General features: G+C 39.9%; 3 protein-coding genes across 5 annotated transcripts; 2 read left to right on the forward strand and 1 right to left on the reverse strand.

Moving 5' to 3' along the window:
- Nucleotides 1-15,781: 15,781 nt before the first annotated feature.
- Nucleotides 15,782-41,171, forward strand: PBK (PDZ binding kinase). 2 transcript variants are annotated; one of them, XM_080797149.1, is made up of 8 exons: nucleotides 15,782-16,050; nucleotides 21,346-21,423; nucleotides 26,162-26,255; nucleotides 30,996-31,138; nucleotides 31,644-31,813; nucleotides 33,237-33,366; nucleotides 39,520-39,693; nucleotides 40,184-41,171. In XM_080797149.1, exons 2-8 carry the CDS (start codon nucleotides 21,366-21,368, stop codon nucleotides 40,381-40,383), a joined length of 969 nt encoding a protein of 322 aa, XP_080653275.1. In that variant the 5' UTR covers nucleotides 15,782-16,050; nucleotides 21,346-21,365; the 3' UTR covers nucleotides 40,384-41,171. The 2 variants fall into 2 exon arrangements, with proteins under 2 accessions (XP_080653275.1, XP_080653276.1); XM_080797150.1 differs by having other exon boundaries at nucleotides 15,812-15,929.
- Nucleotides 41,172-46,791: 5,620 nt separating this feature from the next.
- On the reverse strand, nucleotides 46,792-69,028 carry ESCO2 (establishment of sister chromatid cohesion N-acetyltransferase 2). Its single transcript, XM_080796440.1, has 11 exons — nucleotides 68,184-69,028; nucleotides 67,034-67,102; nucleotides 65,439-66,276; nucleotides 63,428-63,521; nucleotides 61,514-61,571; nucleotides 58,188-58,314; nucleotides 56,953-57,084; nucleotides 55,988-56,077; nucleotides 55,259-55,402; nucleotides 51,854-52,029; nucleotides 46,792-48,286 (listed from the first exon to the last, which is right to left on the reverse strand). The coding sequence occupies exons 2-11, from the start codon at nucleotides 67,084-67,086 to the stop codon at nucleotides 48,154-48,156; spliced, it is 1,845 nt and encodes a 614-aa protein (XP_080652566.1). The 5' UTR covers nucleotides 67,087-67,102; nucleotides 68,184-69,028; the 3' UTR covers nucleotides 46,792-48,153.
- An 819-nt stretch (nucleotides 69,029-69,847) lies between these two features.
- Nucleotides 69,848-110,644, forward strand: CCDC25 (coiled-coil domain containing 25). Of its 2 annotated transcripts, XM_080796442.1 has the most exons (10): nucleotides 69,858-69,977; nucleotides 74,780-74,827; nucleotides 79,619-79,658; nucleotides 80,774-80,896; nucleotides 84,566-84,617; nucleotides 89,593-89,668; nucleotides 95,708-95,811; nucleotides 96,016-96,218; nucleotides 104,229-104,274; nucleotides 108,855-110,644. In XM_080796442.1, the coding sequence occupies exons 6-10, from the start codon at nucleotides 89,629-89,631 to the stop codon at nucleotides 108,882-108,884; spliced, it is 423 nt and encodes a 140-aa protein (XP_080652568.1). In that variant the 5' UTR covers nucleotides 69,858-69,977; nucleotides 74,780-74,827; nucleotides 79,619-79,658; nucleotides 80,774-80,896; nucleotides 84,566-84,617; nucleotides 89,593-89,628; the 3' UTR covers nucleotides 108,885-110,644. The 2 variants fall into 2 exon arrangements, with proteins under 2 accessions (XP_080652567.1, XP_080652568.1); XM_080796441.1 differs by lacking the exon at nucleotides 80,774-80,896 and having other exon boundaries at nucleotides 69,848-69,977.
- Nucleotides 110,645-144,179: the final 33,535 nt, after the last annotated feature.

Below are 144,179 nucleotides of genomic sequence, written 5' to 3' on the forward strand. Positions count from 1 at the left end.
TAATCTTTTAAATTGAATGCATTTAGTCTTCTAAAATATTTATTCTCCTTATTTTCTCCAAGTATGGTATTCATGTGGGAAATTTGTTACAGACAGATTAGAAAATTGGTATTTTGGAACCATCAAAATTTGTAAACTAAACAAATAAAAATGGCAAACTTTGTTTTGGCAAGTTACCCCTCCCCCATTTGTACATTTTGGATGAAGCCAAGACTTAATTCTGGTCAATATATAAAAAACAAAATTCTAGGTGAATATTGTCTTTACCAAAATATTTAACAAACTCTCCTCTAAATACATAGCTATCTATCACAGTATATTTACATTTTTTATACTCAAGTACCTGTCAAAGAAACTTGGAGAATAAAGGGATTAGAAGATAACAGTGTGACATTGACATTCAAGCATAAATGGAGATTAAGCAATTTTGAAATTATAAGGTATTAAATGAGGAAGTAGGGTTGGGTATGAAACATTAGATTTAACACAACGATTTTCAGGAATATAGCTATTTTGTAAAATTTAAGAATACTTATGTTCATTAGTCACATAATTTATGGTTAAATCCCAGGATACTTTTCTCTTAGCACAATATATCTCTGAGAAATTTTCCTGCACTTAAAGAGCAGTACAGCTGCTCTGGGCTTCATCCAACTTACGCTAATATCTCTATAATTCTTTATACAGCTAATAAAGTCTCTGGAGCCTTCTTACTGAGATTAAATGCTAGGAAAGGCCTTGCCAAAGCCACTTAGCAAAGAGCTGGCATTGCAGGTTTCCAGTAACTGAGTGGCCACAGGCAGTAATAGCAAAGATCAGAATCAAATGCTGTGGAAAATATGTCACATTTGAAAAAAGGAGCCGGCATTCATTTCTGGCATTATGGATCCTGTGGTCAAGGCGTCCCCTACACAGTGTTTGCTGGAGGTAAATGGAATGTATAACTGGTGCCTCTTTTTCCATTTTAATTCCATGTTGCTTCTCCAGAGAATTAGGAGTTATTTTTCTCTTCCTTTTTTTCCTTTCACAAGAGAAATCAGGTAATCCATTCATCCCACAAATTATGTGGAAGATGAGAAATAACCTGGGGGCAGAGCAAAATATCTTCCAAAACAAACAATATAAGTGTCTTTTCCCTCCCTTTCCAGAATATAAAATGTTTTGAAATAAATAATAATTCTGACAGAAAGAAGTCTCTTCCCTGGACTTTAGGGTGGGGAGGAAAGCTCAGATTCCATCAAGCCAAAGGGAGATCTGGGCTGATGATATTCCATGCTCATAGACAGATCAAAATGGTCGTTTCCTGAAGTGTTTTCCTGTTTGGGAAGGCCTAACTGCCTTAAAAGAAAGTGTAATCAGGGCTTGTTCTCCATAAGGCTTTCTGCTGCAACTTACAGCTGACCAGAGGCATCCTTTGGGAATCAGAGCTGTGGGTCAAGATTTGGTGACCAGACAGTCACTAGCAAGGTTATTAAGCAAGAAAGGAGTCTCTAACCCTGACTGAAGCAGAAAGTCCAGATCAACTGGACACGTGTTGAGACCTGGACTCCCCAGGGGAACACAAGTCTAGGATCTAAAACCTAAATGATGAGATGATTGCCAAGAATAGGCCAGGTGAAGTCAGGGACTGAAGTGAAAAATGTCTAGGGACAACTTGTCCCCAGCATGTCCTGGACCAGCCTATCTTGTCACTAGCAAGGATTGTGAGAGGATAGTTCTCATTTATAAATACTTACCAAGGAGTAATGAAGCCTATGCTTGGACCAGGAATACAAAGGACCAGGAATACCAGGAGAGACTTTCAGAACTAAAAAAATGGTAGATTGGACCTATGTACCTCTTTTTACTCCCTCCCCAAATCTTAGTGAAATAAGAATAAAGCTATTTTGTCTTTTCTTGAGACAAACCTACAAGAGTGGGATAATAGGCTGGGAGACAAAAGCAACACCATTTTTGAAATCAGAAAGCTGATGGATAAGTAGTGAATGACTTAATAGACATGAGAAGGCCAAATGTAAGGCTGAATGAAGTGGAGAATTCCCAAAAAACTTAGGATTCAGTGGTAGTAGATACTTTTGGAGTGGGGATAAAGGTGGGCTAAAACTAGAGGATTGTTTAAGTCTATTTAAGAAATAGTTAGACCTGGCTGTGTTTGGCTGGCTCAGTCAGTAGAGCATGCAACTCTTGATCTCAAGGTTGTAAGTTTTAGCCCCATTTGGGCATAAAGATTACTTAATTATAAAATTCAAAAAAAAAAAAAAGAAAAGAAACAATAAAGGGGCGCCTGGGTAGCTCAGTCAGTTAAGTGTCTGCCTTTGGCTCAGGTCATGATTCCAGGGTCCTGGCATAAAGCCCCAACTGGGGCCACCTGCTCAGTGGGGAGCCTCCTTCTTCCTCTCCCTCTGCTGCTCCCCCTGCTTGTGCTCTTTAGTTCTCTCTCTCTCTCTCTCTCAAATAAATAGATAAAATTTAAAAAAATTATTTTAAAGCAAAAAGAAAAAAAACAGACTTAAAACAGTGACTAAATCAAAAGATCATCCCTAGCACCAAGATTGTGGTATTGAAACATCATTTTCCACTTTATTTTTTTAAGATTTTATTTACTTATTCGCAAGAGAGAGAGAAAGAGAGAGAAAACATGAACGGGGAGGGGGGGAGCGGCGCAAAGGGACAGTGGCAGAGGCAGAGGGACAGAGGAAGAGGGAGAAGCAGACTCCCAGCAAAGCAGGGAAACTGACCCAAGGTTGATCCTTGAACCCTGAGATCATTAACTAAGCTGAAGGCAGATGCTTACCCAACTGAGCCACTCAGGTGCCCCTTGTTTCCCACTTTAAAAAGAAAAACACCGGGGCTTTTTGGAAAAATGGCCAACATCAAGTCTTGGGTGAGAAATGTACAAGATGAATCTGAAACATCTTGTCACATCAGTTAGAGATGAAGTTACCAAAAACTATTAAGGTCATGTAAATAAGATTCAGAAGCCAACTTGAAGAGGCTTCCGCAAGCCAAAGATGTTACAGTATGAGTGTGTAAGGACAACAGTTGCAGTGGATTAAAAATTCATCAAATCTTTTGGAATCCATGTATTTATAATGATATTTTCAGAAAAACTTGAAGTGGTCACTTTAGAAGGATGATTTCAACAAACTCATTACTTTGAAAATTGATAAACAAATGGAAAAAATGAGGCATTTATACAAATGGTATAACTACATAAAAATAATAGCTGAGAAGAAACTACTAAATGAAAAAGAACTGATAGATTAAAAGTGACCTTTATGTAACTTCCAAGAAGTTAAGGGATCTAGGGAGTGGACGTCAGTAACTACTAACATAAAGAGGGATACAACCAGACATTCTGTGCTTCTTTTTTTCCCTTAAAGATGTATTTATTTATTTATTTATTTGAGAGAGAGAGTGAGTGCAATGGGGAGGGGCAGAGGAAGAGCAAGAAAGAGAACCTCAAGCAGATTCCCTACTGAGCACAGAGCCCAGTGGGGCTCCATCTCACCACCCTGAGATCATGACCTGAGCCAAAATCAGGAGTCGGATGCTTTACTAGCTGAGCCACCCAGGCACCCCCATTTTGTGCCTCTTCATGAAAAAACCTGCAACCACTTAGGTTTTAATACACGTGAAGCAAAACTAACAGAGCTAAAAAAGAAAAATGAGACAAATTTATATAGTCCAAGATTTTATCACCCTTCTCTAATTAACTGATAGAACAAGTAGACAGAAAATCAGTAAGGCTGTAGAAGCCATTATATAAATAGAATATATGTTGTTCTACATTTAGAACAAATTCATCAGCTGACATTCATAGGGTAATACACTCCAAACTTCAAAATGTACTGTTTCGGGGCACCTGGGTGGCTCAGTGGGTTAAAGCCTCTGCCTTTGGCTCAGGTCATGATCCCAGTGACCTGGGATGGAGCCCCGCATCGGGCTCTCTGCTCTGCAGGGAGCCTGCTTCCTCCTCTCTCTCTGCCTGCCTCTCTGCCTAGTTGTGATTTCTGTCTGTCAAATAAATAAAATATTAAAAAAAAATGTACTGTTTCTAAACATGAACCTGAAAGTTACTCTAATTCAGACCGAGCTTTGGGTCATAAAAATAAATTCTGATAAATTACAAAAAAAAAATCTTATAAAGTATGTTCTCTGACTAAATAGAATTAAATTAAAAATCAAAATACTAAGATATCAAAAAAGTCTTCAAATGTTCAGAAATTAAAAATCATACTTCTTGAGACATCTGGGTGGCTCAGTTGGTTTGACGTGTCTGCCGTTGGCTCAGGTCACAATCCTGGGGTCCTGGGAGTGAGTCTTGTGTCAGGCTTCCTGCTCAGTGGGGAGCCTGCTTCTCCCTCTTCCTCTGCTACTTCCCCTGCTTGTGTGCACACACTCTCTCTCTTTCTCTCAAACAAATTAATAAGATTTTAGAAATCATACTTCTAAATAAGCCTAAATTAAAAAATTAATCACTAGGGAAATTAGAAAATATTTTGAACTAAAGTATAATGAAAATGCAACATGTCAAAATCTATCTGATGCAGCTAAAGCAATGCTTAAAGGGAATATATAGCTTTAAATACTCACATAATAAAAGAAAAAAAGTTTAAAATTAATGATCTAAATCTCCACCTTAAGAAGTTAGAAGAAGAATTAAAATTTTAAAAAAGAGAGAAAATTAAGTCCCAAACCACTAGAAGATAAGAAATTTAAAAAAAAAATGAGTGATAAATAATGAATCAGAAGATAGACAACAGAGAAAATGAACAAAGCCAAAAGTATATTCTTTGAAAAAAAGAATAAAATTGATTGTTATCTCCTAGCACTGATTTTTTTTAAAAGAAGGAAAACATCAATTACATTTTTAAAATCAGAAAAAAAAGAGGGGCATCACTATAGATCATACAGATAATAATAAGGGAATGTTATGTACAACTCTCTCTCAGTAAATCTGAGGACTTAGAGAAATAGACAAATTCCTTGAAAGATGCGTTTAGCAAACCTAACTCAGAAACAAATAGAAAATCTGAATAGCCCATATCTGCTAAGAGTTAAATTTATAATTTTTAAATCAGGAAGAAATAATACTCATCTTAAAATCTTTCAGAAAAAAGAGAAGGTGGGGAATACTTTCCCAATATTTTTTACAAAGTCAGCATAACCTGGATACCAAAACCCAATAGGGATGTTACAAGACAGAAAATTGTAGGCCAATATTCTTCATGAATATTGGTAGAAAAATCCTTAATGAAATACTGGCAAATTAAATTCAGAAATACATGTACATGTTTTGTGTACCTTAAGGAATCTCAAAAAAACCCTACTAGAATTAATAAATAAAATAAGTGGCAGTATATAAGCTCAACATGCAAAAATTAACTATATTGTTTATACTAGCAACAAAAAATGGACACTGAAGTGGAAAAAAAATCACTTATAGTACATCAAAAAACAAAATATTAAGAACATGTTTGACAGAAACATATAAAACCTCTACACAAAAAACTATAATGTATTGCCAAGAAGACCTAAATAAATGGAGAGATATGCTTTGTGAAATAAATCTTCACATAAAGATACAGTATTACTAAGATGTCAAATCAATCTATGGATTCAATGTAATCTCAATCAAAATTCTAAGAGATTTTTTGATTAAATTGGTATTTCTGAAACTTATATGGAAAAGAACCTAGAATAACCAAAACGACATTGAAAAGAACACAGTAGAAGATGTCCAAAATCAGATGATCTGATTTTTAAAGACTTGCTATAATATTATAATATTAATAATAATCAACACAATATGATTTTGGCATAAGGACAACCGACCCATGAACTATATTTGAAAGTTCAGAAATATGCCCACGTGTATACTGCCAACTGATTTTCAACAAAGTCACCAAGGTAATTGATTGGGGGAAAGTCTTTCAGTAAACAGTGCTGGAAGAACTGGATATGTGTGTGGGAAATATGAGCCTTGAGCCCTCCCTCATGCCATACACAAAAATTGAGATGATCAGAAACCTAAATTAAAAGCTAAAAAAGGAAGAAAACTTAGGAGAATATCTTTGCAGCTTTGGGTTAGGCAAAGTCTTTTTAGAAAGGACCTAAAAGCACTAACCATGAAAAACTGTTGAATTGGATTTCAGAAAAAATTTTAAAATTTGTTCCTCAACTGGTGTCAAGAAAACCAAAGGCAAGTCAAAGACTAGGAGACAGTACTTCCATTACATGTTAATCATGTATTTGTATTTTGTATTCAGATTTGTATTCTGATTTGTATTCAGAGTACATAAACAACTCCTACAGCTCAATAATAAAAAGGCAGGGACGCCTGGGTGGCTCGGCTGGTTAAGTGGCTGCCTTCGGCTCAGGTCATGATCCCAGTGTTCTGGGACAGAGTCCCACATCCGGCACCTTGCTCTGCGGGGAGCCTGCTTCTCCCTCTGCCTCTGCCTGCCACTCTCCTTGCCTGTATTCTCTCTATCTCTCTGACAAATAAATAAATAAAATCTTTGAAAAATAATAAAAAGGCAAACAATCAAATTGAAAAAATGGACTAAACACTTTAATAGACACTTTAGAAAAGAATGTGAGTGAACAATAGCCATGTGAAAGGATACTCAACATCATTAGCCATCAGGGAAATAGAAATTAAAACCACAATATGATACCACTTTGTACTAGAAACAAAATCATGCATTGTTAGTGGAAGTATAAAATAACACAATTTTGAAAAAATGAGTTGGCAGGCCCTCATACAGTTAAGTATACATATCTACTCCATGACCTAGAAATTCCACTTTCAATATTTATCCAAGACTAATGAAAACATACATCCACAAAAAGACTTGTACAAGAATGTTTATAGCAGTTATATTCATAATAGTCCCAAATTGAAACCAGCTCTAAGAGAAAATTAGGGAAACAAATTGTCATATATCCATTCAGACAAAAAAAAAAGAAAAAAACAGTTAATACTGTATGATTCTTTTGTGTGAAACTCATAGGTAAAACTAATCCAATGATAAAAAATTAGAACAATGGTTATCTATGGATAGTGGGGAATATCAGGAAGGGGGCTGAGGGAACTTTCCGGGTGATGGAAATGTATAGTATTTTGATTGTAGTATTTATTATCCAGAGGTAGACATTTGCATATTGTATGACAGATAGGTCAAACTTACTAATTGTGCACATAAAATCTATACATTTCACTGTATGTTAATTTCAATTCAACATGAATGAAAATAAACACATTTTTCAAAGTATCCTTAAAAAAGAAAGAAAGAAGAAAGAGAGAAAGAAAGAAAGAAAGGAATTAACAGAAGATGCAAAAAGGCATGCTTTAGGTCTTGATCCTGCCTGGAATTTCTACTATATATTAATGGATTTTTTGACCTAAACCACAGAGGGAATTCAGTGTGATGTCAGTTTAGCTTGGAGGATGCCTTTCCTAGCTTCCTTTCCTTCCAGCTTTCTGTCTCTCCCTACTACAGGGGAGCAATATCTGGGAAAGCCCTTTTGGCCTTTTTCCCTCGTTTGACCATTTTCCAATACTCTTCCCGAGGGACTAACCTCCTTTTGTTTTGGCAATAGGCTTCTGAAAGTCTTACAAATTTTGGAAGTGGATTCTACGCTGCAAACACTGCAGATTAATTTTGCCCATTCTGGGCACACCATCACCGGCCAGTTTAACCCTCTTGATTTTTTTCACCTGGACTTCCGAAAGAATTTCCTGTTGTCTGCCCCACCAGTGCACACCAAGGAGATCTCTCCATCTAACATGTGATTCTGATCATACAACTCTCCTGCTTTAAATCTTTCTGTGGCTCCCTACTACCTACAAAACAAAACCAAATTCCTACCATCAGAAAAGGCCGTGATCTGACCTCTACCTATCTTCCCAGTCACTTTCCCTGCCATTTATTGCCCTCATACTATACAGCCTTTATCATCTTCCACATACTCTGTCCTCTGGGATCCCTGCCACACCCCTTCTGCCCAGGGATCAGGAGGGTCACCCAAACCTTGCATTCTGCAAGACCACATCAGTGAAGTCTTCCCCACACCTCAAGCACAGTCAGGCTCTTAGTTTTCTACTTAACCTGTTGTCCGTGTGCTCCCTAGAAGCAGGGTGTTTTTGGGTTTTGTTTTCATCCTTTTAATCTCTGGCACCTGGCTCAGGATCTTGTGTTCAATGAAGAAATAAAATGAATAAGGGAAGGAGGTAGGGGATGAATGAGTTCACCCACTTCTGGAATTCTCATGAACACTTTTTTTTTTATTTTTAAGATTTATTCATTTAAAAGAAGGACAGGGGCACCTGGGTGGCTCAGTGTGTTAAAGCCTCTGCCTTCGGCTCAGGTCATGATCCCAGGGTCCTGGGATCGAGCCCCATGTCGGGCTCTGCTCAGCGGGGAGCCTGCATCCTCACTTCTCTCTCTCTGCCTGCCTCTCTGCCTACTTGTGATCTGTCTGTCAAATAAATAAAATCTTTAAAAAATAAATAAATAAAAGAGGGACAAATTCTGTGTGCCCGCGAGGGTGGGGGAAGGAGCAGAGAAAGAATCTTCAGCAGACTCCCTGCTTGAGCACGGAGCCCAACACAGGGCTCTACCTCACAACCCTGAGCCAAAGTCAAGAATCAGTCAGGGACCCCTGGATGGCTCAGTCCCTTAAGTCTGCCTTTGGCTTAGGTTATGATCCCGGGGTCCTGGGGTCGAGCCATGCATAGGGCTCCCCACTCAGCAGCGGGCCTGCTACTCCACCTGCTTGTGCTCTTTCTCTTTCTGACAAATAAATAAATAAAATCTTTTTTAAAAAATAAAAAATTAAATTAAAAAAAAAGAAGAATCAGACAACTAAACAACTGAGCCATCCAGGTGCCCCCTTCATGAACAATTGTTAAAGTGTAATCTCTCCACACATAGGAAGGAGCCTCATCAAAGTCTACCTAGTTCCCCTTTACAATATAAATAAACAAATAAATAGCTCCTATTCACTACAATGGCCACTTCTTAATACCCCATAGACCTAGCTTAGGACTGTTCTCGGATTCAGGACTGCTGAATTTGTGCTGAGAATATTAATAGGTCCATGAAGCGTCATAGCTTTGGGGATTTCGGGGGTGGAAGGGGGGGAGGGTCCTTCCCTCCTGATACCCACTTAGCTCTTCACAGCTCCGGAGGAATAATTATTGCAAAAAGTGGGTGTATCATGTTACTGGAAAAGTGATCTCTGGTTAATGGTGTTCTGGTGGTAACAAGCTCTGGGCTTGTTTCTGTGGCTCTGCTTCGCTGGTTTTAATATATAGCACACATGTGTACAGCCTGACCAGCCTCTCCATGTAACTATCTTCCTGGGGGAAAGGCCCTGAACCTAGGATTTTCAGATGCCTTGAGATCATCTGGTCTATTTCTCACGACACAATCTGGTCAGTAGATGCCGTGGCCCTAGAGGCGGGATAATTTCCAGTAGCACGAAGGAACAGTACTTCCATTCCCTCTAAGTTCTTGATACATTCCAGGTGGGGTATTGAATGAGTAAAATATAAACCACCAAAACCTCTTTCCTGCCACTCCCTGTATCGATTCATTCCCAGGAAGCCGAGAGTCAAGGCAGTGTTTTCCGGCTGCATTAGAAAGCGAAGAACACTGTGAAGCAAAAACAGTGTCAGGGTGTCCAAACTGTGGCCAGATGTCAGGGCCAGCCCAGAAGTCTTCCACCATCCCGAGGCTGGAATATTCATCTTTGTCAGGCTTGAAGTAGGCGTCTTCCCTGAGGGAGGTTAGAATTCTCTGTCACATCTTCTCAGTTCTCTGGACCACAGTGGAGGAAGGAACTCATCAATTATAGGCCACTCAGATCCCAGCACTTTTTCCAAAGCACTTCTTGTTTTTCAAGCCCGTATTCCCAGAACAAGCCAATTTTCCCTTCTTATTGGGCGGTAGGAAAAAAAAAATCAGAGAGCTGCAAGTGGAAATCTTTAGCCACTGACGATGAGGAAATGCTGGTGGAGTTCAGCCCTGCTAGGAGGCCGCTGTGTGGAGGACTTCCCTGCTCCTGCTGGTCTCCAAGGCTATAGCTGCACCCTCGCCCAGATCCCCAGCGTTAGGGCGCTGCTCTGGACAAGCAGTCTCTCTTAGAGTTTGCTGATACTCCCATTTCTCTCTTCTCTTTTCTCTCCTCAAACATTTCCATCTCTTGATCACAATCCATCTGAACTAACTTGCCCTTTTACTGTCCTCAGGGAGAGGGGGCAGACTATGAAGCCGAAAAGTGATTAAACTGCGCTAACATGTTATACTTGCCCCATGTTCCACCACTTCCCTACTTCCGATAGATGCATCCAAGAAGCAGGTGACATGGGACACCTGGGTGGCTTAGTGGGTTAAACGTCTGCCTTCGGCTCAGATCCTGATCCCTGGGTCCTGGGATCGAGCCCCACATTGGGCTCCCTACTGTGCAGGAAGCCTGCTTCTCCTTCTCCTGCTCCTCCTGCTTGTATTCCCTCTCTCACTGTGTCTCTCTCTGTCAAATGAAAAAATAAAATCTTTAAAAAAAAAGAAAGCAGGTGACAACCATTAGGCCACGGTGGTTTCTTTGGGAGATTAAGTGCAAAGGGAAAACATGGTCCTCAGAGACATTGTCTCAGAGGCAGTGGTAGGCTTTGGCAGGTTTGTGGGTCCTTGTGGAATACAGTGGGAGTGAGGAGAGTTAGTCCGTGCTTTGCCTCTCCCAGCCTCCTTGGTCTGTGACCACAGGGCCCTATCTTCACATTGCCTTCCCTGTGTGTGTGTGTGTGTGTTTGTGAACTCATCTCTGTTTCCTCCTATAAAGACACATGTGATTGCATTTAGGGCTCTCTGGATAATCCAGCATAAACTCCCCATCTAACATCCTTTCGCTTAATCCCATCTGCAAAGACTTGATTTTCAAATGAGCTCACGCTTACAGATTCCAGAGATTAGGACCTGCGGGCTTTGGGGGCCGTTTTTTAGCCCTATTACAATGCTTTTGGCCCATTTTCTGTCTGGATTGTTTTCTCTACTGTTGGATTTTGAGAGTGTTCTATTTAACAGTCTAGATACAAATCCTCTGCAATAGGTGGTTTGCAAATATTTTTTGTACTTCTCTATCTTGTCTTTTCACTCCTTTCACGAGGTCTTTGGCAGAACAAAATTTTTCATTGTGATGAGGGTCAGTTGATCATTTTTTCACCTTACAGAGCACGCTTTTAATGTCAGAGCCACCAACCCTTCATCCTGCCCTTGGTTCTGGATTTCTTTCCCCAAGGAGCAACCGGTTAGTTTACTTCTAGAAGTTTTATGGTTTTACGTTTTACATTTTTTTCTAAAAGTTTTAGCGTTGTTGATTTTTCCTTTGAATCCATGTTTTCCTGTTGTTTGCCATGATGAAATTTATTACCCAGTTATGAAGATTTCTAGGATACTGCGGTGGACTGTACTGTTGTTTTTATTATTCGCTCTCCCACTTCCCTCTATGAGGATTTGTGCCCATTGCCGGGTAGGAGATTGAAACTGGGAATGTCAGGTTCAAGGATATCCACCCAAGCTGTAATCCACAGGTGTAGAGACCGCCATCGCCAGGAAGATGTCTTTTAATGTCCACGGGAATGAGTGACTAGACACTAGAACACAGCTGCCAAAGCTCCCAAACGCCATAGCTCTGCTTGCCTGGGGACATAGGCGAAGGGGTGGGAAGGAGGATCCATCACACTTCTGCCTTCCAGACCGCACTGGGTACATCCGGATAGGGGGAGTCAAATGCATAATTGGAGCCCATTCACTCAGTCCCTCAACAGGTTACCAAACTTCTCAGGCCCACCTTCCATCACACACTTTCTTTTCTTTTCCTTCCTTTACTCTTGCTTCCAAGCTCCTTTATGGTAAAAGAGAACAAAAATGTACTCAAGCAAAATGTTGAGCTCAATGATTGATCAAAGCAAACCCTCATGTAGCATCCAGGTGAGAGCTAGAATGTCAGCACTAGACAGCCCTTCTGGTTCTCCAATCACTTCTGCTCCCTTCCTTCTAAGTGACAACAAACCTGTTTTCATCATTGTTTTGGTGGTTTAAAAAAAAAAAAAAAAAATATATATATATATATATATATATATGCCAGTTAAAGTAACATATCCCTAAATACTATGGTTTCATTTGCCTGCATTTGAGCTTTATAAAGTGACATGCCTTATTATATTTTTGTGTCCAGTTTTTTGTTCAGCATTGTGATGTTAATCCAGATAGTGCAGATAGTGACATGGCTGTATAGTATTCCACAGTATAAATATGTCACCATGTCTTTAGGCTTTCTACGGTTGATGGTTGGTGCTTTCCCAGTATGACTATTACAGATAATACTGCTATAAATAATTATGTATATGTCTTTTGGGGCACTTATGTGCATTTTAGCTGGGTATATATGTAGGTGTGGATAAAGTGATATTTTTAGTTATTTTTTTTATAAGGTGAGGTTTAGGTAGAGAGTTTTCTTTTCTTTTTTTTCCCTTTCCCTTTCTCCTTTCTCCTTCCCTTCCCTTCTCTTCCCTTTTTTCTTTTCCTTTCCTTTCCTTTCTTTCCTTGCCTATGGATGTCCAATTGCTTGTTCCAGCACCATTTGTTGAAAAAACAGGACAGGTGTTTTTCATGTTCCAGCCAAAGTGATCCTCCTAAACTAAAATCAGACCATGCCATTCTCCTATTAAAATTCTGCAATGGCTTCTTGCTGCACTAAGAGGACACCTACCTCTCCAGCTTCATCCTGGGCCAACTTTCACCCACCTCCCACTCTATCCCAGGCAGCTTTCCTTCCTTTCAGCCCCCTATACAATCCAATTGCTTTTGAGCTCGCCTTTCCTTCTGCTTGGAAGGATCTTTCCCTGGTTCCACACGAGACAGGCTCTTTCTATTCCCTGAAGCCTCAGTTTAAAATCATCTCCTCCGATAAACTTCTCTGACTACCCTGTGAGAGTAGAACCTTCTACACAACTGCCCATCATTCTCTGTCACAGCAGCCTGCATATTTCCTCCACAGCCTTGATCAACATTTGCAAGTGCTTTAACTACTTATTTATTGTCTACCTTCCCCCTTAAAGGGGCCAAGTTGTTGATCTTGCCCACACTGCTTCCCCAGTATGTAGCCCTGTGGCTCTCATACAGTAGTTGCATCAAAAATACTGGTTAAGGGGCGCCTTGCTGGTCAGTCAGTAGAGCATGTGACTCTTGATCTTGGGGTTGTGAGTTTGAGCACCATGCTGGGTGTAGAGAGGACTTTAAAAAAATATATTAGTTAAATATTGTCATTAGGCTAGAGTTTGTGATAATATGTCCATTCTTGTCACAAAATGAGGAAGAATTTCCCGAAAACTAGAGCTGTGTGAGAAGAAACGGGCTGCTTGGCATATCTGAAGTCCTCCCCCTGGAATGGGGTGACACAGAGGCATTTTCACATCTCAAGAAGACTGACACACACTTCAGGATGCCTGAGCCGCACCCGAGGGACATGTGGAGCTGACTGGTTGGATATACAGATGCAACAAGATGAAATGGTGAAATTTATTTTTATTTCTTGTCCTAAAATATTCCTACCATTCTTCTAGCCAATCAGTAGATCCATATGGCCTCAAAGAGAATGCAAATGTAACAGCAGCAGAAAAGAGAAAAAAATGTTAATATTTTCTCTCTCTCTCTCTCTCTTTCTTTATTTTTTGCTTCAAACTAGGCCCTTGAAAGCCAGAAGGAGAGGCCCTCACTAGAGCAGAAGTTGGAGTTTACGCCATAAAAAAAGGTGACAAAAGAGATATTCCTTTGGGCACAACCATCCCAGAGGCAAATAGAGTTCGTGGTTCTTTTGCCTAAACCAAGGATTCCAGACCATTTATGGAAGAAATGGCCAATCCAATTTGGCAGCTGTTTCCATGACAATTGACTGGCATGCAAGACTTTGAGATTAATTATTCCATTTCACAGGCAATAACATTAAGCTTGTAAAGTTCAGATGGTTCTAGGGATAATCTCTGGAGATACTTTTTTGGTTACAAGATGGGGAACAGGATGGTTATAAGTTTTTACCCAAGGGCCTTCATTCTTGTGAATATTTTCTGCCTGGTATTACATCTGTGTCAATACCCTCATCTTCCTAGAGTTTCTTTTCACAAAAACTGGTTAATTAAGTGTCTCTCAGTCTCGGGCTTTAGGCAGGATTTTATTAGCCAGTAAGAATAGAAAATAGAGAACTGTAAAAATGTTGGACTAAATTAAAAATGTAGAAAATTATAGATTTTGGGGCACCTGGGTGGCTCAGTCAGTTAAGCATCCAACTCCTGATTTCCCTTCAGGTCATGATTTCAGGGTCATGAGATCAAGCCCCACGTTGGGCTCTGTGCTCATCGGGGAGTCTTCTTGGGATTCTCTCTCTCTCTCCCTCTGCCCCTACCCCCCATTCTCTCTCTCTCTCAAATAAATAAATAAATCTTTATGCCCCCAAAAAGAAAATTATGGATTTTTTAAAAAGGGGATGAGGTTTATATTATACCTCCACAGAAAAAGTTAGCATGCAAATAGAGGGAAGGTGCAATGAGACCATCTATGTTTAGGAGAGGATGCCCAAATGAGAAGGCGCTGGAGGTGGAGGGGTGTGTGTGTCTCTCTCTCTGTGTGTATGCGTGTGTATGTGTTGGATTTTGAGTACATTTGCTAAAGAGGAAGTCTAAGCTCAACATGGGTTCAAATTCTGATCCTGCCGCTTATTAGCTCTGTGACTTTAGGCAAATGACCCTTTCTGTGCTTTAGAGTCCTCATTTGAAAAATGGGGTTTATAAACTGAGGGTTGCTGGAGGGGAGGTGGGTGAGGGATAGGATAACTGGGTGATAGGCATTAAGGAGAGTACATGATGGAATGAGCACTGGGTGTCATATGCAACTGATGAATCACTAAACTCCACCTCTGAAACTGCTAATACCCTACATGTTAATTAATTGATTTTAAATTAAAAAAAAAGAAAGATGGGGTTTATGATCATAATAACCTACAAAATAGTCTTTTTTGTATTATATTGTGTGCATGTGTGTGTGTGTGTGTGTGTGTTTTCTTAGGGCATTTCCTCACCCTCCCTTTCTCCCACACCATAGAGTCCAAGCTCCTCCTGAGCAGGAGGTCATTCTATGACTTGATCATCTTTGTGCCTCTTGTGTAACTACTATAGTCCATACCATGCAGTGGACAGTCAACACACACTTCGCCAATGGTAGGTGCCCTCCCAATGATGCTCTAGAAAGAGATGAACAAATGTTGAACTGAACGTGGTAATTGCAAGAGTTAGCAAAATTTCCCAATATCTGTTTGTCTTCGTAGCCAAAAATGATTGTTACTCTAGGCTAATGCGTTTTTAGAGTGTGTCAAGGCCAAATCAATCTCTAATAAAATTTATATAATCATCATTACACATTTTGAGAACGGTGTTTGTAATTGGGGAAGAATTTCGGCCTTAAGTACATGCATGGATAAATACTCTTTTTAACCGAAGTTGTCCCTTTGAAAGGCTGACAGGAGGTATAAAAATCAGTTTGTCTTTTCTTTCTTTCATTTGTCTTCAAGGCGTCCGCATTTGATAGTAAGACGGAGTCGCTGAGATAGGAAGCCAGCGGGGGGTAGGAAAACGCCGCGAACGACGAATACGGCTTGTTCTGTCCTTCGCGCCGCCCCGTAGTTGCCGCCGTGCAGGGGCGGCGCGCGCGATTTTGAAAGCGGGGAGGGTCCCGTCCCAACGACTGTTACGGAGTGCTTGTGTTGGCGGGTGGCGGGCCTTGAGGCAGCCCGGGGGTGTGTTGAGGGCCACTCGGGATCCGTTTTCAAGACAGCCTTGGCCTGGACCGCTCCACCCCGGCGTGGTTGCGGTAAGGGGAGCTTTGGTGGACCCCTAACCGCGCGTGGACCCGACTTGGGGCAGAGCCCCCTCCCCCCCGGAGCCGCGGTCTCTGTGTTTGCTTGGTGACAGCTCGGGCCCCAGAGGGAAAGGTGACGTTGGGAATGTGGCGTTCAACGGGGAATTCCCTTAGGAAAAGTGTTTTCGACCCAAACCCGCGTGCGCATCTGAATCGCAGGGTAGGGTGGGGATTTCAAGAAAGAAATTGCCCTTTCCTGGAAGTGAAGCCTAACAGTCTACTGTTTATGGAAGATCCGTAGGACAAGACGATGGATCCAGCAGGTTGCCCTTATTTTACGGTTGGTTTCACAGCCGCCGAGAGGCCCGGGTCTCTGCTCCAGGCGAGACCCCAGGGTTTAGGGACATCTTAGATGCACCAGGCTTGCGCTTGATGGGAACGATGGTTTCTTACCGCCGCCCATTGAATCTCAGTTCCAGCTCTTAGGGGCGGCTGGAATTGGCGAGGGATTTCTGGTGGGAACAGAGAGGGTAGAGCTTGAGAAAGAGGGTTCTTGAGAAAGCACGGTTTCCTCCTTTGAACTTCACGTCTAATGTTGCTTCCAGTTTTCAGGTGAGGTGACTGAGCTGGTGGAAGAAGGATTTTAACTACCAGCCTTCCGGAAGCTCCTGGATGAGGTGGGAGGGCAGGGTGGGTAAACGGTTTGTGCTTCTACCTCCAGGAGGCCCTGGGATGTAAAGTGTGCAGGACCTTAGAAATAATCTGATCAGAACTTTGCCTTTCTTTTTCAGGCTACTTTCCCCCTTTGTTTCCTTTTCTCATTATCGTTACCAATTCTCTATTTCTGCTTTTTCTTTTTTCTTTGTTTCTGTTTTGCTTTTTGTTTTTTTTGTTGTTGTTGCCTGTCTATACACTTCAATTCTGCCCAGTAGTATCCATGTGTTTAGTCCTACAGTGGCTTCGGGTACCAAAGTTATTGACATCTGATTCAGTAGATCTTTTGATTAACTTGCTGAGCTGTTAATTTTTAAATACTGCTTATCAAACAGTACTTGATTTTTAAAAATCTCCTAAATACTCCATAGACAATGAAATTTTGCCCACAGTCATAATACTTTCATTTCTAATGTATCATCATGTAAGATATTCACAATTTTATGCCGCTACCTTTGTAAGAACCTTGTGATTCGGAACACTGCGGTTATTTAGCAATTTATATATAGAGAAAAAGATAGATCTATATGTATATAGATTACATATATCAAATCTGTGAGTTTGGACTAGTGGCTAGAAACCATCTCTCAGTTGCCTGAGGCCTGAACTGTTTTGTTGTAACAAAAGGTGCTCAGACAACCGTGAGATGGAGAGGGTGTAGTGTGTTTAGGTGCAAGTAGGCTGTAGTGGGAAGTGGGACAGAGTCCTCGAGTGTTCTAGAATGTAATATTAAAAGCCTTGTTTAAACTTAGATGTTTTCAGTTGGAGGAAGATTTTGTGCTGCTTCTGAGTATCAGATCCTCTTTATGCTGAGGGGAAGGGCAATGAGACTTAAAAGGCAGTAAAATTTCCAGGATTCCCCACTTTGTGGGATTTTTTTGCATCCTAGTTTTCTGGCTCCTTGTCAGTTTACTCTGTTCTTCATCTCTCATGTTGAGATTCCTCAGCGTTCTGTGTTTCCTATCTTTACTTACTCCTTAGATAATCTTAACCAGTCTCTTGGCTTTAATACCATATATATACTGATATGCCACAAATTTGTACCTTCAGATTGGATTCCAGACCTATATCCAGCTGCCTATTTCACGTTTTTATTCAGGTGTCTAATCAGGTATTCAAAATTGACTTCCTAGGGCATCTGGGTGGCTCAGTTGGTTAAGCGGCTGCCTTTAGCTCAGTTGATGATCTCAGGGTCCTGGGATCGAGCCCCTCATCAGGCTCCCTGCTCAGCGGAGAGCTTGCTTCTCCCTCTCCCTCTGCCTGCCACTCTGCCTACTTGTGCTCTCTATCTCTCTGTCAAATAGATAAATAAACTCTTAAAAAAAAAAAAGTTTAAAGAAAAAATGACCTCCTGATCTGAGTAATGGTACCTCTATTCTTTCAGTTGCTCAGTCTCAAAACTTGGAGCTATCTTTGACTTTTCTCTCATTCCTAACAAAAATCCAAACATTAGGAAATCTTCTTGGTTCCAGATTCATAATACACGCAGAACCCAACCATTTCTCACCAGCTCTTTACTGCTACCATCCTGATCCAAACCACCATATCTCTCCTGGATTATTGCAGTGTTATGTCTGTCCTTGTTCCCCTTCAGTTAATAAACACAAGTGGGAATGATCCTGTCGAAACATAACATGGAGTGTATCACTCCTCCTTGTACAACCCTCCAATATCTTCCACTTTCTCAGCAAGAGTTTAAATCCTTACTGTGACCGAAGCTCTATGAAGAAAAGATGAGGTAGGTCTTTGTGGCTTCAGTGCTGCCCTTGGTTTGCTCTCCTTCATGCCCAATCTCTGTGACTTCATTTCTTTCTCCCTTTTGCTAGCCCTGCCCTCTTAGCTTTCCCTTGAATACTTTCAGCCTCAGGGCCTTTGTATTTACTACTTCTGTCCTGCAGACTTCCCCTAGATATTTGCATGGACTAGCTCCCTTACTTCTTTTAAATAACATCTCAAGGAGACCTCCCTTCACCACCCCAGTTCAAATTTCAAGCTCCTTGAAAGGAGCTCCTGTCTCAGCCCCTCACTGGTGTATATTCTCACCTTACTGGTGTATATTTCCCCAGCCTCTATACCATTATCTTCTGTATTTATCTTCTTGTTTGTTTGGGTCTTGTTCACTGTTGGGTCTCCGGTGCCTAGAACAGTGCCTGGTGCATAGTACATGTTCAATAAGTATGTGTGTTGACTGAGTGAATGAAGAATGGCTTTTCATAGGTACATAGGAGTCTTAGAAGCTCATTGAGTGCTCCTTCACAACTTCTTTTGAGGGCAAATGAATGAAGATGGAAGAAGGGCAATCAGAACCATATGGGGAAATTATTTCCGAAGTAGAAGTAGCTCCTCTAACCCCCTCTGTTAAAATGGTTTATCCTTCCTGGAAGACCTGAAATGTCCTGAAAAATGTGTTCCTTCCTTTTAGTAAAATGTTTCGCTTGATAAAATTAGTGTATTTTTGCATGAAAAGGAGATCTTTGGTGTTCAAAATTCAGGCAAATCTGAAAACAGTGGTGATTGTAACTAATTTAAAAAAAAACCAAACTTCTCATTAATAGACAATTAAAGGTAGGCTTTTGAGATGATTTTTCTTGGCAGAGTTTTTAAAAATACTATTTATTAAGAGCTCTATTCAAAGTTTAAACATATGTTCTCTCTGCCTGCCAATTTTTATTTTATTTTATTATTATTTTTTAATTCCAGTGTAGTTTGCATACAGTGTTATATTCATTTCAGGTGTACAATATAGTGATTCAACAGTTCTGTTTATTACTCAGTGCTCATCATAAGTGTACTCTTAATCCCCTTCACCTTTTCCACCCATCTCATCCCTTCCTCCTCTCTGGTAACCATCAGTTTGTTCTCTGTAGTTAAGAGTCTGTTTTTTGGGAAAAAAAAAAAAAAAAGAGTCTGTTTTTTGGTTTGTCTTTGTTTCACCACCTCCAGTTTGTTTTGTTTTGTTTTTTTTTAATTCCACATATGAGTGACATCATATATTATTTGTCTTCACTTAGCACTATACTCTCTAGATCCATCGATGTTGTTGCAAACGGCAAGGTTTCATTTTTTATGACTGAGTAATATTCCACTACATATATGTACCACATCTTCTTTATCCATTCATCTATTGATGGACACTTGGGCTGCTTCCATAATTTGGCTATTGTAAATAATGCTGCAGTAAACATTTTTGTGCATATATCCCCCTGAATTAGTGCTTTGGTATTCTTTGTGCAAATACCAAGTAGTGAGATTACTGGATCATAGAATAGTTCAGTTTTCAGTTTTTTGAGGAACCTCCATACTGTCTTCCACAGTGGCTGCACCAATTTGCATTCTCACCAACAGTGCATGAGAGTTCCTTTTTCTCCACATCTTCACCAACACATGTTGTTTTTTGTGGTTTTGATTTTAGCCATTCTGACAGGTGTGAGGTGATGTCTCACTGTGATTTTGATTTGCATTTCCCTGATGGGGTGGTGTTGAGCATCTTTTCATGTGCCTCTTGGTCATCTGTATGTCTTCTTTGGAAAAATGTCTATTCATGTCTTCTGCTGATTTTTAATTGGATTTTTTTTATGTTCTTTATATATTTTGAATGCAGACCCTTAATCTGCCTCCCAATTTTTTCAGTAGGCAAACCAAACAATCTTATAGACGTGTAGTGACAGTTTGCTTTACAATAAATCTAATATGAACCAAACTATTTTTAAAAAAGAAAAATTAAAATTTAAAATTTTTATAAAAAAGGATTCTTTAACAGAGGTATTACAGAAGAAATAAAAAGCTTGGATTAACTTGCTTGTAGACACAGTATGTATATTTTCTGTTGGTAGATAATTTTTATATAACTTATTGAGATATATAATTCACATATTATTAAATTCACTTTCTGAAAATATATGATGTAGCGACTTTAGGAATAGTCTGAGTTGAGTATATTAAATCACTACCCAATTTTAGAACACTTTTATCATCACAAAAAGAAACCCCACACCCACTAGGAGTCACTCTGTGTTCTCCCTTCTCCCTAGCCCCTGTCAACTACTAATCTGTTTTCTGTCTGTGGATTTGTTTATTGTGGACATCTTCTGTAAATGGAATCATATATGTGGCCTCTTGTGTCTGGCTTCTTTCACTTAGCATAATGTTTTTAACGTTCATTCACATTGTAGTATGTATCAGGACTCCTCCTTATGACTGAATAATATTCTGTTGTGTGTATTGTATGCCTTATTTTGTTTATTCATCTGATGAATACTTCTGCTTCTTCTTTTTGGCTGTTGTGAATAAGTGCTGCTTGCACAGACGGTTTCTCTAAAAGGTATGAAAGACCTGTTAACAATGCCCCCCGGGAAGTGAGAGGGAAACTTTATGTACTAGGTGATTTTTTTTTTTTAACCAAGTTCATATATAACTTTTTTTTCCCTAGTGTATTTTATACACTAATAGTGTATATTATTTTTTAATAACAAACAAGCACAAAAACCTAATAATTAATAGTATGACATTGGGTAAGTAGTTTTACTTCTCTAGGTCTCAGTGTTCTCATTGTAAATAAAATTGGACTAAATATTTGTCATGGTTTTTTTCAGTTCTCAAATTTTATGTTTATATGATAAAATGAGTTACAGTGTTACAGGGTTTTTTTTCCTTCATGAATGAGAGTTGTATTCTGTATAACTGCAGTGTAATTTTCAATTTGTTTTCATCATAGGACCTGAAGTGTTTATTACAATGGAAGAAATCAATAATTTCAAGACACCAAGCAAAGTATCTGAAAAAAAGAAATCTGGTAAGATATAAAATCTTTTTTCATTGTTATTGCTATAGAAATGTCTTAGCATTATTAGAGTTTGATCCTTTAATTATTATTTATCATACACATACAATTTTAGCATAAGTCCTCTTTGTAATGTTGATTTTTATAGGACTTGTTTTGTAGGCCAGGGTTTGGCCATCTAGTGGGTATTTTTATTGATATTCTAACAGATTTGGAGGTTCTCTCTGGTAAAGAATCAATTTGAACCATGAAGTACTTTAGCTTTCTCCTTCTGGTACGTGCAGTGCTCTTGTGAGGGGGAGAGTTTCTAAGGCAATTCAGTGAATAAAGGGTAATCTTTTCAACAAATAAAAGCTTTTGGATATTCATATGCAAATTGATCTCCACTTTAATCATACAAAAATGGTTAAAATTATACATTGTCTGAAAGATAATTTAGGAGAAAATCTTATCTTGTTCATTTCTAGTACATAGATTTTTGTGTACTGACTTTGTGTCCTGCAATTGTGCTAAAGTCACTTCTTCTATTAGCTTTTTATGGGTTCCTTAGGCTATTACATAGTAGTTGGTACTATTGTAGATGAATATATGAAGGTAGTGTTACTTTTTTTTTTTTTACCAGTCTGTGTTAGTTTATTTCTTTTTTTCTTTCCCTATGTCACTGGCTCTAGTATATTTTTTTTTTTTTTAAAGATTTTATCCATTTGACAGAGATCACAAGCAGGCAGAGAGGCAGGCAGAGAGAGAGAGGAAGTGAAGCAGGCTCCCTGCTGAGCAGAGAGCCTGACGCGGGGCTCCATCCCAGAACCCTGAGATCATGACCTGAGCCAAAGGCAGAGGCTTTAACCCACTGAGCCACCCAGGCGCCCCTCTAGTATATTTTTGAATAGAAGAGGTGTGAGTTAGACATACCTCCCTTGTTCCTAGTGAAGTTTTATGTTAGATGTAGGTTTTTCAGTTATCTTTTTTTTTTATTTTTAAGATTTTGTTTATTTATTTGACACAGAGAGAGAGAGAGATCACAAGTAGGCAAAGAGATCACAAGAGATCACAAAGAGGCAGGCAGTGGGGAGGGGTGGAAGCAGGCTCCCAATGCGGGACTCGAGCCCAGGATCCTGAGATCATGACCTGCACGGAAGGCAGAGGCTTAACCCACTGGGCCACCCAGGTGTCCTCAGTTATCCTTTATCAGGGTGGGATTTCCTTTTATTATCCTTCATCAGTTTGAAGGTTATTATGAATGGATGTTGAACTTTGTCAAGAGCTTTTTCAGAATCTATTGAGATAGTTTGCTTTTTTTAGTCTTTAAATGTAACTTATGTTAATTTTCAAATGTTAAACCAACCTTTCATTCCTGGGGTAAAGTCAGTTTGCTCCTGGTGTATTTTATGTATTGTTTGATTCGGTATGCTAATATTTTCTGTGTTCATAAGGGATATTGGACTGTATAGTCTTTTTTTTTTGGAATGTCTTTCTGGTTTTGATATCAGCATATTTTATATTCATAAGTATGATGGGGAGTGTTTCCTTCTCTTTCCTTGGAAGGTATATGTGGAATTGATAATTTTTTTTTTCCTTAAGTGGTTTTTCCTTTTTTACTGATAGTAAAGCCATGTATGTGGCCTGAAGTTTTCTTAGGAGGAAGATTTTAACTGTGACTTCACAGTTAATTGGCACAGGGCTCTTCAAATTATCTATTTCTTGTGTAAACTTTGCTAGTGTTTTTCAAGAAAGTTTTTTACTTTAAAATTGTCAAATATACCGGCAAAATGTTATCTTTGATATACTCTTTATTACCTTATTACCCTTCTAATGTCAGTTGGATCTGTGGTGATATCTCCTTTTTCATGTCTGATACTATTTTACATTTTCTTTCTTGATTTGAGGTTTATTTATTTTGGTGAACATTTCAGGCACTTGAAAAGGTCATGCTGGGGCGCCTGGGTGGCTCAGTGGGTTGAGCCTCTGCCTTCGGGTCGTGATCTCGGGGTCCTGGGATTGGTCCCCGCATCAGGCTCTCTGCTCGGTGGGGAGCCTGCTCCCCGCCGCCCCTCTGCCTGTCTCTCTGCCTACTTGTGATCTCTGTCAAATAAAAAAAAAACAACAAAAAAAAGAAAAGGTCATGCTTTCTGCTGCTTAGGGGTACAGTGTTCCATGACTATCATTAGATCAAGCTGATTGACTTACGTTGTTTTGTTCAGGTCTTCTGTATCTCTATTAATTTTACTTATTCTGTTTTTGAGAGAGGTATCTCCAACCACAATTGTGGATTTAACTACTTTTTCCTTTTTTTTTTTTTTTTAAAGAATTTTATTTATTTATTTATTTATTTGACACACACAGAGAGAGAGAGAGAGAGAGAGAGAGAGAAATCACGAGTAGGCAGAGAGGCAGGCAGAGAGAGAGAGAGAGAGGAGGAAGCAGTCTCCCCGCTGAGCAGAGAGTCTGATTCGGGGCTCAATCCCAGGACCCTGAGATCATGACCTGAGCTGAAGGCAGAGAATTTAACCCACTGAGCCACCCAGGCGCCCCTACCTACTTTTTCCTTTGAGTGCTACAGTGATTGTTTATATATTTTGGAGCTTGTTACTAGATACTTTTACATTTAGGATGGTTATTTCTTTTGATGATTTACCTGTTTACTATTATGAAATGTCTTTATCCAGTGTTGTACTCTTTGAAGTTCATTTTATGTGATATGTGTTCACTTTTATGGGATAAAACCAGTCCAGTTTTATTTTGATTACTGTTTGAATAGGATGTTTTCCAACTTTTTACTTTTAACCCATCTATGTTTTTATATTTAAAGTGAGTTTATAATAGATAGCAGATAATTATGTCTTGTTTTGTTTTTATCCATTCTGACAATTTCTGCCTTTAATTGGACTGTTCAACCATTAGCCACATGTGGTGATTTAAATTTAGGTTCAAATGAATTAAAAATAAAATTACAAATTTAGTTCCTTAGTTGTACTAACTACTTTTCAAGTGCTCAGTAACTACATGTGGCCAGTGGCTACCATACTGGACAACACAGATACAGAACATTTCCATCATGACAGAAAATTCTACTGGACAACAGTATTTAGACAGCCTTTAATGTAATTCTCTGTGCTTGGATCAAATCTACTATTTTGCTGTTGTCCCAAAGCTCGCTGATGATTTCTTTGTACTTTTTCTAATTTTTTTTCTGTACTTCATTTCTGGTAGTTTTTGTTGCTTTGTCTTAAAATTTAGTTACCTTCTTCTCTAGATGCTTCTCTAACAGCATCTCTAGATGCTCTAATTCTTATCCATTGTCTTTTTTATTTCTTGTAGCTCCATTAGAAGTTTTTTTACATCTTTTTTTTATTGTTACACTCACATTTTCCTTTACATTATTGAGCATATTTTTAAGATTTCTATTTTAAGGTTCTTACCTCCTAATTCTACATCACTGTCATTTTATGGTATGTTGCTATTGGTTTATTTTTCTCCTGGTGTGGGTCATATTTCTTCTTTCATGCCTGGTAGTTCTTTTATTGGCTGCTGGACATTTTACATTGTCGAGTGCTAGATTTTGTTATTCCTTGGAGGACTGTGTGATTGTGTGATGGTCCAGTTAACGTTACCTGCATATTAGCTTGTTTCTCTTGTTTTGCTTTTAAGCTTTACTGTAAACCTTTTCCTTGGGCTACAATTTAGCTGGACTGTTTAGAGGACCTTATTCAATGCCCTGGGTATTAACCGAGTTACCACACCCTGGCTGTTGGTAACTGAACCATTCCTGGACCCGTGTGCTCTTTGACAGCTGTTTAGTCTACTGCTTACACTTGGTGTCTTCCCTGATTTGGCAGGGGGCGGGGGAGTCTATCCATTGGATGGGCTTATAACCAACACTGAAAAGAGGGAGACCTCTTTTCAGGTCTCTGGAGCTTTCTCTCTCATTTTGTGGCTCCCTATAGTTCTCTACTCCACAAATGCTAGCTACTTAGGTCTCTTGGACTTCTGATCTCTGTCTCCTGAGTTTGACAAGACTTCAGAGGCTGTGTTTTTTGCACTGCAGTCCAGAAACTGCCTTAAAGCAGCAAATTAGGGCTGTGATAGGGCTCACATCATTGTTTCTCTTCACTCAGAGTTCACAACCCTGCTCTGCCTGTCGTCAAATGTCTAAAAACTTACATTTTGTCAAGTGTTTTAGTTATTCGTGGCAAGAAGGCTGTTCAGTTGTTCCATGAACAGAAGTAGAACTCCTCCATATCATCTTCTTTAATGACTACATAAAGCTCTGCAATACAGATACAGTGTAATTATGACCCTAATGATGACTACTTAGGTTTTTGTTTGTTTTTTTTGCAGTCACAAAATCAAATACCGATATTCAAATACATATGTGTGCATGCATGTGTATGTATGATGTCTGCACATGTGCTGTAGTACACAGTTGGCAAACAACATACAGTAATAGTTTAGGCTTTGTGGGCCACATAGGGACTCTGTGGATTATTATTCTTTGTTTTTTAAAAACACTTTTATAATCTAAGAACAAATCTTAGCTTGTGAGCCAAACGAAAATAGGCTGTTTGCTGACCTCTGCTTCGGTGTTATTGTAAGACAGGGCCTCAAAAGTAGATTTGGTCAAAGGGTTTCCACTTAAAATTAGGGTAGTTAGTATCAAATTGCTCTCTAGAAGACTATGCCAATTAATGCTTTTGTTGAGGTCTTTTCACATACTCATTTTATATTTTTTATTTCTCTTTCTGACATTTAGCATTATGTTCAACTCCATGTATAAATATTCCTGCCTCTCCATTTATGCAGAAGCTTGGCTTTGGCACTGGGGTAAATGTCTACCTTATGAAAAGGTGAGTATAACATTCCACATTAAACTTTTCACATGGAACCCTAGTTGCTCTGTAACTGAAGACAAAAAGGAAGATGAAAATTCAAATATTTTGATCTCAGATATGTTCCTGGTCTTATCTGACTGCTATATTCCTGTCTTAGAAACCTTTTATAACTTTGCCAGAGTTTTGCCTGGTTAACTTTTCTCTTACCTTCCTACTGATGAATTATTAAAGGAGAAGGAATTTGCTCAGTGAGGAGTCTGCTTCTCCCTCTCTGCTGCTCCCCCTGCTTGTGCTCTCTTGCTCACACACAGACAATCTCTTTGTCTATTAATAAATAAATTAAAATCTTTTACAAAAAGGGTATACGCATGATTTTAAAGTAGGAAAATTATGTTAAAAGAAGAATGAAATTATGGGTGTCAATAAACATTTTTTAAAGTTGTTTCTTTTATCCATTACTCTGTACTTTTATTTATTAAGTGGCAAATAACTTAAGTCAATATATATTCCTTAATGCGTTCTTGGAATCAGCCTGACTTGGAATCAGCCTGGAATCAGCTAGCATATAGTTAGCTTTATCTAGGTTTATATTGTTTCCAAATAGAAATGCTTTCTTCAATAAAAAAAGGTAATGAATTGAGACTAGCATAGCAATTATTTTAGTAAATGGCTATTCTTGAATATTTGTAGTTTAAACACCCCCTTCGTGTGTTCTTGTGCTATTTGTTTTTTAGACCTTCATTTTTTTAGTGTCTAAAAGCTTGTTATTTTGAAAGAAAAAATTCTCACAGATTTATGGCTAGTCTCATTTTTCCCTCCCTTTAAAAAAAATCCTTAAATGTAAAGTGTGTGTTACCAACAAAGTTCTACTGTAGGCAAGACTTAATTAGAAAACTTCACATTGTTGATACTGAACAATAGTAGTCACCCACTGACCTTCCACTCCTCCTAACATGGCCTTGTGCACCTGGGATTTTTTTTTTACTGGTAGAGATTTCCTTCACTTCTCTGGTGAATTGGGCCCTCTGTTTTTCTGTATCTTCTATCTTACCATTTCTTGGTTTATATTTTATTTTGACTGAGGGCACGTAGTAGCTCCCCATTGAAAGATGTACAGGAAATAACTTTTTTTGCAAATCTGCATTTATGAATATGTTTTCATTTTACTCTCATTCTTGAATGGGGCTTTTTGTTTTTCTGAGTCAGAGTTCTTATTTGGAAATAATTTTCCTCTAGAATTTTGAGGTCATTGTTCCATTGTTTACTAGCCTGTAGTGTTACTATTGAGATTTCTGAAGCCTTTCTGATTGCTGCTTCTTTTTATGTAATCTGGTTTAGGTTATTTGTCCCTCCCACTGTCCTGGAACCTCGTATGATCTTCTGTTTGTCACCAGTGTTCTGAAATTTCACAATGACATACATGGGTGTGGGCCTTCTGGAATCTGAAAATTCTTACTCTTAAATCTTTGGAAATTATTTTTTAAATTACTTTGTTGATAATTTTCACCCCCATTATTCTCTTCTCTATCTGGAATTCCTATTATTCTTTTTTGGGTGTGGGGCTGATTTTCTTTTTGCTCTGCTTTCTGGGAGCTTTCTCCAACTTCATCTTCTGATACTTCTATTTTTTCATTTTTGTCTGTCTTGTTTTTCATTAATTATCTTAACGTTTTCCCTTTTCAGATGGCATCCTAAGTCTTTTGAGGGTGCCATAAGTGCTCTGTATCCTGGTCTGGATGTTAATAAACTGGTATAACACACGTGGAAACACGTTCAGCATTTAATATGCATATGGTCATGGAGTACTCTTCCCGTGTGCTTCATGAGTTCTCAACTATGGCAGTAAACCTCAGGCTGAAGCCCTCCACTTTAACCCTTCCAAAGTGCATCTCCAGTGTTCAGAAGCTGGGGGAATAGCTGGACAGCTGGTGCAGAATCGGGGAGGGTGTGTCTAGAAGTTCACTTGCTTTTTAAGTGACTTTCAAGAAGGTCAGTTGGCCTGTTTAGTCTGTTACTTTCATGGGCTTCCCCATGCTTTTCCAAGCTCCCGAAAGTGTGTTCTGGTCTCCTTTTCATTATTTCTATCCCTCTCATTGGGTATAGGTCTTAAAATACCCATTTTCTCTTATTTTAATGGGGTTTGGGACAGATCATAATTAATTGTGTATGTGCAAGCTAGAAATCTATATTTTTAACCCAGAAGTCTATATTTTGTGTGTTAAATCAAATTTACATTCCTGGATTAACTTAGTTGTGACACATTATTATTTTTTAATAAACCTGATGAATTCATTTTGCTATTTAAGATTTTTATGTCTGTGATTTAAGTGAAATTGGTTTGTGATTTTCCTTTTTCTGTTGTCCCTATTTGATTTGTTTATTAAGGTTATGCTAGATTCATAGTCCCTTTTCTTTCTATTCCGTGGAACAATTTGTGTAAGATGGAATGATAGGTTCCTTGAAAGTTTAGTAAACTGACCTGTAAAATTATTTAGGCTTTGTATTTTTTATGGGAATATTTTAAACTCTTGATTACATTTTCTCTTTTGTCAGGTTTCTTAGATTTTTCTAAGAATTTGTCCATTTTGTCCTTTAAATTATTGGGGTAAAAGTTTTAGTATTTATTCACTTATAACTTTTATCTCTGAGAAATCTGTGGTTATGTCTCTATTTTTGTTGGCAATATTATTTGGGTCTCATTTTTTCCCTTGTGCAATCTCATTTAAAAAATCTGCCTGTTTTGTCTTTTCAATGAACCAATTTTTAGCTTGGCAAAATATTTTATTCAGATTTCGTAAATATGTTCTTGGTGTTTGGTAGATTCAGATATGTTGTGGCAAAGGTGAAGATGGATTTGTTCACTGAATTCTAAATCCTCAGAAGCTGAGGGGTACCCTTTGAAACTTGAAAAATATATTTTTCATAATAAAATCACATGGAAGAGGTCATCCCCAAATGCTATTGTTATCTAAAACTGGAGGTTTAAGAATACTTTGGATAGACTTATGTATGATAGATGGATGTGAATTAAGAAATCTAGTGATCCTTTGAGTGCATGTTTTTTGATTAAAAAAAAAAAAAAAGATCCTGCAGTCATGGAGCCATGTTCATGAGTTAGTAAAAAACTAAGTGGATTCCTGATTCTTTGTTCAGTCTGTTTTGTCTTCTTATGGTAAAATGTTTTATCTCTAACTTTTGAGGCTCTTTCATTAGCTTTCCTGCCCATATGCCGCATACACTTTGTCCTTCTTAATTTGCCGTTGTCCCGTGAATAACTATCTACTTTATCAGGTAACCTTTTCCCTGACTTTGTTCTACCTGTTTATTTAAACCTGAGAATGTTTTCCCCTTAAATATTCTGAAAATGACTGACTCTACCTAGAAAACAGACAGTTTATGTTTTTTCTCATTTGTATGTTTATTATCTCCTTACACTTTTGTCTTTTTTTTTTAATTTTTTAATTTTTTTTATTTTCAGCGTAACAGTATTCATTGTTTTTTCACCACACCCAGTGCTCCATGCAATCTGTGCCCTCCCTAATACCCACCACCTGGTTCCCCCACCCTCCCACCCCGCCCCTTCAAAACCCTCAGGTTGTTTTTCAGAGTCCATAGTCTCTCATGGTTCACCTCCCCTTCCAATTTCCCTCAACTCCCTTCTCCTCTCCATCTACCCTTGTCCTCTATATTATTTGTTATGCTCCACCAATAAGTGAAACCATATGATACTTGACTTTCTCTGTTTGACTTATTTCACTCAGCATAATCTCTTCCAGTCCCGTCCATGTTGCTACAAAAGTTGGGTATTCATCCTTTCTGATGGAGGCATAATACTCCATAGTGTATATGGACCACATCTTCCTTATCCATTCATCCGTTGAAGGGCATCTTGGTTCTTTCCACAGTTTGGCGACCGTGGCCATTGCTGCTATAAACATTGGGGTACAGATGGCCCTTCTTTTCTTTGAGTATATGGTGAAAGGTATAGGACAGATCAGTTACTGTGGAGGCACAATATTTGTTGGTGAAGAGCGGTCTGTTACTCTTTGCACAATTGTATATGGGCCAAATGTTTCTCATACATCACTTCTTTAAACTTCTTGAATAGTAGTCTTTAATACTTAGCATTCTATAACTTACCTCTGGTACATATAGTTAAATGTTTGATAAGTAGTTGGTAGTCTGACATGCTGAAATGGAAAAATTAGAAAATGGTATAGTAATTTTGAAGTTTAGAATTTATAATGTTCATCTTTTTCCTCTTAGTTGTCTCTTTTTAACTCCTTCCTTTCAGCAATAGATATCAGACTTCTCTTGTAATTAATAGATATGTATAGATATATAGATATATATAGCTATATATCTTCCAATTAAAAAGAATATGTAGCAGAGGTGTTGATAATAAAAATACTTTATTTTAAAATTTTTTTAAAGATTTATTTATTTGAGAAAGAGCGTGCATGGAGGTGGGGGAGGGTCAGAGGGAGAGAGAGTCCTGAGTAGACAGTGCACTGAGCACAGAGCCCAATGCAGGGCTCGATCTCATGACCCTGAGATCATAACCTGAGCTGAAACCAAGAGTTGGATGCTTCAGTGACTGAGCCACCCAGGTGTCCCAGTAGTCGAAAATATTTGTAAAAAATTTTTAAACAAATTATTATTGAACCCTTTCCAAAATCTGAATGTTCTTGTTAGTCATTTGAAATGCATTATGGTTATTATTGTTTCCATATATTGTTTGGTTATTTTTTTAAGATCTCCCAGAGGTTTGTCTCATTCTCCTTGGGCTGTGAAAAAGATTAACCCTAGATGTAATGATCATTATCAAAGTATGTACCAAAAGAGACTAATAGATGAAGCTAAGATTTTGAAAAACCTCCATCATCCAAACATTGTAGGTAAGTTTAAATTTATCTTGCAGCAGTGCATGTGTTTATTCAGAAACAGTTTATCCAGTCTCTTGACCAGTGTCAAAATGAAGGTGGTGGTGGAGTTTGGCAAGAACCAGATTATTGTGAATGTTCTAAAATAAGAATTATATTTTTAGATGCTTACATATTTTTAAAATTTAATGGAACTAGATATACTCATTATGATGCTGGCACTGTAGAGAATTCAGGAATATAAAATGACTTTCATTTAGATAATTTCCTTATTTTCATCTTTAATGTAAATAAGACTAGTGAAACCATTATATTTAGGAAGGCGTAGAGCATTTAAAAATATTTTAATTTGTGATACTATTGGCAAAGACTGAAGTCATTTAAAATTGTATCTACTGAACTAGCTTTGTAAATAATTGTTTCATTGTATTTTGTCAGTTTGCAATCACATCACTGTAAAAAAACTTAAATACTGTTATTCTTTCCTATTCCTGTAAGAAAATGTCCTGTTTTCTTTAAGGTTATCGTGCTTTCACTGAAGCCAGTGATGGTAGTCTTTGTCTTGCTATGGAATATGGAGGTGAAAAGTCTCTAAATGACTTAATAGAAGAACGAAATAAAGACAGCCAAGATCCTTTTCCAGCAGCCATAATTTTAAAAGTTGCTTTGAACATGGCGAGAGGGTTAAAGGTAAGCAGGCCATTATATTTTAAATGGCTTTTGTGGGACATAAAAGAACTACCTTATATACCTAATTACAAGGTGGGATTTTTTTTTTCCCCCAAAAGAAGTATATGTGCTAAGTGAAAGTCTTCATCGATGCTCATACTGCAGCTAGCAGGGCTTCCTTATCTTGATGAGCAGAGTATTGTTTGAGGCCTTTACATAGCCTGAAATAATCCAAGTCAGGTAGTTTTGTTTATAGAGATCATATGTTAGGTTTGGTTAAAAGGATTAATCAATTTAACACAAATTTAGTAATTATTCCTGGGGGGGTATCCTAATCCTCTGTGGATGTAAACAAACCTCTTAAAGATTGCTTTGTGAGACATTAAGTTTTGGATATAAATATACATCTATAGGTTAAGTGAAAAAAAAAAAAGCTCTTTTAGTGTTGTCAGATAAATTGTTGTGCCTTTGAATACATACAACAAAAGGAAAAGAATTCGTTATGGTGGGTAACCGAACAGTAGAAACTGCGGCTTAGGAACACTGTTGGATGACTGGATTGGTGTTGACGTCAAAGTTGTGTGTTAAGAGTTCATATAAAATTGACTTGTGAAATATGAAACTGCATAAAAGCAATATTTCTAAGTACATATTTTCATTATGTATGTAGAAAAACTGATTTTAAATGGATAGGATAAGCTAAATTAATCATTTGAATTATTTAATAAATAACAACTTTATATATGGATAGTAGAATTAATAAATTTCACTATAAATATATTTGAGCATACTCAATTTGTGATCAACATTTAAATTAAGCACAGTAGGTGTTCGAAAGTATATACCAAAAATTGTCTCTGCACTAGTTTCAGGCAACTCACAGAGTAGTTGCTCAAATGCTGATGAATGAACAAATAAGAGTTTGGCAGGATTATTTTTGATTATAGATGAGTATCATTACTAAGGGTTAATGTGTAAAATAAATTATTAGTCTTAGATGACATTTCTGCTTCCTCTTCTTGTTGTAACTTATGCCCTTATCTGTTGTTCTGCATTATCTTGACAACTTGTTTGTGAAAAGTGTGCCTCATTGTAAAGATTCCAAATTCATCTCTAAAACTTAAGTAGAACTGTGATATATTTTTAAAGCTGCAGTATCCTCTTTTGCTGTAAAAGTATGAAATGCATTTGAAAAGGAAAAGTTAGCTTATCTATAAATAGACACTGATTTCCAAAGCCTCCTGTATGTCTGCTCAGTATGGCAGACTGGAGTAACCTGGGATGTTCTCTTGTCTGACTTCAAGTAATCTGAAATGATGGACAGATATCATCCTGCATGTAGTTCAGGAAGGGAGTTCAGTTGTTTTTTTGTATTTGAAAGTTATCATATATATTTTTATCAGTTTGTGTTTGCTCAGATGTGTTAAATTTTCCACTATTTTAGTATCTACACCAAGAAAAGAAACTGCTTCATGGAGACATAAAGTCTTCAAATGTTGTAATTAAAGGTAATTTTGAAACAATTAAAATCTGTGATGTAGGAGTCTCTCTACCACTGGATGAAAATATGACTGGTAAGTAGTATTTGAATTTTTATTATTTTTTAAAACAATTTTATTTATTTATTTGAGAGAGAGAGAGAGCACAAACCGCCGGTATGGAGAGGGTGAAGCAGACTCCCTGGGACCTCAGTCCCAGGACCCTGGATCATGACCTGAGCAGAAAGCAGACCCTTAACCTGACTGAGCCACCTAGGCACCCCAGTAATATTTGAATTTTTAAACTTTATTCTTATGCAATTTTTAAATTTCTAATTTTTATATATTTTAATAGATAAGCTTACGTACTTCACAAATCAAAAACCATGTATAAAAGGTATACAGTAAACAATATCCTTCCTTTCCTCTCTTCCACTTAGCCTCCAGCCCCCTCCCTCGCTACACCCATAATATAAATTATTTCATTTTTATTAACATCTACTTTAACCGAAGATGACTTTAGGAACTATTTCTAACCAGGATTGGGATTTTTATGTGGTAAAAGATCTGAGACTAGAAAACAAAGTTTTCTTTTAATAAGGTTTTATAAAGGAATTAATTTAGTGACAAGATTGGAGAAACTGGCAGAAACGGGGTAGAAGTAGGAAAGTGGGGTGCTACTAAAGGCCTTCTGCTTCTTGTCTCTTGGCCTGTCTCTACTCATTCTTTTCACTCTAATATAAATACTGACATCCTCAGAGAATTTAAGATCTCAGTGAGAACCAAAAGCCAGCCTTGTAAAGAAAGCCTTTGCTTTCAATGTGTTATTTAATAAATAACATTTAAATTTGCTTCTTGATATGAATATAAGGTAAAAGAAAGATTAATGAATGCTGTTAAGAACTTTTGCACACTTTAATTTCTAGCTAAGGTAAAATAATCTATGAGTTAGGTCGAAGGAAAAAGCCAAAATGAATAGAGCAACTTTATAAAGATGTCTGTAATCATTCATGAAGGTAGGCCTATTATGAGCCTTTAGGCTACATAACTGCTACAGAGTTGAAACTTTCAAATATTAAAGGAGAAATTGTGAAACAATAAAAATAAGATTTTTTTAGCATAATTTTCTCAGTCCTTAATAGCTCAAATAGACAAAACTAAGATGTAGAAGTTCTGAGTAGATAATAAGGTCAATCTCTATGCATCCAAGTATTTATTAAAACTGAACATATATTAAGTTATAAGAGAAAACCTCAGATTACAAAAAGTGGAAGTATTGCATGGAGTTCTGGGTGTGGTGCCTAAACAATGAATTTTGGAACACTGAAAAAAAAATTTTAAAGTATAAGTGGTCTAATGGTTGACATTCATTATCCTTAGCACTAAAAATCTAGAAATTAATGACACGATTAGAAACAAAACACCTGCATTTTTTAGGAATTCAAAATATTTGTAAATAATTCTTAGCTGAAATCAAATTCCACCTACACAAATGTTTACAAAATGATGAGAATGTAACAACAAACCAAAACCTATTTGATATTGTCAACACTACACAGATTAAAACACTTTCATTATTTAATCTTTATGAAATTAAGTTTGAGTATTCAGCTCTCATCAGAAAAAAAATGAAGCCCTAAAAAACAGAAAGCAGAAAGTGAATGAATTAAAAAACCCATAAATTCTGTATTATCCCAGTATGATCTAGTTTATTTTAGAACGTGTCAAAGTTCATAGTTTATAAACATGTAAAATAGTTCATAAACATATTAACAGTTCATCCTTGATACACATTCAAACGAGCCGGGAAAATTCTATGAAAGAATGACCAGTAGGAATTTTCCTGAGGAGATGTTAAGAAGTATTATAAAGCCAATGATTATTAGAATTAGAATTATTAGAATATGAGATTAGAAGTATTATAAAGCAGTGATACTCATGAGAAAATAGGCAGAAAAATATAAAGTCAGGTATTCCCAAATATATCAAATTTGTTATAATAAAAGTGACAATTTAGTATTAGTGGGAAAGAGGTGGTTGAGTCAATAAATGATGATGTCTGGATGTTTTAGAAAAATAAAGCTGTTTTCCATCCTCACACTCATCCTCGTAGATTGAGGATGTAAAAAAAAAAACTAGTGGAAAAAAAATTGTAAGTAAATAGTTCCTTAATATTGGGTTTAAGAAGGACACCAAAGTTAGACACGATTTAAAAAAAAGCCATGACTATAAAAAATTTCTCAATGCTACTATGAGCGATAGGATAGCTTCAACTCTCGTACACGATGTAGAAGTGCGACTGGTGTACCATTCAGGTTAGGCTAAGTTGTGCTGTGGCGGCAAACCCTCAAAAACTCAGTGGCTTCAACAACCAGGGCTTTTTCAGGCTGCACATGTAGACAGCTGCGTTCCATGCATGCTCACTTGAGGACCTAAGCTGCTCGAACATCCATTGTATGGAATATTGTCATCGTTGTATATATGGAGTGTAAAAAAGGCTCTATGGCTGTGCACTGCAGTAGATACTAGCTACATCTTGCTATTTAAGTTAATATTTTAACATTTTAAACAATTCTGTTCTCAGCCCACCCACCCACTTTTCAAGCGCTCAGTAGCTATGTATGGTTACTGGCTACCATATTGGACAAGGCAGATACGGGACATTTCTATTGTCACAGAAAGTTCTGTTGGAAAGTGCTGCCCTAGAAAGTCTTGTGTTAACAGATACTCAAGATTAGAAATGACATAAGTCCCCTCTTTCACAACTCACTGGCCAGGACCAGGCAGATGGCTCTATCCGAGCTTGACAGGCCAGAGAGCTCAATCCTTCCATGTGTCCTGAGGGGAGAGGGTATGAACTATTTGATGAACAGCACTGGTAACTGCTACACTGGGCAATTTGGAAAGGTGTATTTTTTTAAAGAAGAAAACCCTTTCAAAATGTCCTTTGATCCTATAATTCATTCCCAAGAACATATTCCAAAAAAATAATTGGGCAGAGTAGGTATTTTTTTTTCGGAGTAGGTATTTTTAATAATAACCTGATATATTAACTTAGCAAAACCAAAGGAGACATAGGCTTATAGAAGAAATAGAATTGAGACAGAAGAATCAAAACCCATGTAGCTTTAAAAGCAAAGCAGAAACAAAAACAATAACGATCCTGATAAAAATACGAACACTTGGACTTTTGGCTGACCCTCAGCCTCAGTCCATCCTGTGTAAACATAAACACGGGTTTGTGCTTCCTTGAGGGCATTTATTTTCAATAGGTACTTTTAATTAAAATTTGGGTGCCTGGGTGGCTCAGTGGGTTAAGCCTCTGTCTTTGGCTCAGGTCATGATCTCAGGGTCCTGGGATTGAGTCCCGCATAGGGCTCTCTGCTCAGTGGAGAGCCTGCTTCCCCCGCTCTCTCTGCCTGCCTCTCTGCCTACTTGTGATGTAAAATAAATAAAATCTACAAAATAAAAAAATAAAATTTAAAATTTGATCTGGCTTTCTCAAGAAAAAAAAATATTGGCAAGCTTGGGGGAAGTGTCTGGCAGCTCCTTTACTGGAACTCTCAGCTTCACAAGACAATTTAAGGTCAGCTTAGCAGTTCTTAAAGCTGCTAGACCAGCCGTGCATTAAGAGAAGGCATTTCTCTTGAGCTAAGGCTTTCTCTTTATGAGGAAGTTTAAAAATAACAGGTAATGGGGAAACAAAATTAATCTTTTTATACCTCATTGTGTCTGCGTTAATTTGTGTTACAAAAATATGTGTTGTAGCAGAACAGACTGCAGAACTTTAAGTGAATGTCCATCAGTAAGGGATGATTTAATTTACTGTACCACCACACAATAGAATTTCATTAGAATTACATAGGTTTATATTTGTAGGAATGGTATGTCCAGATATATTAAGTGAAATGAACACATTTTAAAATAGCACTTAAATATGTATATATTAAGACAAGTTTGGAAAAAATACATCTAAATCTTTAAAACTTATTTTTAAGTTTTGTATTTTAATAGGTGACATATTCACGTCGATTATACACAAGGTATTCTGTGACAAGCCCAAATTTTAACAAGCATTATCTCTAGATTGGTTGGTTGATTTAGCAAATATTTTTGTATTGAGTGCAGTCAGGTATTCTGCTAGGTACTATGAATATAGAGGAAAATGGATGGACACAGTTCTTACCCCTTCTTAAAATTTTTATATGTATTTTTTAAATTAATGTATAGGTGACACATAATATTATGTTGGTTTCAGGTATGCAACAGTGATTTGACAAGTCTGTATGTTCTGCTGTGCTCACCACAAGTATAACTACACTTATCACCATACAACACTGTTACAGTACCATCTTCATTCCCTATGCTGGGCCTTTCATCCCTGTGACTTATTCTTTCTATAACTGGAAATCTGTACCTCCCACTCCCTTTTACCCACTTTTCCTATCCCACTGGCAACTATCAGTTTGTTCTCTGAATTTATAGGTCTGTTTCTGTGTTTTGTTTGCTCATTTGTTTTGTTTTTTAGATTTCACATATAAGTGGAATTATAGTATTTGTCTTTCTTGGAGTTAGTTCACTTAACATAATACCCTCTGGGTGCCTCTATGCTGTTGGAAATGGTGAGATCTCATTTTTTTTTTAATGGCTCCGTGATATTCCATTGTGTGTGTGTGTGTGTGTACATACATACGTACATACACAGGCATATATGTACATGTGTGTAAACTACATCTTCTGTATCCATTCATCTATTGATGGACACTTGGGTTGCTTCTGGGTCTTGCTACAGTAAACTGAGGGGGGCATATTTCTTTTTGAATTATTGTTTTCATTTCCTTTGGGTCAATACCAGTAGTAGAATTACTGGTCATATGGTAATTCTATTTTTAATTTTTTGAGGAACCCCCGTATTCTCTTCTACAGTGACTGCACCAGTTTGCATTCCCACCAGTAGTATACGAGGGTTCCTTTTCTCTCCGTCCTCACCAACACTTGTTATTTCTTGTCTTCTTGATACCAGCTATTCTGACTGGTGAGGGGATATCTTGTGATTTTGATTTGCAGTTTCCCCATGATGAGTGATGTTGAGCATCTTTTCATGTGCCCATTGGCTGTGTGTGTGTCATCTTTGAAAAAATGTTCAGATTCTCTAGCCATTTTTTAATTAATAGTTTGGTTTTTTTATGTTGAGTTTTATGAGTCTTTATGTATTTTGGATACTCACCCTTATTGGATATATCATTTACAAATATCTTCTCCCATTCAGTAAGTTGTCTTTTCATTTTGTTGATGGTTTCCTTCACTGTACAAGAAAGTACGTTGTTTTGGTGTATTCCCAGTAGTTTATTTTTGCTTTTGTTTCCCTTGGCTGAGGAGACAGATCTAGAAAAATGTTGCTAAGGCCAATGTCAAAGATACTACTGCCTGTGCATTCTTTTAGGAATTTTATGATTTCAGGTCTCACATGTAGGTCTTTAAGCCATTTTGAGTTTGTTTTTGTTTATGGTATAAGAAAGGGGTCCAGTTTCATTCTTCTGCATGTAGCTGTCCAGTTTTCCTAGTACCATATATTGATTGCTTCCTTTGTCGTGGATTAATTAGCCATATAAGCATGGGTTTCATTCTGGGCTCTGTTCTGTCCCTCAGTGTGTCTGCTTTCGTGCCAGTACTGTGCTGTTTTGATTACTAGAGCTTTGTAGTGTATCTCGAAATCTGTAATTATGGTATTTCCAGCTTTGTTTTTCTTTCTCAAGATTGCTTTGGCTATTTGAGGTCTTTTGTGGTATCTATAGTCTATATTCCTGCCACTTCTCTTCTTCTTTTTTTTTTTTTTAAGAGAGGGGAGGGGCAGATGGAGAGGGAGAATCTGAAGAAGCTCCCTGCTGAGTAGGGAGCCCCACTTGGGGCTTGATCCCTGGACCCTGAGATCATGGCCTGAGCTGAAGGCATGTCAGATCCTTAAGTGACTGAGCCCCTCAGGTGCCCCAATTCCTGCCACCTTCTAAGAGAAATGCTGTTTCTCTACACCTTTGCCAACTGGCCGGCTTTTTGAATATTTTACAATTTAATAAGGAAAAAGTAATTCTTATTGAGATTGAGTGTATTTTCATGTTTATTACCTACATTTAGTAACCTCTAAACTACCTGTTAAAACATTTATCCAGTTTTCTTTAGGTTGGTTGCCTTTCTTAGTGATTTCTACTGCTTGCCCTAAAGACCGACTTTCTTGTATTTTACTTGTTTCAGTGACTGACCCTGAGGCCTGTTACATTGGCACTGAGCCTTGGAAACCCAAGGAAGCTTTGGAAGAGAATGGGATTATTACTGACAAGGCAGATATATTTGCCTTTGGCCTGACTCTGTGGGAAATGATGACTTTGTCTATTCCACACATTAATCTCCCAGATGATGACGATGAAGGTATAACGACATATTTTTACCATAAACCCCAGTCTCTTCATTTTGAACTAAAGATTAGCTGGTAAAATTATATTTCATCTTTCTATTAAGTTAAAATTTAAAAGAGGAAGTTGTTTGATCTAGTGCATGAGATATGGATTATATTAATGTGGACTAATTTGGCACGATCTCAGTTTAATCTCCTACAAATGAGATGTATGTTAATTGACAATAAATAGGGAGATAAATCGAGAAGATCCTGCAGAGCAGAAAGTTTCCTTGGAAACTCCCCTCGCCTACAGAAATGACTGGAGAGCTGTCATATAGTAAGAAGGGAGGGGTTAATGACCTGTAAACCATGACGGTAGCTGATCTCTGCCATGGCTGGGTAATGGAAGAGACCACCTGCCTCCCAGGTGATGAGCTCTCGTTTTGGAGGGTGAGTTTGAGCAGATGCTAAGATTTTCCATGACTTAGTGTTATTTTGTTTGTGTCAACTCCTCTTGAGCAGATCAAACTTTTGATGAAAGTGACTTTGACGATGAAGCATACTATGCAGCTCTGGGGACGAGGCCGCCAGTTAATATGGAAGAACTAGATGAAACATACCAGAAAGTAATTGAACTCTTCTCTGTATGCACTAACGAAGATCCTAAAGATCGCCCTTCTGCTGCACACATCGTGGAAGCTTTGGAAATAGATGTCCAGTGATCCCCTCATTTTTGTGACTCCTGAGCTTTACGTTGGCTCGTGTATATAACTGTTCTGTTTAGTGTAATACATTATGTAGTTACTATGATAAGCTGTAATTACGACACTTTTTGAAGTGACCAGATTTAGGACCATAGCTCCTAGAACATTTAAACAATTATTTATATTTAACATGTTTACGATGGTAAGCATTTGAGATTGTAGAAGTTTTCTATTAAGTTTAAGAAACTAGCTACTTAAGTATGTGAATTTGTTTGTACAATTTAAAACACTAGCAATAACACAATGCTATAAACTCTAACAATTTAGATTGAGTGACCATTACTTTTATTAATGCTCCAAAATTCTTCATTTTAATGGATCTATTGAGATTAGCACTTTGCGCACTACAAAATAAGTCTATGTTTGCTTATTTTTTTAAACCATTAAACTTTTTCCTGGCCTTTTTGGCTGATGTGCTTATTACTAAATATGGTCACCAGAAGCTGAGAGAATGGGGCTCAAAAGACTGGCTCCTTGGGTATTTACAGGCATTTTTGGTTCAGGCTTGTCTTGCTCTCTTGGATCTCCCCAGGTCTTTCGCTTTTGCTTTAATTTATGAAATGTATTCTTTGCATGGAGATCCCTTTTTAATTTTTTATTTAGTGATCTGTCTTAAGCATTTCATAGTTCTGGTGTAAGAACAATAAAATTTGAATAGGATGATATAGAATAAAGGAGACTTCAGTTACCAGAATTTGTCTTTATACATAATTAATTTGAGTGTCATCATTAAATGTATTGAATGAATGTGAGTGAATGTGAGTTTCTTGTGGCCTATAAAACAAGGGTGATTTGGATCAGCAGTTTCTCTGCCACAGCCGCCTGGGCATTTTTTCTTTTTTTAAGATTTATTCATTTATTTGAGAGACAGACAGTAAGGGGGTGGACGGAGGGAGAGGGAGAGATACTCTCCAGCAGACTTCCCACTGAGCACAGAGCCCAACGCAGGCTCATGGGGCTTGATCCCAGGACCCTGAGATCACGACCTGAGATGAAATCAAGGTTGGACACTTAACCAGCTGAGCCACCCCGGTGTCCCCCGCCTGGGCATTTTTAGTTAGTGAGTTGTGTTTGTGACTCCAGGTGATACACCTGGACTTGACTATACAAAGAGTTTGAAAAGTTACTGTCCTTTCTTGTGGACAGAGGAAGAACCATTACACACTGAGCTTTAAACAATTCTAGAATTCACTGGAGGTTCCTTTTAGAATGAGACTATACCAAGAAATAGTACACAGATATTAATGGGCATATGTTCCATCAACATACCAGTAAAGTGACATTAAAGCAAATTGAAAGCTGACTCATAGAAAAATCTTATATACAAGTTTGCACGCTGTATGTAGCTACCCTCACATTGACTTTTATATGATCTCATTAGGTCTGCCAAGTTGACAAGTCTCTTGGTCCATTCTCATGAATTGCAGCTTTCTAATACATAATCCAATACTTTTTTTTCCCTTGAGAAATTTGTCTCCGGTGCTATAGTTGGAATATCTAAATGGGAACAAACTAATACCCAAGAATTGGGTCAGCAAATTCACAGCACTTGTCACTTGTCAATGGCAGACACTGCAAAATGTTCCTGGCATTTTGTGTCTGGATGGGGGTCTCAACACAAAGTTGTGGGCAATCTGCTGCCAACTCCAAGAAAGTTTTTTATCCTGTTCTGGAATTTGCTCTGTAAGTCTCAGATGTTACCTTGTTTGGGACCATTTTTGCCTTATTCTCAGAAAAGTAATGTGACTGAGTGAAGGATACAGCAGGACTAATCTTTTTGCTGAATTAATTATAATTGGCAAATCCACACAGGCTTCTCCCAACTAGCTTTCTCACCTCCCAGAAAATTTCCCTTTGTTATCAGGGCAAGGCCTCCAAGAACCTGTTTACACCTCTAGAAAATAGAGATCAGTAGCTGCTCAAGAAATGTGAATTATTCATTGGCTCCTGGTTCCTACTTAATCCACAATTTGTTGCTTAAAATAAAATTGATTTTTTAAAAAAGATTTACTTATTTGAGAGAGAGCAGGGGTAGGAACAGAGGGAGATCGAGAATCCTCAAGCAGACTCCCTATTGAGCACAGAGCTGGACTTGGGGCTCAACCCTACAACCCTGAGATTGCCACCTGAGCTGAAACCAAGAGTCGGACACTTAACTGATGAAGCCACACAGGTGCCTCTAGAAATTTTTTCATTTTTTTTTTTACAAATTCTTATTTCTTAAAGATTTTATTTATTTGACAGCACAAGCAGGGAGAGCAGCAAAAGGAGAGGGTCTCCACTGAGCCAAGACCCTGATGTGGGGCTCAATCCCAGGACCCTGGGATCATGACCTGAGCCGAAGGCAGATGCCCAACGACTGAGCCACCCAGGCACCCCACTAGAAGAGATTTTTAAATAATCATATACTATACCTAAAAACTTGAGGGTGCAGCTAAAGTGGTGCTTTATAGAGATTTATAGTCTTAAATGCTATTAAAACCCTGAAAAATTGGCAAGCTAAGTACATAGGAAAAATGAAACTTCCAATAGAAGGGATGAAATGAGCATAAATTTAAAAACAATCTACCAAATAAAACAGAAAACAAACCTATAATAGAATCAAGTGTCAAATTTCTTTGAAGAAACAAATAAAATTCATAAGCCTAATAAGCCTTAGTAAGAGTCATCAAAGAGTAAAAAAGGCATCACTAATGAAAAAAGAAAACAGCACATACCCTACAGATACTCAGTCTCATTCATGAACAGCTGAAAACAATCCAAAAGTATTAGTAAACCAAAACCAGTAACATAAAAACTTCAAGGCCAAGTTGAGAATTATTTCAACAAGACCAGGTTGACTTAACATTCAAAGAACAATGTAATCATCATATTCGCCCAATGAAGAAAATTCAGTGATCTCCAAAGAAGAAAAATTTTGATAAAATCCAATTAAAGACATTTGAAAGCTTAGAAACTAAAAATAAAAGCCTCTTAGAAACCTAAAAACAGGGGCGCCTGGGTGGCTCAGGGGGTTAAAAGCCTCTGCTTTCTGCTCAGGTCATGATCCCAGGGTCCTGGGATCGAGTCCCACATTGGGCTCTCTGCTCCACGGACAGCCTGCTTCTTCCTCTCTCTCTCTGCCTGCCTCTCTTGCCTACTTGTGATTTCTATCAAATAAATAAAATCTTGAAAAAAAAAAAAACCTAAAAACAGAGAAGAGGAGCTTCCTTAAGTGCGTCTACATCTAACAAGTCAAATTTAACATTTTATAGTTACTATGGATAGAAAGTTTACGTCCCCCTAAAATTCAGGCTGAAGACTATTCAATCCGCAACATGATAGTGTCTGGAAGGGGGGACATTTGAAAGGTCATTAGGTTATAAAGGCAGAGCCCTCAGGAGTGGACTTACTGTCCTTGACAGAGATTTGATCTCTGTCCTGTGAGGCTGCAGCAAGGCTGTAGGGCAGGAAGTAGGATCTCCCCAGGCCCTGGATCTGCCAGTGCCTTGATCTTGAACTTACCAGCCTCAGGAACTGTGAGAAATAATTGTTTAAGCCACCCAGGCCATGGTATTTTTGTTATAGTGCTCAACTAAGACAAGAGTGAAATGTTGAAAGCTTTTCCTACGAAAAATGGAATGAGACTAATTCTAAACTGAAAATCCAAAAGAATCTACAGATGAACCTTTGGATTAAATAAGTTTAGAAACGCTGCTGAATGAAGGTCAAATGTAGAAAAGTCAGTTGTATTTTATCAGCAAACAAATGAAACTTTAACAACTTTACTTCCAGTGGATTCAAAGAAAGGATCAAATGCTTAAGAATAAATCTATATAAATTACACAAGACCTCTAACATTGAAAACCCCAAATTACAGAGAAACTAAATAAATGGGGAGATATACCATGTGTACAAATAAAAGATAAAATAGCTTCAGCAATCTTTCCCAAATAGGCCTATACAATTTGATGTGATTCTAGTAAAATACCAACAGTTGTTTTTTTGAATTGGTGATGGCTTTTTGAGAGTCTTAAACTGATTGTAAACAGTACATGAAAATGCAAAGGGCCAAGAATAGACCCAATACTTTTTTTTTTTTTTTTAAGATTTTATTTGTCAGAGAGAGTACAAGCAGGGAGAGCAACAGGCAGAGCAGGTAGAGGGAGAAGCAGGCTCCCCACTGAGCAGGGGGCCCAATGCGGGGATGTGGGACTCGATCCCATGACCCTGGGATCATAACCTGAGCTGAAAGCAGACACTTAACCAACTCAGCCACTCAGATGCCCCAAGACCAATACTCTTGTAGGAAAAAAAAGTGAGAGCATTTATAATACCAACATCAAGAATGTAATAACACAATGTGGTACTAGCATAAGGCAAACCCACAAGGCTAGTGGGAATAAACAGGCAGAAATAGACCCATACATTGGATACAATCTATGACAAAGGTTGCAAATCAAAAATAAATAGATCAGTAGTCACAACCAAAGATGCTCATCAACAGTAGTATAAATTACGATATAGTCCTATAATGGAATATACAGCAATGAAAATGGGTTTCAGCTAGACGGAATAACATGGATGCATCTTGACAACATATTCAATTTATATAAAGTTAAACAGACCAAAATCTGAGACATCAATAGGTAGTTACAGGGCAGCTGGGTGGCTCAGTTGGTTAAGCATCTGCCTTTGGCTCAGGTCATGATCCCATGATCCCAAGGTCCTGGGATCAAGCCCCAAGTCGGGCTCCCCATGGCAGGGAGTGTGCTTCTACCTTTCCCCCACCCCTGACCCTCCCCCTGCTTGTGCTCTCTTTCTCTCAAATAAATAAAGTCTTAAAAAAAAAACAACAAAAAACGGTAGGGGCACCTGGGTGGCTCAGTCAGTTAGGCGTCTGCCTTTGGCTCAGGTCATGATCCTGGAGTCCGGGGAATCGAGCTCTGCATGGGGATCCCTGCTCAACAGGGAGTCTGCTTCTCCCACTGCCCCTCACCCGCTCATGTTCTCTCTCTTACTCTGTCTCTCAAATAAACACAATCTTTAAAAAAAAAAAAGATAGTAACATTTGAGGAAAACAATGATTGAAGAGAACATGAGACTTCTGATAGTGGTTTGTTTTTTTTTAACCAGGGTAGTAATTATGAAGGTGTTTGATAACTGAGGTGTACATTTTTAAAAATAAACTTTTAAAGAAGTTTTAGATTTATAGAAAAACTGCAAAGAGAATTCCCATATACCCCACATCCAGCTTTCCCTAAACGTCAACATTTTACATTGGTATATTTGTCACAATTAAAAAACCAATGAATCAATACTGATACATTAACTAAAGTATACTTAGTACTTAATTTAGATTTACTTGGTTTTCACCTAATGTCCTCTTCTGTTCTAGGATCTCATATTACATTTAGATGTCATGTCTCACTGGTTATAATAATTTTTCAGGCTATCCTTTTTTAAAATTTTGTTTTGGGAAGATTTTATTTTTTAGAGCAATTTTAAGTTCATAGCAAAATTAGGAGGAAGCAGAGATTTCCATATACTCCTTTCCCCGCCTCACATGCACAGCCTCCCCCAACTATCAACATCCCCTATGAGAGTGGGACATTTGTTGCAGCTGACGAACCTACACTGACAAATTAGGAGTAACTCTTCGTATTGCCCATTCTATGCGTTTGGACAAATGTTTGAGATGTATCCACGCTTACCGTGTCATATAGACTAGTTTCACTGTCCTAAAAATCCTGTGTTCCACCAATTCATCCTTCCCTCCCTACAAACACCTGATATTTTTCCTATCTCCATAGTTTTGTCTTTTCCAGAATTTCATACAGTTGGAATCATACAGTATGTAACCTTTTCACATTGGCTTTATTCATTCAGTAATTCAGAGTAAGGTTTCTCTGTGACTTTTGGGGGCTTAATAGCTCATTTCTTTTTGGCACTGAGTAATAACCCATTGTCTGGATATACCTTCATCTACTGAAGGTCACCTTGATTACTTCCAAGTTTTAGCAATTATGAATAAAGCTGCTATAAACCTCCATTGGGCAGGTTTTTGTGTGGATATGTTTCCAATGATTGGTTTTTACAATCAATGAGCATGTACTGTTTCTATAATCACAAAAATAATTCAGAAAGAAAATCAATACATTTGGTTGTATAAGAGAACAGACAGGGGGCGCCTGGGTGGCTCAGTGGGTTAAGCCTCTGCCTTCGGCTTAGGTCATGATCTCAGGGTCCTGGGATCAAGCCCCACATTGGGGTTCTCTCCTTGGCGAGGAGCCTGCTTCCCCCTCTGCCTGCCTCTCTACCTGCTTGTGATCTCTCCTGCTGTCAAATAAATAAAATCTTAAAAAAAAAAAAAAAAGAACAGACAGAGAACACTGAAAGGAATTTTAATTGATTTATCACAAAGCATTAAGCAAGCAAAATAATGTTAATAAAAATTTTTAAATAAAATATTTAAAACAAAAACAGCAGTGCAGAAAACAGCATTAAAATGTTTGCATATTACAGACATTTTAACACTTCCACATTCTTTTTGGAATCCAGGCTTTTAAGTCTGGGGAACATGTTAAATTACAGGCAAATAGAAGAATGCAGATGAACTGATTCTAGAGTTATAATCCGGAAAACTATTTACCTAGAGTCCTACCACCAGATAAGCAGTTACATGAATTTTAGAATCAAAACAATATTCTTTGCTCTTCAAAGTAAGTATCCAAGAATTATACTAGAAAAATCTGTGCATACTGATGTGTTTACATAATGTCATCACATTCTCTGCCCCTTCCGCCTAGATACTGATTTACTGACCTCAGTTATATATTACTATTGACTTTGTCAGCACATTTGCCAGACTCAGAACAAGTCAGATGTATTTTAAACATGCAAACATATTAAAAATATAACCATATGAATCGTCTAATAAAACTGGGGGTCCATTCTGTTAATGCCATCAATCCCCAGCAACGAGCGCACTGAAGGTAAGCAGCACAATGAGCATTTTCATACTCCCGAAAGTCATGAAATAACAACAGTACAATTACTACATTTAACTGTAATCAGATCCAGTGACAGGTACATTTTGCTTAATAGGATTTTTGAAAGGATTAAAACCTTAAGCTACAGAATTCTGTTCTACATAAAAGGATATGGAAATCTTACACATTCTTTACCATAAAGATGGAAAAGCCCTCTCACAAATTAAAAATTCAAAATACTTTCTGTATCTGTTCAAACTGAGTTCCTCCAGCCGATACCTATAAAGTGAGAACTTTCTGTACAGAATTCAGGAATTAACTTTAAAGACCAGGCATTGAAATTATTCGCCCATCTTTAAATTTTGCTATTTGCTTCTGATTGGGCATGAGATAATCCTGGTGCAAAAGTATGCTTTATAAAATGGTCATGTATCTGTGGAAACAACTTGCTTTGCCAATGTTTTTAGTAGGAGGCACCATTTTCCAGCTATAGCTACAAAGTTTCATAATTAAGGATTCCAGTGTTAGTCAGTATATATTATCCAAAAAGTTTTCTTTTTTTTTTTGAATTCCCAGATAATTTTTAACAAATTTATCCCTCACTTTTCAATTCATAAGGAACAAAACTGATGCAGGTTTATGTGTATATGTGTGTTTTAACAGATTTATTTTGATGTTTGTCAAATAGTTCACATTATATGACATGGGGCTGTCTGAACTCATCCACACAGTAACTGTCCAATAATAGACATTGACTTCAACTATTAAAATTGTATACAAGGAAATTAGGGGTGTTGCAGTATTTGGTTGCAAATAACTTGCCATCTGGTGTTGGGTCAGAAAACGCTATATCGTCAATCTTGAGGAAACAGCCAAACATGAAGCAATTCCTAAAGAGGAAAAGACAATTTAACAGTGGAACAAACTTAAAATTCTGGCTAATCATTATAATTTATTTTAAAGCAATCCAATTATAAAATTTCAATCCCTTTAAATACCCTTGATTAAAATAAAAATTATTAAGTGATAAAGTGATTTAATGCCTTAGATTTTAGAGATGGAAGTTTAATGATACCATTTCACAGATGAGCAAACTGAGGTCCAGAAAAAATTCTGCTGAGAGGCAAAAGGAACCATAAAAACCATCTAGCTGATGCCGGGGGATCCATGGTGATGAGCAATGAATAGACAATAATATTGCTGACTAAAAGTCACAGTTCATTAAAACCAAAAAAACACCATCAATAATTTTAACTATTCTCGTCAACCACACTCACATGCTCAGAGCTTTAAGGAGGCAAAAGCTAACCTGTATTTGACCACAACTCTCCTGACCCAGCTCAGCTAGGATTAACAGTTATAAAATCAAATGGTTAAAAGAATTCAACAAAATTGAGGGATATTCCAAAAATAACCAGCCAGTACTCTTCAAATTCTTCAATGCCATAGAAGACAAAGACTAAGAAACTGTTCCAAGTGAAGGAAGATGAAGACAAAAGAGCTAGGACAACTATGTGCAATGTGATCCTGGCAGGGACAAAAGTGCTATGAAGGGCATTTGAGACAAATGTCAAAACAGAAATATGAACTATACATTCATGAAAGCATTACATTCCCATTAAATACCCAGTGTTTGATGACTGAAGTATGCTTATGAAAGAGACTACCTTTTATCTTTGGTCTTAAGAAATACACACTGAAGTAAGAGGAGCTGAAGAGGCATAATGTACATAACTTACTTCTAAATAATTCAGGAAGAAAGTAAATGTTAAAACTTGATGACTCTGGGCAAAGGTAAATAAGGGTTTCTTTTTACTATTCTTGCTACTCTTATAGGTTTGAAATTAGTTAAAAAAATAAAAAACTAAAAATTGGATTCAATTAGAAGATACAAGCATATGGTATACTAAGCAATTTCATACAAAGTTTATTGCTAAATTTACTAGAAGCCAAGGCAAAATATTGGTTTGATTCAACAGGTCTTACTATCTTTATAAGTGGTATCAGCTATGGAAAGAACATTAAATCTGTGGGTTTGAGCCCTAACTCTGTCCTTCTATTTGCCTATCCATGTAGACGTGTATTATTAATCCCAGGTGAGCCTCAGTTGCTTCTTAGGTAAAACAACTAGGAACAATATTTGACTCTTGCAAGGATTTAAATATGTATTGCCTGTATAGATGAGAGAGTTGAGCCCAAAGCTCCTGTTATACAGGATAGCTGCCAATTATGCTGCCTGTAGCTTTAACTCATGGACGTGAAAAGAAAGAGATGTTCTCAAATGAATGTGTTTTTATGTGTTCATTGAAGGCAATGTAATTTTTATTCATTATGGATATCCATTATGGATAACCTATTGCTTGGGTACCCAAAGTATGATCGACAGACCAGAAACATTCATCAGACCCTGAAAGCCCCATAGGAATGCAGATTCTCAGGCTCCACTCGCATCTCTGAATCACACCTGCATTTTAACAAGATCCCCAGGTGACTCATACGCATGTTCACATTTGAGAAGCACCGTACTATGGACTGGTGAAGACGGTTTGATACTGGTATTCCCCATGCCAAAGGCATGCATCTCTTAATACACAGAAAGTAGAGGTATTTCATAATTAACTGTCAAAAATCTTACAGACACTAATTTTTCTCACTGCTCCCCTTTATAAGGAATGTGTAGGGGACTAGGATGATGGCCCAACACTGGATCCCGCAGTGGTGGTTTTGGTTTAAAAAGTGTACGGGACTCAAAATGCTACATAAGTGCTACTCGAAGCCTGGTTCCTGGTCTGGTCAAAGTGGGTCATTGGATTGTAACCTGTTATCTCGGGTCAAGAGAGTGAGTTTTGCGAAACTCATCCAGCCAACCTAGATCAGGTAGGTACATTAAGAAGCAAGAAGTTAAGTTCATCTGTCACGGAAGAAACTTCAAATAATTAAATGTTAGTTGAAAATGTGCACCTGGGAGTTTAAAATAGCAAATCACGATTTTTTATTGAGATAAAATTCATACATCATAAAACTCACCCTTTAAAAGTGTATAATTCAGTGGTTTTTTTGTATATTCACACAACAGTGAAACTACCACCAATATCCATTCCAGAACATTTTCATCACCCCAAAAAGCAACCCTGTACCTATCTATAGTCACTCTCCACTCACATTGTCCTTAGTCCCTGGAGACTCCTAGTCTGGAAACTCCTAGTCTATTTTCTATCTATGGATTTGCCTGTTCTAGATATTTTTTGTAAATAGAATCATACAATATGGGTTTTTTTGTGATTGGCTTTCCCAATTAGCATACCATTTCCAAGGTTCATCCATGTTGTAGTACAGGTTAATACTTCATTCCTTTTTGTGGCCAAATAATATTCCATTGTATTATTGCATGGACATTCCACATTATATATATCAGTTAATCATGAATTTGGTTATTTACACTTTTTGGCTCTTACAAAAAATGCTGTTATGAAGCTTCATGTATTAGTTTTTATATGGACACATGCTTTCATTTCTTTTGAGTATATACCTTAGGAGTAGAATTGCTGGGTCATATGGTTAAGAGTTTAGTTTTTTGAGAAACTACCAGACTATTCCACAGTAGCTGCACCATCCTACATTCCTACCAGCAACATGCAAGGATTTCAATTTCCTCCATATCTTGACCCATATTTGTTATTTTCCCCCTTTAAAAAAAAAACACTTATAATCACGCTAGTGAGTGTGAAGTGGTATCTCATCGTGGTTTGGGTTTGCAAATCCCTGATAGGAGTCATATGTATTTTTTCTTTGGAGAACTGTGTACTGAAATCTTTTGCCCATCTTGAAGTTGGGCTACCTGTCTTTCTATTGTTGTGTAGTAAGTGTTCCTTCATATATACTGGATATACTAGACCCTTATTAAATAAATGATTTGCAAATATTTTCTCCCATTTTGTGGGCTGCCTTGCTAATTCACTTTTACATTTAGTTGCACCCGTGAATTATAGTAAGTCTTCATTAATTATACCTGGTCAAACACTAGTCAATGAAAAAGTACAATTTCTATAGTTATTTTTTAAACTTGTATTTTGTTCGTATAAATTGTATTTATTGCAATGTTAACTTTTATTTACATCTGTTGAATCTAATAAAAATTTGGGCTTATATTTCTCATTTTCTAGCAATTCATCTCATTTTATTGTTTTTATTAAAGGGCTGGTATATAATTAAGCTAGTTTTTCACCGCAGGTAGTTTGAGTAGCTCTGGGTTATCATGTTTCACACTTGGAATGTTGTGCCCTAAACTGGGTTTTCCCCCCAGTGCCAACACTTGCCTTAGCCTGACTCTGGTAATATTTAAACAAAGGTGTCTTAACAACATCATTCCCTTTGACTCATTCCCTTTGACTCATGAGCTGGCAAAAGGTTCTGGGAAAGCTGATCTGGGTCTAGATCGATTTTATTTTATTTCTTACCTGAGAGTATCTACCAATCGTCGTGCAATGCGCTTTCTTCGTTTCAGTCTGAAGACCCAGATTCTACTTATTCCACAGACTGCAGGCTCTGGTACATCTGAACATTGCCAAGCCCGGTGACATTCTTTAGAGCTTGGGGATTCTGGACCAGTTGGTTCAGAAAGGACACGGAAGGCCTGCAATGATATACAGACACATCTAGAGCTAACAAAAACAGCTGTGTTCATATTTTTTTAAAAAAGCCATTTGTTAAACAAAACTTAAGTATCTAAAATTAATCCTGTTATATACCTTCACCAAAAATGTTAAAATTCTGATACTTTTTGAATTCTTATCCATTTAGTCACACAAGGAATGTTTAAAAACAAAAACTAGTGGTGTTGAGATATTCCTACATTCTAGTGAATTATACACCATTATGAAACTTCCTTCTGATTAAAAAATTATAAAAATCAGACTCTTACTTTTAATCCAGTACATAAACTTCTCCCATCCTCTCCAGCCTCAACTATATTTATGATATCCCAAAAAACTGATAATACTAAAGAAGATTTTTGCATATTAACTATGAAATTTGGTGGGTATTTAAGGATTTTTTTAAACTTTCTATTTTGAAATAATGTATCCTTCACTGGGTTTCCTCCAGTGCTTATATCTTTCCTAACTATAATACAATACCAAGGGGCACCTGGGTGGCTCAGTGGGTTAAAGCCTCTGCCTTCGGCTCAGGTCATGATCCCAGGGTTCTGGGATCGAGCCTCACATCAGGCTCTCTGCTCAGTAGGGAGCCTGCTTTCACTCCTCTCTCTCTGCCTACTTGTGATCTCTGTCAAATAAATAAATAAAAATCTTAAAAAAAATACAATACCAAAACCAAGGAATTAACATAGGTATAATTTATGCATATAGTTCCATGTCAGGGAACAATTCATCATACCTGTATATTCATTTAAGCAGCACCACAGCCAACCTGTACACTGAGCTACTGTACATCTCAAAGATCTTTCTCTTGCTGCCTCTGTATAGTGTCACAGCAGCTCTAAGGCCTGGCTACTTCAATCTGTTCTCTATCTCTATAATTCTATTATTTTGAGGATGTCATTTAAGTGGAATCATACATCAGGTGACCTTCTGAGATCGTGTTTTTTTCACTAGCACAATGTCCTTGACATCTATCCAAGTTGTTGCATTTATCAACAGTTTGTTCTTTTTTATTGCTAAGTCATATTCCACTGTATGGATGTACCAGTCGTGTAATCATTCCCTACTGAAGAATATTTTCATTGTTTCTAGGCTTTGACTACTACAAATAAAGCCGCTATCAACATTCAGGCATTGGGGATGCCTGGATGGCTCAGTGGGTTAAGCCTCTGCCTTCAGCTCAGGTCATGATCTCAGGGTCCTGGGATCAAGCCCCGCATTGGACTCTCTGCTCAGCAGGGAGCCTGCTCCCCGCCCCCACGCCTCTGCCTGCCTCTCTGTCTACTTGTGATCTCTGTCAAATAAAATCGTTAAAAAAAAAAAAAATTCAGGTATGGGCTTTTGTGTAGAGTAAGGTTTCATTTCTCTGGGATAAATGCCCAGGGGTAGGATTGCCAGGTCATATGAAAAACGTATGATTAATTTTTTAACAAATTGCCAGGGTGCCTGGGTGGTGCAGTTCGTTGAGCGTTAAACTCTTGGCTTTGGCTTGGGTTGTGATCTCAGGGTTGTGAGATCGAGTCCTGCACTGGCACTGGGTCTGGCATGGAGTCTGCTTGGGACTCCCTTTTTTTCTCTCTGCCCTTCCCTACTGGGTGCACATACAGGCACTCTCTCCCTCTCTCTGAAATAAATAAATCTTAAAACAAAAAAACAAAAAAAAACAAAAAAAAACCCCACAAAAACTGCCAAATGTTTTGCAGTCTTAACATTTTACATTCCCTCCAACAATGTCTAAAAGATCTAGTTTCCCTGCATCTTTGCCAGCATTTGGTATTGTCACTATTTTTAAATGTAGCTATTCTGATAGATGGGTACTTAATTTTTAACTAACATCAAGAAAACTTTGCTTTTGAAGTAAGAAATAAAAAGTAGGAGAGAATATATTTGGCTGTATTTGCCTATCCTCACTACATAAATAGTCTACTTCCTTAAAATGAAAGAAAAGGCCAAATTGATCACTAATACAAACCAGTAACTTTTCTCTCCATTTTCTGATAAACCCACAAGACACCCTATATTATGTGTGTGTATATGTGGATGTCTGTATATACCTCATATACATACACAAAAATATTGTGTATATATCTCATATATATACACACACACATTTCCATATACACACACATATTTATAGGTATCACATATACACACAATGAAAAGGCAGATTAAAAAGAAAAAATAAGGAAGAACAATAAAGATAGTAGAAATGAGGGGTGTCTGGGTGACTCCGTCTGTTAAGCATCTGACTTTGGCTCAGGTCATGATCCTAAGGTCCTGGGATTGGGCCCTGCAGCCAACTCCCAGCTCAGCCAGGAATTTGGTTCTTCCTTTCCCGCTGCCCCTCCCCCCGAATGTGTGCATGCTCTCTCTCAAATAAATACATGTAATCTTAAAAAAAAAAAAAAAAAAAAGTTTGTAGAAATGAGATGAGAAAGGGAAGACCTATACAAAGGTAAAGGATAAATTTATGCTAATTTCATTTTAAGACATTGAAACAGTATTTTTAAAAGGAGACATAAGGGTAGACTATAAAGTCAGGTAAAAAGAACACATTTGAACTATAGTTCTCTCTAGCTAAAGATTATACTGTAAGCTCCTTGAAAACAAAAACTCTCTCTAGTCTAGAACAAATGTTGGTAAACTTTTTCTGTGAAAGGCCAAGCTGTAAGTATTTTGGGCGCTTTGAGCCATGTGATCTCTGTTACAAAAGCGATCCCAGATAATATGGAAATAAATAAGCATAGCTATGTTCCAATAAAATTTTATTTATAAAATAGGTAGTGGGCTTCACTTGGTCCATGGGATGAAAGTTGCCAACTCCTCTTCTAGAACATTGCTAATTAGCACTTAAAATAGATTCTAATTAAGGGACAATAATTATGTTGCCAGATATATTAACCTGCATTAAGCCACATGTTCAATATCTGGGCTCTATAGATTTGCTTATTTAAAATCCCTATATTTTACAGCCCAGGTATGGAGATGACTACATGAACATAAGACTGACTTACTCTGCTTACATATGACAAAACACCAAATCTAATAGAAATAAATGACTTCAATTATCCACATGGTCAAGGATACTTTAGTAGGGAAAAAAGTCATTAATGGTAGCATGCTTAAAATGCTTATTGAGATTTCACCCAACTGCTTTATTTTGCTCACACGTTTTGCCAATAATTTAAAAGACATATACCATACCTGTTTGATGGGCTCTGCAATTAAACACCCAACTACTCTCTTTTCATCAGATATGAAGAGAAAAGTCTTGGTTTTGTTTGGACATCTGGGAATAACTTGGTGGAAGCCCAATTCATTATCAACCAGTTCTTGGACATCTTCTACCTAACAATGTTAGACATGAGAAGAGATTAATTTATGATTACTATCATTTTAGCCTCTTTTACCTCTATTTCCTAAATTTACACACTCCCCAAATTACTTCACTATTGATGCATGTATCTGTCACTCTGGAAACAGGGTCTGAAAAACCGATTTTATAGATCACTCTCAGCGGAAAGAAATGCAGACTCCTGGGGGAGCAAGGAGTGGGAAGTGCCAGAAGAGATTTTGTTTCAGCTTTATTCATTGTTTACTGGGGGTTCAACATCCTGCCCAAGAAACGACAATACCAATACAGAAAAAGACTGTGGGGGCAATTTCTCAATATTAAAAAGTTTAATTTATTTTTCATAAGTGAAAATGAAGTTAAAGATAAAACATATAACTGTTTTCTTTAATCTTTTACTGACACTTTGTCTTATAATTCTTAATTTAGTTTTGTATAAACCAGAATGAAAGTCATACATGCATGTGCACCGAAGTGGATTAGCTCTTAGGAATGGTATTTTATACTTAGGTTGATTTCTTGGTGAGAGGAGAAAGAGGGAGTAGGAGGAGAATAAGGATTAAAAAACTAATGTTCCATACCTTTCTAATAGCATAACTTGGATCACGTGGCAGGACCAACACAATTTTCCCATCCCAATACTGTGCTACTACACGTTCTTTTTTCCAGCCCTGACAAAAAGAAAAAAAGTCACAGTTTAATTTGAAGAAGGGGGAAAAAAACCATCAAATAGTCTGGAGAGAACAAAAAGATGAACAATGAATGCTACGAAAAATGACACGATCCATGTAAAGGACTGTGAGAAGGGAAATAAAAGATGCCTAAAATAAAATGCCGGTCCTCAGGAGGCTGACACCCTAGTGACACCATAATTTACTACAAAATAAGATGAAGTCAATTAAAGAGCCCTTCATAGCAATATAGAGAAAAAATGATGACTTAATAGCAGTAGGAAGGTGGGGGAGGGCTAGAATAAGCAGTTTTAATAAACCACACTAAAAATAGAGGAAAAAAAGGAAATGCATTTGAGTAGCATGAACTGTCACAAAACCAACAACAGGATGTACTGGACTAGAAAGGTGCTTAATAAAAAGATGGAACCTCTCCTATCAGAAAAGAAAGAGTCTGGAGAAGTCACAGGAAAGTTGTTTTTCTAATCCTATCTACAAAGAAGAAAGTAAAGTGAGGAGGTCCAGGGAAGTGAGGGTTTCCTCAAGTCTTTGAATTTTGTATCCTCATTGTTCAGCTCTGCTCAAAAGGCTAGAGTTAGGAATAGGGTGTTCACTCAACCTAGAACAATACTTCTCTTATATTAGGATAGAAAGTTTGAACTGGCACTTTTATTAAAATTTAGCTTTTGACTATCGTCAGCCTCAAATATTAAGACAATAAAACTACAGATGGTATTATTTATGGATCATATATGCCTTTTCAACATCTAAGCAAAAGAAAAACAATATATATATATTTATTTATTTTTAAAAGAAATACATCTTCTAAGGCAGTTTTACTTTTAGACCAAACTGAAAGACTATTTTTGACTTACAGTGTATTTGATGCCCTCCAGAAATCTGTAGTGATGCTGAACATGCTGTAGCTCATCTTCAGGGCTGGAAGCAGTGTAGATCATGCCGCAAGACTTACACATGGTGGCTCCAAAGTGTTTCTGACCTGCGTCCTGTACGTGGGAAAAGAAAAAGAAAAAGCCCATCTTAAACATATCACAAATAGCTCTATGTTTAGTTCATGTAACCACTCACTCAAATTTCTCCCTATTTTTCTTTTATGCCGGCATGAGTGAAATACTAAATGAAAGGCTGGTTACTATATGCTCTTCCTCCATCTCCTAAAAATAATGGAATGAGAAGAAACCTAAAAATGCAATAAATTGATGAAAGAAATGAAACTGTCTCTTTGATGGTATAAAAAAAATCAAGATTCCTTGTCTGGACCCATAGTTCTAGAAGGAATCAAATTAAATCATAAAGACAATAGCTAAGATGAACAATAGAGCCTCTTTATTAAGCTCTTAAATGAGAGACCTGAAAAGGCCTTGTTTCAAAGGGGCAGGGCAAAAATCTCAGGGCTTGTATATTCGTTATATAGTACTTTTTCCTTAAGTGATTAGGAATATTAAAATTCTTTGCCCTAAGAGTTAATTTAAAAAAACCCAAATGTAATACATAATAAAAGATCAGAAAGAGCACAGATAAATTCATGACTATAGGATAGTCAGGAATATTCAATTTTATGGCTTATTAATTTCCATTTATCTCATAAGGCAATACTGAATGCTACTAAAAACACCAAGTTCTGAATGAATACTGGGGCTGGAAAACTTTTTCTGCAAGGGGAAAGACAGAAAATATTTTAGGCTCTTTTTGTCTCATATTCTTCTCTTTTTCTTTTTGCCAACCCTTTAAAAACGTCAAAGCTATTCTTAGTTTACAGGCCATAGTTCAGATTTGGTCAAGACCTGCCAAGCCCAGGTCTAATATAGTGTGGCTATGCTCATTACATCTTTTGTGGATCACTAATAATTTTCCTTATCTGGAGACAACTTATTCATCAGTATTCTATTAAATTACTAGCATTGCCTAACATTATGAGTCTGAAAATCTACTAGACTAGCTTTAAAGGCTATTACTACAACAAAGCTGGCATTTACAAAACTCAAAATGTCTCTAAACCATGTTAACTACGCTAAGCCAACATGTCTGACTTCATGTTCTGTATGTGAGAGCCACAAAACAGGAGGAGCTTTATTTTAAATTTACTCACAATGATGAGCTGCTCTTTTGTTCCTTTATTTGTATCTCTGGTATTAGTACTTTTCTGCGTACTGATCTGTTTCAAGGAGTTAGCAGATATGATGGATCCCACAGAAGACTGTTCTTCAACTAAAGATCTTTGAAATGAAAGTTAATTATTATTTAATATTTAATAGTATTTAATTATTTAATAAATTAAAAATGTCTAACGACTTATATGAAAACACATATGTACATAAAACTTGCAGAGAACCTTGCAATTTTTATTGCTCTTTATTGACAGTAACTTAATGAATACGGCTCAGAACAATGAGAAACCTGAAACCCACTCAGAGAGGATTAGTAGTTTCCTCCAGGCAAGGTAGTAAAGAATGGCAGTAAGACACAAATCCTTGTCTTCTAACTCAAAATCCAAGGGACTCTCACCGAAAGTATCAGATGTACATACATAGACGTAAGTTGACTTCCTTCTTAAAAAGTGAAAAAAAAAATTTTTTTTTTTGCTTTACCAAATTTTAGGACATGTAGGCATAATACTACGCATGTAGGCATAAAGAAATTCCTAACACCATACAAAATAAGCAGATTTATTATTGAACCTCACAGTTCCACAGGAAGTTAGCCACTAGCATTTCATGATCTAACAACTCTTTACTTGAGCAGTTGAGTGAGGCTAATATATTCACTTGTCCTCATACCAAATGCACCACTCCACTATTCTCAAATACTTAGGAAAAAAATATTTTGGCTGGATAGATGGTGTTGAGGCAACCTGTTCTCATTAGGAAAGAATGTTGGGATTGGCTTACAGAGGTTGTAAACTGGGCCAAATCCAGCTAGCAGGTATGTTTTGTTTGGCTTACACAATGTTTAAAACTTTGGATTAGCTACCAATATTTCAAAATCTAAAGACTTCACTTAAAAATGTGTATTTCCAATATTGCAAGAGACACTGTAAGATCACCAGACCACTATTTCTTCAAAGAATGTAACTAATAGAGTGCATGCTCTTTTAGATGAGGTATGCACTCTTCACAAGTCTCTGTAGGCCGAGTTTGTAACTCTTGTCTTATAATGAAAGGACCTTGGTTTTCCAAGGATGAAAGGAATAAAAATCTGTGGAGGGTAGAGGTAAAAGAAAATTAGCAAGGAAAAAACCAAGGGCCCAAAGCAAGAGATTCAGAGAAAACTAACAAGTTAAACAAACAAACAAACACTAGAAAAAATCCTGTCTAGTGCTTTAAGGCTAAGCCAACTAACCCTGTTATCATTTGACTAGAATATTTTTCAGACTGATTTGGCAATATTATGGTAAGAAATGTATTTTACATTTTGACCAATACAGACACATATATAAAACTAAAAACAAAAAATTTCCACTAAATAACTTACTGTAAATAAGTAACTGTGAGAGATGCATTATTCCTTTTAAAAAATGCTAGATATGATGCTTTTAAACTGACCTGACATACCTCTAATGGTACACACCTGAAAAATAAAACACATTCTCTAGGTTGCTTTAACCCCTCCTGTTTATGCAAATTTTGCTAAGGAACTCAGCTCTTCCCACCCCTGCATGTATGACCACAATCTATTTCTTTCTTTTTCTTTTTTTTTTTTTAATAATTTTATTCTTTATGAAAGAGAAAGAGAGAGAGCACAAGCAAGGGGTGAGGGGCAGAGGGAGAAGCAGACACCCCACTGAGCAAAGAGTCCAATGCAGGGCTCAATCCCAGGACCCTGAGATCATGACCTGAGCCGAAGGCAAATGCCCAAGTGACTGAGCCAGCTAGGCACCCCCTTTACTCTTAGTAATTTTAACACTTTATTATATGTACTCATTTAAATACCTGTCTTCCTCCAACCATAACTTCAATGATAGGACTATGTGTTATTTATCTTCACAGCTCCAAAACTCAGTATAGTTCAGTACCGCATAGTACTCTATAAATATTGGCCAAATGAGTGACTGAACAAAAAATAAATGTGAGACAAGGTGCCTGGAGAATCTGTAACCTACCTAATTAAAAATCATAGGTTAAACTATAAGGGATTTATGAGATTTGACCTTTTGGGTCCTACATAAAGAGAAATTTTGAGCAATTCAAGCAAGAGTATCCTAATATCTCCTTAGGCTAGATTAGTGTATATATTTTTATCAGCCAATTGTGGCAGGTTTCAATTCGCAATAAATAGTCATGAAAGAAGACATAGATGAAAAAATGGAAACGTACAAAAACCCAGAATATGGCCTTTGAAGAGGGAAACTTGTCTACGCAACCCAGTCTCTGGGGTGACAGAAGTTGAGGTGTCCTCAAAGTAGAACCTAGTTATAAGCTCCTTGCTCAATACCTTGCTATTTATCATCAAGTGGGGAGAGAAGGAGCAAAACTACTTAGGAAGATGTTAAGACTATAAGAAACTTCTTTTCCAGAGCTTTTCCACCTATCCTGCTCACACCTGCCAATGCTCCCTCATCCCAGTCTTAGCTTTGACTAGGATAGTGGTAGCTTCAGCTGGCATTTATAAGAGCACTGAACTGCTGCAAGTTACTCACTCCTCTGGCCAGTTTCCCAGTCTATAAAATGGGGTAATAATGTAATAATGGTACCTACATCGTGAAGTTATAAATGCTTGTTAAACATGAACTATTATTAATATATTATCACCCAGGAAAGTCAATATAGCTGAACGAGCTTTAATTCAGATATGGATTCAAATCATGGCTACTAAAAGTTGTTACACCTAAGAGTTGTGCAATTATAACTGAATTACAGTTACAAAAACTATCAGTTTCCTCAGCTGAAAATGAAACTATTAATACTACCTACCTTCTAGGTTACTATAAGAATCAAGTGAGATAAAGGATATTAACTATTTACTATGGGTCAGGTACTGTATAAAAATGTTAGCAAAATGGGGTGCCTAGAAGGCTCAGTTGGTTAAGCATCTGTCTGCCTTTGGCTCAGGTCATGATCTCTGGGTCCTGGGATTGAGACAAACATTGGGCTCCCTTTTCAGTGGGGAGCCTGCTTCTCCTTCTTCCTCTGTGCCTCTCCCTTACTCATGCTCTCTCTTGCTCAAATAAACAAAATCTTTATTTAAAAAAAATGCTAACAATTATTATTGCTCAAACCCATAAAGATTTTTCCCTTCTCTCAACTCTAAGGTTCTTATGAAGTTTCTATGAGAGGACCTGATTTCATCTTATTTTCAATATTCCCTTAGTGGGGAGGAAAAAAAAATATTCTCCAAATTAAAGAGTGCAAGAAAGAAAGATACCCAGAGGACCCAAAATTAAATACAACTTAAACATTAAAGAAGAGCAATCCCTACCTTTTTGTACTGACTGGAGACACACTGAAGATGGGATAAACAATGGACTCAGGAGAAACTGGGAGGGGAAAAAATGACAATAATTTATAACAAACTCAAAGCTTTAAATCATAAAATTTTAAACGTTAATATGACCAAAGTATTCAAATCACTTGATTTCAAGACTTAACAAGTAATCAAAACCATATGGTATTGGCAAAAGGACAAATAGATCAATGGAACAAAACAGAGAGCACCAAACAGACCTACACATATACAGCAAACCGACTTTTGACAAAGAAGCAAAAGTAATTAAGGTGAGAAAGGATAGTCAACAAGTGGTCCAGTCATATGCAAAAAACCCTGACAGCACTTTTCATAAAAATTAAGTCAAAATGGGGGGGCCTGGGTCATTCAGTTGGTTGAGCGTCTGCCTTAGGTTCAGGTCATGATCTCAGGGTCCTGGGATCAAGCCCCACGTTGGGTTCCCTGATCAGTGCAGGGCTTGCTTCTCCCTCTGCCGATCTCCCTGCTTTCTCTATCAAATAAATAAATAAAATCTTAAAAAAAAAAGTTTTAAAGACCAAAGTTAAAATAGTAGTTGACTAGAGAAAAATATGTTGCAAGTGGGCTACATAGAAAAATGCAAACTTTAAACTTCGCATTAGAAATAGAGCTCATTCTCTAGAAACAAGGCCAAAACAGGTCTGATCCGCTATGGCTAAGTTACTTAACCTAAGCCTCTTTCCTCTTCTATAAAATGGGCATACAAACCCATTTCCTAGGGTTACTGTGAGAAATGATAAACTAATTATGAAGTACTAATTAAACTTTAACCATTTGTATACTACCTTTATGAATTTTACTGTATCCTTATGCCATCTGTATTATTATTTTTTATTCATTAAATATTTTTCTTTAAATGGACTTAGTGTACTGAAATAAATTTATTTTAAAAGAAAACATTATAACTACTGCAAAGAGAAAGCCGTTATTGTTCTGTTACATGTTCTATTATATCAATAATAGCACAACCCATACTAAACACTTAGCACTGCCTGGTACATATTCAGCACCTAGTAAATACTAGTTATTAACAGTGTATTTCAGAATTATCATTATGAACAATCCTTCTGTGTATATCATTAAGTCCTGTTAAGTGCTATTGTTCCAGATTATGCTTTTAGTTTTATCTTTGTTTTCTTCCTATAAACTGCAGTTTTCTCATTATAGTCAACATATATACTCCTAGAATTTAATTTATTTCCAAAATTACAGATATAACCAACAAGGTAAAGTTATCAAGAATCTGGTTGGTAAATAAAATGTTAATTTACCTGTCTGTATATTCATAGTTTAGTAAATACTGTTTATTTGAACAATGACACCACGAGTTAGTAATGGGATTTCAGAACTAAGAGAAATTTTAAAATGAAGACCAACCCTTAGACATCTCCTCCCTAGATCACACAGTTAAATAGTGGCAGACCTAGACAAAATCCCAAGGTTCCTGATGCCCAATTCAGTGTTCTTTCTATGGTTTCATAAATTATGCTTATTTATAACAGGGCTTTGATCACATATATATAACATAAATCATTTTTACTCCTTCCTATTATTTTGGGTAAAGGAAAGGTAGGGTAGGTGTGATGAGAAGACCAAGTTCTAAGGAGCCTAAGTAACTTGGCCAAATCGCATAGACCAATTATGCACCAGTATTTTGTCTTAACTTCCAGCCCAAGTTCTCCTTGTCTTCAAAATGCACCGCATTGCTTACCATTGAAAACAGTGTCACTGAAATAAACACAAAGATACAAAACAGAAGCTCACATACTAAATAAAAAAACCCACAACATATTACAGTATATAATTCCATATTGACACATGAATTATCATTACAAGTAAATAAACTCATTTTGAGAAGTTTTCTCTTACCCGCCTTGTTTTCACTGAGAGAATCCTCTGAAGGAAAACACTTATTTTCATTAGGTTTACATTCTCTTAAAGAAACTACTCCACCTAATGAATCCTGAAAATAATGAATAGGGAAAATTAAAGGAAAGTTATAATTCTTAATTATTTTCTATCTCATGAATGAATCCCAATAGATTTATTCCTAAAGCAAAATATCAAGTTAATTATAAATTACACTTTTAAATTGATTTTAAATCCTCAATTTTCAGACTACTTTAAGGAAATTTCCTCTGTTTACTAAATGTACATAATCTTTTAAAAGATAGAGGGCACATATTTAATACTGTAATTGTCATCCTGTCAAAAACATATTACATTTCCCGGTAAAGATGGTAGATTGAAGATTATAAAACATCCCTTCTATGATAATGAAGTAAAAAAAAAAATTGGCGAAAATTTCCCTAGCAGCCACCAAACTGGAAGGAACAGCCATCTGTCATAAACTTTAAAAAGAGGCAGCCAAGGGGAAAAAACAAAAAGCAAAAAACAAAAAAAACACTGGAGTAGCTGGAGAGACTTCCAAATCCTACCTGTTTGGGCAGTAGCAGGGAAGGGGGGAAAAGCAAAGTAGAAAACACTCTCAAGTATTTCACTAACACTACTAATTTGGTAAGACTCAGAATATGTAGCTTGGAGGGAAAGGAAAAAAACCCTTTTGATCAAAGTAGAACTCTTATTCAAGACCATTACATCTCAGTAGAAATGGGACAACACATCAGTTCACCATTTCTCAGGGTACCATAATGAGTTGGGGAAAGGTGATGTACCCGCAAATGAAAAGAGGATTAGTCCTTGGCTAGGAGAGATGAATACTATTAGCAGGTATTTAACGAAATATTAAGAATCTTGAGCAGAGCTCAGTTTCACAAATTTAAGATGCATAAAAATCCAGCTTCTCAAAGATTACTGAAAACTAGACAGAACCCAATACCCAGCCCCTCAAAATGAAGTTCAGAAAAGAAAATAAGGCAAAAAAGAGAGTTGCAGAGAATTCATCAGGTCTCTGTATAAATGTTCTCTATTACCAAACAGATAGGGAAAATACTAACCAGAAGATGGATGGGTGGAAATGCAGAAACTCCCCACCCACACCACCACTTGGTTTTGCTAAATTGAGAATTTTAGCCTGAATTGTGCATGTTTAAAAACTTAGGTACATTTATATAAAGTCCACAGATATAAAGTATACAATCTGATCAGTTTTTTTTTTTTTTTTTTTTATAAAGATTTTATTTGTTTATTTGACAGACAGAGATCACAAGTAGGCAGAGAGGCAGACAGAGAGAGAGGAGGAAGCAGGCTCCCTGCTGAGCAGAGAGCCCGATGCGGGGCTCGATCCCAGGACCCCGGGACCATGACCTGAGCCGAAAGCAGAGGCATTAACCCACTGAGCCACCCAGGCGCCCCCAATCTGATCAGTTTTGATAAACTTCAACACTTGTATCACCAAAACCCAAAACTCAAGATATAGGGGTGTTTTTTGGCAGAAAAAAGAGGAAGAATTAGTAAAATCAGAATGTCATAGCTTAGCCAGCAAAAACAAGGTATTAAAAAAAAAGTTGTACTTTGTCTTCTCTAAATGTTCTAGAATCTAGTACTTTAAATAATGAGCTGAAACAAACAAAAGCAATATGCTCATACACTGAAAAACTACTACCCTGGCTTTGTTATTTCGACTTTCTAAAAATACTACCAAGTAAAAATTGCTAAGCTTCTCTGGACTTTAGTAATAAGGGAATTTAATGAAATGCATACTTAATGCAAGAAAATGTTTAGGCTTCCTTAAGCCAAAAAAGAGAACAAAAGTCCCATCATTCCACCCTGCCCCTATATTCTTTTATGGTGATTGAACATAGTATTTGGCTTCATAAAACAGTCCTTTGGACAATAAAGAAAATAAAATTTTGTTCAGCCATGTTATGTATACTGAAGTTTTAGTTATTTTTAAAGTTACATATTTGGTTTTCTTTACCTTTATTAGTTTTTCTTCATTTTTACTTCTTGCATGAAGCAGCTCGATGTTCGGTTCTTTTTCTAGTAACAAGCACTTTGGCACTTGCCTTGTCTCAAAATTTTTTCTTTTACTGACAGTCTCTACATCAGAATCTTCAATCACTTCTGATATATTCTTTTGTGTGAGTCCCAATAACGGCTTGTTTTCCAGAGACAATTTTCTAAGACAGGGCTTTTTTCTACTAACAAAAAATGCCGCTCCACCCTGAAGTGTAACTTGTGGTTTGACTTTTTGGCTTAGAACCCTAGGAGCATTCAGATTATTTTGAGCTGAATAATAACTAATCTCTTTCTCTACAATTGGCTTATAGGCCACTCGATTTTGCTTGGAATTTTTAGAATTCTTTGATAGAGGCTTGATGCATTTATATTTTGGTTGACACTTAGAAGTTAAACTCTTTTGTGGTTTTTTATTCAATCTCTTGGAGCAGACTGGTTTTCCCTGCATATTTTCTGTCACAACGGGAAAAGATTTGTCTTCATTATTAGTTTTTAGACAAATGGATCTACTCTCTTTTATCAGCTTTCTTTCTAATGGGTTGAGGTACCACTTGTCTTTGTTGTAAAAGGATACAGTAGACACAGCAGATTTAAATGGCGAACCTTGATTTGCAGGTGGAAATCTTTTTTTTTTAGTTGTTTCGAGTGGACTTGAAAGGAAATGGCCTTGTTGAGAGCAACGTGCCTCTTCTTCACTGTTATCACTGCTTTGGCAAATGTAATTTTGATCAGGTGATGGAAGTATATTCTCAGCAAAGTCCAGAATTAATTTCTTTGATGGAATGTCTGATAATAGGCTATGAAAAGAAACAAAGTCCATTTTTAAGTATCATCTTGCTTCAATTTTATGGCAATATACTGCTAAGTAATAAACAACCATATTTGTATGTCATACTAAAAATAATGCATCTTCTCTACCAAACATCCATCCATACACATTATCTATTAAACAGGATTATCAAATTGTGTCTTTACCAAAGCATTCAAATATTTTTCAAAAGTAAACTCCCAATAATGCTTGCAAAAACAAACACTGTTAATAAAAAAGCTTTTATATCATGGCACGCCCTTGCTTTAAAACCTATTTCTAAGTTTTGGTCATATATTCAGAGCTCACCAGGCTTAACTGGTTACAAGTTCCCTAAAATTATTAATTCTATGTAATAAACTGACCCTCTCAAGCCTGTTCTATGCAGAGTAATTTATCTCTTATTATGACATGTAGTAAGCAGTGAGTAAACAGACTTTCTAGGATTGTTCACAGAAGAGTACCAAATGAAAACCACTATATTAATTATTATAAGAGAACAGAAAGGAGGAAGGTAATAAAAGATTTGACGTACATTTCCAAGTCAGAGAAAACAGCTCCTCCTGATTCTCTCCAAAGGCACTGAATAATTAATTTTGAAAGTTTACAGTATTTCCAGATTAGAATTGGAATTTAAAATTTTAAGTGGAATAATGGAGATTTTAAGAAAAAGAAAGGAAATATAAGAAAGACAAAAAGGTGGATTTTACTTTTTTAGGAGTTTCTAACCACGGGATGAGACTCACTTGTCATAGTTTGAAGAATGCTGCTTCCTTTTTCTTGGAGTAAAAGCTGACATCTTCTTAACTGAACTCCTAAAAGCAACAGGAAAATTATAACAACCAAATTTATCCAATATGTATAAAAGTCACTGTATCAAAATTATACTTTCAGAGTCTGAAAAAGTTTTTTTGATGGATGAGGTACTTTAAAAAGAAAATCACTTTAATAAATATTTAAACCGTGAAGGTTTAAAAAAAAAAAAAAAGGAAAACACTGTCTCACAGTAGCAATTAAGAAGAAGAAATAAAAGTAGAACTAGTACATCTGTTTCAAGCTGGAAAATGATCCCACCAAGGAAGAAGTTTGTTTTGTTTTGTTTTGTTTTTTTAAAATTCCATTTCAGGGCACATTTTCCCCTTTAGTTAGCCTGATTAATTAACATCAAGTTTAAATACTCTACCGGGATATCTTCCTGTGATTTCCCTCACCAGACCCCACACTTCCTTAATACGACATTTAACACATTTTCTTGGTGGTTTAACTGTCTTCCTCAACAGCCCGAATGCTCAGTGAAGGCAGAGACCGTTTCTAGCTTTTTCTTCAGAGTTCATGCAAGAAAATGGGTTTAGCATAATCCTTTCCCATCTTCCTGAGGAGCCTAGAGCAAGCCGCTTATTTCTTGTTTATAAAAGACTAGGAGCTCCTCCCGCTGCTGAAAATAAACACAATCCTGCACATTAATTCTCGAGCATGAGAGAGCCTGGTTATGTTGTTCAGTAGTTTCTCCTCCTTCCTTCGGATCAGGTACATTAAAAAAAGTAACACGCAGGCAGGATTTCAAGGTTAAACAGAAAACCGGGGTCTCTGGAACTCAGTGTCGAGCCCCTGCTTAAGAGAGGACTCTTCTGGAGAGGAATGAAGAAAGGTATGACAGAAAAGAGCGCCTGTCCTCAAACCCTGTCAGGGCAAAAAGACAAGGAAACCCTAAGTCAGAAAAATGGAAACCCGGTGACCTCAAAGTGCGGAGAACCCCCGGGTGGTTTCGGTCTCGAGCCGCCGCGGCGCCAAGCCCTCAGCTAAAGCCCTTTTTCCTTGACATTCACCCGCACGTTCCACAGAATCTCCCGTTCTCCTCAGTCTTCCGCCCCGCGCCTCGGCCCCCGCAGCTCTCACCTGAGGTTCGAAGCCGGGAATCTCTCTCCGGTGGAGCCCGTTTCTCCTCCACTGTATTCAAATTACCGCGCGCCCGTGAAGGCTGAAGCCGCTGCGTTTTGATTCGCCGCTTTTCAGGCCCTCCAAGGGCTGGCTCGGTGATTGGTCGCCCATTAGCCGTTGCCCCGCCTATCAGGGAGGGAGCCTCCAAGATTCTCCCGCCCTTGGCAGGTGAAACGCTCTCTTCAGGCAAGGAATCCACACCTTCCATAATCCCTTGCGGGAGCGCCGGACTCCGTTCCCTAGGTCTGGTTTAGATGCATTCTGGGGATTGTAGTTTTCGGCGGATGAAGTCACCCTCTTGAGGTCGAGGCACCTTCTGGGGTTACTGGTTTAGCATGTTTTTGTAAAGTAGCCTCCCCAAGATTCTCGAGGCAGTTGTCTTTTACGTTCGAAGCTTTGTTCATTAACTATTTTTATTAGTAATATATTAGATTTCTAGTTCATTTTTTTATTTTTCAACTTAAATAAAAAAAAAATTAAATCTTGGCTCTAAACATCTGTGACGTGCCGGGCAGTCTCACACCCTTTACGAGTTTTATTTCATTTACTTCTCGTCACAACCTGTGAGATATGTATTATCATTCCCATTTTACTGAAACTAAAACTGAGGGCCCGAAAACAATTACTATTTATAGGATATAGCTAGGTTCTTGCTTTGGGAAGCCCTGTGGTTCTTAAAGTACTTATGGGCTGTCAGCTACTGTTACTATCTTTGTGTCACCAGATCCTGGTACAGTCTTTGGCACATTTTTAGTTCTAAATAAATTTGGTTGAAGAATGCACTTTTCTTCATAGAACGTAGTCTGTCGGAGTGAAGAGAAACCATCAGGTCAAAACTAACTGCTGGAGAGCTTTACATAAGTAATATTATTCCCACGTGACAAAAGCGGTTAGATTTCTAAGGTTCATTGGTTTGGAATTTGCCCAATCACACAGGTAATAGATGGCCCATCATAGAGTTTACAGCAGAACAGTCCTGCGTCCAAACCCCAAGAAGCATATGCCTCTGGGGAATATCATTAACAAATCAGTTTAGTTAACCGTTCACTATGTTCTAAACCATTTACACCTGTTAACTTACTTCACCTTGGAAAAGTAACCTATGAATTAGTTGCTGTATTCATCTTCATTTTGCAGATCAGGTGAGTGAAGCACAGAATGTGGCCAACAAACGCCTTGTAAGTGGTGGAGCTATGAATATGAATAGTGAAAGCATTTGGGTTCATTTCAAAATAAAACGTTCCTACTACGTGCCAGCTACTGTGATTGGCGCAGGGAAGGCTGTGAAGGAGGCAGTGGTTTCTGCTGTCCCGGAGCCCATCAGGGGTGATGGGTAGCAGTTAACAACCAACAGATAAGCCTCAAGATAAGACCGCTCACTTGGTGGTGACTCTAAATGCAAAGTCAGCCAAAGGTATTTTTCTTTTAAGAGGACAGAATTTCCTCGCTGCCTTTTCCAACCACGAATTGTCCCAGCTCCATCTACTTTCCTTCTTCAACCCCCAAACCAATGAACGTTATCAGCCCGCCCGCACCCTTCCCCCACTCACCCACTCGCCAGGATTAAAGATGGCGCCAACGGCTGGCGTTATGACACGACCCGACGTCCGCCGGAAGTGCGCGAGGAGTTCCGGGGAACAGGCGGCCTCCGCTCTCTGGTATCCTGAGCTAGCGAGTTGAGTGCTGCTGTTGCGCGCTGGAGTCCCTGCGCCGCCGCCGAGATCATGGTGTTCTACTTTACCAGCAACAGCGGTGAGTGGGCGCGGTGACCTCCTCCGTCCCTGCTCTACAGCGGGGCTCCGAAGCCGGAACCCCCGGCTGTTCAGCCTGAACTTCATCTTAAAGCTGCTCCTCCTCGGCAGTGGGGGCTTCTTCCTGCGCCCTTTCGGTCCCCACTTTGTGTCCGTCCTGTCGTCCCCCTGTGCCTCTTGTCTGGGTCTGGGGGAGTGTAGATGGACCATCACTCCTGCTGTCTTTGCATCCGGGAGTCTTTTTCCTCGGAAAGACCTCCCTTTGCTACCTGGAATTGGGCAGAGTTTGTGGGCTTCTTCACACCCCCGTCGCTGGTCTCACCTCCACCTCCTTGACCTTTATTCTGATTGCGTCCTGGTAATTACCCACTTGGAGAGAGAAGAGGCATACCTGCCAACCACACTGCCTTCCAGGAAGTGTGCCTTATCCTTCTAGGATAGCGTTGTAGGTCCTGGAATGCAACAGAAAACAGTAAAAAAAACAAAACAAAACGAAAAACCGTGGAGTGGCGGTACAGCCACTCATTGGCTAGAGTTGATGTCCCAGATCTCAAAATTTGACACATGATAGTGTTTCTGATTTGTCTTTGGCAGCCAAGGAAAGGGTGCTTTTAGTTCCCAGGAAATGCTAGTCTTGACCTCGTTTCTTGTGCTTATGTTGTTCCTTTTGCCTGATCAATCTCATTAACTCCCCTAAGACAGCTCTGGCCCAGGCCCATTTTTTACAAATGCCCCTCCCAACCTAACCCAGAGATTGCTTAGCTAAACCTCTTTGGGGAACCCCCTTAACACCCCCTGTGTATCTTTGGTATTAGATGCTGTCTGCTTAGTCTAGAGTGTAAGCTTCTTGAGGACAGGGGCAGGATCTCCTTGTTTCCCTAGTCTAGTGCCTGGCTCATAGTAGTTAATAAATGCTTATTGAATAAAGGTATTTTTTTTATTTAGTCACAGCATATACTATTCTATTGTTACTCTCTCTGCTTGCTTGTTAAACGTGAGACTTAAGCGAAACCAGCCTCATTTGTTGAATAAGGTGATACTTTCTCTAAAGATGTGAACATTAAGGCCCAGGGAATTTGTTCACAGACTGCCCCCATCCTCATTCCATAACACTGTCCCATCTCATTTTTTTCAGTAGTCTAGACTTGACAGTGTGCCATAAGCCATTTGTCTGCCCTTATAGAGTTGGTTTGTCTTACCCATATTATTAAAATTATCAGAAACAATTCACTCTAGCCTGAAAAGCCCCTAATTGCATCCTCCCTTTTTTTTGTTTGCTGACTTTGTCCTAACTCCAATCTCTTTTTAGCTTCTCCACTCATGAGAGTTCCCAACAATATAGGTATCCAAAGAAGAAACCCAACAATGAAATAAAAAATACAGGTGGGGTTTATAGATACTACATGTATTTTATGTTAGCTGCTTTATTCTCCTTAAAGCCATTCTAAATTCTATGAGCACTATTTGTACTTACACAGATGCCCACAATAGAGCAGTGTTTTAGCAGATTATGGGTCATGTTTTCCTCATTGGCTTCCATTATAAGGTCAGAACTGCTTCCTGTCGGAAAAATATTTGGCCTTTAAGTCTAACAAAAACACACTTGGGCAGCAAATCTTAAAATTGCAAAGGAACCTGGATGGTTCAGTCGGTTAAGCATCTGCCTTCAGCTTGGGTCATGATCCCGGGGTCCTGCTTCTTCCTCTCCCTCTACCCATCTTCTTCCTGCAGGCTCTCTGTTGTTCTCTTGCTCTCTAATAAATAAATAAAATTTTTAAAAATAAAATTGCAAAGTTAATGGAAAAATGATAACTTTGTCAATAAAATAGTAATAAAACTTCAACATATTCTCTTAGAGAAATCAACTTGAACATACAGAATCTTCAGGAAAGCACTTGCCAAGCTTTTCAGACAACTTAGGGTTTACTATATAAAAACTTTTCTTAAATGGGGAGAAATCTCAATACAAAGTTATTGCTTTTCCTTTTAAAATTAGTATCTGACTAAAATCTCTTTGACTTAATTCGTGTTTCATGCTCTGTCATAATGGAATAATGAAACATTAGCCTTACTGTATTTCCACAGTCAAATTCAAGACCATCTGATTTATGGACCCACACAATATCTGCACTTGGCTCATTAAGTCCGTCTGCACTTCTAGTACCTTTTGATTGCATCTGTAAATAATGAAATTATCTCAGAGCCTCTAAAGTTGGATTGGTTGCTACACCTGAATCCTCTACCTTTAAGATGACTATATTCCATACTAATCAACCCTATCCTTTGGGCAAGAATAACAAAAGTACTAGAATAATTTAATTTAGTTTCTCTTTATCCCTCTTAACATACACAGGAACTTCCTTCAGATTTCTTACTGAGCAGTCATTTTCCTTTTTTTTTTTTTTTAAATTTTCTCTTGACTAATTTCAGTCTTTCAGAAAAGTTACAAAAATAATAAAGGATTTCCTTTATAACCTCTTAGATCGCCCAAATTCTAACATTAGAACTTCTTTCTTTCCTTCCCTCTTTATTTTTCTTCATCTCCCTCTCTCCACATGTGTGTGCACGCATGTGCTCACACACACACACTTTTTTTTCTTGAGCCATTTTTTGGTAAGTCACATTTTACCCCTAAATACTTCAGGATTTTTTCCCCCTAAAATCAAAGATTTCTGTTATCAAAAAGCATTTCTTATCAAAATTAGGAAATTAACATTGCAGCAATACTACTAACTCATCAGCTTTTATTTGGTTTTCATTGGTGTCCTAATAATGCATTTATAACAAAGGAACATTACAGATCATTGTTGCATTTGGTTGTCATTCATTACTCTTCAGCTTGTTCTAATCTGGAGCAGTTGCTTAGTCTTTGTCTTTCATGGACGCTTTTGTTGAAGAATTATTTTGTAGAATGCCTCTCAGTTTGCATTTGAGTTATGTTCTTTATCACCTCATTTTATAGGTCAACCATCCAAACAATGGTCTGTCACTCTCTTGGCTACAATTTAGGTGGCTTAGCCTTAGCTTTATTTTATTTTAATCATTTTTAATCATTTGAAAAGTTACTTTCGTTCTGATTATAAAAAACCGTCTATATATTTGGTAAGCAAGCTAGCCAAGGTAAGTATTGTTAACAGTTATATGTATATCTTCTCATACATATAAAGAAAATAGATGCATATATTAAACATATGGTTGTAAACCTGAATATACAACTATATATTCATTTTTTACAAATTGAATCTTGCCATATGTATACAAAAATACTGTTGTTTAATTCCTGCCTTTTGTTTTCAGTGGGTATGTCGTATTTTGTTTATGTATGTTCTGCCGTGTTTAACCAGTCTTAATTAATGGGTATTTAGATTGTAAAAAGAACGTCATTGCTTGATAGAGTAATTACAGTGTATACTTAGTGGTGACATTACAGGATCAAAGAGTGTACACATAGAATAACACTAAGTTGTACAGAGACAATCTGAAATGGTTTTATTCCTGCACTTCTGGCATTTGTTATAATGGCTGTTCTGGCTATGCTAAGGCCTTACCAAGCTAATGTAATACTCAATTATAGATGAGTATTTCTGTCAACTAGTCAATGCAAATACTCTCTCTTTTCCAGATAGTTCCCTCAGCTACTTACAGGTAATTTGGGTTGTGGTATTTATAACAGTTAACTGAAGGAAATGGGATTTTCCCGCCCCAAGAGAGCAACTATGATTGATAATTTAAGGAGTTTCTCATTACTGAAAGTACAGGCAATTTATTTAAAAATTTATAAGTGAGAGTGCTGCCTCTGGCCTTCGGAGCTCCACTCATATGTACTAGTTTGTGCCCTGGAATGACAGCCAACAAGCTGCCCAGACTGGGGGCCCAGTGACTTATTATTAACTCAGGAGTTTAGATCCAGATGGGGTCAAACAAGTTTTGGTAGACTAGCTTGGAAACCCAGTGCCCAGACAGAATTTCAATTTCGGAAACTTAAATTTTTGTTTGACCCCAGATGGAAGATGCCTGTGGCAAGTCACTAACTCAGTAAAACAAATGTCATTTCTAAGGTAAGCCATATCTAGAATATTCAGTTTGGTTTAAAGCAGTATTTCCTAACACTCACTTCACATTGGAGATAGTTGAAGATCCTTTAAAAAAAAAAAAATACACCATTGCTTATCCACCAGAAATCTGGATTTGGTTAGTCTTAATGGACCTGGGACATAATTAGGTGATTCTAATGTGTAATCAGGGCTCAGTCACTGATTTTGAAGATAATTGAAAAACTGTCTTTCCCCGGAATGGGATAGTGCATTATAATTTGCAGCACACCTGGAAGAGAATAATATTGCCAAAATACGATTATGAAAAAACTCAGCTAAGTATAGGAGCCTATTTTTAAATGGTTGAGGTGAAGGTTAAATTGTTTGTTTTTTTACTCTTTTGAAGAAGGCAAAAGTATAGGGCTGAACTGGAATTGTATTGAACTCTATCCCTGATGGAAGTAGGAAAGTATCTATTGTATAAGGGTCAATAAACTTTTCCTATTTGGGCCAGGTAGTAAATATTTTGGACTTTGTGAGCCACATCCAGTCTCTGTAGCTTTGTTCTTCCTCATTTTGTGTTTTCAACTCCTTAAAAATGTGAAAGTCATTTCTTAGCATGCGGGCTTCCAAAAAAGGGCCAAATCTGGCCTGTGGGCCATGCGTTGCCAACCCCTAATCGAAGTATTTCTTGTGTATTTTTCCCATGAAGCAGTTTTGTTGGGGATGAAATTATCTAACTGTTTTTTATATTTTTGTTTTGTCTTAGTTAATTCATCTGCTTACACTATTTACATGGGAAAGGATAAATATGAAAGTAAGTTTTCAAAAGCATTTGATTTTGAAATTTCCAGCAGGTAAGTGTTAATTGCCTCCTCCCCTACCCCCCTTGGTTGGTCAGATATGAGTTTTCAGCTAATTACTACTAATTAAGTCCATTATAAGGCACTCCAGTGGGTTAACTTTCCTAGGATTTAATTATATCAAATAATATTGGGTCTATTGGACCACTTGTTGCTGATTAGAAACTTAACTTTTACTAAGAGTTTTGTGGTATCGTCTAATGTAAGGTGATAGGAATCAGAGGTTAACCTGTGCTAATTTATATCAAGTAAAAATCATGTGTGACTTAGTTGTAAAGATCATTTTCTGTATGTTTTTACCACATTTAAGAATAGAGGAAATATACTTTTAGGATTTTTGAGGCTGAAGATGGCTCTTTTTGAGTTACAAAATGTTAACATTATTTTTTCAAACTTTGTTGATCACTCTCCTCAGAATGAAATATATTATTCCACACTGTACACATCGATGTAACTAAAACAAAAATTTACAAAAAATGCCCATACTTTTTGCTGTGCCCTCTTTTTTGTTTTGTTTAATTTTTACGAAGCTAGACTCAACCAGCTATATTAATTTTTTGACCCACTAATCAATGTAAACTAAAGTTTAAAGGGGAAAACCACTTTAGGGATGTGGCCTTCTGATTGCCCGAGTGAGGAGGGAAACGAAAGCGAAGGTGAGCTTTCTTGCTGTGGAGCAGGGAGTTGACAGCCCTGAGCTGAGGAAGAAAAGATATGCAGCAGGGGAGCTTGGAGACCCGACAGAACCCCTCTTCTTCAAGCTTGGAGAATACACAGTGGCTCTTCTCACAGGGGTTGTGTCATGTTTTGGAAAAGAGCGCTCTGAATTCAAGCCCATGTGGGTTAAAATGTGAGCTCTTAGCAGACTGGCTGTAGTCACTTCACCTCTCTGAACCTCACATTGCTGAGGTGTACAAAGAGGATCATGGGCCAGTGTCTGCCTTGCAGGGGTGTGAGGGTTAAATAAAGAGCCTGAGTAAAGCACCTGGCCTGGAGTGGGCGCTCAGCAATGGTAGGGGTCACCGATGGAGCTTTTTTAGCTCCCCAGAACCAGCTCCTCTTGTTCCTGGGACTGCTCCATGGCTGGGTGACCACCTCAGGACTCTGAGAGCTGGCCAGTTCCCTCCAATTACTTTTCTTTAACCTCCAGATATTGCTTTATTCCACCCCCCAAAACCATCAGTCTGTTCCAGGTGCAGTTTGAAATGGACAACAGTTTAAACTTGATTCTTTAAAAGAGGCAAGTATAACATTCTTCAGTATGAGACATTTGACATGAATGAAATTAATAAAGCCAAAAATGAAAAAATGCCAGAGAACAGTAATGTTATATATTACTGTAGTATATATAGATATAGAACTATAGTTAACATATACACATATCTAATATAACATACAATGTAATATATATAAAATATATAATGTGATACAGTAATAGCTGTGTAAATACATATAGTTATTAATCAGATCTGTATAAATGGTTTAGAACTTTGCAATAATACTGGTTGCATAAAGCAGAATGAGAATAAGCAAGACTATTACATCCCATCCAAGACAAAAAAAAACAAAAACAAAAACAACAGAATAAAATAATTTTTTTTAAAGATTTTATTTATTTATTTGACAGAGAGAGAGAGAGAGATCACAAGTAGGCAGAGAGAGAGAGGGGGAAGCAGGCTCCCTGCTGAGCAGAGAGCCTGATGCGGGGCTCCATCCCAGGACCCTGAGATCATGACCTGAGCCGAAAGCAGAGGCTTAACCCTCTGAGCCATGCAGGTGCCCCGGAATAAAATAATTTTTAAACAGTTTTTCCTTATAATGAATTTATGACATTGTCTCTGGTGTGAGTTATGGAGAAGCAATCTGCTGTATATTAATACTCGAGTTTTCTATTTCTCTTAGTAACACTTACATGATCATAGGTAATTTTTATTTTTTTTCATAGCATCCTCCTGATGAATGTGGCTGAGAAGGGGATGCTGTCTCCTTGTAGTACATTGAGCAAGGAGGCACAGTTAGAACCAGTCCTGGTTACCTACACTAGATATAGATCCACACCTGATCAAATCTACTTTTCTTTCTACTACATTAAGGATGCAAGCCCAAGACTTAGGTTACTGAGAAACACCTAAAGGAGAGCTGCTCTGTACGGTTGTGTGGGTTTTGCACTGTATGACTCTGAGTGGGAAACTTTATTTCTTACAACGAAGGACTGCATTGATACTGCTTCCCATTGACACCACCCAAGGCAGCTGTGCCAGGGACAGTCCCACCATGTCTCTCTTTTCCTTCCATTTTAGTTTACTATTTGCTGGGGCTGATCTGCATGGGGCCACATGCCACACTCTCTGAGTAGCTGAAGGGGAACATGTAATCTTTGCTTTCGCAGCATTAAAGGTGGAGAGGTACACACAAAAACAAATAATGATATTTTGCTGTGAATCTAAAAACTGCTCTTAAAAATGAAGGCTATTTAAAAAAGTATGGGTTAGGGGCTCCTGGGTGGCTCAGTGCATTAAAGCCTCTGCCTTCGGCTCGGGTCATGATCCCAGGGTTCTGGGATCAAGCCCGGAGTTGGGCTCTCTGCTTAGCGGGGAGCCTGCTTCCCCCTCTCTCTCTCTTCTTCCTTCTCTGCCTGCTTGTGATCTCTGTCTGTCAAATAAATAAATAAAATCTAAAAAAAAAAAAAATATGGGTTCACTGAAGCAGTAAGAGTAAATGCTGTAGCAGTAGAGGGGCAGAGAGTAGGTGTGATTGGGAGAGAACCAGAAAGGCTTCGTGGAGAAGGAGGGGTTAGGATGGGCTTGATTGTAGCCCATTTAAAGGAATGTCCGTTGTAGAAATTTTTATGTACAGATTTATATCTACAGACATAAATCTAGATTCTACAGTTGTAAATTTAGATTCTTTCCAGAAGCCACTGGAGTGGTGTTTTGCTGTCCTTAAAATGTATGTAGAAAGAAATCTATGTATAGAACATTTTTTCCCCACGACCATTTGGAGTTATTTGGAAGTGCCCGTTTTCCTAGTCAGCTTTGTATGAAAATATTAAATTTTTAAAACACCCCATTCTCTAGTGCTCCTAGCACTCCATACTTATTTCTAACAGCCTTGATGACTTCAGACAAGTGACTACGTGGAACATAAGTGAATTTTTAATTGAATAATTTTCTTTTACTGAAAAGCTTTCAGATGTTTTCTTCTTATTAGCCAGCAGGTGTCACCAGGGAGCCAAACATGGCCTGACTGAGGGAAAGAGGTTTTTGTATTTCCCTTTACTTTTTTTGATTACTTGTTGGCTATTGGCTCAGCTTCCCATTTAAGCTAGTAGGAAGCCCTTCAGAAAATTTATGGTGTCTGCAGTATCTTTTTTTTTTTTTTAAATATTCTCAGTTTTTTTGTTTTGTTTTTTTAAAGATTTTTATTTATTTATTTGACAGACAGAGATCACAAGTAGGCAGAGAGGCAGGCAGAGAGAGAGGAGGAAGCAGGCTCCCCGCTGAGCAGAAAGCCCGATGTGGGGCTCGATCCCAGGGTCCTGGGATCATGACCTGAGCCGAAGGCAGAGGCTTTAACCCCTGAGCCACCCAGGCGCCCCGTGTCTGCAGTATCTTAAGAGTACCCTCATCCAAGATTTATCATCCCTTTGTTTTTCTGGAAAATGAATACCCCTTTCAAGTTAGATTATACTTTCTTGGGTACATTTTAAATCATCACATTAATCATTGTGTTTACCTTACAGTTTTTAACCTTGTGTCTAATACTTTAAATAATGCTTTTGTATTAAACACAATTAGTTTCTAATTATTAATGTGGCTATTGGAAGTGTATATTGATATTATTTTTCTGTAGTGATAATGTATCATTAGCCTTAAAAATGTAAAAGTATACATTTTGAAGGAATAATTCACCTTTTATAAATATGCTTGAAGGAAATAATCAGGAATATGGACATATTTATTTTAAAAATATTTACTAAAGCATTTATAATTAAAAATAGTCCAAATGTGAACAGTAGAAAAGTTTATTCACGTGATAGAATTAACTAGTCATTGTTTCCAAAGAACTTTTTCATTTTTTATTTTACTTTGATCTAACAAATACATAGCTTAGAACTTCAAATAGTAACAATGCGTATCATAAAAACATTTGTTTTTCACCCTATCCTTTCCAACACCCATGTTCCATCCCAGAGAGACAGTTTTAATTTCTAGCTATTTCTTCTATTTTATTTTTCTTTTGTATGTGACAGAATTTTAGGTGATTTTAATTTCCTTTTTTATACTTCTGGTGGTTGTTGCATCTTCTAATGTTCTACAATTTTATAACTGAGAGGTCTTTTTTAAAAAGTAAAATGCGGTCCGCTGATTAGCAAAACCATTTTAACAAATAAATTTCTTACAGTGCATCAATTTTGTAAGACCTCATCTAACTTCTTAGCTGCTCTGATTTGCAGTTTTACTGCCTTTTAATAGAAGTATCTTTGAAGTTTCTTAGAAGTGTTATTATAAAAATAATAACAATTATCATGGCCCAGTTGTAAAAACCATTTTTATATTTTTCTTTTTCCTGTGTTTTCAAGCATCATAGCCTCTCTGAATTACTCTTTCCTCCATTAAGGGAAAGAAACGGTTGTGGAAAGGCTTGGTATTTCTCCACTCCCCAGCTTACTGTAAACTCTGGCATATTTTCATTTGACAGGTTTTTTTTTAACCTTTTCTTTGTTTTCTTGTTTCTCACTATAGATGAAGATCTAATAAAGCATGGCTGGCCTGAAGATATTTGGTAAGAAATAATTTTGCTTCTGCTTTCTATGCCTTGTTTACTTTTTTAGATTTGGCCAGCCCACCTGATCTTTATGTTGAAACCTAGAACTTACGCTTTGCATTTTGTTTATGAATGGTCAGTGGTAAGTAGCTGCCTGCCAGCTCCCCTCATTTACAATTGCCGTGTAAACTAGGGATGACCACAGAGGCCTCTGGAACCTAGGCTTTACTTTAACCTCATGTGTGTCTTCTCATAGTGGGCTAATGAGACCACCTCACTCACACACTCAGACCATTCTTCCTGAAAGGACGAAGGATGGGTGAGGGCCTCACAAGTTGCAATGAGGAAAATAGAAGCTTCCCTGGAGGTGGAATAGATAGAGCATCTGACCAGGTCCCACTTTAAAGAAAACAGAGTCTGGCTTCCCTTTGTCTTTCCAACTCCCTCATGAGGTTAGCACCATCTGGATCCAGCCTCTCCTCCCTCTTTAAAATATTTTCTGGAAATTTAAAGCATAATAATTACTTTCTTCACCTCCTTCCAAGATTATTTTTGCTGCTCACAAAACCCAGCCCAAAGGATGATGACCAATGATCAAAAAACTCCTTCATTTTAGTTGAATTCTTTTCTTTTTCTGACTGCCTTAGAATGCCATATGGGCGTTTCTACCTCTCAGACCTTGAACCTTTTAGGAGGACATGGACTCCCATGACTTTCACATAACACTGTTGGGCTCAGTTTGAGTTCCTTTTCTGTCTTCAGCTTCTACTCTCGTGATGTGTCTCTCCTGGAGCCTAACTCTATATATAGAGCAGGGTATGGTCTCCACAACTCCACAAACACCGCCCCTCCCCACAGTGCTGTCCCTAAAGATAAGCACACAGATCCTATTTGCTTTAATGATAGTAATAACGAACACGTATTGAATACCTAACTATATGCCAAGTACTGGTAGGTGTTTACTTTATTAATACCTTTAATTTCACGGTAACCCTGTAAAAGAGTTACTGGTATTATACCCATTTTCAGATGAAGAAACTAAGGCTCTGGGAGACTGAACAGATGTGCTCTGGTTGTTGCTGTTTCCCCAGCTGGCTCGAGTTCTGAAGTACCAACTTTTTTCTTCCCTTCAGCTGCTGCTCTCTGGCTAAGGGTGACTTCCTTCCTCCCTCGGGCCATTGCTGCAGCTCTCTCTGGACCTCCTTTCTCCCAAGTGTGGGCCTGGATCCTTGACTCAATTCCCTAGAGAGACAGAGGTTAGATACTTTTTAGAAGGGCTGCTTCAGTTTCAATAAAGTGGACAGCATTGGACATTTAATAGGAAAATTATTGCACAGAGGTTAACCTAAGCTCCCCCCAGAGGTGGCCATCCTCAGAACCCCCAGGCCCAGCTGCAGGAACCCACCAAAGGGCGCCTCCTCTCTTGCTTCAGTCTACCCCATGATGGAGGGGGTAATTCATGACTGAGAGGAAATGCTTTCCTGTCTGTCTTCTCTGAAGTCCACACTCCAGGAACCAGGAGGCACTATAAACCTGAGGAATTTTAAAGTCTTTTTTTTTTCTCCAATCTGCCCCCTTCTTCCAGCACAGTGGCCTGTCTTCTGAACTCAAATATTAGGGGTCCTCAAGGTAGACACTGCTTGGTTCCCCCTTACCTCAGGTGGGCAGTGTGCATTGCCAAGGGGCTTTTGGATTGAGTACTGCTTACCTTTCTGGAACTCTAGATTATATGCCTCATGAAGACAATGATCACTTTACTTACTATCCCATCCCATTACCTACCATAGCACTTGGCCTGTGGTACATGTCCTATAAATATTTGTTAACTTCCTGATTAACTTTCTGCCTCTCTAGCAGTCATCTCTACTGGACATTTTTCCATAATAACTGCATTCTGGTATCTCCATTTTGAGGACGTATCACTGAGCTGGCTTATTTCAGTTGTCCTTAAAACCCAAAGAGCTCCAGATCCTGTCAAGGGAGATGAGAATGGCTGCCTCTGTTATGTAATTATCTGCTGTGAATTTCTAACATGTCATTTCTAACATTACGTTTGAGGTGTAAATACTTGCCTAGTAAAGGTGCCATATTCAGAGTGTTCAGATGTACCACGGAAGTCAATTTACCATAGCCTTTTACCTTAATTTTTTAAAAAATTAAATACATGGAAGAGAAATTTCTATGCCCTATGTGTTCTGAGTTGAGTTTTTTATTTCATTATGGTTTACTCTCTCCTGGAATGCTATTTAACCAAATTAATGTCTTTAGATACCTTGATACCCATCTTGACCAACTCTTGAGACTAATGACTGCTGTTGGAAGTGATGGACTTTTACTTTCAGAAGCTATTCGGGGCCTAATGTAAGGTGGAATAGCCAGCCCTCAGTTTCAGGACTGTCTTGGCAATCCTGGGAACATTCCTCAGCATGCTAGGAATGATTCAGTTGATCAGCATTCCAAGGTGATTTTTCCAACCTGTGTCTCTCCAAGGTACACTTTGGAACTTTACTTGAGTTTATACCAGAAAACCTTCTGAGGCACCTTTAAGCAAAGGATTTTCCCGGGACTAAATGAGAATGGAACTGGGTTTATCTTTAAACAAAAGAAAATAGAAAAATAGAAATAGTTTGCCTCCAGACGCCCTAGTGAACACTATTTCCAGGGACCCCACTTTGAGGAGTTAAATGACTCAGTTGTGAGGGTCTGTATCTCTGCATCTCCCAGTCATTGAGGCTCATTTATTGAGCTTTCTAGTCTTTGCATTCAGTAAAGAAAACAGGGATGAAGAGAGAGGAAGATAACAAGGACAAGAAGGAACTAGGGAACTGCGGGGCATAATTGAAACTTTTTGGAGTAAACATTTTAGAAGGTTTGGAAAGGTTTTTTAAAGGAAACTTGTAGAGCTGGCTTTTGGGGGTTTTTTTTGTTTGTTTTTACAGTTCAACCAAGCCCTGTATTTCCCTGCATTCCCTGTGCCCTCATAGCGGTTAACCTACCAGTGTGGAATTGGTCTGTGTATCAGCAGTGATATATTCCCGTGTGGGTTTTGGGATTAGATATACATTGAATTATTTGTGTACTTATTTTGACAAAATTCCATATGAAAGACCTTTTCTTAAGGGAAATCAGAATACAATTAAACTACTGTGTGTATGTGGGAGAAAGTTGTGAGTGGAGAAGTGGTTTAAAACAAGTTGGAATGGGAGGAGTTACTTCTCAGCTGAACTTGCTTCCTAATGGAGTCTTTCCTAAGATTCTGAAAAAGAGTAATGAGATAGAGAATTTCTAGATTTGCAAAAACACATTTTTTTCCCAGTGGAAAAGGCCAAGCTGAAGACGATAATCAGTAGCAATCTTTTATATGGGAATGCAAATGAGTAAATGAACCAGTTGGGGCAAAATCAATATCCACTTCTGGCTAGCAGTAATGGTTAAAAATAAAACCTAGAGGGCGCCTGGGTGGCTCAATGGTTTAAGCCTCTGCCTTTGGCTCAGGTCATGATCTCAGAGTCCTGGGATCGAACCTGGCATAGGCATCCTTAGGCATCAGTCTCTCTGCTCAGTAGGGAGCCTGTTTTCCCCTCCCCCTCTGCCTGCCTCTCTGCCTGCTTGTGAGCTCTCTCTCTCTGTCAAATAAATAAATGAAATCTTTAAAAAAAATAGAAAGTTAAAAAAAAAAAAAAAACTTAGAGTCATCATTGACTACCAAAAATGTGTACTATTTTTCTGTATCCACAGTGACCAACAAGATGCTTAATTTGTTGAAAAGAATATGAGGAACACCATAATCTTAACATTTATGTAGAATCACGCTGTCTGCATCTTGTTCTAGGTGTGAATGTGTGACTGTTTTCACTTCTGAAAGATACATTAATGCTAAGAAAATGTCTTAAGAAATACATAATGGGATGCAGTGGAACCTCCTTAGGTTTTTACTGAAAAGGCTACAGCCCGTGACGTTATGGACTAAGGAAGAGACAATTCAAGTTAACAGAATCCCAAAGTGACCATCATGTGTTACTGTTGTTTGGTGCTAGAATCCTGGGGGCATCTCTGGATGTTAAAAAGAGAGAAAGTCAACTTTATTTGGTGAATTATAAATATGAAAACCTTAAACACTAGACTAGGTGAGAAAGGGATTAAGTTTAGAAAGATTTCATTATTTTGGCGGGTGATAGAGCCTTAATAAAAGGTAAGGTTTTATTTGGGACTTTGAGATGGGAGCACATTCCAAATGTTTTTAGGACAGTATCATAAAGGGTACGCCCAATGCTTTCCGAGAAGGCCTGTATTAGGGCCATTGCCAGATGTGAGGGTAGGATGAGTTGTTAGTCTGACCCATTTTATGACTCTTCCAACTCTTTGCTTCTCTTTGGATTGTTTTGCCATGCCTTGAAACTTAGGATGTCTTAAACCAAACCTCTCATCTTTTTTCCCAAGCTGGTGTCTTCTTCAACTGTAAAGTATCTCCCACTGTGGTCCTACCAGTCTCCCAGGCTTGCAACACCACAGTCTTGATGATGTCTTTCATTCCCTTCTCTCCTCACCTGAAATTCCTTTCCCTGTGTTTCTCTAAGTCCTCTGCTTCCTTCAGGGGCTCTCTAAACCTCAGTCCTTCAGAGAAGCCTTTGGTCATGGGTAGCTCTTTCTCACTGGAAAAATCACCCTTTCCAGGGTATTTCCATTTCTCTGATCTTCATCTTGGCACTTCGTCTCACACAGCTGCAGAACTTGTCATGTTTATCTTACCTCTCCCAGTTGATAGTGCCTTTAGAGGCGGTGGTTGTGTTTTATACTCCCTGTGGTGCTTGGCATGTGGTAAGCACTGAGTTAATACTTTCTGGATTGGAATGCTTTAAATGCAAGGGGCCTGAGGAGATGGTTGTCTTATACCTCTTGCTAAAAGTGGTTTTCATTCTTTGTAGGTTTCATGTGGACAAACTCTCTTCGGCTCATGTATACCTTCGATTACATAAGGTAACTGGATTTAAACGTGGACTCTGACTTTTTCTCTGGGGATGAACATCCTATCTTGTCCTCTGTCCTTTTTTTTTTTTTTTTTGCAGTTTAAATTGCTTAAAGTAATAAATATGTACAACAGTTGGAAAATGAGCAAATGAAGAGATGTCTTAGCCCTGACCCAGAACATCACTTAAGGGAAAGTCTGGTGATTTTTGGATACTTGGAAGGGGGCATCATCCATATACCCCAGCTAGAACCACTGCCCTGACTGGCGTAATTATCCTGCCAGTTCAGCTGTGTGGTGTGTCACCTCGGCTTCCTCTCCCTTTCATTTCAGTTGACAATTCTGGACCTCTGTCTTTTCCTGTGGAGATCATGTGTGGTTCCTTTTTCTCACACTCATGGGATTCTCCTGCCTCACTGAGGACTGATGTTCCCAGTTATCAGGGGCTTCTTTGAGATGTTTAAAACAGCATTAGAATAGTAAAGGGAAAAAAAATGCAGTGTCTCCTAGTAACATAAAAGCGCTATTTTTCTAATATCTTTACATTCATATATTACATTTTATACAGTTGAATCAAAGGGTGTTATACTTGCTATGTGTATTACTTTTTTTTTTTAATTTCTTACTTTGAAATGATTTTAGCTTTAGAGAGAAGTTGCAGAGATAGCACAGAGTTCCCCTAGACCCCATGCCTATTTTCCCCTCATTGTGAACATCTTACATGACTATGGCAGATTGGTTAGAACCAAGAAACAAACATTGGTACATTATATTAACTAAACTCTAGACTATTTTGATTTCACCAGTTTTTCCATTAATGTCCTCCTTCTGTCCCAGGAACCAGCCCAGTGTCCCACACTGTGTTTCATGGTCACATCTGCCTAGGCTCTCATACGTGGCAGTTTCACACTGAAAATGTGAGACTCTCCGTATTTCTCATGACCCTGACAATTTAAGAAGCACTGGCCAGGTTCTTGACAGAACGTCACTCAATTTGAGTTTATCTGATGTTTTCCTCATGACTGGAGTTCTGGGTTTTGGAGGAAGAAATAGCACAAAAGTGGAGCGCCCTCCTCATCACATCATGTCAAGGGTACATGCATTGATAGAACTTAGCACTGATGTGGCTAACCTTCATCTCCTGGCCAGGCCAGTGTTTGCGAGGTTTGCCCACTGGAGTGTTATTTTTCTCCCCGCTTCCATACTCTGTTATTTGGAAACAAGTCATCAAGTCCAGCCCATACTCAAGGGGGTGGGGATGGAATTAAGCTCTACTTCTTGCAGTGGGTGGAATATTTACATATATAAGGAAGATTTACCTCTTCTCCCCTGTATATTTAATACAGTAATTTATTTGTATCACTGTGGATTCATATGTTTATTTTATACTCTGGGTTATAAACCAGTTCTGTGTTCTTTGGTTGCTGAAATCGTCCCAGCTTCGGTCAGAGCTCTTTCAGCCTGGCTTCTATGTTCCTTTGATATGCTCCCATCCTTTTGTTTTTGAGCATTTGCTTACTTTCTGGCTCGCTAAGATGCTGTGGACTTGTCTTGTATTTTCCCTGCACAGTCCTAGAATCAGCCCTTTCTCCAAGGAGCGCTGATTCCTTTTATTGGGGAATGGTACTTAGAAGCCAAGTCTGGATGTGGTGTACTCACTGCTCCAGGAGTGTCGTTGCTTCTAGGCCCTCTCCGAGGTCTGGGAACTACATGTATGTATACATCAGCTACAGAGCTAGGAACTACATGTCTGTATACTAACACATGTTAGTAATTCCTACGAACATTTGTTTCTGTGTCTCCATTTTTATCTATTTTAAGCTAAACATGAGCTCATACTGATGTCTCTGACTAATCTGTTATTACAGAGGCCATTCTAGCCTTTTCTCCTTGCTTCTCTGTTACTTCCTTCCCAGAGCAAGAAGCCTGGTTCCCACGATCCACCATCTATTTGCTTATTCAACTCCACTATTTGTACAAGTGGTTTCAGATCTGTTCAGGTATCTCCCCATGCAAAACAACTTTATCAACTAAAGTACAGTGGTTATATGCAATTATTTTTATCTTTTTGCCTTATAGTTTCCAGTCAAAATACTGTTTTCCAAAGTTATTTGTAGGCTGCTCCATTTTTTACCCGATGCCTTTCAGTGATGTCATGCCACGCACTCAGATTTTTTTTTGTCTCAGTTTACATTCCATCCTGTTGTATTATGCAACAATTGTTAGTTCCCCTAGTTAATTATATTACTCTTTAAAATGACAGTTTGATAAGCTTTTTCATCTTACTGTATTTCATATTTATTGTTTTGACCGGATGCTTTGAGTTGATAGATATTGTGCCACAATTAATATGAAACCTCTCTTGTCAGAACATGAGTTCTTTATGGCTTTTGGCATTATGAATTGCCAACAAGAAATTTTTTTTTTAATGAACCACTTTCTGTTTTTCTTTTAATTAAGTTTTTTACAGTGATTTTCAGAAATGGAATCACCAAGTCAAAAGATATTGCCCTCTAAAAATAATTGCACTAGTTTAAAATGCTACCTAATATATACAGGTTTTCCAAATCCTTCCTGGGATTTTATAACTTAAAAACAATAGCAATCTTTTGACAATTTTTTAATAAATATAAGATGCTATTTCACTATAATTATAATAATATTCATTTCTTAATTTATTAGCAAGGTTAAACAATGTGCCCCATCTTTATTTATACTGTTTGTTTTTGAGAACTGTGTTGTAAAGGAAGAAGGAAGATTGAACTCTGTGCTGAAACAAAAGTCTGGATTCTCCTTGGCAACTTCTTGCCATTTTGGAACTATTTTAATTGTAGAGTAAATAGAGTATGGTGTTACCAAGTTTCCCGTTGGTTCAGATTAAATTTTTTTTCCTTTAGACTCTGCTTTGTCAGGAAATGGTAATAATAGTGGTAGCCCCAAGTTCATTTACCACCAGTTAACCCTTGTTTGAGAAGAAGTTTAATTTCATTTTCTTTTGGAAGCACGTCATGTGTTCTATAAAAATACATATTCTTTAGGGAAGTTTACCTGTTCAATCTGCAGTAAATGGCATAGCCTTTTGTACTTAGTAGGTCCTAAGGGAGTGTTGGAGCTGGAGTCAGACCAAGTGGTTGGGGACCCAGACTGCTGGAGGTGAGCCGTGGCTCTCTAGCTGTGTGACTTTGAGGAGATCACCTTGTGCCCATTTTCTCATCTGTAAAAGGAGCTAACAGTGCCTGTCCTCCTGGGCCATTGTGAGGATTAGCTGAGCAGTTAGAATAATGACTGAATAATGACTGAAGCAGTTAGAGTAATGCCTAGCACATGCTAAGCATCGTATGTGTTAACTTTTTGGTTGTTGAATTCAGTTCAGTTCAACCCAGACCTTGAAGATCATGGATTTTCAGCAATGTTTTTTCCTCGGCTTCTTTGACTTTCAGAAACCTGTAGAAAACCCTCACCTATCTAGAGGTCTCTTATCTCGTTGACACAGATGCTACAAAGCCCACAGTCACAATTCTGACATTTACATACTGAGAGCACCTCAGACTTCTCCAGTCAGTTCACTCTGACTTTATGCATGATGCTAAGCTAAAAGATTGTTTGTTTTAAGTCCTCTCATAGTATATTAGAAATAGCCAACAGAAAGATGAGATTGCTTCAGCCATAGTGACAGACACAGGTAGTAAGAAGGGATATCAGGATATAGCCTAACATCAAGGACCAAGAACCTGTTTCCACAAGAATTCTGAAAGCACCATACCCTGGGGTCAGTTGCTACAACCCTTAGGCCTGTCTCAGCTCTGTCACTTACTAGCTTTGGGGGACCCTGGCCCAGTTACTTAACCTTGCTAAAGTTCATTTTCATCATTGCTAAAGTGAAGATAATGCTGTCTATTTCATATGACTGTTTACTTAGTGCCTGGCACATGGTGGCTACTTAAAAAGTGGTAGCTCTTTTGTTTTTTACTTACTCATTTGAATTTATTTAGAACAGAATGTCCTTCTATGCATTTTAGAAGCTTCTGAAGGCATCACTATCACCATTTAATGGCCTAGTGTAATGGTTGGTAGTCCTAGTAATGACATTGTATTATCAAGATGTTAAATTCAGAATCCTTTCTTTAAGTGGTCAGGGAATTGCTTAGCATGAGGTATGTCATTGAAGTAGTGGCAAACTTAAATCATGTATTTTTTTGGTCAAAATTCATGTATTTGAGTGATCCCCACTTTAAAACAAAACAAAACAAAATTCAGAAGCGTCATGGAATAAACTTAATTTATCTCACGTTATTTGGGTAGGTAGAACATTTCATTCCCATACAGAAGTGCTGCTTTAGTCCCATGCCTAGTTGGAGCCAGCACTGAGGTGATTCCCGCTTGCTCTGCCTTTGAAATATTTTTGTTCTTTTGGAATGGCTTTGCTTATTCAGCTTGGCCTTTGTTACAGTATCTGTACAGAAAAATGAGTCAATATTATTTTTCCGTTAGGGTGGGTGGCTATATCGAACACACCAAGAGCTGGGTTCCTAATTAAGGCTGGTGGATGACCTGCCTCAAATGACATTTGAGACCCAAGACCATAAGATATCTCTGTGAGAGGAAGGTCGTAGGGACCTCAGCAAAGAAGACTTCTAATTATCAAAAATAGGCACCATTTCCCTACAATGTTTCCAGAAGTAAGAATGAAGAGAAGAAAGTAACAAGAGAGAGGAGAAAGTTCCTGAGACATAATTCCAATTAGTATTTTGGTGGTTTTCTTTTATACCCCTTTCCCCTACTTATTAAGTATTATTATTTTCCATATTACTTGTACTGCCTTCTCTCAAACATTCCCATAATATAGACTTCATTTTTCAGTGTTCAGAGATATGGTGAAGAGCTTCTGCTTTTAATTGTGCCTAGTAAGGCACTAAAGCCCTCTAAGTGCTCTGGTATTGATCAGTCACAAGGTAGTGAACCATCTGGTTTATTTTTATGTTCCAGGGGGAGAAGATAGAAGACATTCCAAAGGAAGTCCTGATGGACTGTGCCCATCTTGTGAAGGCCAATAGCATTCAAGGTCAGTTTTCCTAGAGGTGTTTTCAGAATTAATGCCAATGTCTGTGTCTGAAATTGAATATATTTTAGAAAACATGTCAGTGACTTTGGCTTGAGTCAAACGAATAATCTGTAATACACCTTTCCCCTGTTTTGTTCTTTAAGGTGGCAGTTCTGCTCCCTGTCCAAGAATTGAAAACTAATCTCTCCACCCCTCTCACGTTCCTGGTCCTTTCTCAGTTCTTTCTACCGTGTTCTCATTACCTTGACTGGAAGCTTGACTAGACCTGCCTATCCTTGGTGTTGTTCATAGAAAGACTTTTGGGGATGCCTGGGTGGCTTAATCAGTTAAGCATGTGATTCTTGGTTTTGGCCCAGGTCCTGATCTCATGGCTCATGAAATCGAGTCCCTTGTGGGACTGCATATTCGGTGGGATACTGCTTGGATAGTCTCTCCATCTGCCCTTGCCCTAACACTAGCGACTTGCTCTCTCTCTTTCTCTTTCTCACACACAAATAAATAAATCTTTAAAAAAAAAAAAAAGAAAGCTTTTGGAAATGAGGTTAGGTTAATAGCTAAGCAAGAGATTGTCTCAAGGCTTTATTTTTTAATGCTGTGTGATGTCTTTCTTTTCATTATTTGTTCTTAAATTCTAGAACTCAAACCTCTATATCCCTGTTTCCTACTCTTTCCTTCTCTCTTTTCATTCCTTCTTCTCCCTGTATATTGTGAAGGTATCAAGTCTGTTGATCTTTTTATCTCCTAGAGAATCTCATTTAGTTGGTCTGGGGTGATCCATAAGTATCCATATTTTTCCAGTGTTTTCCAGGAGATTATAATGTGCACAGAGGGTTGAGAACAATTGGCCTGTTTTAGGGGAGGCCTGTAATTCTGGGCTTGGTGCTTGTTTAGTTCTGTCAGTAGTAGATTTAATCAGTCAGTAGTCGGTACAGGTCAAGAAGGATAATTTTGGGGGAGGAAGTGGGACTTAAAAAGGAAGCCAGGAGATGATAGTCTGCTAAGAATGGTTGAGCTAGTAGGTTGGATTTTGCGGTGTAGGACATAGAGTTAGATAGAATGGAGGTAAGTTTGGTGAGATGTGAGGTTGTGAGATGATCTAGAGGGTTGGAAAGTAATATGGTTTGGATAGAAGGCGGACACATAGCTGATAGCAGGTACCAGGGTTGGAGATTATAGGATAAGAGCTGGCCAGTGTACCCTTTCCTCATCACTTAGACAGGGTTTCCTAAATCTAAGTTGGGCAGCTTTACTGAGTCAGATACTGAGCCAAAGAAAGTAGAAGTCTGGTCTTGTAGAGCCACTGATTTTCAACTCCATAAATCATTAAATTGCAGTTAGTCTTAGGACATCCCATTTTTATGAGCAGAACAGAGTTCTTAAGATTTCCAGTCACAAGCTTCATTTATTAAAGTAAAAATAATAAAATTAAAACATTCATTATCCTCCTGTGTTTTGCAACCTCTTTCACGTGATCTTGTCCCCTTTCCATGCCCCTGGCGAGGAGATGTGACTTTATTAAGGGATCTTTGGGCTCTTTATTCTGGGCCTGGCCTCTTTCTTCTTAATCTCTTTATAGTTTACTAGTTTTAGGGAAGATAGAAAAGACAGAAGAGTACTGACACTGCCTTCCGCTGCTTTCCACTTCAGCTTTCCCCGGTGAAAGCTCTCTTAGCAGAACAAGTAGCTGAGCCCAGGAACCTCACCCAGGAGTTGACAGCAGAGAATGCTGAGCTGCTCCATTTTCATTGCTGTGTGGTTAAAATATCTACTCCCCAACCCTCTGCTTGACCACCTCTGGCTCTCAGAACCAAGAAATTGAGTTAAACTTGTTTGTCATCATGGAATCTGGTCAGTTTATTCGTAGACTCCTTTGCCAGATTAAACGTTCTAAAAGCTTAGATACTTTCTATGACATGCCTCCCCTTAATTACACGGTTAAGTCCAGACTTCTTAAGCTAAGTTAAGCATCTCTGCTCTGACTACAGACTTCTTTTCCCTTCACATATTTCACCCTCCAGCCAAAGCATGTCTTGGCTGTTTTCTTCCCACACACCTCTGCTTATGTTGTCTTCTCTTTCCTCAGTTTTATCTGCCTTGTCATTCATCTCACGTCTAGATGCAAGCTAAGGTTCAAGGTCCACCCAGTGGTTGTAGTAATGGTACTAATAGCTAACCTTGAGTGTTAATTACATGCCTGGCACTGTGCTAAAAACTTCACAGATTATTTCATTTATCAACTCTACTGAGATATGCATTATTATTTTCATTCTAGAGATGAGGGAGCTGAGCTTAAGGGAGTTAAGGAACCTGCCCAAGTCCTCAGAGCTCTGAAGTGTGGCAGTAGGTGCATTTGAAGTCAGTCTGACCCGAAAGTCTTCTGTCTAAACCACTAAACTGTATTAACCGATCCAGTGGAGCCTTTGCCTTCTTCCAGCGTGGGTGATCACTGCCCTCTCGGAGCACTTTACCTCTACCTTTCAAGTAGCATTTGATGAGTTCTGCTTTTCTTATCTTTCTTTTTTTTTTTTTTTTAAGATTAGATTTATTTATTTTAGAGAGAGAGAGAGAGAGAGAGTGGGGACCAGGGGAGGGGGCGTCTGTTGCAGGGAGGGCAGAGGGAGAGAAGCAGACCTCTTGCTAAGCAGGAAGTCAGGAAGTCTGACACAGGGCTCAATCCCAGGACCCTGAGATCATGAGCTGAGCCAAAGGGAGACACTTAACCGACTGAGCCACCTAGGTGCCTTGGTGAGTTCTGCTTTTCATAGTAGTGATTTACATACTTATCTGCCTTCCTTTAGTCTTGGAAGGCAAGACCCATTGTCTGATCCATGTTTAGATCTCCCATAGCACCATGCACATGGAGATCTTTTTAAATCTTCATTTTGAAAAAAAAGCTCCAAAGCTACAGAAACGTTGCAAAAAAAATACAACTCCTATATGCCCTTCACTTAGATTCAATAATTTTTCCATATGTATTTGCTTTCTCTCTATAATGTTCTAATTATTTGTTTTTTTAGCTGAATCATTTGATGGAACAATTCTAGACCTCATAACTCTTTAGCATGCCCTAAGAACAGGAACATTGTCTTAAGTAACTGTATTACTGTAACCAGATTCAGGAAATTTAATGTGGATAGAATACTATCATTTGATATACAGTCCCAGTTGTTTTCCCAGTTGTCCCACTACTGTCCCTTTATAGCATTTTTTTTCCTGACCCAAGATCATATGTTATAGTTATTCATCATATCTCTAGGCTCTTTTAACCTGAAGACACTTATTTATTTTTTTTAAAGAACTTTTTTTTTAAGGATTTTATTTATTTATTTGACAGACAGAGATCGCAAGTAGGCAGAGAGGCAGGCAGAGAGAGAGAGAGGGAAGCAGGCTCCCCGCTAAGTAGAGATCCCAATGTGGGGCTCAATCCCAGGACCCTGGGATCATGACCTGAGCCGAAGGCAGAGGCTTTAACCCACTGAGCCACCCAGGCACCCCGACACTTATTTTTTTAATTTAATTTAATTTTTTTTCAGTGTTCCAAAATTCATTGTTTATGCACCACACGCAGTGCTCCATACAATATGTGCGTTCCATAATACCCACCACCAGGCTCACCCAACCCCCCAACCCTACCCCCAAAACCCTCAGTGTTTCTTAGAGTCCACAGTCTCTCATGGTTTGTCTCCTCCAATTTCCCCCAACTCCCTTCTCTCCATCTCCCCATGTCCTCCGTGTTGTTCCTTATGCTCCACAGGTAAGTGAAACCATGTGATAATTGACTCTCTCTGCTTGACTTACTTCACTCAGCATAATCTCTACCAGTCCTGTCCATGTTGATACAGAAGTTGGGTATTCATCCTTTCTGATGGAGGCATAATACTCCATTGTATATATGGACCATATCTTCTTTATCCATTTGTCTATTGAAGGGCATCTTGGTTCTTTCCACAGTTTGGCGACTGTGGCCATTGCTGCTATGAACATTGGGGTACAGGTGGCCCTTCTTTTCACTACATCTGTATCTTTGGGGTAAATAGCCAGTAGTGCAATTGCAGGGTCATAGGGAAGCTCTATTTTTAATTTCTTAAGGAATCTTCACACTGTTTTCCAAAGTGGCTACATGCACCAACTTGCATTCCCACCAACAGTGTAAGAGGGTTCCCCTTTCTCCACATCCTCTCCAACACTTGTTTACTCTCTTGTTGATTTTGGCCTTTCTAACTGGTGTAAGGTGGTATCTCAATGTGGTTTTGATTTGAATCTCCCTGATGGCTAATGATGATAAACATTTTTTCATGTGTCTCTTAGTCATTTGTATGTCTTCTTTGGAGAAATGTCTGTTCATGTCTTCTGCCCATTTTTTGATGTGATTATCTGTTTTGAGTGTGTTGAGTTTGAGGAGTTCTTTATAGATCTTGGATATCAGCCCTTTGTCTGTATTGTCATTTGCAAATATCTTCTCCCATTCCATGTGTTGCCTCTTTGTTTAGTTGACTGTTTCCTTTGCTGTGCAGAAGCTTTGATCTTGATGAAGTCCCAAAAGTTCCTTTTCACTTTTGTTTCCTTTGTCTTTGGAGACATATCTTGGAAGAAGTTGCTGTGGCCGTTGTCGAAGAGGTTACTGCCTATGTTCTCTTCTAGGATATTGATAGATTCCAGCCTCACGTTGAGGTCTTTTATCCATTTCGAGTTTATCTTTGTGTATGGTGTAAGAGAATGGTCGAGTTTCATTCTTCTATATGTAGCTGTCCAATTTTACCAGCACCATTTATTGAAGAGATGGTCTTTTTTCCACTGTATATTTTTTCCTGCTTCTAAAGACACTTCTTTATCTTTCAAGATGTTGACCCTTTGAATGGAAACCACTTGTAGGATATCCTGTAATATGTGTTGGTCTGATACTTTCACTTGAGTCAGGAATACCACATAAGTGAAATCTTGTGTGTTACAGTCGGGAGGCACATGGTACTCTTTTGCTCCATTTTTGATGAGGTTAATTTTGATCACTTAAGCAGTTGGGTACCAGTTTTCTCCATTGTATATGGTGATTTAATAAACTCTGTAATATACTGAAGAGGGCCTTAAAGAGTGCTAGACCAGTGACTAAACTGAGGTTCTTCAAGCTGCCTGAGAAGCAGTCCCGGGCAGAGGGGAAATGTGAGGTGGAAGTGGTAGGAGGAATAAGTGGGGAATGGGGTACCCGGCACCCCTTTCATCCAGAGCATCCCTGCTTTTATTCCTTTGATACATTTTCTTTGGTAAAAGACGGGGGCCACTGTGAAGAGAAACAAACAACTCTGCTAGTCCAGTTGCATCCTGTTTCAGCTGAGATTCCGGGAGCCATGGGCATGCTCTCTAGGGGACACAGCCAGTTTGTGTTGGTGCCAGGGGCGCGTGCCGGTCTCTTGAATCCCAGACCGTGGTTTTTGCTTTATCTCGATGTTCAGCCTTTGCTGAATCAAGGACTCCATTGGGAATCTGAGGGAAAGCTGTTTGGTCCATTTCTGAGGGAAACCTGTTTGGTCCATTTCTCTTTTTAAAAAATGCGTATCCCGGGGCACCTGGGTGGCTCAGTGGGTTAAAGCCTTTGCCTTCGGCTCGGGTCATGATCCCAGGGTCCTGGGATCGAGCCCCACGTTGGGCTCTCTGCTCAGCAGGGAGCCTGCTTCTCCCTCTCTCTCTGCCTGCCTCTCTGCCTACTTGTGATCTCTGTCTGTCAAGTAAGTAAATAAAATCTTTAAAAAAAAAAAAGCGTATCCTAAATTTCGCATTCAGTATTTGGGGGTCTCAGAAGTCCCTGAAGCTGAGCCACAGACCCCTGCTTTCCTTCATAATAGTTCTGCTTGAGTCATGTTGGTCGCCTTTACAATTTGCCTCTTGTGGGTGTGTTCAAGAAAAAAGTATTTGGTGGTTTGAATCCCTCTGTGGCCGTTCACGCTGCCTTTCCCTTTGTTGGACTTTGGTAATTGGCTAGTGGGTGAGGGAGTGCATTGCTCAGTATCCTCCGGCCTGCATGTTGAAGACATTCTCTCTTGGCAGGCTGCAAGATGAACAACGTGAATGTGGTATATACACCGTGGTCTAACCTGAAGAAAACCGCTGACATGGACGTGGGACAGATAGGCTTTCACAGGCAAAGGGATGTAAGTGTCGCACACCGCCAGAGGGGGGCGGGGTGGAGCCCGCACTTTGCTGACTCCTGCCTTGGTTGTTGAAGGCTCCGCATGATGTCAGCCTTCCAGATCTCTTTCAGCTGGGTTGCTCGGCTCCTTGAAAACGTCGCCTCTGTTCTGGGGGGAAACCTACAATAAAGATTCCGTTTTGCCCCCCCCCATCCTCCCTCAAAGGTGAAAATTGTGACTGTGGAGAAGAAAGTGAATGAGATCCTGAACAGATTAGAAAAGACCAAAATGGAGCGATTCCCAGACCTCGCGGCAGAGAAGGAATGCAGAGACCGAGAAGAGAGGAATGAGAAAAAAGCCCAAATTCAGGAAATGAAAAGGAGAGAGAAGGAAGAGATGAAGAAGAAGCGGGAAATGGACGAACTTAGGTATGTCGGAGCTGCAGTATTGGTGTTAACCGAGGAGATTCATTGATGCTGATTTTCATCAGGGACCAGCCCATAGGAAGGTTAGACCAGTGGAGGGCAGGACAGATGACAGACTCAGGGCCTGAAACAGCCTAGGAAAGGGCAGTTATGCTGATGCATTAGTCAAATGACTCGCTTTTATAGGGGCAGGATATGAATGTGTGTGAAATAAAAAGAGCTAATTTTATTCTTAGATAAACTGTCATAGGTTATCTTTAGAGTTTGGTTTGTAAACATCTTCAGGAAAAGAAAAGATGCTATATTAAGGGTTTAACGTTGACTCACTGTGGTATTTGAATAAGATGGTCTTAGCTTTGAAGACCAATGCTAGTAATTCTTTTTTTTTTCCTTTTAAGATTTTACTCGTTTATTTGAGAGAGAGAGAGCACAAGCAAGGGTGGTAGGGTGAGGGTGTTGAGAGCCAGAGGGGAGGGGGAGAAACAGACCCCCAGCTGAGCAGGGAACCTGAGATGTGGCTCCATCACTGGACCCTGGGATCATGACCTGAGCTGAAGGCAAACACTTACCCCATGGAGCCACCCAGGTGCCCCAATGCTAGTAATTCTTAAAATCTGTTTTTAAACCCCTTTTTTTTTTTTTAAAAAAGAAAGAAAAACATTCTGAAAGTTGGAAGTGATTAATGTAATGAGGCCTACTCCAAAGCAGTACATTTTAAAATGATAAATAGTAGGGGGCGCCTGGCTGGCTCAGTCAGTAGAGCATGTGACTCTTGATCTTGGGATTGAGTTCAATCCCCATGTTGGGTGTGGAACCTACCTAATAAAATAAGATATAAAATCTTTAAAAAGTAAACAAATAAAAATAAGTAAATAAAATGATAAGGAGTAGTTAAAATATAGCTTGGGTCCTAAAATCCTAGTGTATGAGAATACTGACTGTATTAGTTTTCTGTGGCTACTGTAACAAATTATCATAAATTCAGTGGCTTCAAATAACAGAGATTTCTTATCTTACAGTTCCATCCATTCATATGTTAGAAGTCTAACATGGTTCTCAGTGGGCTAATACCAAGGTTCAACAGGGCTGTGTTCCTTTCTGGAGCTCTAGGGAAGACTCTTTTTCCTTTTCCAGCTCCTAGAGGCCACCCACATTCTGTGGCTTGTGGCCCCTTCCTCCATCTTCAAAGCCGGCCACATGGCATCTCTGAAACATACCCCCACAGTCACAGCCCCATCTCTGAGCACAGCCTTCTCTACTGTTGAAGACCAGTGTGATGACAATTGGGCCCAACCAGACAATCCATAGCCTCTGCATCCAAGATCCTTAACCCAACCACGTCTGCAGAGCCCGTTTTGCCAGATAATATGCCAGGCGACATATTTGCAGGTTCTAGGGATTGGTATGTGGACATCTACAGGTGGGATCATTATTCTGCCCACCACTCTGAATCCATAATGGATGTATAGTTTATACTTAAAGAGACTCCTGGGTTTTCTTTGTCAAAGAGGAAATTTAATCCTACAACTTCTACTCACAGGATTTCTAGATTTTCCCACAATTCTCCATAGATACCATTTGTGTTAAGTATACCAAAAAGAAAGGGGGGAAGAAAGGATACTGCTGTGCCTCTGGGAAAGGTATAGGATCAAAATGAGCTGTCTTGCCATGTCCTGACTCGGTTTCCTTGCAGTACGCTGGATGATTAGAAAGAGTGTTGGGTCCTGGTGTAGGTATAATGATCAAGTACTGGTATTTCTTAGTTATCTGCCTACATGTGCTCCTTTTGGGGGTTCTGCTAAAGTGGGATAAGTGGCTTCAATTAAAACATAATACTCAAATGAGAACTCCAGAAGTGTTATCCTGAGCTATAATCTGCTGACGTGAGACAAACAAATGCACAGATTGGGTTTGACCTCGATTGGGAGTCTGCTTTGTGTCGTGAATGAAAGAAAAATTATCAGCTCAATCAGAGCAGTAAAATGTGTGGGATTGAGAGCAGCTTATTTTTGTTTTTCATGTGAAGGGGGGGAAATATTGAAAACACACCTGCTGGTACCCTTTCTAAATCTAACAATTTTGTTTAGAAACATAATATGTTAGGAATATAATATCACTTAATTTACCTGAAAACTTGAGAAAGAATAGCTAACATTTTGGGACCCTTGTCATCTGCCAAACGCTGTACTATGTTTAGCTCCATTATCTCATTGAACCCTAACAATAACGGATATGAGGCAAGTGTTGTTATTACTTGCATTTTCTAGAAGATGAAACTGAGCTTGACAAGCAGCAGTTAAGTAACTTGCCCAAAGTCACATAGCTAGTCTTTCTGATTCTCAAGCTCATAACGCGCTATTACCACTCTCTTCTGCCTCTGATCAGTCTGTTCAGCGTTAAAGTAAAATTTATTGCATATGAATTAAGAAATTTCTAGATATGGGAATTTATCTTGAAATATATATCATTTTTGTTTCAAATCAAGCTGTGTACTAGTAAAATTAGGGGATTTTGTATGTTTGATTTTATTAGTTTAAAGCACAATGTTCATATCTCCCAGATTTTCTTTTATAGTATCAACAACCCATAAAATACTTACATAAGTTGAGGGGAAAAAAATTCTCATTGTTGTTGAATGAAATTTTTGCCTCAAAAGCAAATTTATCTAACCAGTCCCATATTCTAAGCTGTCCCTTGTCACCTGTAATTTTTCCATTTGTTTTCTCAGACACAAATTTTTATCATATATCACTCTGGCCCATATTTATCAAAAGGCAAGTGTAAGTGAACGAAATGGGGAAATCACTTTTCTAGTTCATGTTTTTCTACACAGTTTTGTCCCTGATGCTTTCTTTTTTAATGAATGATTGTGGCTCTGAGAAGACGAAAAACGACTGATATATTTGTTCCCATGAAACCTGTGCTACCACAGTGACTTACTTTTCCAACTGCCGAGGCTGGGAGGATGTGAGGCAGGGCTGCTGTGCGGGGAACCAACACAGCGACAGACCAAGCCCCTGCCTGTTTGTGTGCCATGCCCTGCAGCTTCTGTGAAGTTCCAGCCACAAGCTCTAAGCTTCTGACCTGCTTTAGAATCTGTTTTTATACGTTATGGTGCTTCATCCATGACCTGAGTTTCTACCTTTGACTCTTCCACCTAGGAGCTCCAGTGGTGGGCCTATAGAATCATCTCATCCTCAAGTCTTTCCCTTGGCTGTCTGACGTTCCCCTTCCATCCTTCCCTTGGCTGTCTGACAATGAAAATTTCATGAGCTTTCACTGGCAGATGGTTCTTTTATTTGGACCATCTGGTAGGGAATGTCCACTTTAGTTGCTGCGATTGCCTGAGAAACTGACTGAGTCTGCAGGGGATTCTGCAGAGAAACCAAGGGATATTCTTCTCCCGGAAGTTCTCCCCAGTGCTTCCAGATGATTGCAGCAAAGAAATACTCAACAGCCTCATATCTGGAGATGGCCCACTTCCCTCCAAGTCTAAAGCCATTTAGATTCTTGTCCCCTTTCTCTTCTCAACTTCTTGAACAAGAATGGCAATAAGCTTCTCCTTTCTAATGTCTACTGGGAGAAGCAATGAATGGAATTGCCATTATACAGCTCCAAGTTCTCCGAGCTCTAGTCTGGATCCTGTCCAGCTCTCAGCTCAGCAGTGAACAAAGCCCAGCCCACCCTGTGGAAGGCATGACTTCCTGCTCTGCAGTGAAGAGTGGTAGCCCCTGGAGACAGAACTCCATCTTGTTCTTGCCGATGAGCCTATACTCCTTATACTGAGCGTGCAGAACCTGGAATGGTCTGATAATGTAAATAGGTCTACATAAAGATCATCCTCTTAGACAGATGGGTTTTAGCAATATTTGGTTTGTTGGGAGGGCACTATATTAACACCCTCTGCTCACCGTTTATTTTCTTCATCCAAACCATTTGAAAAATTTCCCCTTCCTTAGACTTTGCATATTCTCACTTACCCATCTTACTCGTTAGCTCCTTGGACACATGCCTCGTGAGCCTAGAAGCTCATGGGGCTTGGGGTTAGAGAATCTTTGTGTAGGGTATGGTGTAAGGAAGAAGCCTCCTCACAGGTTCTTTCCTTTCTGTGATTGCTACACCGTAAGCCATACATTGAGCAAGCTGAGATGACAGCAGAGACTCAACACAGGCTTACAGAGTAGTCGGTGTCTTAGACGTGACCTTGAGAGTGAGAGAAGCAGAATGGCTTCTACTCAGTCTACATTTGGTTTGAGAGAGCAGACATTTGGAGAAATCCTTTAGGCAGATTACCCATGAGTCTCCCAGTAGACACCATCATCTGTTGGCAGGTGCTGGGGAAGAGCATCGCTGGCTCCCTTCAGTGTGTCCTAGTAGTGTTGTTTCATCTCTGTAGTGGAATGCATGGTTGCCTGCAAATGAAAGCTCGCCGGCTCTGTTTTAGCCTTGTATTCACTTATTTGGGCTTTGTGGTGTTATAACATCAATATCAAAGTCAAGCTCTACCATGTGGTTATTGAAACCAGAGGAAATAATAGAGAAAGGTAGTTAATAGAGGATAAGTTGAGTAGCAGATCAGAAAAGAAAAAGGTAGGGACTGTGGCTACAGTCCCAGTTTAAAAACTGGGAGTCTGGGAGGTCGAATTTGAATCCAAGGCTCAGGTACTCAAAGTCAGACAAGTACAAGACCCAGGTAAAAGGGTTAGTCACAGGTGAGTGGATCATCAGTTTGAACAGTAACCTGCACTTGATTTGGGGACAAAGATGACTTTAGCAAGGTGGTCAATGTTTGGAAAGTTAGAGCTGTAAAGTGGCAAAGCAGGAATTCTAACTCAAGTCAAGAGTCCTGAGCTCCACACTGTGTTGACTGTAAGGCAAGAAAGGAGCAGGTTGGCTAGGCCAGAGTCAAAGTCATATAGGCAAATAAAAGAATAAAAAAAAATAGGCACATCACAGTGATTTTAAAAGGTTTTGCATAGTACAGAATTTCGGGTTGTAAATGATAAGGAGCCATTATAGGTGTCCTAGGGTATTAGGAAGTAGTAGACCCATAGGATGAGTTTAGTGGTGACATGTGTAAGAGGCAACAGCAAGACCATTAATTTAAAAGTTATATAGTCCAGTGTAGAATCGACTGCTTTAATTGTACCTTCTTTTGTTTCACCCTCACATACGAGCGCTGCTGCTTTCTATAATGTCCTGTGTGCCATAGCTCTCCATTTTAATGATAAGCTCCTTCAAAGAGGCACTGATAGGCATCTTTGTATCTCTTTATGTGTGACCCGGTGCTTTGCATATACAGTGAGTGATTGGTTAATATATTATGGATTTATAAATAATTGAATTTGGCTTCTCTGATACAGTGATGCTTGAGCTAAGATCAGAACTATGTTTGCTGGTTAAAAGGGGATTGGGTGGCAAGAGGGCTCTAAGCAGAGGGAACTAGGTATGCAAAGACTGTATGGGAGGGAGCAAGGCAAAACACAGGGCCAGAAAGGCGGGCCCAAATGTGTGGAGCGAAGGAGTGCGGGAATGCATGGATCGAAGTACCCATGCACACAGGGCCTGTTGGTCATGTTTGTCTTCATCCCTCATCAGACGTTCATGAGGTCATCAAGACTTTTAAAAGCAGGGGGTTGTATGATAAGGTTTGTGTTTTGGAAAGCTCATTTTACTGACCTGAAGGGAAGGGGGTCAAGGTGGGGGTGACTAGGCTGGTTAGGAAACTATGGCAGATTGCCACACGGCAGATGATGGTAGCTTGGAATACAGGGGTGTCGTGAAGATAGGGAGAAATGGACTGGGGAGAAGTAATTTTGTAGACAAAATTATAAGCTTTGAAGCTAGATTGGCTGGAATGGGCAGGGGGAAAGAGTGAGTCCTAGGTTTCTGGGGTGTGAGCTGGAGTGGATGGCGGTGCCGTTCTCTGGGCCGGGGGATACTGGGAAAGAACCAAACTGGTTTTGGACCATGAGCTGCAAAGGAACCTGTGAATCTGAAAATACCTTGAGGTATCCAAAAAAATGTCAGATAGGCAGGTGGATGAATGTGGTGGAGCTCAGAGGACAGGTGTGGCCGGATGAAGGGTAAATATGTGTGTCGCTTTCATCAAGTGGGCTCTCGGACCCAGTGGTTCTTGAACGCGGCTCCTGGATGCCCATCTTCATTGGGTGATTTTGAAATGCAGCCAGGATTGAGATTCCCTGCTCTACCCACTTCATGCTCAGAGGGCCTCTCTCTTTCTGCTCATGCAGCTTCTCAATATTGCCTGTGTGTTTCCTAGAGATACCACTTCCTCCAGCAAGCTTCACCTGACCACTCTCTCCAGCGGTCTCCCAGGTGGTCGTCACCGGCCAGGACTATCCTGCTTCCCTCTCATTCTCAGTTTTCCATTTCTACAGTGCATATTCTCTACTTGGATGTCTCTCCATCCCTTCACGTGCAACATGCCCCACACCGAACACACCTTCTTTGCAACATTTGCCCATTTCTCTCAACTGTAGGATTATTTTCTTCAAATCACTCAACTTGGAAACCTTGATGTTATCGTTGATTCCTCTCAGATTTATCCCTTCTTACCGGGACAGCTGTTAACAGTCTGGATTCGTGCCCTTGTTGGGGGGATATTGCAGCAGATTGGGTGGAGCATGACGGTAGGAGTGTGAGCTCGGGAGTCGGAAGTGGGTTCACAGGCTCGCTTCTCCCCTAGTTAGCTGGGAGGCCTTGCACAACTTCTGAAGGTCCGAGGCTCTGCCTCCTATGTCTTCAGTAGGCGTGAGACTCTCCCTTGCCTTATAAGGTGGTTGAGGCAATTGACCGTAATTTATGAGGCATAGAATGCAGGTCCTCGCAAACAAAGGATACTTGGTAAATTGTAAATACTGTTATTATTAACTCATCTCCTTGCCTTAACTTCCCTCTCCCTCTCTTCTACAGATTACTCTTTTTAAAACACTGGTCTCACTTTCCTTTTCCTTTTGTCTCTGTGTATTTTTCCTTTATCTCTTTGTGTATTTTTAACTGAACTTATTGCATGGTTATGGCTGAATAGGTCATATCTCCTCTCCTGGTAAGCTGTTTGGGGCTAGGCTTTGTCTTATTCATCAGGTTCTGGTTTCTTCCCATCCCATCCTCCACCAGGCTTAGCACAGGGCTTTACACATCACGGATATTTAATAAATACTTGTTGACTTGCTCCCGTCTCATATTGTGGCTTCTTGCTGATCATGTTGTGTTAGTTCATGCAGTTAGGACAACATAACGGCCCCACACATCCAGCCTACTTTCCCACTACTTTGTCCTCAGACTCCACTTGAATTGGCGTGGCATGTCATTACAAAAACCATCTCTTTGCCTTTGCTCCTGCCGTCTCTGGATCTGCCTCCACTGCTCACCTGTATGGCTTGGGCTCGCTTTGGGTTCCACCTCACGTGAGAAGAGTGCCTCTCAGCAGCCCTGCCCTGCCCACTCGGACGCATCGCCTCCCGAGTTCCTGCAACCGCCACAGCCCTCGCAGTCTGCCTCAGCGAGGAGTCTGGGCTGCTCTTGGGCATAGACGGGTTTCCTCATCTGACTAACGCCACCCACCTCACAGTTAGTGTGGAAGTGACATGAAATGAGTATGAGCAAGCACTCTGTAAATTATAAAGTGCTGTGCACATCTTATTTACTGTTCGAAGCTACCTACCCTTTTTTCGTTGCAATCTCCTTGAGGTCAGGGATCATATTTTCCTCTGAAGGACCCTCAGCAGTGCGGGATACATGGTAAATGTTCATGAAATACTCTCTGACTGGATAGCGCTATTGTATTTTATTTTTAGAGAAGCGGGGAGGGGCAGAGGGAGAGGGGGAGAGAGAATCGTAAGCAGGCTCCACACCCAGCTGACTTGGGGCTCGATCTCACCACCCTGAGATCATGACCTGAGCTGAAATCAAGAGTTAGGATGCTTAATCGACTTAGCCGCGCAGGCGCCCCCTGGATGACCTTATTTTAAATGTGTTGTTTTCTTCTAGGAGCTATTCATCACTAATGAAAGTTGAGAATATGTCTTCAAATCAGGTATGTTCAAGTTATTTGTTTCAGTGTTGTGCCTTAATAAAGAATTTTTAACAATCGGGTGACTAGCCAGTACTGAGTCACATGTTGCTGATGGCTTAACATGACTTGGCAACTCGGGTGCATTCTATTGGGCATTGCCCCTCTTCCCTGGAGCAAGAGGGAAAGCGGGGCAATGTGTTTTTAAGTAGGTCACCTCACGGAAGGAGATGGTTGCACTCTTTATGATGTCCAGGTCTGTTTCAGAACTTTCCTGTTCATTTCCTTCTTTCCTAGTTGTAGCAAGCAGAAGGGCCCTTATTAATATTCTACATTAATGTGACTGTGGTTTCTGTATTAACAACTGAAAACAAAATCTTCACATTCAATTAAAAAAACGGGGGCACCTGGGTGGCTCAGTGGGTTAAGGCCTCTGCCTTCGGCTCGGGTCATGATCCCAGGGTCCTGGGATCGAGCCCCGCATCGGGCTCTCTGCTCAGCAGGGAGCCTGCTTCCTCCTCTCTCTGCCTGCTTCTCTGCGATCTCCATCTGTCAAATAAATAAATAAAATCTTAAAAAAAAAAAATGAAAGTCTTAACCCCAAGATCTTTCCTGCAGCCTAGGTGACAACATTGGTTGATTTCATGTTCCTCAGGACCTCAGATAAAGAGAAATGGAGATCCAGATTATAGTACTGAAAGAATTTTCTTAGCATCAGCAGCTGATGATTTTATTGGAACTATGTCAGGGACTTACTGTCCATGACTACTCTGTTCCCAAAATTTATTTGGAAGTGGCTGGAGATAGCTCAATTTAGCTATCACTTACCAGGCTGCAGAAAATCGAAACTGGGTGGATATATTTGCTATGTTGCATATTTTATAGTTTACAAATACAGTTGACTCTTGAACAGTAAGGGGGTTAGGGACACCAGTCCCCCTACACAGTTGAAAATCTGCATGTAACTTTTGACTCCCCTAGAACTTAACTGCTGGTATCCTACTATTGACCAGGAGCCTTACCCATAACGTAAATAATTAGTTGACACACATTTTGTATGTCATATGTATCACGTACCATAGTCACACAATAAAGTAAACCAGAAGAAAAGACCGTAAAGTGATAGGGAGAAGAAAATACTTTTACGATCCTTAGCTGTATTTATTTAAAAATGTCTGTGTAGAAGTAGACCTGTGTGGTTCAAACCCATGTTGTTCAGGGGTCAACTATGTATGCTTGAGATCTTATTGTTCAGGATACTAGGCACTAGTTACATGTTACCATTTAAATTTAATTTAAAAAAATAATAAACAATTAAAATATACTTTAAAAACTCGGTTTCTCGGTCATACTAGCCACATGTTACTAGTGGTCACCATATTGGACAGAAATAGAACATTTCCACCATCACAGAAAATAATATTAAACACTACTTCCTTTGACACTTAGAAACAGTTAACAGAATTTAAGATCCCTTAAAGGTCAGCAAGTCAAACCCCATATTCAGTTCACCAATTGGGTTTGTTAGTAGTATTTTATACCTTGTTCATATCTCAGTGTCCTTCTAAAAATGAGTAAGAACAATATTCTTATTCCTATCTTTGTGAAGAACTAAATTTATGGGGTTCTTTTATGAGTCAGAGCTGTAGCTTTGTAATTTATTCCTGAAAAATTCAAGAGTAGCATTATGTAATTAAATACAGCCTTGAACTTGAAGGTTAGAGCCCTAAACTGTCATTTACTAAGTGGATAAGCCTAATAAAATTATTTAACCTCTCTGAGGGAGTATTCATCAGCAGTGGAAGGGAGACCTAATGACTTCCTCCGACTGTGCTAGAATTCAAACAAGGGCATATATGTGAAAGTTGTTTCTTAGTCTCTGAATATAAATGGTCATTGTTGCTTCTCATCAATATAGTCCTTAATTGCTCTTTTCCCACAGACTTTCAGTATTAATGATGATGAGATGTATTTAATACCTTCTGGAAACTACTCTTAGATTTCTTGGGACTCTTAAAACAGCTAAACAGTTAAACAGAAGTCTTTAACATACCCTCAGTCCATTGTCTTTGTCATGGTTATTGTTGCTTAAAAATTTTCTATGATTTAGAGACTACTTTCCAGCAGAAATCTGGCACCTGTATTATGTTAATCTTAGGCATTTTCATTTCCATCATTGTGGATTATTAAATTTTGGATATTCTGGAATTAATACACACGCACACGCAAATATACATATATACACAGACATGATCTGAGTAGTGGCAGATGTTAAAAGCTCCAGGGTTAGCGAGTCGGATTTATAGACCAAAGGACTCCTAACTGCTCTGCCGTTCCTGTCTGTCTGTTGTTTGCTCCCCTGTCCCTGAGCTGAGCTCCAGGTTTCAATCAGATTCATGTTTCCACGGAAGTTTTGCACTGGGTGTTTTTATTCTGCCTTGCAGTAGAAGGACTCTTAGATCTTTCCCCCAGTACTACTGAAGAAGAGGTTTCCATTCTCCTTGTAACCCTCTTGCGGGAATACAGACCTTTTGTGATCCAGTTTGGCTGCGTGATTGGTTGGTCTTTAGTTAAAGCTTTGTGTTTATGTAAGATAGGACTTGAGTTTTCGTGTGACTTATATAAATTCATCAGGAAAAAATAGTCTCCGCTCTGAAGTTGGTTTTGATTTTGAGCTCTTGCTCTCCTATTTAGTATAATCCTTGTCAATCTGTAATTTCTTCCTGATCTTTTAAATTTGGTATCAGTAAACAGTTCCTTTCAATTCAGTTTGTTTATCACTTTATAGGTGGATGACAGGAAATCTATTTGCTATATTGAAAAACATATTGACTCTTAAAGGGAATCTTAAATATAAAAATTGGCCAAATAAGGGCACCTGGGTCATTTAGTTGTTCAAGCGTCCGACTCCTGATTTTGGCTCAACTCATGACCTCAGGGTGGTGGGATTGAACCCATGTTTGACTCCGCACTGGAGCCTGCTTGGCATTCTCTCTCCCCCATCTCCCTATGTCCTCCCCAACCCCCGCCCCATTCGTACACACCATTTCTCTCATTCTCTCTAAAAAAAATTAAATTGTCCAAATAAAGTCTTGGATCTCAGATGTATATTTAAAAGTTACTATAATCCCCAAATACAGATCCTCAGACACATGGGACAGACACTCTGCAAATCTGACTCACAGCCTTTATTGGGAGTGACACATTTTCATTGTCACCAACCCAAATTATCTTAGAGCATTTTTCCACCTCAGTGTTCGGGATCTAATACGGACCAAGATAGATGGTGACTCTTCGAACATCTCTAATGCTGTGATTTTAGCGTAGGACACTAAGGCAGTCACAGTTCCGGTTCGTGCATAGAATGCCAACATGAGTTTGCTCTTCATACAATTATTTAAGGCATTTTTTGCCATGGCCTCAGGTTGTTGTGCTCATTGATGAGAAGCACAGAGAGAACTATTGAATGAAACCAGAAATCAGAGCGGGCCTCAGAAACCAGTGTTTCTTGACTGTATTTCCTGTTTCCTTGCCCTTCTTTAATAAGAGCTAATAAGGGGGAGCAGAGCATATACACCTGGAAGCCTGAGCCCTCCCCTTCTCTCACAGCTCGGGTGTCAGGCCGGGAGAAGGAGAAGCTGCAGCAAGTGATATGTTGAGGTTGTGACGTTTTCAAGCAAGTGTCCCAAACTTAGATACTTAGTGAATGGTGGCATCCCACGCAGTTATCTCAGGGTATGCACCAGATCAGAAAGGAGTCAGGCTTTACTTTTGTCCTTGGTCTTTAGGACATGTCTGTAAGCCACACAATAATGTCCGTAAGCCACACGATAAAACAAGGGCCTTTCAAATGTATACTATCATATAAAGTTTTTTAACCAAAAACTTGGCAGGCCACCTAATTTAATACCTAGCCCATGACTTCCTAATCATTTTTCCTATTAAAAAAATAAAAAATCCGGGGCGCCTGGGTGGCTCAGTGGGTTAAAGCCTCTGCCTTTGGCTCAGGTCATGATCTCAGGGTCCTGGGATCGAGCCCCACATTGGGCTCTCTGCTCAGCAGGAGGCCTGCTTCTCCCTCTCTCTCTGCCTGTCTCTCTGCCTACTTGTGATCTCTCTATCAGATAAATAAATAAAGTCTTAAAAAAAAAAATCCATCTTGTGACAACCTTGAGGCTCAGAATAATGGCATCTAGACCAAAAATGTGTTTGCCTATTGGCAGCATCATTAGCAAAGGATATGAGGCAGGATCTGTTTGGATTCGTAATTTGCTGTTGTTGTTGGAGCAGTCCCATTTTGTTTTCGTCACACCTGTTCCGTCCTATCCTAGGTTGGGTGGGCCTTTACTTCATAACTTAGAAACTGTTGGTCACTTGTGGCTATGTAACTCAGGCCATATAATGACACCGTAGGAATCCAGCTAGTCTAAACGACTCCTACTTTAAGGTAGAGAAGTGGTTAATGAACTTAATGATGTTACTTTTTACTTTTATTTTCTGAACTTTGCAGTTACACATCAGGAAGCTTGTTACTTAAGATATTTTTAAAATTTGAGTAGTTTATGTTGAAGGCTTTTACAGTTGCACTTTTTTGTTCCCTACAGGATGGCAATGATTCAGATGAATTCATGTGAATGGAGGAAAGGACCTTTGAAAGTTGTGAATTTCGGGACAGTTGCAGACGGTTTGATTTCATCTGTGTTTGGTGTTATAAAAAAAAACACACACACAACTAAAATTCTACCTTCATTCTACACAAATATTACCAACGTTGGCGTCTTAAAAAAAAAGTTTCCTTCTTTGCTGACGGAAAAGGATCAGATATTTATAATATATTTGGACTTGAAAAACAGCATATAACTTTAGGAAAGTGAAAATATTTTTGCTGAAACCTGTCTTGGTACCTCGTGAAAGTTGGCTGCCCTCGTTCTCAGGATAGACTTTAGAACAAACCGGCCCTGAGAAGTATTTGTTACTCTGGTGTATCCCTGAAAACAGATGTCTTGAAAAGCTTTTTCATATTCTTAAAATAGTTTCACTGTTAAGAAGAATGTATCGGTGAGCAATATATGCGAGTGTTGCCCTTGGCCCTGATGTCCTGACTAGAACAAAAAAGCTTATGCGTTTCGAAGGCGATAGTGACATTTTCAGAAGACTGGCGGCTTCAGTACTCCCGTCCCAATGTCGTGTGAGTGTGTTAGCAGCGTTGTCCTCAGCTCTCCCCTCATCCTGGCTTCTACCTTCCGCATACTTTCTCTGAGCGAGGGCCTCCCTCCAGTTAACCATCATGCTTAGAGAGGCTGTCTGTGTTAGTCAAGGTCAGGCACATGGCAGTGTTTACCTGAGCACCGAGTAACCCAGACCACATACGTGACAACTTCTAGGGTCTGGAGCCATTTCTCAGTGCTGAGGGGAGAAATAGGATGGCATGATCTGATCTGAATCATTTTGAGGATGTCAGGTTACCTGATTTTTGTTTTGGGATACAGCAGAAGGCAAAAATCCCGTGTTGGGGTTATGATTTTAGAGACAACGAAGCATTTCAGGGGCCAGCTAAGTAATTTGTTTATTTACCTTGAGATAATATTGACTTTGAGTTGTATCCTCAGAGTTCAGATTTCTCAGTTGTAGGCCCAGTAACTTAATATGTAACAGGACTGCTCACCTGAACCACCTACTCTCCAGTGGGATTCTGAATAGAAGGTGTATTTTTGTTGCCGTCCTGGTAGAAGAGACAAAACAAAACAGCGAGAGTGGAGGAGAACAAAGCCTGCGGGTCAGGAGGCATACAAATTCACATTTTAACCACACCCAGAACTCCACATGCAGCTTTTTTCTTCTTCTTCTTCTTCTTTTTTTTTTTTAAAGATTTATTTATTTGACAGACAGAGATCACAAGCAGGCAGAGAGGCAGGCAGAGAGGAGGGTGAGGGAAGCAGGCTCCCCGCTGAGCAGAGAGCCCAATGTGGGGCTCGATCCCAGGACCCTGGGATCATGAGCTGAAGGCAGAGGCTTTAACCCCCTGAACCACCCAGGTGCCCCAGCTTTTTCTTCTTAACTGTATTCTATTGCTCCTCCTGCATTCCCAGAGCCACCGATCCAACACAACCCAGCAAAAGTTATCCTGTAAGAGCACTTTGGAACTGTGGGTAATTCAGTGTTTCTATTTATCTGAAGTCGGTGTGTAGGGTTGAACTGGAATATTTCCCTGAGGCGTAACTCAGCCAGATTTTGAGAGAGGGTATGGGAGATGACTCCAGAAATCAGAGATTTTGTGTGTGTGTGTGTGTGTGTGTGTGCGCGTGCACGCGTGTGCGTGTGTCTGATAACATTCAGCCTGGAGTTCTGTGATTTTAGAAATGTAAAAATAAAAAATCATTTTTTTAATTCGGAAGGACATTAATATATGAACTCTCAGAATTTGCTCGTTATCCCCAACCCCATGCTGGTTTTGGGGTGCTCTGACTGTAAGAGAACCTTGTCCACCTGAGGCTCAACATGGCAGCTTCTAGAAGGGTACCCTCTTCCTCCCTTGCTGCCCCTTATGTCTCTCCCCCAGATGCCCATGGGGCCGAGGTGGAAGCCCTTTCCCACCCTCTGTGGGAGCTAGTAGGGCTCCAACTCGGCATCCCAGGCACTCGTTGCACGCTGTGGCCAACATCTGGAACGGGGAGAGCTTGCCTCTGGCCTCACCGTGTCACCTTAGCCTGCCAGTGCTTCTGAAGGACTCCTGTGTACCCCCCTCCCCCCCCCCCCCGTTACAGCAGGAAGAATTAGAGCTTCTGAAACAGACATTTATATTTGGTGTAATGTGCGAGATCCTGGGGTCCAAATTTTAAACCTGTCCTCATTCTTACCTCACACTGGTTTAAAGTGTCAAAGCCTCTCCTCTGAATTGTCCCGGATTGATTTCCTAGCTCTCTGAACTTCCTGAGCTGCTCTGTGCTGATCTCCCCTGCCTCAGGGTAGGGGGCAGTCTTTTCCCCAGCGTCCATGATCCCAGAAAGAACAAGGACCTTTTCTCTTGAGGATGTTGGCTCGGGGCTGACAGGTCACGCTGCTGACACTGAAGCCCTCTCATTTCTTGCTAGTGGCATGTTCGCTAAACTTCCTATAGGAAAGTTCCAGGTCATTATTTTTATGAGCTGTGCCCTTGATCAAATCCATGCATCCTAAGGGTGTGTCTTTTTACCTGTGTCTCATTGCCCTGCTCCAAGCGGCATGCTGGTGAGGGTCACATTATTTAATAGGCTTCACAAGCTCGACTCTTTTATTCTCACAGCTTTAGAATTCGTGTCTTACCGGCCTTTGTGGATCTGGGGTCACAGTCTTTGGGCAAGGCACCTCCGTCACAGTGCCGGTGTTGAAACACATGTTGGGAAGCTTCCCGAAGTCTGGAAGGTGTGGACATTAGCAGAATAGGCAACAAGCTTTGGTTAAACCCTGTCAGTAGCTCCTGTTTATTTTGTTGGTTTTTTTGTTTTGTTTTGTTTTAAAGATTTTATTTATTTACCTGACAGGCAGAGATCACAAGCAGGCAGAGAGGCAGGCAGAGAGAGAGGGAAGGAGGCCCCCCGCCGAGCAGAGAGCCCAACATGGGGCCCGATCCCAGGACCCCGGGACCACGACCCGAGCCGAAAGCAAAGGCCCCAACCCACTGAGCCACCCAGGCGCCCCTGTTGTTTTATTTTTAACACTTTCTCAAAACACGGCTGTTGGTGAGCCTTTTAACTACTCAGTGCCAATAGTCTCCCCACTGAGGAAGGAAGGTGTCAGGCGTACACAGAGCAGGAGGAGAAAGAATTCAGCTGTAGCCTCCAGCTGGAGACCAGAGCTCTCCCTGCCGCCTCTGCATCTGAGAGGCGAAGCCTTATTCTCTGGGTGGGAACAGGTTCTGGGGAACACTGTGCGGGACAGGGAAATAGAACCACCTTCCCACTTTTTCCTGAGCTGTGATACTGAAGCCTGCTTTGTCTCTGATTGCAAATACAGCTTGGTGAATAACAAATCCCATACTCAAAATGATGGTAAAGTGAGTGGGCAACCTTTTGATTTTAAAGTAGACTATAAAACAATCAAACTGTCTTATAATCCAAAGTGTAAAATTAGAAACTGAAATTCCAAGCTCAATGTCAGTCTTAACCCATCTAACTCCATCCAGTAAGTGTGACGGTTCAGAAATGAGGCCGCTGCCAGTGCCCAGGCAGGGCCCCATTCCAGCTTCGCAGACAGCTCTTCTCTGCCCGCCCGGGCCCAGCACACGGCAGGAGGCTTTATGCGCACTGTGTCATTTCACAAGCGAGAAGATGCCAACTGCATATTCATCGCATCCTGGATGAATGATATGTAAAATACAATAAAAGCTTATAGTTTTGAGTAGAATCAAGTGTGTGTGTGTGGGATTTTACTTTTCACGTTGCTTCCCCAGGCCTCTGTCTCACTGATGGGATGTGCATACTTCTTTTAGGCAAGTAGGAAGAAGGAGGTTCTTGGCTGCCTAAAATGATGCCCTTCAAACAGTCAGTTTTGCTCCTTAGCAGGAGGAAAAGAGCAAATTAGGGTGAAGGGAAGATTGCCCAAGAATTCCAGGAAGAGAAGCAAAAAGCCTGGAGCTCAAGGGCCATGATGTTTGAGCGCTAGTATTTGAAGTTTACAACTTGATACCCGACCTTCCAGAATTCCTGGGGGGTTCTCCTGAGATTTTGACCAGGATGAGGCTGCACTTCTGAAGACTTGCTGGAATGGTATGCCTCCTTTTTTTCTTTTTAAGATTTTATTTATTTGAGAGAGAGAAGAAGAGCACAAGTGAGGGGAGGGGCAGAGGGAGAGGGAGAAGCAGACTCCCCAGAGTAAGGAGCCCAACGCAGGGCTCAATCCCATGACCCTGAGATCATAACCTGAACATTGAACCGACTGAGTCACCCAGGCGCCTTGGAATGGTATCCTTGATGAATGTAGGGGCTTTGGACCAGCGTTATTTACAGATTCACCCCTTCTGTAGTGGTGCTTGTTCTGCAACTGAGTACCTTTGCAGGGGGAGGTCTTGGGGTAGAGGGGAGCCACAGAAACCTTCAGATGTCTCTCCCAACTGCAAAAGCATACTTGAATTCTTCAGTGACTATTAGAAGATGTTTTTGAGTCCTATTTCTCACTAGTTGGGGAAACACATACATCCTTTTGGTTTGAACTACCTTAGCTATGAGAATTCTTGGATTTCAGTTTTTGAGTAAATTAACTGATACAAGGAATATAGGTTGAAACCAGAATTTTCATACCAAAAATGTGGAGACCTGTGCATATACTTGTAATGCACTACAAATGGAAATAGCTGTCTCACACCACGTGCTCCTCACGGTTTACCGTTAGAATTGACTTAACCTCTCTTTCTGGCTCACGTTGATGGCTTCCTTCTGCCTTTCGGATCTCACAGTATCACTTATGGGAGGAACTTCCCACCTTAGTGGTTGTGACTATAGTTCTGTCTTGGAGCCAGATGAAATAAGAAACTTCTCTGCTGTTGGCAGGCACCGGTCGCCACTGACCTGGCATTTTCTGCCTTTGCTGAGAGCCAAGGAATTGAGGCCAAGGGGAAATGAAGGCTCAGCCTCAGTATCTTCCGTAGCCGTTACTTGTTCCCGAGCCTGGTGAGTGGGAGGCGATATTTAAGGCTGCAAGAAAAGAACTCTCCTAAGTCAGCATGCGTTTTCATTCCCACCTCAACCCCATCCTGTAGCCACCGTAGTAAAAATACAAGACTAATGGTCTGACATTTCACATCCTGCCTGGCTGAGGCTGTAGGCGCCCGCACGCCTGCTGGTATTTTGGGTTTTGCCTCGCAGAGAGCAGGCTAACGTGTGCTTCTCACTCCTGCATTCTGCTTCTGAGAATAGGATCTTTCAGCTGTCAAAGGCTGGTGGTTAGTCTTAAACCTTTTTAGCTCCTCGGCTAAATCCAGGGTCAACGGGTCAAAATTACAGACTGAAGAAGGTCAAGAGAAAAATAGCGCTAGAGGCCGTCCTTTACACCAATTCGGCCTTGCCAGAATTCTCTTCTGGCGTGAAGCCCTTAACTCTCTTCTGTCACTTCAAGACTCCAGCTTTTTCATTTTATCATAAATGTCCTCCGTATCAGCGAGGCTTGCATAACTTATTTCAAAACTAGAATTGCTAGTCTTTGGAACTCTTCTAGTCCATTCTCCCTTCATTCCTAAAGCCAGTTCAAAACTCCCCTCCTCGGGGCAACTCCCTGCTTGGCCTCACCTGCCAGCCTTCACTCGGATATGGCTCTGGAGTGCTCAGCCTTACTCTGTTTGCTCTGGTAGCTCAGGTTACACAGGGGGATGCCCTGACCCTGCTTCCCTTGGCCTGGAAGGCAGCCCAGCCTGGGACCTGGGCCTGGACTTTTATCTTCACGGCCTCCAATGTCCTGTGCGACCTTGGGTGCCTTGGTTAACCTCTCTGAATTCCCGTTTCCTCTGGAGGAGTCTCCAAGCTCCAGTGTTCCTTCATCCCCGCCCTATGGCCCATGGGAAGAGGCTCGTACAGAGTAATGGAACTTGGGCCTCAACAGTGTGTTCGAGGTAGGGAGTGATTCCCAGCACTTCATTATCTCCCCTACTCCTACCTCTGTCCTTTTCTATGTGAACCAGCACAAGACAGTTGTCCCCTCTGGGCTTCCTTTTGCCCACCGGAAAATGACTAGGACAAGGGCGAGATAAATTCCAGTGCTGTGGGGGTTAGACATTCATATCCAGGTGGCCATCCCCCTGGCCTCTGAGACCATGGACTGCCATGACTTTGACCTCTTTGCCAGTGAGAGTGTGTCTGACCACATGGTTCTGCCAAGAACGAGAATGGTAACATGCCATCTTCAGCCAGCCACTATACATTGGCTTGTATGAGAACGTCACCGTGGGGACCTCTGTGCTGACAGTCCTGCTCCAGACCTCACGTGAAACCTTGGGCCCTGCTCGCCTTGCCTTTGCTGTTTGCTGGTCCCCACCTCACCTCTGAGAGCCTTCATTTCTCATCTGCAAAATGGGCATGAGACCTCCCAAGGCTGCTGTCAAGAGGTGTGAATGTTGGATGTGAAAGCATCCCCTGGGCAGTCCCTATCCACCATCATGCCCCAGTCTCCCCCAGGTGCTTCCAGAGCTCCTAGCAGGAAGCAAGTTTTGTGGCCTCTCCGACCACCCTGCCAGGCCTGGTCTCCCTTGTTCCCTGCCTTTGCCCAGGATCAGCCTGGTCTTCCCACCGCCTTTGCTGCATGAGAAGCTAAAGTTATAGCTCTCTGCTCAGGGACTGTGAAATTCCTTCTCCTTGGCCTTTCCCAGGATGTTATTAACATGCTTCATGGGGGAAAAAAAAGTCTGGAAATGGGTGGAAGGTCTCAAATAGACAAAGCTTAAATTTCGTCCCAGAGAAAGCTTTATGGATGCCCATGGTTAGAAAATGTTTCCTTCTGCCACAAGAAGGGAGAAGGTGGTCCAGGTTCCTGTCCCTCACCCCCAAAGTGAGGCCCTGCTCGGTCTCTCTTCTGCCATGGTGAAAAGTGTTATCTGCCATGTTTAAAACCAGACAACGACTAAAGATTTGTAACATGGTAAAACCTTGGACAGAACAATACATTGATTAGCTGGACTTTTTCTTCCTTGCTTGTATTCAGACAACTCGAATAGCAGGGACCGAAGAGAGTACAGGGACCCAAACCCTCCCTCACTTCATCTTGCCCACAGCTGCCTCTGGGTGCTGCGAACGAGCTCCACTGGTGGACTAGCCCCCACCCCCAGGATCTCCTGGCATTCTGAGTTGGGAAGAATGTTCAAACTGTTTTCCCTTATATGAATTAGGGACGCAGGGTTCAGAATTCCAAATGTATAAAAGGGCAGAGGGCACAGAGTTCTCTGTAGGATACTGTCATGTGGACACATGTCAGTAGACATTCGTCCAAACCCACATCATGGACACCGAGAATAGACCCTAAGGGAAACTGGGCTCCAGGGGATGGTGATGTGTCAGTGGCTGGTCATCAATGGTAACAAATGTACCCCTCTGGTGGGAAGTTGATGGTGGGGGAGGCCATGTGTAGGGGCGGGGGTAGATGGTAAATGGGCACACTCTGTAGATCTGCTCAATTATGCAACGAACAGAAAACAGCTCTAAAAAAATAGTCTACTTAAAAGAAGGAAAGGGTACAGAGTGATGTGTTCCCAATTCCCCCTTCTTGGAGGCAACCAGTGTTAACAGTTTTTTATCAAAAGTAGAATTTCTCTCTCTGGAGTCAGCTGAGCTGGGCCTGGATGTGAGCAGAGGCTCAGCTAAGGAGGGGGCGCGGTGAGGGGTTTCTCCCTGTCTTTGTCTCCTGGGGCATCTAATCCAAAAGAAAAGGCCCAGCCACTTCCCAGACATCATGCCGGGTTCCTGGGGCTTTGGGGTGGGTAATGAGGTCTGAAATGGAGAGGAACAAAAGAGTTAAGTGTGCCTTGGTGTCCCCACCCACAAAACAACATCTGCTTGGATAGGCTGCCTCTCGAGGATCTTCTGTATACCAGTTCAGCCTGAGCTCAGTGGAGAAGAAACACAAGGAAGGAAGAGAGCTGCTTGCTTTCATCTCAGTTTGGTGCTTGGGGGTGGGAGAGGAGGGGCTGGGGACAGAACTGGCCTCAAGCGACTCAGGATGTCCTTGCCCCAACCCCCTGCGACTTCACTACCCCGGGCCCCAACGCCCCTTCGCCCCTTCCAAGGGATGGGAGAAAAGGTCTAGTGTGGTTGAGGATAGGCACAGGAACGTGAAGGAAAGGGAGCCATACACCGGACACCATTTCTATGGATTTTACCCTTAAGAGTGTGGATTTTAGGATGAAACTCAGCTCCTTTTCTATGTGAGCTAGCACAAGACTGTCCCCTCTGGGCTTCCTTTTGCCCACTGGGAAATGGACTACAGTGAGGTAAATTCCAGTGCTGTGGGGGTCAGGCAGATAATGGAAGCAGGGCCGGCGAGGCAGACCAAGCTTGAGCTTCTAAAGGCAGCAGCTGCCTCTCAGCTCAGGACAATTGCCATGGGGAAACGAGGTTTTATTAACCGATTCATTAGAGGGGCTGAGCTTGATAGCACAGGAAAAAAGAAGTGGCTGTTTCCTTCTAGGTCTTTCTTTGGCAGAACTCTGGATTCCCCTGTCTACCTTTTGATGATGTCTTGGGCCAAGAGATCAGATTCTGGGACTTCCTGATCAAGTGCCCAAAATAGGAACGGATTCCCTTTAAAATTAGAACGTCCTTTTAGGTATTAAAAAAATGTTGCCGTTTAAGTCAAAACTTGAATCCCAAATATAATTCAAAGCTTCAGCCCACCAGCTAGGTCACCGCTTCTTTCAGTTCTCCCCCCCACCACCAGCACCCCCGATGCTTCCCTCTTCCCCCAGTGGCTGGCACTTCTAGAAGGGGGGGACAGAGACTGGAAAGGTAGACAGGGCAGGTGCAGGCCTTTTGTGACTGGTACTATTGTCCTCTCGTTATTGGCACGGCTTGCAACTGAAATGTGGGCATACTCACCTACATGCTGCTCTCAGCTTTGCGACTCCATGACTATCCAATAGCAAATTACACCACGAATCTGATTTTTAAGTCAAGTTGGTATATGTTAGCTCAAACTTACCCAACACTCCTGTGCCAAATCAGTCCTGTCCGTGGGCTATCAATCGAGGGCTGACTTACAACAGGTTTGAAGGTCTCTTCCAGTCATTGTCATCTGCAAAGTTACAATTTTCTTAGATTGAGTAGGAACCACTGGAAGTCATCCAGGCTTTCCCCTTAGAGACAGGGAACACTCCTATTCCCCTCTAGGCCTCCTGGAAATGAATTCTCCTGGACGGACACCACCAGAACCTGCAGAAACAAGACCTGAAGGGAAGGGCCAGCAGGTGGCAGGAGAGAATAGCACGGGTCTCAGCTTTTGTCCAGTTGTGGTTCCAGCTGTCCACTTGTGAGTCCGTATCGTGGTCTTGTATCTGGATTGGGAGAGGAAGACAGGACCTCAGGTATCCCTCCAGGACCAAGAATCTTGAAGCACATCTGGAAAAGCTATGCTTTGGTGTCTGGGTGGGTGGGTGGGAGGGAGGGGTTTCAAAGCTCTTTGCCACTGAAATCTTAGAAATGTGGGGTAGAAGGTGCCTAAATCTTCTAAACCAATACCATGTACTGATTTAAAAAGAAAATGGCTGTTAAAACATAATGCTTATCTTTAAAAACAGACTTCTTTTGTTTCAGATTCAGCCTCTAGCTTTCCCTCACAGGCATTCATGCACAGATTTCATAGAATGATGGATTTTCAGAGAAACATGTGCCGTGGAGTTTGGAAAGGACCTTGAAGGTCACCAAAGCCGACTGACCTCTTTGTGCCCTTTACGACATCCTGTTACAGAACTCCTTCAGTGTCAGCATGAATGCATTCAGAAGACAGGAAGCTCAGTACTTTCTAAAGCCATTTGTCCAGGGGCACCTGGATGGCTCCGTCAGTTAAGTTCCTGACTTTTGGTTTCCGCTCAGGTCATGATCTCAGGGGCATGAGATCAAGCCCCACGTTGAGTCCAATGTTGGGCCATGCTCAATGTGGAGTCTGCTAGAGATTCTCTCTCTCCCTCTCTCCCTCTGCACCTCCTACTTGTGCTCTCTCTCTCTCAAATAAATAAATAAATCTTTAAAAAAAATCTAAAGCCACGTGTCTGTTAGAAAGTTACTTATGGAGCCACACAGGTCTCAGTGACTTCTACCCACCATTTTGTCTTTTGCCCCCTGGGATTGCTCCTAAATGTCCCCTTAGCAGAAAAACAGGCCTCTGAGGACAGAAGATGACCTCTCACATCACATGGGGTCAGCACCCCTCACTCAGTCATTTGCCTAACACCCAGGGAAGGAGCAGCTCCCCAAAGATTCATAGTCCCTGGCCCCAACCCCCGCGGTTTGCGCAGAGCGGGGCTGAAACCTGTCTTCTCTGTGTGTAGCCTTAATCAGCTGACTCTTTGACCAACACTGTCAACCCCAAAGTCTTTTCCACACCTCATGGTGATTAGATTGTTGGGGCTTGGGGGAGTTTTTTGGGATTCGAGGACTTTGGCCTGATGGATGGACGGATTGATTTTTTTTTCTGTAAAATGTAACAAACACACAAAGAAGTGTATAGGAAGATACGTTCACTTAGAATCTTCTTGAAATTTTTTTCTATGATTTGCTTTTTTTCACTTAATATATTTTTAATGAATTTTTCCTATTAAAGTTATCTTGTTTGAGTTCATTAACTTAATCCCGGTTTTAATTATTTACTCCAAAATAATCCCTTTTACAAATATTACCTACCTATTTATAAATATTCCTTCTATATTATAATTCAAAAATTTGGGAAAACGTTGAATGCAGATGGTCTCAGACTAGGACCTTCCCAGCAAACTTCTAGAACCATCCTTTCTGAGAGATTAATCAATTATTCAGCACTCTTTGGGCACACTCTCCCAGTAACTAATCCTCTTAATTTTACTTTAATATGGACCATATTTTTCTCCTTGCTTACTTGGGTATCAGAAAACACCTTGTTTGAAATCCAGATCAAATAGATTTATGGCATTTGATTTACCTGTTGAGCAACCTTGTCAAAATGAGACTTAAAGAACTTGTACTAGCTCCTAATAATTGCTGTGACATTTTCTAAATCACCTAAAGCAGCTCTTCAGTAATTCTCCCTGAGAATGATGACAAGCTCACCAAGCCTGTAGTTGTAGGATATCACCACTGACCCTCAGAAAATCAGAACTCCACTTTCTAATCTATTGCCTTCCATGAGTTCTGCGTTCACAAATAACACTTGCATGACCTCCCTTGGCAAGTTTTCAGTACCTGGAATGTCCTTCGCCTGGGCCAGGCAGTTATGACTTGGAGGGGACAAGATTAATCTACTGGGACAAGGAGGGCATTTTTAGCACAAAGAGGACAAAACCCTTAATGATTGGCTTCCAGAAAGTGGCAGATGAAGAAAGTTTCAGAAATTGGCAAGAGGAGTGGGAATAAAATTTGAGAGTGAAGGAGCAGGATTGAGATAGTGACTGGAGTCATGAAAGTGTGCTTTTATGAGAAAGGCATCAGATTGCCAAGAGGAAAGAGTAGAGATGGGATGACTTTACAGTCGGTCCATTTAGCATGGAATGATAACCCTCTCCACCGGCCAACTCCCAGCCAAGGAGCAGGAAAGGAGAAGGAAGACAGAATAGTCTGGGGCTGAGCATGAACCAACTACAGGGTAAATTTAGGGGAGTTTAGGCCACTTGTGGGGGCAACACCAAAGGGGCTGAGGGGCTCCAGGTCCCAGGGGAAGGAAATCAGGTAGGACAAAGGGAGCGGGGAAAATGGATAGGTTATGTGACTGAGGGTTTAATGAGAGGTGAGTTTGGTTATGATAGGAAAGGAAGGCCCTGAGGAGGAGACGCATGGAGTAAGGCGATATGTGTCCTAGAAAATGGTGCTGCCTGCGGCTGAAGAGGTTGGGAAGGTGGAAACAACTCAGGTGGGGCACCCCTCTGTGGGTGAGCACTGCTATCCGGGCACCAGGCCCACACCTTAGGGTTGAAAGGGAATGAACTAGAGCGAGACGGCATGATCTTACAAGGAGGAGCAGGGGACAGCAATGGGTTAATGGTCTGGATGTTGTAGCAGGGGACAAGCCGGTTTTCCGCATGGCCCTGGAATGCGATGGCAGTGGGTTTCCCAAATGTCCCCAAAGGACAGGGTGGAAATCACTTTACTAAGGAGAAGGGCCAAAGAGAAAAAGGCAGTGAGAAGGCATGGAAGTTCGCAGTGATGAAGCTGGAAAGGCAGGGCTCAGGGACAGCAGCTCTGGGAGTCAGACTTTCGGGAATGGGCTGAGGCTGAATGGAGAGTTGCAGGACCTAGCAGGGGAGCTGGTGGCGGGGGGCGGTTTTTCAAGGAGAGATGCTGAGGATAATATAGAGGAAGGTACAAAGTGTTGGGGGGTCTGTGTGAGGACCTGGAGTGATCTTGTCGCAGCCTCAGACCCCCCCAGATGGGGTGGAGATCTCTTTCATAAATGCAGAAGCCCAAAGTAGATAGGAAGGTAAATGATGAGTACCTGCGAGCAGGGCCTACCTGGGTCTTTACTCACCTCTGCCCAAAGTCAGAAGCTCATTAACAGGACAATTTACTTGGCACAATACCCGTGAGCTTTCCAGGGCATAGGAAATCAGCGACACCTTTAAAAACACATCTGAGGGGCACCTGGGTGGCTTAGTGGGTTAAGCCTCTGCCTTCGGCTCGGGTCCTGATCCCAGGGTCCTGGGATCGAGCCCCACATCAGGCTCTCTGCTCGGCGGGGAGCCTGCTTCCCCCTCTCTCTCTGACTGCCTCTCTGCCTACTTGTGATCTCTCTGTCAAATAAATTAAAAAAATGAAATCTTTAAAAAAAATAAATAAAAACACATTTGAGCTTCCAAATTGAAATAGGCACCAGCACAATCTAATACACATATACTTAACTGGGTCTACAAATGTAATTCTAGGATGCCATCCTTATGCTGAAATTTAGCATTCATAAACATTCCACTCTAAGCTTGTAACTTAGCAATACACATCTATAAAGGGATCGAGTTTATCTGAGCCAACCAACATCTGAATCATCTCTGAGTCAAGGCTCAGCTCCAGGATCCTAAGTTCCTGGCAAGACCTTCAGTCTTACTCCCTAGGGCTAACTTCAGTGATCCTTTATTAATCCTGGCCTCGGGCCAGAACTAACTGCTGAAACCCAGGGAACTTCACGGGCAATAAACCAACCTCACCCCCATTCTGGCTTCATTTTTCAAATATATTTTTTGCTTTTTTTCCCCCTTGCTTTATTTTTCTCCCCAGCATTTATCACCAGCTGCTGTAATATATATATTTTTTAAATCTATTTGTGGAGCTTGATCCCATGTAGGCTCCGTAAGGGAAGGGATTTTGGTTAACTCTGTACCCCAACATCTAGAACAGTGCTTGGCTCATACTAGGTGCTCAATGAAATATTTGTCGAATGAATGAAATTTTCAAAAGTGAAGTTGAAGAATTTCAACTTATAAGTTTAAAAAAAGCTTAAGAACACAGCACATACGAGTATATATTTAATGGGTGATACGAATGCATTTTGTTGCATTCAATGTGAGGCAGGAAGGGGCTTCTTAAAAAAGTGATAGGGGCTTGGGTGACTTTTAAATGGCTTTGCTCATGAAATGACTGAATGAATGAAGGAGGGAAGGAAGGTGAAAAGGACCTTAGAGATGAGCTAGACAGAGATGTGCTCTGATTTCATCGTCTAGGGAGTGGCAGAGGCAGGTCTGGAGCCAGGGTCCTGACTCCCTGGCCAGTACTGTCTTTGTAACCTCCACCCTGTGTCCTTGCACAGACCTATACCCAAGGTCTATATTTTTGCATTTGTAATGTTCTGTCCCTCTTCTTAAAAACTGCCTCCTGCCAAATTATATCAGTTTCAGGCTCCCTCAAACTGGGAATCCATCCAGTCTTGGGCACAGACTGAACGGCCTACCTCACTCCCCACTCCCACCCCATATACACATCCCTAAACCACTGACCCACCCACCTCCCAGGCCCAGCAGACCCCAAACTTGGAGGAGAGACAAGATTCACAAGAGGTTAGAAATGGAGCCTTTGGGGGGAGAAATCTCTCCTCTTCCTGGATGAGCTCTGGCATGGCTGGAGAGAAGGGAAAGGGCAGTCGGTGGCAGGTGAACCATCCTGTGGTCTGGGATGGTAGTCAGGGAGAGAATGGAGTCCTGCCCAGGGCACCTATTCCCTCTGTACCTTCCACCCTCAAATATGGTGCTGTGAAGACCAGACCTTCAAGTTCACATGAGGAACAAAGGAGGAAATCTGGGCCCGAGGATGTGATCTTGGCTCCATCCTGCTTCTGCTGCCTCTGAACCATCAGGTTCCCCTGGACTCTTCTGAGCAAGGCTGGAGACCCAGCCTCCATCACTGGGGCTGCTCAGCATCTCTCGATTAGTGTTTGCTGGAATTAGGTGCACTTTCTCACCCAGGTGATACCCAGTGATGGGGCACCGCTCGTCTCCTATAATCTCCATAACCCCAAACTGTAGGTCTCTCCTGGGGAGGAGCCCTGGTCCTCTCCCTTCCTTTGACCCTGCCAAGGCCTGACCCGTGAAGGCTTTACTCTCCCTGATCCCCTGCAGGCTGAGTTACCTGCTCTTTCTCTGTGTTCCTTGGTTTTCTGGAATGATCTCTAACACTTCTCAAAGTAAATGGTAATCCATTATTTGTCCCCAGAGGGCAAGGACTGTGCCTTTTATCATTTAAACCCAAAGACATTTTGGTGGCAGAAGCTCAAACAAGTGAGGAGGGCTGGGTTTCAAAGGAACCTACCAGGTTGTGGAAGAACATTCTCGGTAGAGGGTCTTCCGTGGAACCAAGACCATAGCGGGGGAAGCACATGAATTAGACGAGGTGTGTGCCAAGTGCTTGGCATAACCTGAGTGCCTTTGAGTGCCCATAAATGTTTACAGTAGTAGTAGAACCTGAGGGAGGGTCAGGGCCGGGGCCAGGGTTGAAGGGGTGTGAATAGAGATGAGAACAGCAAGGAAGTTTGCTTGAGACAGAAGGACAGACAGAACTAAATGCCACAGTAAGGTTTAGGTGAAACAGGGACATGGTCGGAGTTGTGTTTTGCACTTCTTAAAATCGGTTTATTTTTTGAGTAAATCAATACTTGCATGGTTTGAAATAAAAATTATGTTAAAAGATATGCATTGGGAAGTCTTGTCCTCGTGCCTGACTCCAACCATCCTTTCTCCCATACGCTGGTGTGCTAGCTTACAACTTTTTATTAATTTTTTTGTATTATTCTAATGTTTACATCGACACCTCCATCTTTACATCTATCTGTAGCTACATCTACACCTCTATTTTATTTTGGAGCCATTTTGATCTTATAGAAGAGTCGCAAAAATGCTACAAAGAATTTCACCAAGAGCCCCCACTTACGTTACACCAAATTCCCTGGAGATATTCTAGCATGGGCCCCAGTGCAGTCCTGGGATACACCTCACACCCAGCTGCCACGCCTGTCTAATCTCCTTCAATCCAGAACAGGTCCTCCTTGAATTTCAGACCCTGGACATATATTTTTAGGATTATAAGGCCAGCCTCTGTAGGAGATCCTGCAACTTGGATTCATGTAGTATTTCCTTGGGATTAGACGCAGATTATGCATTTTGGGGGGCAGGAATAGCACAGAAGTGATGCTGTGTTCTTGTTATGCCCTATTAAATTTCACGTGATATTGACTTGTTCCATTCCTAGTGGTATTAGCTTTAATCACTTAATTAAGATGGGGTCTGCCAGGTTTTGCCACTGGAAATCTATGTTCTTTCTACTTTGTATCAAAAAGCTACTTGGTATGGCAATCCTTTGAGACTCTGTGATTATTCTATTTCTTATTCCACTCTCACCTACTAGTTTTAACCTCCATCGATTTTTGTTTTGGTCTGATTTAATTATTCCTTTGGTGGTTGTGAATTGGTTTTGTTTTTTTTTTTTAACTTCATTGTTCTTTTGTATTTATGCTGTGCCCGAGTTTTCGTGTCCGAGAGACCACCAAGGAGCCAAGCACCGATGCAATCACACGAGGGTGTGATTAAGCCAAGCTTAAGCTTGGTCCCAAGTATACCCAACACAGCGGAGTAGGGACTTGGACCCCGAGCCAGATTACAGTCAGGGTTTTTAAAAGGCAGAGTAGGGGTAGACTCAGTGGTGGGTGAGGACAAAATGGGGTTATGGATGATGTAAGTCTCTAAGGAATTTTGGAAGCGAGGTCTCCAGGGCCTTGAGGGGCTAGCTATTGTCTGGGGAAAAGGTTATTCATTACCAATAATAAAAATCTTCTTGTGAGACCCTTTAGATGTATATCAGTGGGTCATGTGCTTGGGAATGATCGCTGACACTATCTTGGAGGTTTAGAGATAAAGTTTCACATTTCTCCTATCAAGTGTCCTTGTTAGTGACATTTAGGTCTAGAAGAAATTTAACTTTATTTACATTTCCTTCTGCCTCAGCCTCCTTCAATTTTATGGTGGGGAGGGCGACCTTAAGGCTTAAGGAACTGAGTTATTTGTCTCTTGAAATTGGGCTATTGAGAAGATAGCTTCTTTGTTGTAAATCACTAGGACATTTGTAAACCGAGGGAGACTCCTGTCTTGAAACCAAGGGAGACTCCTGTCTTGCAGGACTGTGATCTCTGCAAGTTTACTACTTGTTTTTCTTTAAGGACAGCCAGGGGTGGCTGAGGAATGTCACACATATTACCGAGGGGAGGGGAGCAGGTGGAGAGGGGGTGCAAGGTGCCAGCTATTGCTTTGCCAAGATGGCTGTACTTATGTCAGGGCTAGACTCGAGGTGGCTACAGCCTTGTTTTTCTTGGCCTCCACATTTATTAGGTCTTATTTTATTATATGCAAGAGCTTTCTCTTCTTCCCATCTATTTATTAGTTTGTGTACATATATCAGTGTGGACTTCCTATTTTAAGAAATGGATTAAAATATATTAATGTCATGGTTTTGATGCTTGAAGTGTTCCAGATTTGACACACAGGAGCCCCTGCAAGCTAGTTTCCATGTCCTTTTACATACTACTATCATTCTTTGAGAATTTCCTTAATTTCTGGTACTACAAAAAGAAAAAGAAGAAGAAGGAGAAGAAGAAGGAGGAGGAGGAGGAGGAGAAAGAAGGAGAAAGAGGAGAAGAAGGGGAAGGGGAAGGGAAAGAGGAAGAGGAAGAAGAAAAGAAAAAGAAAAAAGAAAAGTTCCAGGCTCACCTTGTACTTCCATTGCCCCAGCCCTGAAATCAGTCATTTTTTCATGAATTCCTGGTTCCTCTTAGTAGAGTGTGGTATTTAAAGGTCAGGGCCATTGAGATGGCTGAGCCAGACATGCTCATCTCTGCTGGGGAATTCTGCTCTCAAGCCCTCTCAGCATATCCATTTATTGTCTTTCTTCCTATCTACCTATCATCTATCTACCTATCAATTAAACCATGAATTCACACTGATACTTTTAATTTTAATCTGTACTGCAGGGTTCATTCTTCCTTTCTTTGTTTTCGTATGTACACCGATTGTCTCTGTCAATGAGAAACCTGACTCCCATTGTCCTCAATTTATTTAGTTATTTGTTCAATCTCATGCATGTAGCCAACCACTGGGCCTCCCACCTGCTCTAATGCCATGTTTGTGTGGCTCCCTATTACTGGCCATCTCAGCCAACACACACACACACACGCACACACAAACACACACACTTTTTTTTTTTTTTTTAAGGAATTGGCTCATGCAATTGTGGGGTGTGGCTGGCAAGTCTGAAATCTGCAGAGCAGTCTGGCAAGCTAGAAATCCAGGCAAGAGCTGATGTTGCAATTATGAGTCAGTAGGCTGGAAACTCAGGCAAATGTCTGTGTTAGAGTCTAGAGGCAGAAGCCTTCCCTCTGTGGGGGACTTCAGTCTTTGCTCTTAAAGCCCATCAACTGATTGGATGAGGCCTACCTGAGCTATACAGGGTAAACTCCTATCCTCAAAGTCTACCGATTTAAATGTTAACCAATCTAAAAAAATACCTGCACAGCAATATCTAGACGGCTATTTGATAAGCTAACCGAGGACCCTGGCCTACCCAAGTTGATGCATAAAATGAAGTACTTTGGTAGCATAATTATAATCAGTGTGAGCTGTCTGGTATAACAAATAATCCCTACATCTCAAAAAAGATTCAATTTTTGCTCACAACAGTCTGGTACTGGTTGGCCAATCATATAGGCCTTCAAGAACTTTGCTTCTAGTTAGTAGCTCTACCATCCACTAAAGCTTTGGAAAACTCTTTAAGATCCTATGGATCTAACCAGTCATATAAGAAGAGAAAGAAGGGCAAATGGCCCCCTGGACAGTTTCATGGGCAAGGCTTGCAAGTGACATTAAATCACTTTAGCTTACATTCTACTGGCCACTGGCCAATTTAATCAATATTGCAATGGAGGTTGAGAATTGCTGCTTAGCGGTGCCAGGAGAAAAGGGGAAACATTTTGGAAAGCAACTAGCCAGTGTCTGCCGTGTGTATGTGTACATGGGCCTGCATTTTGATTTTTCACTAGAATGTCTTGGAGATCTTTCTTATTAGTATATTTCTTTTTAAAAAAACGCCATAGTATTCTATTCTGTAGATGTACCACGGTTTATTTAATCAGTCCCATTTAGATAGGCACTTGGATTTATTCCAATCGGTCATAAAGTAATTAAGACAGGATTGTCATGTTCCCAAAGACAATATAGAGCTCTCTCAAATCAGGAAGTCAAAAAGAACAGTAAGGGGTCAAAAAAGAAAAGAACAAATGGATATTAAACATAGGAAAAGAGGGGTGTGTGACTGGCTGAGTTAGTAGAGCATGCAATCCTTAATCTCTGGGTTGTGAGTTCAAGCCCCACTTCAGGAGTGGAACCTACTTAAAAAAAAATTAAAAAATGATCAACTTTATTCATAACAAAAGAAATGCAAATTTAAACTACACAGAGTTGTCACTTCTTATCTCTTCAACAGGAAAAAGCTAAAAGTTTGATGACATATTTTGATTCTGATAATTGCAGAAGACAGGGGCTAGTATAAGAGGGCAGATATTATCTTGACTCCTGAGTTAGATCTTTGGATCCCAGGATACTTTGAATCAAGCACGCTAAGAACACAGTAGACTAGGGAAGAAAAGCTTGCTTTCTTTTTCTTGTTTTTGTGGCTTGCATAGTTGTTTGATTTGGGTTTTTTTGTTTGTTTTGTTTTGTTCTTTGTTTTTGTTTGTTTGTTTTTGGTCACCACATCTCTCTGTTAGGTTCATTCTTTCTTCCTACCTTGCTAACTTATATATTTATCAGTAAATATTTATTGAACACCCATTATGTGCCAAGTGCCATTTTAGGTGTTTGAGATACTGTAATGACTTTAAAACAGTTCCTGACTAGCTTCACAGAGCTTCCAATTGAACCAATTCTTCTCTCCTCTCCCTGTATCTCTCCCTCATCATTCTGTTTCCCCACAGTTTCTGCTTCTTCAAACTTTGGTTTATCATGACTCCTCATGGTTCCATGTTCTCATGATTGTATCAACATTTTTTTTTAAGGTTTTTTTTTTATTGATTTGAGAGAGAGAGCAGGGGGAAGCGCAGGGAGAGAGAGAATCCTTAAGCAGACTCCCCACTGATTGTGGGACCCAACATGAGGCTTGATCCCAAGACCCTGAAATCATGACCTGAGCTGAAATCGAGAGCCAGGAGCTTAACTAACTGAGCCACCCAGGCTCCCCTGTCTCAACATCTTGATGGACATTTGTCTTATCCCTAATCTTTTACTGTTACAAACAGAGCTGCAACGAGTAGTCTTGAATACATATCTTTCCATATTTATGCTGGTGTTGTGTCTTTGGGATAGATTCCTAGAGGTGGGGTTTGTGGGTCAAAGGGTAATTCTGTATGTAAATAGAGATTTATGTGGTAAGACTATACTGAGTAGTAAAATATTACATGGTAGTAAGGTTTCAAGCATATGTTGGTAGATATTACTAAGATCCTCTTAAAAGAGTTTATATGGTTTTTGTGGCTCTTCAATCCTTTTTTCTGACCATCCAACTTTTTGAACATCTCCACTCTCTTCTGCACCCATCCCAAACTAGCCTCCTTCAGAGAGTTGTTTCTGCCGAAATTTCTTACCACTCTTCGTTTCTCTTTTCTCCCTCTAATTATTTTTAAAATACAAAGGCAAATGAAACATAACCACATTTGAGTTGGAGGCTTAATCACATTGAGTGTAATATTTTAATTGACCTAAAAAGCTCAATAATTTGTCTGTACACTCAGTCAGAAGTGCCCTAAGGATAAAAAGAACTCTAAAAGATCTTAAACTTGTTTCACCATATTATTTGTAATTGTATTGGTTTGATTATTCTGAAACTACTAACCATCTAGTAAGGTGGAATAAATAACTAGTAATCTTGATGTCAGGAATCAAGATTTTTAGCTTAAGAGAAAAAGATAAATATATAGAATCAAAGAAGTTAAGTAAAATTGTATACTCCCCCTAAATCTGAATTGGAAATGTTGTATATACTCAAGAAGTATTTTCTCTTTATTTAAAGAAAAAATATAGCAATTCCTCCTTTTCCTTGTCTTCTTCTGTTTTCCTTTGATCTTTCTTTCTTTCACAGAGAGAGTGAACAAGAGAAAGCACAAGCCAGGGTGGGGCAGGGAGGCAGAGGGAGAAGCAGACTCTCCGCTGAACAAGGAGTCCGATGTGGGACTTGATCCCAGAACCCTGGGATCATGACCTGAGCTGAAGGCAGACACTTAACTGACTGAGCCACCCAGGCACCTCCCTTCATTTCTTTTCTTGAACAATTCACTCCTAAAACCATAATGCGGAGCTGAGGAGTAAAATAGGTGTCCATGCTGGGGCTTGGGGACAGAGGAGCCCATGGGGTGCAGAGGGTGTCCCTGTGGACAGGTGGGTTGCCAGTATGCTGGGTCAGAGTTGAGTGAGACAAGGAGATTGCCTGTGAAGAGGAGCAGCCCAACACTGGGTACTGGAATTGGGCAGGATGAAGAGGGTGTCCAGGTAGTCAACGGTACCCAGTAGGGTGGACAGAGGGATCTTCATAAGAGAGGAAGTGGCAGCTGCTATGGAAGATTGTGGGGGATTGACCCAATGAATAGATACATTATAGATAATGGGAGCAATTGTCTAACCATTGGAAAAATATATCACAAATACAGAAAGGGAGAAAGCAGAATGGACCCTCTGGTGTTAGATTGGAATTGAACTCTATGGAAATAGAAATAAATATAGGTGTGTGTGTGTGTGTGTGTGTGTGTGTGTGTGTGTATTCCCTAGCTATGTCCATCGAGAGAAGTTCTGAGAATGCAGACACCCCAGAAAACAATAAGCCCATCTAGGGTCCTGATCTTGTTTTCCAAATATGATTCTACCCTAAAATAAATTGGATTCTTTGGAGAAATGGTTTATTTCACAGCTGGGATGGGCGAAAGACAAGATGAACCTAGACATAATGGGTACAAGTCAGAGAGACACAGAACTAGTCTGAAGGAACATCTACTGACCATATCTGGGACAATTTGAGCACCAAACTAAATAATGTTTACAATGGATTATAACCCATTTAATAAAATAAGAAACTTGAGTCTATACAATATAAATCTATAAATGATCAAATTGAAAGTTTGATAAGGAGTTTTTAGAATTCCTCTCCATAAAATGTGTATTAATTACAAAGGAGAAAAGAATTACTTTACTATGGAGAAACCTAGCAGACACCATCATTAATCAAACGATCAAAAAAAAATCATTTTAATTCACCAAATTGAAATCGTGTGTCGCCTAATAGGATGCAGTGATGTCACTTCTGTGATATTTTTGCTCTATATGCACAACCTGAATCTAATCATGAGGGAACATCAGACTAATACAAACCGTATGACATCCCACAAAATGGCTGCTCTATAATCCTCAAAAATGTCAAGGGCATGCATTTCAAGGAAAGATGGAGAACTCTTCTAGACTGGAAGAGACTAAAGGAATATGACAGCCGATTGCAATGTGTGATCTTATACTGGATCTCTTGTTATAAAAGACAATGAGACCATGACAAAACAACCTCATTTTCATGGTTGTACTGTGCTTATGGAGACAAATGTTTTTGTTTGTTGGAAATACTACTAAAGTGTTTGGGAGTTATAGGACATTCATGCCAGAAATTTACTCTCAGTTTGGGGGGGTGGGTGGAGTTCTTCATACTTTACCTGCAATTTTTTCATAAGTTTGAATTTTTTTTCAAAACTGAAAGCAATAGCACCAAAATATGTGTATTTCCTGGCTCTATCAATTAAAAATAATAGGGGCACATGGGTGGCCCACTTTTGATTTCAGCTCAGGTCATGATTTCAGAGTCTTGGGATCAAGCCCCCTCATCAGCCTCCACACTCAGCAGGGAGTCTGCTTGAGGATTCCCTCCTTCTTCCTCTGCCCCTTCCTCCTGCTCTCGCTCTCTCTCTAAAATAAATAAATAAATCTTTTAAAATATTCAGAAACCATGATCAACCAATAGCAATGAGTGCCTCCTGTGCCCAGATTATGAATTCTAAATACTATTTTCCACCAAAAGGAATAAAAATCCCTTAAAGAGTCTTGGAATATAGGTCCAAGACTGGAAATATACAAGATAAGCCAAGAACATTTTATCATTCCTGAAAGCAATACCAATGACTAGAAAGTCATACCAATGACTAGTAAGTTTGGGTCAGAAGAATTCAGGAACAAAATTGAAGAGGCTAAAGATGGGACTATTTGACCACAAATAAGAATAATAAATGCAATAGGTTGAAACACATCCAAATTGTTGAAACCCATGAATTCATAATAAAAAAAACAATAAAAAGAACTCATAAGTCATCCTTGAATGATATAGTGGGAGGATCAACATATTCTGGATACTAGGGGAAAAAGGGGGGAAGGAGAAAAAGAATATAATCTGCCTTTCCCATAGAAATTTTATACCATTATTGGGGATAATCATTTGAGATAAAGTCTTCTCTCTGTAAGAATTCCAGCTGGTAAGTGAAGATGTAATACTAAAATCATCATTCTGCAAAACCCATATGAGCTAGTGGATCCAGATAATGATCCATGTTCACTAACATCACAAAAAGATCAGTAGATATAATGTACCTCTAAATGTACAATATCACCTATGAAGTATTTTTGTTCAAAAATCATACTTCATGTGTGTGTATTTGTCAGTTTACAGGAAACATCTGGGACAGAAGAACAGGTTTTAAAAATGTGACCAGCATAATTGAGAATATGGGAAACTCTATGTAGGAAAAGTGACCTGGTTTCTTCAACAAATGAAGTGCAGAAGGGAAAAAAGGGAGCAGGAACCTGTAGTTTCAAAGAGAATTAAGAGACATATCAACCAAATGTGATGTGAACATTTGGGGGAAATTTGAACACTGACTGAATCTTATGATAAGATGGATTTGCTTCAAAACAATCCATTTGTGGAGATGAGAAGTGGAGTGGGCAATGATACAGTTGAAAAAAGTATGGCCATGAGTTGATTTCTTTTATTAAAATAAAAATTCATAGTAGTTTATTGTTCTTCAATTTTTTACTTATATTTTTAATATTTTGTTATTATTATTCTTTTTTGAGAGAAGAGTGCAAGTGCGGGGAGGAGGAGGAGCATAGGGAGAGGGAGAGAATGTTAGACAAATTCTGTGCTGAGCATGGAGTCTTATGTGAGGCTTGATCTCTCGACCTTGACAGAATGACCTGAGTTGAAATCAACAGCTGGATACTTAAATGACTGAGCCACCCAGGAGCCCCTGATCTCTACTTTTTTTTTTTTTTAAGATTTTATTTATTTATTTCACAGATAAGAGATCGCAAGTAGGCAGAGAGGCAGGCAGAGAGAGAGGAGGAAACAGGCTCCCTGCTGAGCAGAGAGCCCGATGTGGGGCTCGATCCCAGAACCCTGGGATCATGACCTGAGCCGAAGGGAGAGGCTTTAACCCATTGAGCCACCCAGGTGCCCCTGATCTCTACTTTTTTTATGCTTTAAGTTTCCATAATAAGGGCACCTAGCTGGCTCACTCAGTTAAGAGTCTGCCTTTGGCTCAGGTCATGATACCAGGGTCTCGGGATCGAGCTCTGCATTGGGCTCCCTGCTCAGCGGAGAGCCTGTTTCTCCCTTTCCCTCTGCTGCTCCCCATGATTGTGCTCTCTCTGTCAAATAAATAAATAAGTAATCTTAAAAAATAAATAAATAAATTTCCGTAATAAACATGTCTAAATGTAACTAAACCCAATGTACCCATTGATTTCTGCCTAGCCTGTTCTGGCTCCGGGGCCTCCTTTAGCCTGCCTCCTACCACTTCTGAGGGGAGCAGGAGATCCTCTGTCATATTGTGTTAATGGTATCTCCTTGAACAGAAAACCTTTCTTTTTTCTCCACCCAACAAAAGGGGAGCAGAAACAAGAGATGAGGTTGATGAGGTAGGGTCTTGGACTTAGAGTCTCCAATGACAAACATAAAAATTGCTTGTGAGGCTCAAATATCTGAGATAATATATATGAAAAGAGACATCTCTTTTTTATTTTCTGCAACTACATACTACTGAATTTGCTGACCTGGGGATCCTAACATCCTGGGGTACAGCTAGCTGAGCCAGCCCACCAACCAGTTGCTGGGAGGGAGATCTAGAGAGAGGAAATAAAGGAGGGACAGTGGGTGGTATCTTGCCCAAGTGGTTAAATATATGAATCAGAGTTGGCTGGAACCATGCATTAGCACTAGGTTGGTCATGCAAATGGCACAGCTGGATTTTCTGGCTCTAGCCCTGGGCCAGCATCCTATGCATCTGGGTAGAAAAGGGCATTTTGGGAAGTTGAACAGCTGTTTACTTGGCAAGGGAGCTCCACTGCTCCTCTGGGTCTGGGGGAATTCCAGGGCAGGCAGGTGCGTCTGAGCTGAAGTCCATGGGACTTGAAACAGCATTCCCCCAAAACTTACCCTTGCCCTAGCACTGAATGTCAGTAACATTATCCAAAGAAGTGCATGGTTGGAGCTTTCTGGACCCAATGGGATCCATTAAAGAGAAAACCGGGTGGCATAGAAGATGGATGTGCAGAAGCCATGGCACTGTGGGCAAGAAGATGGGATCTTGTTCTAGTCCTGCCTCTTCCTGCCCTGGTCACTTACTCCTCTTTTCTGAGTCCAAGTGACCCCAGGTCTTGAGAAGGGAAATCTTTTCTTGCAAAATCTCCTTAAGTGATTCTGATGACCACACAGTTTAGAAACCATGTGGTAAACCACATGGTCACTAAGACTGCTTCTGCTTTTTGGAGTCTGTTCTGCCTGATCTTTTGCCTTTCTCTGAACTGTGTTCATTTAATTAAATAATCAAATATATGGCAAGTGCTCATTCAAGGGGTGGGGAGAAAGGAAAACTGACATTTCTTGAGGAGATTTTTGTGCTGGGTACTTTACCATCTTCATCTCTGTGCCCTCTGACCAGAAGACAATCATAGACTGTAGACACACTTTCAGCAACCTGCCTTTCTCCCCTGTCCTGACTCTGAAATGCAAAGCGACTTTGCTGGGGTCTCATCGCATTCTAAGGATGTGTGTCCAGGGGTGGGTGGTGAGGAGGGATGGGAAAGAGAACTCACATTTCCTTTTTGCTATTTCATTTACATTTAATTTTTTTAAACTAAAAAGTTGTATAAAAGAAACATCTGTATGTGGTTTTAAAAGTCTAATGAAAAACAGTAACCATCTGTTTTACTTCTCCCTACATTCCAAAACCTTTTCCTCACCAACCACCTAGACAACCACTTCCACCCATTTCTATTGGTAGTTAATTCTACAATATAAAAATAATATAATACTGCTTTTTTTGGTATGTCACTTTTAGACACAATATATTTATTGCCATTTCTGTTATGATAGTATATGATATTGGCTCTCTTAATACCTCTCCCACTTGTTGTCTCCCCATCTTTTCAATATAGTTAAGTTACTATTTTTTCTTTTATTATATCAGTAATCAAGGTTTACATCATTAAGATCTTGTAAATACTGTTTGTGGCAGAGTCAAGTAGCACACTATGATTGCTTTCTCTTTCTTGTATAGGTTTTTTTTTCCCCTGGAGTTACTAATTGCTCTTCTATTGCTTGCATAATTTTCCATACTTCTTTCTGGAAGCTCCACTATATAATCTTCCATATCATTTATATTGTTGGGTCTCTGTTTTGTTTTGTTTTCTAGAGAACTCCCTTTCCGAGAACTCAGTATTTCTCCAGCCTGGAGAAGTCATATCCTAGTTCTGCTGTAGAGTCCTCTGAGACTTTTTTTCACTACTCCACTAAGTTGCAATCCCATTTCCTGGAATCTATGACTTCTATCTGGGTTTACTTTTTTGTTTTACTGGCACCTATTCTCCCGTAGTTTCCTAAGGCAGTTTGGATGGGAACTAAATTTTCTGAATCTTGGTATGTTCAGAAAACATTCCTCTTTTCCTCTCACACTAGGCTAATAGATTAACCGGATATAGAAAACAATTTTCTGTCATAATTTTAAGATACATTTAAGAATCCAATGCCATTCTTATCTTTTGTATGTATTTTTTTTTCTTTCTTCTGTCTCTGGAAGCTTGTAAGCTCTTTGCTTTATGCTTGATGTCCTGAAATCTTAGGATCAAAGTTTTAGGTTCAGATCTTTTCAAATTCTTTGTTCGGCTCCTGGCAGTTTCTTTTAATCCAGGGACATGTACTCTTTAGTTCTGGAAACATTTCTTATACTATTTATTTGATAATTTCTTCCTCTCTGTTTTCTCTTTCTCTGAAATTTCTGTGAGTCAGTTGTTGAATCGATTCCTCACTTTCCTTATCTTTCCTCTCTTATTTCTATATTCAACTTCCTCAGAAATGTTCTCAATCCTATCTTCTAAGCCTTCTATTTAATGTTTTCTTTTTATCTATTAATTTTTAAGAACTCTTTCTCGTCAAATGATTATTCTTTTTGCATAGCACCTTGTTCTTGTTTTATGGCCCCATAGCTCTATGAATATGTAAGATGGATTGTTCATATTTAAGAATGAGAAATTACAAATGTTGACTGTAAACTCTGTGTTTCTTATCACTTGAGGGTGAATGGGATGAGACTTGGCCATTTCTTTGGAACACGCCACCCCAGAATATTAGTATCTGGAAGTTTTTTCCCTAGGCATCATTCAGTTCCTCTAAAGAATCCTATTTTTCTGCCTGGGAAAAAGATGCCCATTAGCAAGTAGGGCAAGACAAAGAGGCTAGAGGTCTGCCTGCTCTATAATCAGACTTTCAACTAATTCTTCCTTTCCAGCTCTGAAATTTACCCTCATTATTTGGTGCCTAGATCCCTAAGTCCATAACCTCTTCTGTTTTCTTTCTTTCAAGAATAAACACTATTTCCTGCTTAAGAAATAAGTATCTGGCTACTAGAATTCTGAAGATAGACAGGTTTCCGAAATATGGCCTCATTTTTCTCCCATGCCTCATGCTACCATCCTCCCTAGCGGTGCCTTTACATTCTTAGTTTCTTCAGGGGTCTACGGCATGGTCTATGGCTCTTTCCTCATCATTATCATTCTCCACTAACATATTTCTTCTTTTCAGTGCTAAAAATATTTACTACTCCACTCAACATCAGAGCCTCTTCTATTTCTGAAACATCCAGTCGATCTTCAAGTTCCATTGATTTTTTTATGTAAATTACCTCTCACACTTCTGTTTGCCCCTTCTCTGCCTTTGTTTCACCTCCACAGTCAGATCTCTTGTTGTCTCCTGTCTGACTCACTCCAACAGCCTTCTTCTAACAGTCTCTTCACCTTCTCTTGAAGAGATATACACCTTCTTGTGTATTTTTCTCCTTCAGTCAGTTCTTCATCTTGTAGCCACATCTCATTTCCTCACTGAAAACCTCTATTAAAGTATAGACTTAGGATAAAATCTGAACTCAAGCATAGATAGCAAATCTCCACTGTCCTCTTTAACCTCTCTCCTTCCTGATCTCCTTCCTCCCACATGTGCTCCATTTCTGGCCATTCTGAGCTATTTCTGTTCCTCTGATAAGCCATGCTTTCTTTTACTACCATGCCCATGCACATGTTGCCCTTTGCTTTCTTTTTTCTTCTCAAAAACTCTTTCCTATATTGCCAAACTTGGCTTAGATGCCATATCCATGGGAAAGATGTTCCTTGCCCCCTAACTACTATGTGTTCCTATATACAGCCCTAGAGTAGCACTCATCCTCGCTAACCTACAAGCTCCTTTGGAACAGGGACAAAAGTTTGATTACTATTATATCCCTGGTGCCTGACACAGCATTTGGCACATAGTAGGCACTCAATAAATAGCTGTTGAACAAATAAACATATAAGTAAATGATTTGATGCCCACATTCTTCTGCAGAAAATGAGGTTTGGAGAAGCCGAGCGAATCATTCAAGGTCACCCAGCTGGGATCTGCGTCGAGGTCTCTGTAGTTCCAAGGCCTGGGAGCCCCTGTTTGATAGGAACCTAGTCTTTCTAGCTGTACTTGCTTTCCTAGGCTGTGGCCTCTGGCTCAGATATGTTAACCTTGGCCCTCCAGAGATTAAATTTCCAGTGTCCTCTGGGGTGGCTTTACTGTCAGCATTGATTTTCAGCTGCTCCTGCCTGGGTCTGCCAGCACCCTGCAGTGGGGTTCCTGCTAGCCAAGTGCCCGTAATAAAAGACACCAGCCCCAGAGGCACGCAGATGGGGGTCATTCCCCATTCTGTACCAGGCTCTTTAGACCTGTGCTTCCTTTCCCCTTCCCCTCTTAACCGCCCTTGCACTCATTTTTCCAGCACTTGGCACCCACAGAAATTCAGACTATGAGGATTTTTATGGAGGAAGTGGGTGGGAAGTATGAGAGAGCTTGTTGGTGCCCTTACTAATTACTTCCTTAATGAGCGGAGGTAGGAGCTCTATTTTGGCCCAATTCAGAGGACACTGCCCTCTGGGGAGAAGTTGGGGCTGAAAGTTCAGATTATTTTTGCAGCTTTTGAAACAAACATCCACTCAGAAAACATGATGTCACCAAGGATGGTTTGATTACCCTGTGGGGTGCTGGCAGCAAAGACACCCGGCCTTCATCTCCAGCTCATGCTCCTTTGGGAGAGAGACAAGAGAGCACTCATTTCAAAACCGGAATGATGTTCTGAAGGAAGTTGGCCCAGTATTTTCCTGCTATGTGAGTGTGTGCTTGTGTTTGTGTGTGTGTATGTGTGAGAGAGAGACACACACAGAAAGAGAGACAGAGAGACAGGCTGAGACAGTTCCAAAAACCAGAGACATGTAACAAACCAGGATCTCTGTAAATGCTTGTATTAACTGTCTCCTCCCTGGAACCACAGCTAGTTCAGGAACTTTCCTTCTAGTCCAGCCTAGGCCAGGGTTTTTCATATCGGCAAAAGGAGCATGGATTAAAATTTCTTTTGCTGTCCCTGCTTCTTACTCTCTGAGAGGCCAGCATGGAGTCCCAGGAATCGGGCAGGAGAACCTTAACTCTTCATGTCTTTTCTTCTTCCTCCTTCCCTCTTTCACTCCTTTTCTTCCTGTTTGATTCTTTCCTCATTCCGGATGTTCCTCTCTCTTCTTTTTTCTTTCCTTCCGTTTCCCCTTCTTATCCCCTTTTCACCTTAAGCTAATAATATCCATGAGGAGATGCCAGCCTCTCATTTTGCTAAATATGTTATGTGTTTTGTGTCATCTAGTGGGAATGATTTTTTCCCCTTTGAATGTTTTACACAAGCAACCCTTGCTTTTTGCTTAAAAAAAAAAAAAAAGAAAGTAGAGGTGAGCAACAACCCAAGAGAAAAACAACAAAAATTAAAGTTCACCCCGTGGTCATATTGTTGACATCTTGGTGTATGTTCTCCCAGATTTCCCTGTGAGGATAAACACTTCAAAATCTAGTGGGAGATTCTTTAGGGGTCAGGAGCCCTGGGTCTGCAGCTGAAACTCCGTCTCGAGCAAATCACAACCCCTCGGACCCCCATCTGGCTTACGGTTTCCTCAGGCGACACCTGTGTTGCCGGGTAAGGCCTGGCCGTGCCACCCGGTAACGACACCCAGGTTGAGAGACCAGATTTTTTCTCTCAAGGCAGCCCCAACCGGGTGCCTTTTGCCACCGTTTCGAGAACCAGACTTAGATTCTCGGCCCAGCTCCACACCCCCTCACATCCCTTTGGGCCTCACCCCTGCCTTCTCACTTTTCACTTTTTCTGCTAACGTGTTGGAAATTGCAGCACGATCCTGTTTTCCCTCCACCTGCACTAACAAACTCAAAGTGCTGCCCCAAGCACTATCACCCGCAGTCTGAGTGTCCTCCCCCAGGCACAGGTGCTGCGGAATGGGCTGCTAAGGGTTCCTGGGCATGGCTCCTTCCTCCCTTGATGTACCCTGCCTGGCAGGACACGGGAGGCTCCTCTCCTGTGTGGCTCAGGGCTGTTTTTTCCGCTGAAGCATTGTGGCCAAGTTTCCGTGGCCCTGTGCTCGGGGACCCGGGGCCAGAGCTGTGGGTGTGGGCAGTTTTCGGTTCCATGCGGGTTCTCAACAGGAAGGGCTTTCATGTGGGTGCCAGGGGACTCCTGGGCCCAGCTTTGCCCTGGCAGGACCTGAGGAGGGAGGCAGCAAGTGTGAAAAACACTCTGTTTGGGAGCTCATTGGTGGGAAGGAAAGACAAAGGAGAGGGAGGACAGGCAGGTCAAAGCTTTCGTCCAGGCTGAGGGGAGAAACGCCATCATGACTTTGTCAAAAGGAGGTGATACAGACTTTTCCACCCAAGAAGAGGCCTTGGCAGAGACACAGGGAAGAAAAGTCTCTTGGGTGGGAATGGAAACAGTTTCTCAAGGCTGCCTTTGCTCCCTCCCTCTCCCCTGGCTCATGGAGCCTAATCAGGTCAAGCATCCTGTTCAGCTGCCAGACACAGTGGCATTGTTGAAATCCCGGCCTGCCCAGCCCCCGTCCCCTCTCCCCACTGAGAACTGAGTTCTGGCAAAGGAGGCCCTGAGGCACAAGGCCTGAGAAGACAGAGGCCCAAGGTCTGGGAGGGAGGGTCACTCCCTAGTCACTCCCTCCTCCCTCCCACTGGGTATTTTTCTACCCCGGACATGAAGAAGAAAACAAGCCTGCTTCTGGAAAACCTGAAGGCTATTTTTGTTTACCTAAAGTCACTTTCCAACCAAAGTGCTCCCTGAAAGGTCAGCACTAAGCTCAGGCAGTGCTGGCACTTGACAGTGGGTTTGGGAGGTATGGGGAGAAAGGAAACTGTTGGCTACCTGGCGTCAGATGACTTTCAGGAGTGGGGAAACAGCAGGCCAGATGGTGGACAGTGGCGCTTCCTGGAGATGGGGCTCTGGAAGGTGTCTTCGCTCCATAAAATCTCAATAGGGCTTGTTTATTTGCCTTCCAGAACACCCAGCGTCATGGTAGAGAGGCCAGAGCCATGGGCAGGACACAGTGAACTTGGCATCTGGGCCTGAATCTACCAATGCCTCTGGCTTCACCTCTCGGGGCCTGTTTGCATGAAAGCATCAAAGCAGAACCTTGGGATCCCTCCATACCTGTATTTGTCTGGGACTCTCCTGGTTTTAATAATGAAAATGTGGATGGTTGGTCATGTCAGTCCCAGACTGCAACCAGCTCATGATCTGGAAAAGAGTGGCAGACACATGATAGCATGTGATGAGTAATCTAATAAAGGCATGGGACCTGGTGAAGGTAGAGACTAGCTCTTGGAGTGGGGCTGGGAAATTTCATTGCAGTAACACCTGTGGGCAATGAGAATTTTTTTTTAATCTACTGCATTGAGGTATAATTAATAAAGAATAGAATGTACATACTTCAAGGCACAGTTCAATGAATTTTGACAAATGCACATATCCATGTGACAATGACACCAACCTGAATATTTGCCTCACGCCAGAAACTTCCCTAGTGCTCCTTTGCAGCCAATCCCACCCAATAACCATCCTTACCAGGTAACCACTTACCTGGTTTCTGTAACTATAGATTACTTTTACCTTCTAGAACTTCATATAAATGGAATCATGTAGTCTGTGCTCTTTAGAGTCTGACTTCCTTTGCTTGGGTTGTTTTTGAGGTTCACCAGAGATGTTGTATGTATCAGTAGTTTCTTTTCTTTTCTTTTTTTTTTTTTTTTTACTCTGAAGTATGGATATATTGCCATATGTTTATTCTTTTACCTATTGATGAACATCTGAGTTGTTTCCAGGTTTTTTTCCTATTCTGAATAATGTTGTTATGAATATTTATACAAATCTTTGTGTCCCTTGAATAAATACCTAAAAGTGGAATTACTGGATTATTTGTTAAGTATATGCTCAAATTTATAGGAAACTGCCTAGCTTTTCCAAAGTGGTTGTATCATTTTACCATCCCACTATCAATGTATGAGAGTTCCAGTTGCTCCATAGTCTCACCAACATTTAGTAACTGTTGGATTTTAAAAATTTAAGGCATTCTAGTGAAATCTCATTGGAGTTGAATTTTCATTTCCCTGATGATTAGTAAAGTTGAACACTTTTCATGTACTTCCATGTCATTCATATGTCTTCTTTCCCAAAATAGTCTGTTGAAGTCTTTCCCCTATTTATAAATTGGGCTGTAAGTCCTTTTAAAATTAAATTGACAGGGTTCTTTGTATATTCTGAATGAAAGTCCTTTGCCAAATATATGTATTGCAGATATTTTCTCCCATTCTGTGGTTTGCCTTTTTCTTTTCTTTTTTTTTATTTTAATAAACATATAATGTATTTTTATCCCCAGGGGTACAGGTCTGTGAATCTCCAGGTTTACACATTTCACAGCACTCATCACAGCACATACCCTCCCCAATGTCCATTTCCCCACCACCCTCTCCCGTCCCCCCTCCCCCCAGCAACCCTCAGTCTGTTTTTTGAGATTGAGTCTTTTATGCTTTGTCTCCCTCCGAATCCCATCTTTTCATTTTTTCTTTTCCTACCTCCCCCCAACCCCCCCGCATTGCATCTCCACTTCCGCATATCAAAGACATCATAAGATAGTTATCTTTCTCCGATTGACTTATTTTGCTAAACATGATACCCTCTAGTTCCATTCACGTCGTCGCAAATGGCAAGATTTCATGTCTTTTGATGGCTGCATAGTATTCCATTGTGTATATATACCACATCTTCTTTATCCATTCATCTGTTGATGGACATCTAGGCTCTTTCCACAGTTTGGCTATTGTGGACATTGCTGCTATAAACATTCGGGTGCACGTGTCCCTTCAGAGCACCACGTTTGTATCTTTAGGATATATACCCAGTAGTGCAATTGCTGGGTCGTAGGGTAGCTCTATTTTCAGTTCTTTGAGGAACCTCCACACTGTTTTCCAGAGTGGTTGCACCAGCTTGCATTCCCACCAGCAGTGTAGGAGGGTTCCCCTCTCTCCGCATCCTCGCCAGCATCTGTCATTTCTTGACTTGTTAATTTTAGCCATTCTGACTGGTGTGAGGTGGTTTCTCATTGTGGTTTTGATTTGTATTTCCCTGATGCCGAGTGATGTGGAGCATTTTTTCATGTGTCTGTTGGCCATCTGGATGTCTTCTTTGCAGAAACGTCTGTTCATGTCTTCTGCCCATTTCTTGACTGGCTTATTTGTTCTTTGGGTATAGAGTTTGATAAGCTTTTTATAGATTTTGGATACTAGCCCTTTATCTGATATGTCGTTTGCAAATATCTTCTCCCATTCTGTCAGTTGTCCTTTGGTTTTGTTAGCTGTTTCCTTTGCTGTGCAAAAGCTTTTGATCTTGATGAAATCCCAATAGTTCATTTTTGCCCTTGCTTCTGTTGCCTTTGGCGATGTTCCTAGGCAGAAGTTGCTACGGTTGAGGTCAAAGAGGTTGCTGCCTGCATTCTACTCAAGGATTTTGATAGATTCCTTTCTCACATTGAGGTCCTTCATCCATTTTGAGTCTATTTTCATGTGTGGTGTAAGGAAATAGTCCAATTTCATTTTTCTGCATGTGGCTGTCCAATTTTCCCAGCACCATTTGTTGAAGAGGCTGTCTTTTTTCCATTGGATATTCTTTCCTGCTTTGTCGAAGATTAGTTGACCATAGAGTTGAGGGTCTATTTCTGGGCTCTCTATTCTGTTCCTTTTATCTATATGTCTGTTTTTGTGCCAGTACCATACTGTCTTGATGATGACAGCTTTGTAATAGAGCTTGAAGTCTGGAATTGTGATGCCACCAACTTTGGCTTTCTTTTTCAATATTCCTTTGGCTATTCGAGGTCTTTTCTGGTTCCATATAAATTTTAGGATTATTTGTTCTATTTCTTTAAAAAAAAATGGATGGGATTTTGATAGGGATTGCATTAAATGTGTAGATTGCTTTAGGGAGCATAGACATTTTCACAATATTTGTTCTTCCAATCCATGAGCATGGAATATTTTTCCATTTCTTTGTGTCTTCCTCGATTTCTTTCATGAGTATTTTACAGTTTTCTGAGTATGGATTCTTTGTCTCTTTGGTTAGATTTATTCCTAGGTATCTTATGGTTTTGGGTGCGATTGTAAATGGGACTGACTCCTCAATTTCTCTTTCTTCTGTCTTGTTGTTAGTGTAAAGAAATGCGACTGATTTCTGTGCATTGATTTTATATCCTGACACTTTACTGAATTCCTGTATAAGTTCTAGCAGTTTTGGAGTGGAGCCTTTTGGGTTTTCCACATATAGTATCGTATCATCTGCAAAGAGTGATAGTTTGACTTCTTATTTGCCAATATGGATGCCTTTAATTTCTTTTTGTTGTCTGATTGCTGAGGCTAGGACTTCTAGTACTATGTTGAACAGCAGTGGTGATAACGGACATCCCTGCCATGTTCCTGACCTTAGCGGAAAGCTTTCAGTTTTTCTCCATTGAGAATGATATTTGCGGTGGGTTTTTCATAGATGGCTTTGATAATATTGAGGTATGTGCCTTCTATCCCTACACTTTGAAGAGTTTTAATCAGGAAGGGATGCTGCACTTTGTCAAATGCTTTTTCAGCATCTATTGAGAGTATCATATGGTTCTTCCTCTTTCTTTTTTTAATGTATTATATCACATTGATGGATTTGCGGATGTTGAACCAACCTTGCAGCCCTGGAATAAATCCCACTTGGTCGTGGTGAATAATCCTTTTAACGTACTGTTGGATCGTATTGGCCAGTAT

Source organism: Martes martes (assembly GCF_963455335.1).
Source record: "Martes martes genome assembly, chromosome: 2".
NCBI lineage: Eukaryota > Metazoa > Chordata > Mammalia > Carnivora > Mustelidae > Martes > Martes martes.

Excerpts from the sequence above, each read along its gene's own strand:
- PBK (XM_080797149.1), top strand. The coding sequence starts at position 21,366 with ATGGAAGAAATCAATAATTTCAAGACACCAAGCAAAGTATCTGAAAAA. Across the intron at positions 31,139-31,643 it reads CCATCATCCAAACATTGTAG|GTTATCGTGCTTTCACTGAA; the intron begins GTAAGTTTAAAT and ends GTTTTCTTTAAG. Across the intron at positions 31,814-33,236 it reads ACATGGCGAGAGGGTTAAAG|TATCTACACCAAGAAAAGAA; the intron begins GTAAGCAGGCCA and ends CCACTATTTTAG.
- ESCO2 (XM_080796440.1), bottom strand. The coding sequence starts at position 67,086 with ATGTCAGCTTTTACTCCAAGAAAAAGGAAGCAGCATTCTTCAAACTAT. Across the intron at positions 66,277-67,033 it reads CATTCTTCAAACTATGACAA|CCTATTATCAGACATTCCAT; the intron begins GTGAGTCTCATC and ends TTCTTTTCATAG. Across the intron at positions 61,572-63,427 it reads TCTCAGTGAAAACAAGGCGG|TTTCTCCTGAGTCCATTGTT; the intron begins GTAAGAGAAAAC and ends TTCCCCTCCCAG.
- CCDC25 (XM_080796441.1), top strand. The coding sequence starts at position 69,950 with ATGGTGTTCTACTTTACCAGCAACAGCG. Across the intron at positions 74,828-79,618 it reads GGGAAAGGATAAATATGAAA|ATGAAGATCTAATAAAGCAT; the intron begins GTAAGTTTTCAA and ends TTCTCACTATAG. Across the intron at positions 84,618-89,592 it reads TATACCTTCGATTACATAAG|GGGGAGAAGATAGAAGACAT; the intron begins GTAACTGGATTT and ends TTTATGTTCCAG.